At 41.0% G+C, this 144,179-nt stretch overlaps 4 protein-coding genes across 9 annotated transcripts in view; 2 read left to right on the top strand and 2 right to left on the bottom strand.

Annotated features, from left to right (window-relative positions):
- Window positions 1-26,266: 26,266 nt before the first annotated feature.
- bambia (BMP and activin membrane-bound inhibitor (Xenopus laevis) homolog a) lies at window positions 26,267-30,991 on the bottom strand. The gene is made up of 3 exons (XM_063483435.1): window positions 30,457-30,991; window positions 28,427-28,705; window positions 26,267-27,586 (listed from the first exon to the last, which is right to left on the bottom strand). The coding sequence occupies exons 1-3, from the start codon at window positions 30,530-30,532 to the stop codon at window positions 27,171-27,173; spliced, it is 771 nt and encodes a 256-aa protein (XP_063339505.1). The 5' UTR covers window positions 30,533-30,991; the 3' UTR covers window positions 26,267-27,170.
- An 11,474-nt stretch (window positions 30,992-42,465) lies between these two features.
- Window positions 42,466-68,515, bottom strand: waca (WW domain containing adaptor with coiled-coil a). Of its 2 annotated transcripts, none has more exons than XM_063484163.1 (13): window positions 68,262-68,515; window positions 68,031-68,061; window positions 67,027-67,219; window positions 57,452-57,543; window positions 56,700-56,815; window positions 56,486-56,601; window positions 48,237-48,488; window positions 45,853-45,975; window positions 45,523-45,674; window positions 45,074-45,198; window positions 43,123-43,318; window positions 42,911-43,038; window positions 42,466-42,823 (listed from the first exon to the last, which is right to left on the bottom strand). In XM_063484163.1, the coding sequence occupies exons 1-13, from the start codon at window positions 68,300-68,302 to the stop codon at window positions 42,754-42,756; spliced, it is 1,635 nt and encodes a 544-aa protein (XP_063340233.1). In that variant the 5' UTR covers window positions 68,303-68,515; the 3' UTR covers window positions 42,466-42,753. The 2 variants fall into 2 exon arrangements, with proteins under 2 accessions (XP_063340233.1, XP_063340234.1); XM_063484164.1 differs by having other exon boundaries at window positions 45,523-45,671; window positions 68,262-68,514.
- A 1,931-nt stretch (window positions 68,516-70,446) lies between these two features.
- On the top strand, window positions 70,447-136,692 carry mpp7a (MAGUK p55 scaffold protein 7a). 5 transcript variants are annotated; one of them, XM_063484158.1, is made up of 20 exons: window positions 70,447-70,691; window positions 100,954-101,101; window positions 108,755-108,873; window positions 112,887-112,964; window positions 114,209-114,289; window positions 116,312-116,443; window positions 118,957-119,038; window positions 119,693-119,778; window positions 120,270-120,344; window positions 120,635-120,831; window positions 121,371-121,435; window positions 122,978-123,019; window positions 123,591-123,611; window positions 124,500-124,532; window positions 126,976-127,146; window positions 127,652-127,732; window positions 128,968-129,061; window positions 129,783-129,891; window positions 131,277-131,420; window positions 134,850-136,692. In XM_063484158.1, exons 2-20 carry the CDS (start codon window positions 101,065-101,067, stop codon window positions 135,027-135,029), a joined length of 1,827 nt encoding a protein of 608 aa, XP_063340228.1. In that variant the 5' UTR covers window positions 70,447-70,691; window positions 100,954-101,064; the 3' UTR covers window positions 135,030-136,692. The 5 variants fall into 5 exon arrangements, with proteins under 5 accessions (XP_063340228.1, XP_063340230.1, XP_063340229.1 ...); XM_063484160.1 differs by lacking the exon at window positions 122,978-123,019 and having other exon boundaries at window positions 70,448-70,691; XM_063484159.1 differs by lacking the exon at window positions 124,500-124,532 and having other exon boundaries at window positions 70,448-70,691.
- Window positions 136,693-138,519: 1,827 nt separating this feature from the next.
- LOC134634623 (outer dynein arm-docking complex subunit 2-like) overlaps window positions 138,520-144,179 on the top strand; it is a 19,756-nt gene continuing 14,096 nt past the window's right edge. Inside the window, exons 1-7 of the mRNA XM_063483939.1 lie at window positions 138,520-138,601; window positions 139,221-139,468; window positions 139,790-139,947; window positions 140,335-140,539; window positions 140,697-140,803; window positions 142,966-143,102; window positions 143,322-143,435. Coding sequence (XP_063340009.1) covers window positions 139,245-139,468; window positions 139,790-139,947; window positions 140,335-140,539; window positions 140,697-140,803; window positions 142,966-143,102; window positions 143,322-143,435 — 945 coding nt within the window. The 5' untranslated portion in view covers window positions 138,520-138,601; window positions 139,221-139,244. The remainder of the gene's footprint in view (window positions 138,602-139,220; window positions 139,469-139,789; window positions 139,948-140,334; window positions 140,540-140,696; window positions 140,804-142,965; window positions 143,103-143,321; window positions 143,436-144,179) is intronic.

Raw genomic sequence — 144,179 nt, 5'->3', positions numbered from 1 at the left:
AAGTATGGTGGCTCTGAAAGGTCAAATGCACTGCGACATAAGAAAGCATCAGCAAATGGAAAATGTTGCAAAAACACACAAAATCAAGTGAAACTGCATAAAACACAACAGAAAGAGAAGTAGAAAAAACAAAATCTTACAAAACACATGCAAGTTTGGGGGTTTTTTAAAAATCTTTTTATCTAGTTTTTTTTTTTTTTTTAATGCCCTTTACCAATCAGCATCCAGCCCCATCTAGCAGCTTTTCCCCTAAGAAGTACCAAATAATTACTCCCTCCAGAAACCTGAAAGAGGTCTTATTGGTTGTGGTTGTCGTGGTTGAAATACACACAAAAGGTGGAGGCCTCCATAAAAAGGCACATAACTTCCTGTGTTGGAACTTTGTGGTTTTTGGATATCAAGAGGTTGACTTTAAATGCTTTATGTCAACCCTGATGCTCAGTGCACAACTGAGATATTTGTGAATGTTAACAACAAATCTCATTCAACCCAGAAACCACAACTGAACTGCAAAGACCCGCTGCATTAACTCGGCATGTCTCCGTTGTCTCTCACGGTAGTCAGAAAGTCCCGTTGAGCTGGTTAAAACCAGTTCCGGGGGTTAAATGACAGGTCTGGAGATGCTGGAATTACACAGTCTGCTACAAAGCTTCTGGTGAAGGACAATTATGGAGAAGTTAGCCGTCATTGTTTAAATGCCTTTATGCTTTCTAAGGTGTGGCGGCTGTGCAGAGCAAGCACTTCTACAGGTATTTCTCACTTCTATTTACAGTTGTTCCTAACATGCCAGTGGCCTCCATGTGTGCTGCCTTCTCACAGCTCTGTTTGTGAGGAGTAGGAAAAATGCAGGCCAGACTTTGAACTAAGCACTGAAAACCAGCTGTTGCTCCCTCAGCTTCCCAGGTGTGTGTGTGTATATACTGCAAGTGTGTGAATGCAGGCTCGTCACCAGGTGCCTCATCTTATGTCTTCGGCACAGCTTACAAACACTAATTACCAAGGTAAACCATTCCCAGGCCAGTGAGAGGTGCACATTATCAGGCAAGTGCCTTTGGCTGTGAGTATGGAAAACAACACCAGCGAGAGAAATGTGTCCAAACAGAGGTGTCAGAAACTACAGCATTTTCTGATTGGGCCCTTTTACAAGCTCATAATACAGCAGAGCACGTTGTTATGTAATGACAGACTAATGACATAAAGGAAACAGCAGGCAGGGCAAAGATCAGGCCTCAAACATGCACTCTGCCTGTCCATACATATTCAATGAATACTCATGCAGACTGGATCCTGGAGTGACACTGTGCATACTGCTACAATAAATAGCTGAATAGCTAACATACATGTATGTTCAATATCAAGCAGAGTGTTCATTATCAATGCAATTAGCGGTAAACTGAGTGCTGCAGACGTTAGTAAATCAGTTTTCTCACCACTATGTTTTGCACCTTGAGAAAGGAACTCTCATATAGTTATGCTCATGGGATGCCTTATTAGTCTGCCTTGGTAGTACCAGATCACCACCTTTTCGAGTTCAGAACTGCCCTAATTCTTTGTGGCATACGTTCAAGAAGGAGCTGAAAACATTCCTCCAGGATTTTCTTCCATGTTGACATAATTGCGGCAGATTTGTCGGCTGCACAACCAAATGCAAATCTCCCGTTCCGCCAGATACCAAAGGTGCTCTATTGGATTAAAATCAAGTGACTGTGAAGGTCATTTGAGTACAGCAAACTGACTGACATGTTCCAGAAACCGGTTTGAGACGATATGAACTTTGTGACCTGGTGTGTTATTCTGCTTGAAGCGGCCATTGGAAAATGGCGACTCCGTGGTCATAAAGGGATGGACACAGTCAGCAACAATACTCAGGTCGGCTGTGATGCTTAAATAATGGTTAACTGGTACTAAGGGGCCCAGATGGGTCCAAATGGGACAGCAGAAATCAAAATTAAATAGACCCATGTGAACTGGACCCTCAGTTTCCTGTTCTTAGGCATGTCTCCTTATTTATGAGAAGCAGGTACAGTTGCAGGAGCTGATTGGAGCTGAGATATGCGTTATAACCTGCAGCAGCCAGGAGCTGGGGTCATCTGCTGCTGTGCTTCAAGGTTTCAAATGTGTTTTAGATGCTCTTCTGCATACCTAAGTTGGTAATGAGCGGTTATTTGAAGTAATTGTTGAGTTACCTCCCTAACAGCTTACCTTACCTGACCTCTGGCATTAAAAAGTCATTTTTTCCTACTGCTCACTCAATGTTTTCTTTTTTCTGATGACTCTCTGTAGACCTTAGAGATGGATGCAGGAAAATCCCAGTAGATCAGCAGTTTCTAAAATACTCAGAGCAGCTTTCAAAACCACTTAAATCCCCTTCTTCCCCATTCTCATACTTGATTTAAAGTTCAGCTGGTCGTGTTGACCACGTCTACATGGTTAATGCATTGGGTTGCTGCCATGTGATTTCTGATTACGTATTTGTCTTAAACAGCAGTTATAAAGGTGTACCAAACTCCACAAACTCAATTCATAAACTGCTGGGTAGCTCGTGAACTTGCTCCTCCTGCTCTCCCCTCTCCTGACTGTAAGATGCCATTGAAACCCAAGTAATGACTTGATTTAATTAAATCCTGAACTGTAATTTGGTGATAAATGAGGGGAAACACAGACGGGTGCAGGCAAAATCTTGTTCTGCTCCGACGCCTCCCACATAACCTTTACAGAATTACCACAGAAAACGACAGACAATGTACGCCTTTTATTTAATGCCTGCATGGCAGTGCCGGCGCGTATCCCATAGACAGAATCTCTATACCATACCCACATTTGCTCTCATTCCGCTGAATTGCCCACTATGCCAACTAGATCTCATAAAGTTGTGTGCAATTACACTTCGGTTTGGCGTCTGTGGTAGCAAATCAGGCTGTGGAATTTATTCAAATTTACTTAAAGCACACAGAAACACATACATGCTTCCCCCAGCATCTCGCTGTGTGGTACGTCCTCTCTTGAAAACTCGTAAAGTTGCGGCTTTGTCGAAAAAACTCGTTATATTTTGGAGCCTCTCAGCACCTCTGCTAATGGTTGACATAAAATCAAAACAGTTTCTGGCAGGGCAGAGGTTGAAGCTAGCAGTATTAATGAGGCAAAAGAGATGCTTTTTTCATAAATACTGCAGATCTGAGTTAGATCATAGGAAAGCTGGTGTTTTTCCAACTCTAATCCAAAGTTGATGCTTTTCTTTGTTGTTTTTTCGGCCTGTTTTTAACATGTGTCTCTGTGTAAACAAGCCAGTGTTCGCCACACTGCAAGACTTTTACGGCGTCATTTGAAGAGTCATTTTGGAGATGCGCGTCATGTCTGGGAAACACTGGCTTTTATCATTTGGGGGAAGGAAAAACAAAAAAAACACATCTCTTCAGCAGCTCTTTCAAAGCTCTCTTTCCCAGCAACAGGAAGTCTAGTGGCATTTGAAACTCAAACCAAAACCAGTCCCCCCCTCCACCCCACCCCTCCAACTCTGATGAGCATAATTGGGAGTTGGTTCTGTGGAAATGAAAAGGTAGGGCCGGCTCAATGATGTATAATCATCGCGGGTAATAAAAATGGAGTAACAGAAGGCAGGAAGGGGGGGGGCGTTAAAACAAAGAAGAGTTCACAGTTGCTGGAAAACACAAAAAAGAGAGATACAGCCATCCTAAAAATGCAATGATGATAATAATAATTTTTTTAAAAAGGAGCTTGACCTGTTACTCTTACTTACATTTGCACCAGTGATTTTTGTTCCTGTGAGAACAGACGCGGGCAGAGGGAAAGCGAGGCCGAGCGAGTCTGTAACATCCACTAAACTGTAGCTGGTAGGCTACTTCGGGCTGTAACAGGATATCATAATGAGCCGACCCTCCCGCTGGGCATTTCTTCCTGTCTCTGCTCTGCCTGAGACAGTCTACCTGAAGTAGGCAGCTAGCCCTCCTCTGCCTTCTGTTTTCTTTAAATGTGCCCCCCCCCCCCCCCCCCCCCAAGTTGCCTCTTCATCCACAGCAAATGACTGCCAGTGAATTATGGAAGGTTGGTAATTATTTCTAATAGGTTTTGTTCTTGTGATCATGGAGTAATTACTGTGTCAAATCGCACACTGATTACATTACGATATTGACATAACAAACCCCATTTTACAGTTATTATGACATAATTACTTTGATAATGACATCCAATTAAATCATGTTGTGTGTGTTCAGCGATCTGCTCTGAAAAACAGTTTGATTGTGATCGTGAATTTATAGTTGTGTTTGAGGTGGGGTAGATGTTAAAGTTATTTGTGTTTTGCTTTGTTTTTCTAGGTTTTTAGGAATCAGAAGACTGTTCAGCCTGTCGTGGATGACACCCTCCAATCTGTAGATAGGCAGCCGGGAGCGTGCTTGACTGTACAGAAAGTAATAGGCCTACTTTATGAGAAGCAGGTACAGTTGCAGGAGCTGATTGGAGCTTAGATGTGCGTTATAGCCTGCAGCAGCCAGGAGCTGGTTTGGTGGAGTTGTAAAGCTACCATGGAGACAGACGTGCAGGGGAATGAGTTTCATTAGCAGAGTACTCAGCAGGACACTGTCAGTCACGATGTTACTGGAGCAGAACTACAATGAACTGCTAAACGTGAGCGCATCTAACAGCATGCAACAAACTCTAATCAAAAACAATTGAAAAATAAAAAGATTCAATTTTATTTTATTTTATTTATACAGCGCCAAATCACAACAACAGTCATCTCAAGGCGCTTTATATTGTAAGGCAGACCCTACAATAACACAGAGAAAAACCCAACAGTCATATGACCCCATATGAGCAAGCACTTTGGCGACAGTGGGAAGGAAAAACTCCCTTTTAACAGGAAGAAACTTCTGCCAGAACCAGGCTCAGGGAGGGGCGGCAGATCCAAAGACAATAACTAAATGTAGGAAATCATTCACAAAATGGGATAACTTTAACTGCATCCTGTGTTTAGGGCTAATGTGAAGTTTGAAAAGCCCCTGACACATTTAGATAGAAAAGGCTCCACATTATGATGGAGCCCCTAAAGTAACTGACAAACAGTCCTTCCCTGACGCTCCCTGATCCTGGTTCTGCCCTAGGTTTCTTCCTGTTAAAAAGGAGTTTTTCTTTTCCACTGTCGCCAAGTGCTTCCTCATAGGGGCTGTGTGATTGTTTGGGCTTCTTACTAATATTGGAGGGTTTTTATCTTAAAAATACCAAGCTCCTTGAGTCGTCTGTTGTTGTGAATTAGCGCTATATAAATATAATAACGCTGACTTGAATTTAGCAGGTCTCTAAAACAAAGAGTGCATTACGTGGTTGAGGAGAAACCAGTGTTTTAACTCATAGGTCAATCAGCAGACTGTGGTTTGCAGTTCCTTAAAGGCACTTGGTCAAGTAACCATGATGCCTTCAAACTCTCCAAGTCAGGGTGACTACTCTGTCTTACTTGTGCAAAAGTGACAGTGACATGGAAATGAGAATACGCTGTTTGTTCTAATTGTTTGATATATTTAGGAGTGATTGCACTTTAAATAAGAGACAAGGTGACATAACATCACAATGGTTTTTGGCAGGGTAGGAGTAGAAGCTGCCAGTACTAATGAGGCAAAGACAAAGGAAGAAGTGATGCTTTTTTCATTAGTGTTGTGGATCTGAGTTATATCATAGGAAAGCTGGTGCTTTAAAAAGCAAGGTGTAGAGTTTTCTTTTAGCTAACTCGCTTAACAACTGGGTTACTAGCTCCATCATGTTTAAACTCTCAGTCTCATTTCCACAAAGTTTAAATAAAAGATATCTGTAGGCACTGCGATGTAACCCACTGGTACCCGTGGCTGGTTCTAAATAAATGTGAGCATGCAGTCATGTGAAAAGCTGTATACCCTTACCACTTCTGCATAAATTAAGAGGATAAGCAGCAAAGTGTTGCTAATCCAATGATTGATCATCACCAAGTGTGAACACCTGTATAAAGGAAGATGTTTAGGCTGTTTGCTGTTCTGAAATGTGTGTCAACAGAATGCCCACGAGGAAAAACACCAGCAAAGATTTTAGAATAGACACTGAAGTATCGGATAGATGAGACCAAAGTGGAGATGACTGGTTGCAATGCACGGCGCCAAGGTGAGAACCAGCATATCAGCACAAACGCTACATACCAACTATAAAGTACAATGGTGGGGGTGTGATGATTGTTCAGCAGACATACCACCTGGTCATCTTGTTGTCATTGAATCAGTTGTGAACTCCTCTGTGTGCCAAAGTATTCTAGAGCCCAATGTGAGGTCATATGTACTACAGCTAAAGCTCGGCCAAAAGTGGGTCATGCAACGTAGTTACTGCTGCTAAAAGTTGTTCAACGAGCTGCTGATTCCTGGAGTGTATGTTGTTCTTAACAGTACTGCAGGCATGTGAAAACATTGTATTTCACAGATCTTTATGTATTCAAAGACTGAGTAATTATCTGGTAACAGTATGTTCCGCTTGCTCGCTTGGTTAGCACAATGCATCTGGTAATTCGTGGTAATCATTAATGGGATGCTTATTTTGGCTTGAAACAAAATGTAGCTAGGGGAAAAATTAAACAGGTGACTCTTTAGCATGTCCTGGAGCATAAGCCCTGTGGGTCAAAGTTCAATCCCTTTAATTATATAGAACTTTACGACATAATTTAAATAGATGAGTTAGGTTAAAAATAATAATCCAGTCAGTTGTCATAAACCAAAACACTTTCTGCTACAAAGTGAGGTATTAACATTGAGGTCCAGCGTGATCGTCTTCCTTTTAATGTAATAATCTTGGATATCAGTAGAAAATGTCACTTAAAACAAACAAAAGATGGAAGGACATTACCGCCACCCCCAACACCCTGCCAGTAGTGTGAATTAGAAGCTTTATTTAAGTGCCTAGAGAAATAGAATACATAGAAAATCCCATTAAAAACTCTTATTGGGCTTTAAAAATATCCCACCCAAAATGCTTTTCCCAGCACATCAGCTATATTCCTGTTGTATCTGGGAATAAAAACCCAGTGTAGCTCACTCATGTCAGTCACATCCTCTACCCTTGAAGAGGTAATAACATCCTAAATGTGATTACACATTCACATATCATGTCGCTGGAAGAGCTCCCTACAGGTCGTGAGAACTGTCCAATCCCGGCTGTGTCAGCGTCTGACTCTCAATCTAATTACTTAAAGGTTGGCCGTGAGGCAGTTTTCGCTGTCCATCGAGCTCAGACCCCAGCTTCTTGGACCTCACTGTAGCGTTCTTCATTGTGCAACTGTTTGCACTGTTCAGAAGGAGAGTTCAGAAACCTCACCACAGCCAGGCCATGGGAACTGAGAGAAAACTGGAAATTGATCCAGAATGTGGTTATGAATTCATGTTTCATTTCAGACTGTTTTGAGGCTCTTACACAGTGTGAATGAATGCAGCAGGAAGGGAAAACTCATGGGGTAAGAGTGATGTGGCATATGCTTATGAATGAGTGACAAATTGGTTTCTGTAACCCACAACTGGGATTCAACAACTTGGCCTTGAATTTTTCGTCATATCCTGACTTATGCAGAATCCGATAACAACACTATTATTTTTTATAAAGCTGATCTAGCGCAACTGAACCTCGTAATCAACCAGATTTTCTGAATATGATCATCACTGGGGAGAACCTTTTAGGTTATCATCCTGTCAGCATAGTTTGGGCTCTGTGGTCAGACTGAACAGTGCTTTGCTCCTCAGGAGCAGCAGCAAAGGGGGAAAGACTGCCCGTCAGACTGTCAGCGCTAATCGCACCTCATCTGGTTCCCGTTTGCAGTTTTACAGGGCTGCTGCCATGCCCCAGTCAGCATGCTTTTCCCTCTCGCCTTATGTATTTATTTGCCCTGCACAAACACTTGCAGTTGTTAAGTCATGTTTTACTCCAGGACACTATGAAGGAGTTTGTGCTTTTTTACATACAACGCCCCCCTGTGACAATGTGGTCTTCATTGAGTTTAGATGAGATTAGATGAAACTTTAATGGCGCTTGCGGTGCAGCTGGATTGTTGCAGCTGCGCATAATTCTACACAGCTTGGATAAAGTAAGATATAAACAAATGTGCCGTGCGGTTAGAGGTCTGGGGTGCAGAGCGTGGACAGCAGCAAAGTATAACTTTAGCTTAATCCTGAAAAACAAAAAAGTAGCAAATGCGTAGATTAATGTGCGGCCAGTTTATCTGCAAAAAAAAGCACCAGGAACAAGCATTATAGTGTTTGAAATTCATGTAGATGACATCACACACACCCTTGGTCATGAAAACAGGGAAACGGATGATGAAAAATTCCTGGACCAGGCTGTGAGAACGGAAAGCTCCTGCCAACAACGGATACATCACACACACACACACACACACACACATAGTCACACATGTGCACACAAAGACACTAATCTACTGGTAAGGGCACACATATACAGCAGAGGTACCCAGAGAATGACTGAGTGTCTCAAAACACACATGCGCTGCTCACCACTCTGACATGATGTAAGTATGACAAAAGGACTGGAAGTGTGCAGTTATGTTCAGAAAGACAAGAGGTGATGTTTGCATGTTTTTACATGGAAATATACAGGACACCGATCATCATTAAAAACCACCTGCCTAGTATTAGAAAGTTCCCCGTGTTCCACTTAAACAGCTCTGACCCATTTGTGCTTGGACACGAAACCCCCGGGGGTGTCTTGTGGTGTCTGGCAGTAGGTCTTTGGCAGCAGATCCCTCGGGTTCTGTGGGTTGCAGGGTGGAGCCCCCGTGGTTCGGGCTTGTTCCGATACATCTGGTGGATGCTTGATCGGACTCAGATCTGGGAAGTCTGGAGGCCAAGTTAAAGCCTCGGGATCTACGTCATGTTCCTCAAGCCATTCCTGCGCAGTTTTTGAGGTGTGAAGGAACATATTGCCCTCCCGGTTGAGGTTGCTGACTTCAGGCAGTGCTGCTGCCACTGCTGGGGGGTGTAGGATGTTGTCACTTTTAAATTGAACCATATCTTGTGCCTTATTAATTAACATACATTAGGGAGGTCAGCTTTGACTGGGTGATTGGGAGTTTAGCTGGAAGTCTCAGTGCAGCCCTATTGTTCAGTGTGCAGCACTCCACAGCTATTGATTACCTATTGCACAGGTAGCACATCATTCAAGTGCCATGTTAAATTTGAGCAAATATACTATAATTTGTGCAAAAAATGGTGGATCCGTGTAGGAGTGGAGATATATAAATCTAAATTTACTGCATGAAAGTTTATGAATGTGATCCAAAATCTAGTAAAAACTCTCAGACCACCTGAGCCCACAGCACTGCTTAGTTTATCTGTGAAGTGATGATCAGAGATGATTTTAAACATTCAAGATCTTGTTCTCCTTTTAAGGACAGGCATTCCTGTTGACATGTGATCAAAAGGTTTTTTATTATATTGCTAATTGACTTTTACAAGACAATGCATTGCAGGCAATGTTTGCACAAAAGTAATGTTATGAGTAGTAGAGCACATGACTTTCTACAGGCAGTTTATAAGAGTTGGAATGCATGGCTTAAAATGGGTTTAATGTGTAATATATTTATTTATTTTGAGCAAAAACTGTAAGACTGATCACAGGACTCCTATGTCTCAGCCTGCAGCGTCTCTCAGTTTAACACATTTGATGAAATATTTGTATTTTTTATTTTATTTTATTTTTAATTTTATTAGGAGTACATTTTCCCTGTAACCCCATATTAAAAACAGAAGCAGTTAACCAGGCTTTGTGCTTTGTTTTTCGTTTTTTTTCACTGCGCCAGACGGGGCTCTAACATGGCACCAGCCTGTTAGTTAGCCAGCTCATGGTGTTTATAGACTTATTAACAAGAACATCAGTGATGGTGTCAATCACTCACTGTTTCATAGAGAGGCAGTGACTGGCTCACAGTAAGATGTGGGTTTTGTTTTGGGGGTTTTTTTGTTATTGCTGTTGTTTTACAGATGGAGTACTGTTGGTGGGCTGTGTGGATTTTTGGCTTCAATTGTGTTTTGGAGAATATGCTTTCACGTAGCTCTGTGAAACAAATCAGATCAAATAGACGTGGAGTTCAGTGTTTTCAAACAGTGTGTGTGTGTGTGCGTGCTGCTGGTGGTGTTTGGGCATCATAGTAGTGACTCCTTTAAACACCACGGCCAGGTCTGTCCCTTTATGACTACAGTGTATCATCATCTGATGGCTGCTTCAGCAGAATATTGAAACCATGCGTCAAAGCTCAAGTCATCTCGAAGTGGTTTCTTGAACATGATGATGACTTCATGGTACTCAAACGGCCTACACAACCATCATATCTCAATCCAATAAATCACCTTTGGGCTGTTGTGAAATGGGAGAGTCACACCATGGATGCAGGTGACAAATCTGAATGCATGAATTTGTGTTTTGAAAGAACTAAAAACCTGATCTTGACTGAAGTTTGGTCTATTTTCAGTGTCTTTTCCCTGCCGTATGATTGCATTTGTCTTCAGTAACCATACAAACATTGCTCCTGTTTAATTCTTCTGTCTTCATTTATGTGCAAAGGGATAGAGATGCAACTTTTAATTTGTAGTTTTTTAGGACTCTCTCAGTCAGAACATGGTATATCATCTTTAGAAACTGGTGAGCTAACTTCATGCTAACTTCAAACACATTAAACTTTATACATTCTCTTTCTCGTGGATGTCTGGGTTTATTGTAAGAGCTGAGTTTGGGGGGGGATTTTTAGTATGCAAGCTGAGCTTTAGCATTAACTGAGAAGATTAAAACAGTTGTTTTGTATTGAGACGAGTATCTTTTGTCCTCCATTTATGGGCTGTTGTAAGTTTTGTACCTTCACTGCTTTAACAGAGCGCTCAGAAGAATTTCATTCACCACCAGTGAGCACAGGGGCTGTTGTTGGCGCTGCTTTAAAAACCTTACATAATGTTTCTTAACAACTGGTACTACTACTCAAAGTAAAACAGGTAACTTTGGTTCCTGTTTTAAATTTTTCACAACAAAATCTCAGGTTCATACTCTAATTCTTTCATTCTTTTATAAGAAAAGTAATCTTGAGAGATAAAAATGTTTCCATTTTTATTTATTTTTTTCTCATACAAATGGATTTACTCTGAGCTGTTGCTAACCCAGGTACCATCAAAGCCATCCTATACCAGGCTAGACTGGGCCTCCTGTCATCCAAAGGGGACAGGAGTTAAGCCAGTGCTTCCTGTTAGACTAAAGGGCTCTCAGATTCCACCTCTGGTCTAAATTATGTCTGCCTGTCCCAGACTGCCATATAAACTTCTTTTTCTCCTGCTTCCATACTGCCATCATGCCCATGTCCACATCTCCCCCCTCCCACTCTCCTGAAGACAGCACTGGAAAGACTACCCTTCCCGGGAAAAGATAGGATACTACTGGCAATTCAGGCAATACAGAGTTTGGAAAACAGACCTTACAAATTCTGTCCTAATATGAACCTTCAGCCATACCTTTGACCAACTTCAGAAATACAAGTCAAAAATCCATGTTCTCTTCACTCAAAGCTAATGTACAGCACAAAATTGGGCAAATTTGTATGATTTTAGCCATTGGACTAGTCTTTGCTCTGCTCCGTACACCTAATATTAAAGATCTACTAGATCAGCTGGATTCTCCCCTTTTGTTGGGATCTGATGGGCGCCACCAGGGGCCTGTTGCAATAAGCAAGATGTACATACAGAGGATATCTTTGCATTATCTGGCTTCACTTACCTTAGCATTAGCTATCAGGCTAAACAATCACACTTCTTAATAAGTTAACCCAGAGCTTCTCCAGAGACCCAGAGCGTGAGGAGCATCTGACAGTCATAAATATGGATAAGTCTGCTGGCAGCAGAGCACCTGATCTTATAAGGAAGGATGAAACTACACTATGGGGTAAATACGAAGTAGTTAAATACATGATAGAGGCTGAAAGTAACACAGCAGGTACAGACAAAGTTTGTGAGTTTGCGTCAGAGGAAAAGTGCGGTACAGTAGTTTCGTACAGTACACATAGTGCTGTATATATTTTTCCTCCAATCTATACTACTATTAATTTTTTTGACATTAGTATAACCAAGCTAACATTTTTGGGGCGTAGTTTTCTGCTACAAAGAGCCTTCTGTGAGGCCTGCAGAGAGTCCTGGGTATTTTATAATGTGTTGTTTTCAAACTTTTTACATTCAAAGCAACATTTGTGGACTGCAAACAACCTCCACTGATGTGAAAGTTTGCAGAAGTAATTTTTTAACTTCGACTCTGGCCTCTAACTCTGGCTTCAGACTGCAGAAGTCTGGCCAGTGTTGAGGAGACAGCCTTAATCTGCTTCTCACTCTTAACGCTCCACAGATGACGAACACCACTGTTGCCTTAACCACACAGGACGCAGCAGACTCCTGGACTGAGGCAGGCTGTTAGGAACAGTTTGGTTTTGATGGGCTAAAAGAAGAAGAGAAAAAAAAGTAGAAAAGCATTTTCCTGTACACCCCACAGGGGAATAAAAAGAGCAAAGAGGGGGAAGGAGTGGATTATCGCAAAGATCTTGATGGGGAGGGGGCTTTAATGTTATAAAGGTTCGAGTGGTCACGTAACCTCCCACATTGAAAAAAGTGAGCAAATGAAAGCCAGAGCTCCTGCTTCCAGCTCACAGGTTATGGAATTACAGGGAGCTTCCGTGGAAATATGATGTTAGATCTAATTCAGCGTGTCTTAGGGCAAATCGGAGGCCAAATAAAAAGTCATTTACATGAATGTGCAGGTATAAAAAATAGTCACAGGAGATAGATAATTAAGCGTGGCGAGTGTCTTATCCCGCAACTCTAAATGGCTTTTTAAATGTTCATTTTCTTATGAAACTGGTTAAAATGGGTTTCATTTGCCTCCGAGGCAGAGGGGCCCTGTTAGATATGATCTTCAGTGTCGCCATTTCGTGCTTGGGGTGCATTTTAACAACAATGGCTCTTCTGAGAAAGCCCGTAAACATGTGCCTGGGACCTTGACCCCGGCAGTAAACAGTCTTTCCACCTGATGATGAATAGCAGAGCTGGGTAGGGCACAGAGGACAGGCCTGGTGCTCTTTTTTTTCTTTCTCCCCGCTCCTCTGCTCCTTTGCTCCAATACACAGACACAGACTGTGAAGGAGCAACTCAAGCTTACACCTATGGCCCTGTGTTTTATGGTTAATAAGACCCCAAAGAATAAAGATTCTATCACATTAACAAGTTTTTATCAAGAACTGACATCTTAGAGCTCCACTGTTTTGCAAAAGTATGAAATGAAAAATCCACTCATAGGTGACGCGTCAATCACAAGGTAGGCCCACCCTAATTCACACCCTATTTTAGGATCCTTTGTAACTCCGTGGGAGAACAGTATTTTCCAACATGAGCATCATGTTGTATTCAGTAAGATTTGAATCCATCAGTTAAAATGATAAATTCTTCAGGAAATTGTTTACTAAGGTCTTTGATCGCAGAGGAATTATGGGTTATTTTCTTATAGACTTACTTGCATTTTAAATCACTCCAGCATTAGTTCATCATTTTTATACACTCTATGTGAGAAACACGTTGTATTAGGTGTTTTCATCAGCTTTAGCACACTGATACTTCTCTCGTCACCTGGCTTCATATTTTAAAGACCTGCATACACCTCTTAACAGAATTTTTCAATGCGCATAGCAGCTACATCGGTTGCGTATGAGGTGACCAAGTATAAAATTAAATTCAGATTCAGATATAGCAAATCATAACAACAGTCGCCTCAATACACTTTATATTGTAAGGTTAAGACTTGACAGCAATAGAGAGAAAACTCCAACAATCGGACAACACCAAATAAGCAAGCACTTAGCGACAGTGGGAAGGAAAAACTCCCTTTTAACAGGAAGAAACCTCTGGCAGAACGAGGATCAGAGAGGAGCAGCTGTCCGCTGCGACCGGTTGACAGGACAAAAGACACAAAATCCAACAAAGACAGCACAGGGCTTTAAGCTTTTACCCAGGAGGCTGGGGTGTGTACCACTTTGTGGAACCATCAGTTTTGACATAGTTGAATTATGATTATTGTTTTAAGTTGCTGTTTGGTTGAGCTTAGGCATGGATGATAGTACAGTTAGGGAAATATTGTTGTTTGACTTCAACTTTACTTTACTTTACTTTATTGATTTATATAGCACTCTTCAAAGGATAAAAACCACAAAGTGCTTCACCATAATATAAAACAGATAAACACAAAACAGTACAATCAAACATACAGCACAAATCTAATTAAAAGCTAGTCTAAATAAATGAGTCTTAAGATGATGTTTAAAAGAATAAATACAATCCAGGCAACGTAAAGATGGAGGGAGAGAATTCCACAACCTGGGGGCCACCGCTCTAAAAGATCTATCACCTTTGGTTTTAAAACGTGTTCGGGGGACTACCAACAGCCTTTGATTAGATGATCTCAGGCTGTGAGAGGGAGTGTGAGGTTCTAAAAGATCAGAAATATAGACAGGAGCATCATGATTCAAAGCTTTAAAAGTCAGTACTAAGTTTTTAAAATGAATTCTAAAATGTACTGGAAGCCAGTGTAATGAGCTTCATTATATGAAGCTTCAAATACAACCTTTCACAAACTAACACATGTTGTGCAAAGATACTGAAGAACTTCTATTGAAGACGTTTTTGAAGTCATTCACTCTCATAATTATATAGGTATGCAAAGAAAGAATGAGAAGGCTTTCAGGCTTTGGCTTGTAAATAATTGTGTTGTGAACAATCATCTGTATGACCTTTGCAGACCATACAAAACACAGAATTGTGCTTTAGACCCTATAGGTATGGGGCATTAGCAACAGAACTCATTAGTGATGCTTATATTTTTAATCACAATGAGACATTTCTCTGAAGTCTGTGTAGATGGGTAATTGGATCTCATAAAAGCGTACACAAGCACACTCTTGGCTAAAGGAGTTTGGTGTTTCTGTTAACTACAGGGAACCTCCTGATTCCCAGTTCGGTGGGGAAGACAGACAGACAGAGGAAGCCCCCTGTTTGTTTAGCCTGACCTGTTCAGCGGCAATCTCCAGAGACAGGCATACATCTAGACATATTTATGTTTAGAAATCAACTTCCCCTTCTGTCCTGAAGGCAAGGAGCACTCTGGGGTTCTTAGCAAAGCGCTCTCTACATTTGTTTAGGAAAATTCTCTTATGTTGCAAACTTGCAAGTTCTGGTTAGATATCAAGTATCTCACTGGAGCTCATTAAAAAAAGACGGTTGAAGTAAAGAGTGGCCAACACACGAAAACTGGGAACTTTCTTCAGTTGCAGTGGTGCGCACCTTCCAAGGGTGTCATGCTGGGAGCCTCAAACACTGAGGTTGAGATGAGGTCACTTAACACTAAAACCACTGGCCACACCACACCTGCCTAGAAAAACAGCCACAGCACCGCAGAGTGAAGAAACAACCTGTCCTGCCTCACCAGCCTCCCCTCTGGATGCCAGAGACCCTGGAGAGCTTTAGCTGCCTCGTGGCAGATACAGGGACAGACGGCCAGATAAGCACAGGGCCTGCTGTTTACCCCTGCACACTCGGGTTTCCAAACAGGACACAGACTTGTCCAACAGACTTGGTAAACTGTGTGGGTCAGTGAGGTTCTTAGTGCAGCATTGACATGGGAACAATTAAGAGAGGAATATACACATTTACTGATGTAGGTGCCGATTCTACTCAATTCAGCTCAAGGAATTAAAATATTTTTATGAGATTTATGGCAAATAAATAATAATAAAATATACTAATTTCTAGCTTCATATTTTTATTCTTTGTATCTATTAAGGCAGCTTTGCATGATTTCAGGTGATCCCTATTTATCCTCAGGAACAAGCGGGGGTTTTTTACCCCCCTCCTCTTTACATACTTTGATTGCATTTTGATACTTAAGCTTGTGTACTTGTCAACTTCTGATTATAATTATTATTAAACTTTTAAGTAAATACTTGTTTCACCAATTTGTAAAACACCAGCAGACTTAACACACTCACAATAACATGTGCCACCCCTTTAAAAAATGGAAAGGCCCCTGAGTTTACCAATGTCTGAAGTCTACATCTTGCATGAACAAAGTTAAGGATGGAGGATTGTTTTCCCCAGAATAACAGTATTTCAATTCCTTTTTATTTATATAGCACCAAATCACAGGAGTCACCTCATGGCATGTTGTATTGTACCATCAAGATCCTACAATAATACAGAGAAAAACACCAACAATCGAACAATCATCTATGAGCAAGCACTTGGTGACAGTGGGAAGAAAAAACTCCCTTTTAGCAGGAAGACACCTCTGTCAGAACCAGCCTTATGGAGGGGCATCTGCTGTAATCAGTTGGTGGTAATGGAAGGAAGACAGGACAAAAGACACAATTACAAACCTTGAAAAATGTATGGTATGACAATGGCCTCATTACCCAAACCACATTACCTTTATTTATGCCAAAAATTAACCATTTCTTCCTTGTATTTGGATGCAAATTTTTTCAATTCGGAAAACATTTCGTACGCGTGCTTTGTCTTATAAGTAGAGATAAAAACCATATCTTCCAAATGAAATCAGATGAGTTTACATCCTGAGTTCCTCAGCTTTCCAAAATTGGAGAAACCAACAAATGGATTGACACAGAGTTTCTTGGATGAGGATGTTTTGGGGGAAGCAGACAAGGACATAACAGGGAAGAGGGGGGTTGACCCCTAAAGTGCCTGCGCTATAGATTGCAGGTTAAGGGTCTCATGTGCTGGATCACTGGCTAATAAGTTTCCAGTCATTCCCCCAGGGAAGCAGGCTGGTCTGGATGGAGAGGTGATGGTGATGTTTGTGTCTGTCGCTTTGTAATTTCCCACTGGAGACTTCATGTGTTTATTTCCCATACATTTGGCCATGCTGATGTCTCCTTCAGCTCTGCAGTATTAACTGCGCTGTTCTGATTTCTCATGCCTTATGTAGACATCTTCCCCAAAAACAAACATTCCCAAGAAAATGTCATAAAAATGTGCAGAGAAGAGAATGATTACCAAGTGTTCCCCACACACAGCAGCTCCTAAATGCCAAATTTTACATGGCCTGAGCAGTAACACTCAGCACGTCAGTTAGCAAGACATAAACAAATAGATAAATTCATGTCGTCAGGGATTTTAGCGTTCTGCTTGCTTTTCACATTCACTGTATTTAGCATGCACTCCTTCTGTGGTTTAAAGTGGTGGGTCTTCTCTGTCAAAATACACGCCAGAGCATTTTTCCTCAACATGTTGGACAGCTCACTCTGACAACGCCAGAATAAACACTAGATGAAGAGGGAGTGGTAAAATATGTTTAGATACACAGTCGGCCCGCAGTATTTGGTCTGAAAGATAATGACATTTATCAAACCGAGTTACAGTAGATCAACCTCTCTGCAAGCCTTTAAAGTTGGTTACAAGTGATTTAGGTCTGAAAGAAAAACAGCACTTTAACATGTTTCTCTGTAAAATTGACACTTTGTGAGTTACAAACCAGACTTGTCCTCCAAATTGAGGGTGAAAATTAGACCAAGACAACTGATAATAAACAACTCTTATGAAAATGACAAATCTTGGCAGCATAGTTTTAAACTTTTAATTAGCCTGTTTTAATGAGCATACAATGATATCATGTGTGTTCTTTGAAAGGGGTGTGGTGCATTGCACAAAGCTTTAATTCGTTGAATTTGAGCTGTAACGCCATTTTGGCAAATATATACTGGCATACTAAAAGATTCACATCAGTCTTTGGAGAGCTTAATGTACCAAAACTGGCTTCAATTCACTTACCAGCGAGTTGGATCTAGAAGACTGACACGGTTATTGCTTGAGATGAAAAAGGACAAATGTTATTTTAATTTTACAATTTACCATGTGATAGATTAAATTAAACAACACCGATGTCCTTTTGTTTTTCCAACGAGGAGGTCAGTTTTATTCATAAAACAGCTTCCACGATGGCACCTGAGTCAATCAAAACAGAACAGAACCTTACATGGGTGTACTGAAAGATATATGTTCTAGACTACTGCGGCTCATTTGATGAGTAAAACTAAATGAATACCATTTATTCTTGCAAAGTTTGTTTACTACACTCAAAACCCTATAAAACCTTAAAAACTGGAATAGGGTTTATGATCTTGGACCGGTCACTCAAGAACTTTAAGGAAACTGCCTTTCACTGCGTGAAGCTTATGGTTTTGGGGCTGCAGCTCTAAAGGGCCACAGTAAACCTGGACTATCTCACAAACTCTTCTTATAAAAACAGGAAATTCAAAGAGCGGGAGTTTGCCCCTATTAGAAAATCAGCATAGTGTAGCTTTGCTTAGCTTAGCTTATATTAGCTAAAGGCAGGGAAAGGAGGCAAAAGTTTGTCTAAAATTCCAAAAGTAACAGTATCTGCCTACTACCATAAACTGAACTACTTAAAAACTGTATCTTGTGTAATTTCGACTGATTGTCTATGTCAACAGCGCTCAAGCAAGTCACTGCACCCTGCCAGAAAACAGTCCAACACAAAGCCACTTATTCCTTAAAGGATTAAAGGTTTTGGCCTCGTGTGGAACGATGCCGAATGCACTCTGTGAAAACTATCACAGTAAATTCTTTCAGTCCGTCAGTTAAGCAGTGACTGTTGGACTCCTGGTTAAACGTAACAAAAAAAACTGCAGAATGCTTTTACCTAAAGATTTGACAGTTATTTCTTTCTTGTCACTTTTTCCATTGTAAACATACCTGCTGATACATAGGGGGGATCTTTGAATATAAGTTCCTGCAGTCTGTATGGGATTAGAATTTAAACTTTCATCCGTAACACCAGCTTTAAAGTACAAACTCTGGAAGAATCTATGTCACCAACCGCATGTTATTTTAGACCACTTCCTAAACTCTGATATTGGTTTTTAGCCCTGCTCACACAGAGATGTTGTCAAAGAGACACAAGCTTCTCTGCTTTCAGCCCAGTAATCCCTGGGATCTACACTCACAATGAACACACATCAGAGCCAGCCAGCTAGCATCAAATCCCAAGGCTATGTGCTGCCAGCTCAAGGTGCACATCTCTGTTAGGTAGAGAAAGCTGGTCCGGTGCCAAGCCAAAAGGCTTTATGGGAGCCATTATTGTCGGTCCTCGGCACGCACGCAAGCTTTAGGAAGTTGCCACACCTCTGGGATGTCCTTGTTCCTGATTCATGTTACCATGCTGCGTTTGCACAAGGTACTTCTCTTATAATCAAACGCACAAAGGTTTTGAAAACGTGCATGATTCTAACTTTTAATTTGCTACAATTCTTCTCTGAGCAGCAGATGTATAGTTATAATTTAATAATAACTTTTGGTCTCAACATAAACCATCAGGTTGGTTTTATTTCCAAATATGTTTACTCCTTGTGTTAAGATTATTTGCAAGAGTCCAGTAGATCCCTGAAGTTGTGCTGTGCTATCTGGCAACAAGATGTTAGCAATAAGTCCTGTAATTTGTCAATGGATCTAAATGTGGAGGCCAAGTCAACACCTCAAACAAACCATTCCTAAACCGTCTTTACTTTGTAGCAAAATCCACTGAAAGAGCCAACAGGGAACAGGGAATGCTGTTTCCATGAAAGGGTGTTTCATGGAAACAGCGTCTTTTATCCTGTCTTGCTTCTCTCTCCCCAACCGGTCGCAGCAGATGGCCGCCCCTCCCTGAGCCTGGTTCTGCTAGAGGTTTCTTCCTGTTAAAAGGGAGTTTTTCCTTCCCACTGTCGCCAAAGTGCTTGCTCATAGGGGGTCATGTGATTGTTGGGTTTTTCTCTGTATGTATTATTGTAGGGTCTACCTTACAATATAAAGGGCCTTGAGCCGACTGTTGTTGTGATTTGGTGCTGTATAAATAAAATTGAAAAAAACTGAAAAATTTAGCAGCCATATTTCTTTATTTTTTGGCGTTTCCTTTCAAGCTATGTTAATCATTACTTAATATTAAAAGCTTGGGCAGTAATTTGTTTTTCTTATACCTTTCAGAATCAATATAAAGGAGTAAAGTGAGTTAAACAGTGGGTTTCTATGTGCTAAGTTGGTAGCATGTATGACCAGCTTGCTTACTCATGATTAAGCTAGCTTACTTCACGATCACTTCCAAGCTTAGAAGCATTTCTTAGTAGTAGCCTATTGTTAGTAGGTTATGGATGTTTTTTTAAATAATATTTTACGGCTGTGGCGCAACTCTTGAAAATTACTGTTTAAGGTAGTATTACACTTAGCAAACCCACTGGCATTCCTAAATCTTTCATCAAACAATAATTAAAACTAAAAAACTACCATATACAAAATAAATGTAACCTAGATTTTCAATTTTTTAGGCTCAGCGGCACAGCGGGGCTGTGTTTCAGAATAAAGTAACTGTGTGTTTTTCCACTTTTAATTACCATTAGCACTTCTTTAATCAGCACAAAATCATCCTGACATGCAAATGTGCTTTCCCTTTCATAACCAAGGGCATTTCTGAGTGACTGGTATAAATGAACGATGCTGTTTCATTGAGAGGAAGGTTGCATTGTTCAGCCATCTGTCTTCAGGGGCCCTCAGCTGACAGACAGGGGCCAGTGAGACACCTCAGCTGAACAAGAAGGCAAATTAATGGTCGAGTTTCTAAAGGAGCGCACGAGTAGCTGACCGTTCAAGGACCAATGTTTGCAGATATGCCTTTGAGTGTGTGCTCATTAGCCATTTTGTTTGTGGTTTCTTCTTAGTCTTGGCTGGAGATCCTTCTTTTAGGAACATAAACCTTTTTTCTTGTTTTTTTGCTATTTGCAGAGTGCGACATTTAACTTCAAGAAGCCCGCTCTGTCCTGTAAACATTCCCAACATTATTATTTTCCTTTTGGGGCAGATTTATATCTAAATGTTAACAACACACTGGGGTAAATGTTTAGATGGGGCGGAGGAGCTCTAAAGCTGTAGCTTTATCCACTGGAAGGAAATGAATTTGCTAAATATTTAGATCACATCTTATTCCAGCGGATGTCTGTCACCACAGACGATGATTTGTCTCTGCGGTCATGCACATTTTTCAATTAAAAATTACATTTTTTTTTTTTTAATTTGTCTTATGGAATTGCAAGTTGTGTTTATTTTTCGGAATGTCTCTATTTGTTTGTGGTTGGGAAATGGTAAACAGCCTTCAAGTATCAGTGATATGATTTAGACCGCAGCCACTTTGCAGTAGAGCCTTTGCAGAGGCTGCTTCGGCATCTTATAGAAGCTTTATTGTTGCTTCTGTTGAGTATGAAGAACCTGTTGTATGATGGTACGTAAGGGCTGAAGCACCTGCTTGTTTTCATGTCCTGAACATCAGCAGAATCAGATGCTTAGATCATTAATTAATCAAAAAAGCTGAAGCTTGATTTATCTTAAATGCAGGGTTTTGATTTAGACTTCATCGTGTACATAAAAACTCTATGGGAACGTTTTTTGGAAATCTTTAAATTATCTGTAGACTGTATAAAAAGCTCCAGACTTGGACTGGGGATGTTGTTTGGCAGTTTGGCTGAGGAACTTCAAATCTCAGCCAATATCCTATATGACAGAGGCAGACCCTGAAGTCGCAGGGGGAAAGCATCAGCTAGGGTAGTTGAGAAGATTCCTGAAGGCAAGGTGCCAGGTTTGGGCGAGATTCACCCTGAGATACTACCAGTGTCTTGGCTGACACACCTCTTTAATGTCACTTGGCCGTATAAGATAGTGTCTGTGGAGTGGCACACTGTGGTGGTGGTGGTTTCCATTTTTAAAAAGGGGGACCAGAGGGTGTGCTCTGGGGCATTGCACTGTTCAGCCCCAGAATAGGGGGCTTTGGCTGATACTTGAACCTTGGATTTGGGTGGAGCAATGAGGATTGTGTCTTGGCCATTAAACAGTGGACCAGATCTTAACCCTTGCAGGACATCAGGAGGAATCGTGGGAATTTCACTATCCTGTCTGTAGGATCAGGGTTAAATTGTTCTCTGTAAAAGTAAATGTTCAGGACTTCCAGTCAGCAGAAGCAAATGCAGAAAACGGACAAAACTCAGACATGAGCTCACATGAGAAAACGCGAGAGCCTCATCGAGCGAGGTAGACCCTTGGACCTAGAAGTAATCACTGTGTCATCACTCGGCAAGCAGATGGTTTGCTGACTCATTGTTTTAAAGCTTCAGGTGCTGCTGCTTTTTCAAGAATGTTCATCTTGTGCGAGGGCTGCATGACAATTTGTACTCGTATGGCAATCCCAAAGTAGCCACTTTACTCTATATGGGACCATTACATAAATAATGAACATATTGGCTAATACATGACATAAACCTAGTTAACGAGACCATAAACGTACTGTCGAAATCTTTAGCAAGGTCACACATTAAAGGAACAGTAGGGTCATTGTTTTGCAACTACAGGATTCGTTCCCTTGCTAGGATCGGGAGAAGGCAAGTTTAAGGCACCTCCACAGTTTATCTTCACTTTTCAGACTAGGGTGCTGTATCCATCTCTTTAGGGCTACCATAATACATGTTTGCCAAAAGTAATGTCAGTAATGCCATTAAAAAAAGGGGGTCCGCTGTTTTTTCTGAAAATTGTTCTATGCAACTGTCATTTTCCACCTTGAAATTTATGTTTCAGGGGAGAAAGTAGCTTTTACATGAGGCAGGAGTTATGGAAGTGAACAGATGTGTAGCATAACAGGATATTAGAGGACCATAATTTGTTTTGTTTTGGATTTTTTTTTTTTTTTAACTATCAGCTATGGCCAGCAATTTGTTTGGCATGATTACCTTAAAACATCCTTTGATTACCACAGCTGCTGTTGAATACACATGACATCAGCTGAGCTACCAATTGCGTGTGTTCCACCTGTGGATCAGGTAGGCAGCAGAAAACACGGTGATCTGAGGATATGGAGTGAAGAAAACCAAGGAAAAAAACACAGGATCCTTCTAAAACAAGGGTTTAAAACAGGGCTTGTTATGAACCCCAGGAGGCACGCAACCATCGCCACGCACAGGTGTTAACAGGTTCCACGTGTGTTTACACTTCATATATTGTTCCACACGTCGCTGCCGCCACAGTAGGCATACGGCTTTCTGGGACGCAGAGGCGGTGGTTCACACATTTCAGATTGTTAACCCTGCAGCAGGAAGGCTGCCCACCTGAGGATGGAGAACATTCAGGAGGTGGCATTTAAGATAAAAAGGGAAGGACGGTGAGATTTTCCGCTGGAAGCTGGCAATAATGTCATGGTGGCGGTTATACTGGTGGCGGCGCTGGGGGCCGACTTGAAGTCGTTTCCAAACAAATTGGGGCTCTTTTGATGCGGGCCAGTTGGCCACCTCATTAAATTTGCATGTGAATGCAGACAGCTTGACCGCCTAGCGCTGCACAAAAAGGCCGATGCTAATGACCATGCCTGTGTATGCCTCGTACTGTGGAAGCTGGAGCTGTGTGTGTGCATGTAATTAATTCCCAATGCTGCCAGATGCACAAAAGGGGAGTCCACTTGCTTATCCTCCTTTAAGGCTTACCTGAGGTGATTTCCTAACCTTCCTGTGGCTACCTGACACCCATGGGTGAGACAGCAAAGTGGGATCAAGCTAAAGAAAACAGCAGTCACATTAGGCAGGCCAGGCAAAGGACATTGTTATTATTACAAGGGTAATAGTCCTGGGGGAGGCCCTGAGCGTGGGCTGAGCCTCGCTAATGCAAGCTGCCGTTAAGTGGTTAGCTGCTAATAGTGTTTTCCTGTCCTCCTAATGGAAAGAAACAAGGGTCAGTGCTCAACACACACTCACACACTTTTTAGCCAAGCGGACCTCCACTTTCAAAATACTTACAGGATGTCTTAATTGCATTGCCGTGGTAACACGAGAGCAATCACAAGGGTGTGAACTTTTCAACCCAAGCTTCTCCTGTCATCCTCCAGCGTGACGCACGTGGCGCATAATACCCAGCCTGTTGCAAGTTCCCATAGTGATCACTGCCACATTTGGACTTTTTAGAAATGTAAATATTCGGCGGGAGTTTAGAAAGTGCTGACCAGCGAGCGAGCCTGAGAGAAACCTGACCCCAGACTTCAAACAAGCTGTCAGAATCCAGCTTTTACCTTTTTTTTCAGTTTGTATCCACGTTCTGCAAGAATTGAGCAGAAAAGCAGTGCCCTTCTACAGCAGCCCGAATACTTTATGACAGTGTCATTGCAGTCCCTTCAAAAGGGCTTTTATTCTGAAAGGGCAGGAGTGGAATCCAGTTTGGATTCGGGAGACAGACACTATCTCTACTTTTAAGATTAGGTTTAAAACTTTCCTTTTTGCTAAAGCATATAGTTAGGGCTGGACCAGGTGGCCCTGAGTCCTCCCTTAGTTATGCTGCAATAGACGTAGGCTGCCGGGGGATTCCCATGATGCATTGAGTTTTTCCTTTCCAGTCACCTTTCTCATTCACTATGTGTTAATAGACCTCTCTGCATTGAATCATATCTTCTTCCACAGCATGTCTTTCATCCTGTCTTCCTTCTTTCACCCCAACCGGTCGCAGCAGATGGCCCCGCCCCTCCCTGAGCCTGGTTCTGCTGGAGGTTTCTTCCTGTTAAAAGGGAGTTTTTCCTTCCCACTGTCGCCAAAGTGCTTGCTCACAGGGAGTCATATGATTGTTGGGTTTTTCTCTGTATCTATTATTGTACGATCTACTGTACAATATAAAGCGCCTTGAGGCGACTGTTGTTGTGATTTGGCGCTATATAAATAAAATTGAAATTGAAATTGAAACTAATTAAATATACTTATTCAAGTATTGTAAATTATTGGATTTCCATTTTACGCTATCCAGTGCTTCACAAAGACATTAAAAGCGATCTACACAAACATTTGTGGCAGCCTGTGCTAACTCCTGGCACAGTCAGCAAATTTATATGAAACTGTATGTGCACGCAAATGTCACATTTCAGTAACATTTAAAACATGTAAAATCTTAAATACACATGCTGTACTTGCATTGCCAGTGGTTGACCTCTTCCATTATGTTCTGCTACATGCTGTTTTCTGAGCATTAAAATCAACTTTTTAAAGTCAGATATTTTTCCCCCTCTCATTTGTATGTAACACATCTAAATCACTTTCCTTCCACTAGTTGAGAGTCAGGTTACTTCAATTAGTAAAATGAAAAGAAAAATCACATTTCCCATGTAGTTGCTATATAATGCTTATAGCACACTGTCACAGTTTTAACTGAAGTGACTTTTTTGTTGTATCGAGGTCCTTGGTAGAGACTGAAGCCTGGACAGGATCCTTCTAAAATTAAGTTACTCTCCTTGGCACTCTCCTCTGCTCCTACGGGAACTAATTAGGAAGGTTATTTTAACTTTAAACTTTTAATTTCAGTGGCCATTGGGAGATAAAAATATGTACAAGTCAAATCTGGCAACCACTTAAAAAACAGTCTGATCACTGCACCACAAATGTTTTCAAAAGCCATTTCACCCCTAGAATTATACTTCTCCCAAAATCTTTGTTATTGTGGACATCTCCCATAGATCAGGCTTCTTTAAGTGCTGGCTCTTTCACTCTCTCCTATAATGTTTCTGTTCCAAACTAAGAGCTTTGCTGAACGGCACGTTGTAATTTGGGTGAACCAACCTTTTAACAACAAGGAATAACTATTATTGTTTTTTTTTTTTAAATAATAATCCTGCAAAGCCAAAGATGAGTATGCCGCAATAATATTTCTGAGTTTCCATCCACTGCTTGTCTGTTGTTTCCTACTAAAGACATACCTATTGACATTTTTGTTTCAGAACAGCTGGACTCTGTAGTTTCAATAAATATCACAAAGAAGAGAAAAGATTTTTGTTAGGGTTAGGCTAACCCATCTTCAGCAGTGAACTGATACACCTTTGGTGCTCTGTTGAGCATTTGCAGCAGCAGGACTAAACGTGTAGGAGTGAGTTTGTGCTTCAATATTGCAATCCCTCCTCACTGACACTGATGAACACAGACGGGGGAACTTGGGTGACTCTTACTGGCATTTAGAGTGGAGTATAGAAAAGAAACATCTTTACTACTTCCTGTGTGAAGTGTAGCCCATGAAGAGGGAGTTATATGAAGCTGAAAACCTGACCTCTGCTGAGGGTTCAGGAATAACTGAGATAGATAGCAGCTCTACGTTAAAACAAGACTTTACTGTTAGCTCCATTAGATACACACACACGCACACACACACACAACATAAAGGCCACCCTAGCGCGTGCTTTTAACAAGATCTGATAGTCACTAAAAACTTCACAACAGCCCCAGCAGTGTGTCTGTAAAGTTCACGGATGGTACATTTCAAAGCTGAATATGTAGCAAAAACAGAAGCGTGAATCGGCAAATAAATAAAAAGTCACTTTTAATGGAAGTTCTTCTTTCACACTCAATCAAGCTTATAGTCTGATCACAGAGAGAGATGTTGGACATTCACCCAGAATAAGACACACGCCGGTCAGTTTTATCAGACAAAAATATATATATTTAGAATCTTTACATTAAGCTTGAATCATGAAACATACACAGAGGAGTGTGCACACCTACAGTCAAACACTGATTTTTTATTTTTCTTTTACTCCTCACACAAGTCATTTTATTTTGTACCCTGGTGTCAGTGTTGAGTTGTTGTCTTAAGCAATGATGGTTTTTTTGTTGCTGTTGTTGTTTTTTTTTTACAAATGTGCAAATAAGACAGATTTGGAATCCTTCAGCGCTCAGTGTAAAATAAAACAGTCCAGGATCCTCGGGAGCGGTGACAGAGCTCTCACTCTACCTCAGCCCTGCCCTCTCAAGTTTAAATACAGCTCCTCGTTGCTTCGCCTTTCATTTTCAAGTAAAGTGCTCCTCTAGCAAAAACCACAAGGCATGAGATCAGTCTCGTATTTTTTCGCTGATGTTTAAAAAAAACAAATCGAAAAACAACCCAACAGTCCAAAGGACCAAAAACGTGGGAATGTCTTTTTAAAGTACAAAAGAGCCAAAGCCAACAATTGAGAGGCAGTCCTGGCTGTTTCTTGGAGGTGTCAGTCATTCAGTTCCCAACAGGAACTGGTCATACAAACTCCAGCTTGCCGTGGCCACTGTACATCCCCCAGTGCACCAGAGACAGGATCTTGTCGTTGCCTAGGTCAGCCTGCCTCATCTTGTCGCAGGTCAGACAGCAGTTCTCGTGGCCCGTCACAGGTACCATGCACTCCAGGTCCAGCTTGGCCACGTGTCCCTTCTTGGTGTGGTGGCCGTGGAAGCTATAATGGAGCCGCGACAGCATCTGCTGCCGCTGGTCCTGCAGCCGCTTGTTCTCGCTGCGCAGCATCCGTAACGCCAGCATGATGAGCAGGACCAGGATGAGGCCGCCAGCGATCGGCACAGCGATCACAGCCGCACGGAACCACACTTCTTTGGCTGAGGTCAGCTCCTGAACCCGGGTCACCAGGTTCCTGTTGTTGCTGTCTGGCTGGTAGCGGCCATCTGCACACACGCATGGAAAAAAAAAAAAAATCATCTGGTTAAATGCATGCTCATATGGTTTCCACTGCTCCATAGAGCCTGGTCTTAAAGCAAGTGATTATGTTTGAACTGCTGTTTGGAGCTTAATGAGAAGGAGCTGCTCTACTCGCCAGTCATGCCAGTAAAGTAACCGCAAAGAGGGAAAATAAGACAGACAGACAGACGCGAACACACAAGTCAGAAAGGCCAGCAGGGGCAAAAACAAATGAGTCACCTTGTCCCGAACTGAGAGCCAGAAATTAATTTGAGCTAATAAACTATAGTCTGCTGTGCTCGGGTTCACACAGGAGAGCTGCCGTCCTTCCTCTCTGACTCTTCGTGCACCTTTTCATGACTCTATAAGCTGATGTTTCTGCCCAACATGCATATTCATTCTATGAGGCACATTCCTGCTCAGTGGGAAAATTACATGGTGCACACATAATAAAAAAAAAAAAAAAAGGAAAAAGATTATATCTGATCTCTTTCCAAGTGCTTAAAGGTAAACGGGCTGCTCCCTGCCTTCCCAGGCACAGAGCTGGAACCCATTAAAAGTCAAACCAAAGTTCTATTAAGCTTGGGGTGGGGGGGCAGAAGGGGGCAAGGGTGGTCTGAATATCCATAAACATCAAGTGTTTAAAGAACGTTAGAGCTCAATGTATTGCTCCTGGAACTAGATGGAGGAAAACATGGGAGTACTTGCTGAAGAGGACTCGTAAAATCCCTCCACAGAGTGCCATCGTTTCTAAAAACGTAGCTACAGTCTAAAAACAAACATCCCGACAGCCAGTAGTTCAGCTCCGCTACCCTGTTTTACCTTACCTGTCGAGTCTCTGGTGTGCGCCAGGTCATGTAGGCCCCTGTAGTTGCACATGTCATCATTGCAGCACTCCAGTGTTGCCGCCCCGCTGAGAGCATCCAAGGCCCTTTGGCTGCTGCAGATGTCCGCAGCATTGGCAATGGGGTCTAAACACCCATGGGTGAGTGGAGAGTTGGCGTTGAGCGGGTCCAGAACCTTGGTGAAGCAGGCGTTCAGCTCTGATTTGCACATGTATCCGGTGGCCACACAGTGCGGCGCATCACAGTAGCACCTAATTTCTCCTAAAAGTGGGGAAAAAAAGGCAGCGTTAGGGAAACCTGTGCTGACATTAATCCGCTCAAGGTTTCAGAGTCACCATGGCTATTTTGGCTTTAACATCCAACCATGTGAATATAAAACTCACATGCAAACAAATTTTGCAGCTGATTTTCTCCGTGTTTTTAATTAAACTCATGCTGGCTTCTATTTTACACCAACTGTAGTTCAACTTTTCCCATAGTGGTATACCCTGCTTTTATTTTGAAGTATTGCTCTAAAAGTATCTGTTAAGCCCTGCATTAAACAACCTGGTAACTTTTGAAGAGATCACAGGATTTTGTTTTTAACCTGTTCACCTGTCACACCTTCATTTAAGAGCATCCCGTTTAAATGGTTCTTTTTCTCTGTATTCTAAAACAGGAACCACGTAGCTTGTAATTAGTGGGTTGTCTCAAACGTCAATTTCTTTCAACCTAAATGAAAATTAGTAAAGAGAGGAAGAGATTTTTTTTTTTACCTGCAAACTTTCTCCCCCATCCAAAGTTTGCATGCAAAATTGCCTGGGGGTATGGGTATGGGTGTGGTGGTTGGGTGCGGGAGCTCTGAGGTCCCATCTAAGGAGCTTCCAGCAACCTTATCATTAAGGCAAACTGCTCTTACACGGGCCCACTCATTACTTCATCCAGGGCTCCTTTCTCAAAACAGAAATCTGGGCCAAGGATCTGCCCGAACAAAACAGAACCACTGAAACACATATTTATCAACTTAGTTTGCCTTTGATGCCCTCTGTTACTGTTATTATTATAAGTATAAGGACCACTGCAGGACGACCAATGTAAATGTCATTTCACATACTCCGTGACTGGTTTATTTTGAGGAAAATTATCAGAGCTCCACATATAAAGACTTCCCTTAAGCTTTCATGTGCTGGACTCAGGAACAAAACCTGGAATGAGAGAGCTAAAAAGCCCGAAAGTCTGTGACTGCACCAACTTAGCAGCGCAGGAACACATTCATCAGATCAGTGTTTTCCCTGTGAATGATTGGAGCGGTGGGGCCCAGGCAGGTCATTTGGAGAATATTTCATTAGAAAGGAGAGGCCCCTTTGTGGACTGAGGGGGGTGGTGGCGGGGGGAGTACTGAAGCTTTTCTAGCCCTGCTAAGTCTCGTATGAATGGCAGCTTCAACATTAGTGGAGTTATTAAGTGTAGCCTAGCTGCTAAGAACTGTATTACACACTTGAGGATTAATCACAGTGTATTACTATTATATTAATAACAATGTATAGAGGTTAGGTCTTATTAAAAATTAGGTTTTAACTGAAAAAAAACAAGGTATGTCATGCCTTCAGGAAAAAAAAAAACAATAATAATGAGGGCAGAGGTAGTTATTGTTGTTTCCGCTGCTGTTATTAAGTTTTCTCTTATTTTTTAAAGGGGAGGTATGACTGAATAAAATGAACTGAAATTTGAAGACGACTGGAAGAATAATATGTTTATTACGAAAAAAGAACCCCAGTAATAAACAAACACGTTTATGATTCCCTCATTGGTAAAGTACGACTTTATGACCAAATGCTAAATCATTTTCTTGCTAATTATGACGGGTTTTTTTCCCGCAAACACTGGCGCGAGCGTAAGCTGCCCCGCAGAAGCCTGGAGCCGTCGACTGAGGGTTAAGTTCAGCCTCGTTTTTATCGCTTCAAAACACTGTTTATCCTCTTTTGAAGAAGCCAACAAACACGCTCTGTCCACGCAGCAAAGTCCACACGTACCTTTGGTCAGAAGAACGGCCATGGCACAGAGTTCCAATTGTAGCCAAATGGAAATGAAACTGGACTGGCGATCCATTTACACCAAATTACTGCACAAGAAGAGTCCTCATATATCCAGTAGCAGCAGCAGAAGAGTCCGCTGGGCAGAAAGCAGCGCGAGAAAAAAAAGATTTACATGAAGCTATGGCGAAAAATTAAGCCTTCGTGGGGTCGGAACGCGCTAGCTCACGATCGTGACTGGAACGCCAAGGAAAAAGGGGAAAAAAAACACCCCAAAATGTCTCCTCTCCCGCATGGAGCCACCGAGAGCCTCGCGAATTTGTTACCGGAGCGCACAAAATACAGCAGCCTCTTCTTCAAGCCCAGAAACAAAAGAAAAGATATATACTCCGTTGAACAGAGTGAAACCGAGTCATAAAGTTGTCAGTGCTGGTCTTCATCTGTCTCGCTCTGCAGCCGGTCACGTCGAAGCATCACTTTTGTATTCCACGACTGAGAAACAAACACTTAACACGGACAACTCCGCTGTGCCAAAGACTACAAGGGACAGGCACGATTGAGCAGAAATAGCTGTGGTCAGTCAGAGCTCCGCCTCCTCTAATCTGATTGGCCAGCCTACCGAGAAAGAAGTTAGTGATAGGACGTACAACAAACCATCCGGTGGCTCTTTTCAAAATAAGGCAAAAATTATAAAGTATTTTAAAAAGGAAAGTACTATTTAAAAAAAGAGAGAATGAGAGAAATTAAGGTATTAAGATAAATTATATGAATAAATTCTATGTATAAATTACATGAAATGGACACTAAACATGAAGCATGTTTTCTTATCGATCTATGTAAAACAAATGGGATCTCCTATTTATTAGTGCATTACTAAATAAATAAGCAGATGCAGTTACACTGGTAATGGAAGGATAATGTTAACAGAAAATTTTAATGTTACGCATCGTGACATTAATATGTTAAACCTTAAACACTATACTTTAAAAAAGAAACATAGCATTCTTTTAGAATTTTTTGAGGTTTTGCACAGTCATCTTGAGGAATTATTATTATATAATTTATTGCTCCTTATGTTCCAATCAGGTAGCCCCTGAAGATTTATTCTCTTGACATAATCAACTTGTTTCCGGTCTCACACTGCTTATTCTTCTGTAGCTTGATCACTCTGAGGCTTTCATTCATCGTTCTTTATTTCCATAATAACGTATCCCATTTATCAGTAGTGGATGCCATTGGTCCGGGCAGCAGTCACTCCAGCAGGTTAACAGCTGTCCCGCACACAGTCATACTGTCGCCTGATGATAATGCAGGTCTTGGACTATTATCTGTGTTTTCAGTGATATGGGTGCAGCCGATATGTGATGTAATCCTCCCCACTTTTTTTTACAACTTTGCATGATATAAATTACCCTAAGCTATATAAAGAGTACTGACAGATTCTTCATTGAGCACAGGTAAGTGCATTGTAAAACAGCCGTGTGCGCAGTGTGGACAGTCGCAGATACCTGCAGGGTGATCCCGATGGCAGCCAGGTTGACGCCGCGATGAGCCTCTCCCCTTCAGGCCATCACACTGCTGCTGCAGGAAAGAGCGGACAGTCAGAGAAATTAGCAATCCAAAAAAGCACATGGCGCCACCGAGACGGCTCGCGCACACACACACACCCTGGACGCACGCACACAGTACACATTTACCCATTAACAACCGACAATGCAAAACATAGGTGTGCGCGCAAGCTTTATAGCATCCGCAGATGGTGTCTGTATTAAAAAAAAGAAGAAGAAGAAAAAACAAACAAACAGATGATGCGCGTTAATAATCTCACGCATTTGTTAAGCATGCTTTCATTCATGTAATGACTCACTGAGCGCAGAAATAAAACATCCGCAGGCGGTTTGCGGCCAACAGACAACAGGAGGATACTGCCTCAGGCAACACAGGAGAACACACACACACACACACTGCTATTAAAGTAATTATCTGCAATTCCACAGAGGCGCCAGTCCACGGCTGGCGTTACATCATTTATCTGTAACTGTGGAGTGCGTGAAATGGGTGCAACGGGACAAAGGTAGTAGTTCAGAATTCTGGAAGCTTTATTCATCTGAAGTCCTCGTAAAGTTTGTGATGCTGGGCAGAAATGCTAAGGCACCTCTTCTCCCCATGAAGTGCTGTTTCTCTGACCTTAACTCCTGCTAACAGGAAACATGAGAAATTTTCGTTTTCAGTCAAATATCAAGAGAAATTCACCTTTAATATCCCAGCTGCATTATTTCCCCCCACTTAAAGCCTGTCTGTACTTGTGGTTGATGGACAACTATCATCCCCTGGTGGTCGAAGCTGTTAAGGACAATTTTACGTTACAAAGTGACAGTGCCCTAAACACCGTAGGCATAGTTTAGTGGTTCACACATTTGCTTCAAAAGCCGAAGGTCGAATTTCAAGATATTAAAGGTCCATTTTGTAATTACCTCCAGACAATTTAAATAAAACTTCTACCATCAGCTGTAGTAATTTACCACTGAGGGCTGAAATGTTTTTGGATGTGTGTTGCTATTCTTTTAACTTTTACTACTTCTTTTTGGATTTTTAACAACAACAACAACAACAACAACAACAACAATAATAATAATAATAATAATAATAATAATAATAATAATAATAATAATAATAATAATAATCTGCTCTTAATGGCTTGGCTGGTAAAATAAAAAAAAATATACTGACTCACTTGCACATGTTCTTCACATTCTGTTTATGGCTTTTGTTAATTTTGAAAGGTTTTAAAAATGTAAAAAATAGTTTCCAGTAAGTACCTTTAAGGGTTAGTCTTAACCAAACCTATTCAACAAGCTCTGAATTCTACATTTTCATAGAAGACAGATGGAGTTGTGTCTGTTTGCATATAGCAAGTTGGATTATACCAATGCAGAGACTACAAAGACATCTGATGGGGGGGAAAAAAGAAAAGGGAGAAACAAGGAATCACTGGTCATCATTACCATGTAAAGAACAAATGCTGATTGGTTTGGAAGTTTAAGGGAAAGAGAGTGAAGCACTTACAAGTAGAAAGAGTGTGAAACGGAGAGTTTTAATTGTCTATGTATAACCTGTGAGAGTCTATTTAAGTAGCACAAGCTGCCTCATACATAACCAGGGAGGTGTACATCAGGATATGGTGTAGCAGGGTTTCAGAAGGGTTTGGAGTAGCTATGGTATAGATTTAACACAAAAGCATTCCCTCTAGTACAGGAAAACATTCTTTGTGCAACATGACGTTCAGTGGCTAAGTCAAATAGCACAAACACACAGAAAGAGCAGGCCACATCACCAGATGTTCCACATATTTTTGACACGGCCCCATGCTGACAGTACACAGCTACAACATGTAAACATGATGTCTGCAAAGCTCTGCATAGCACCCATCCTGTTCTGTTTATCAGGGTCTCAGGGGGTCTGGAGCCTATCCCAGCTACCATAGAGTGAGAGGCAGGGTAAACATTGGACAGGTGTCAGTTTGATGCAGGGATAACACAGAGAGACAGACAAATATTCGCACTCATATTCATACCTATGGGCAATTACCAATTAACCTAACCCCACTAACTGCATGTCTTTGGACTGTGGGAGGAAGATGGAGTACCCAGAAAAAAACTATGCACACACAGAATCATTTTTTTTCTAATTTTGGTTCTGTAAATTACCACAATGAATTTTAAATGAAACAACTCAGATTTTCAGGACTAAACAAAAAGACTGCATTAAATTGAGAGGAACTAAATCATTTTTAACACACCCCCTTCATTTTAGGGGCTCAAAAGTAATTGGACAAATGAAATAAATGAAATTATGTAATGTTAACTTCTAATACTTTGGTTGGAAACCCCTTGCTCGCAATGACAGACTGAAGTCTTGAACTCATGGACATCACCAGATGCTGGGTTTCCAACTTTTAAATGCTCTGCTAAGCCTTTACTGCAGCGGCTTTAAGTTGCTGTTTGTTTGTGGGCCTTTCTATCTGAAGTTTAGTCTTCAACAAGTAAAATACATGCTCATCTAGGTTAAGATCAGGTGACTGATGTGATCATTCAAGAGTAATCCACTTCTTTGCTTTAATAAACTCCTCGGTTGCTTTGGCTGTATGTTTTGGGTCATTGTCCATCCATATAATTAAACACCACCCAATCAGTTTGACTGCATTTAGCTGGATTTGAGCAGTATGTCTCTGAAAACCTCAGAATTCAATCAGCTGCTTCTGTCCTGTGTCACATCATCAGTAAACACTAGTGTCCCACTGCCACTGGTAGCCATGCACAACCAAGCCATCGCACTGCCTCCGTCGTGTTTTACAGATGATGTGCTACTCTTTGGATCGTGAGCTGTTCCATGGCTTCTCCATACTTTTTCCATCTGTCCAAAGAATGTGTTGGCTTTTTGAGATGTATTTTAGCAAAGTCCAATCTAGTCTTTCTATTCTTGAGGCTTATGAGTGGCTTGCACCTTGCAGTGAACTGTCTGTATTTACTTTCATGCAGTCTTCTCTTTATGGTAGACTTGGATAATGATACCTTCTGGAGAGTGTAGTTCACTTGGTCGGCCATTGTGAAGGGGTGTCTCTTCACCTTGGAAATGATTCTGTGATCATCCACCACTGTTGTCTTCCGTGGTCATCCAGGTCTTTTTGTGTTGGTGAGCACACCAGTGCTGTCTTTCTTTCTCAGGATGTACCAAACTGTAGGTTTTGCCACTCCTAATATTGCAGCAATTTCTCGGAGCTGTCTTCGAAGCTCAAGGATGGCTTGTTTCACCTGCATGGAGAGCAGGTTTGACCGCATGTTGTCTGTTCACAGCAAATTCTTCCAAGTGCAAGCATCATACCTCAAATCAACTCCAGGCCTTTTATTTACTTAATTGATATTGACACAACAAAGGAATTGCCCACACATGTCCATGAAATAGCCTATGAGTCACTTGTCCAATTACCTTTGGTCCCTTTAAAAAGTGACTGGCACATGTTAAGGAGCGGAAACTCCTAAACTCTTCATCCAATTTGAATGTGGATAGCATCAAGTGAAAGCTGAGAGTCTACACATTATATCCATGTCCATTATGTAACTATAATTGGTATACGTTTCAGTAGGTCTTGATAAACTTTTAAAATTTATCAAGACCTATATGATATACATTGTAAATAGTGTGGCAGCTTTGGTTGTTCATAGCTGTTCATATACAGTCTATGATCCAGACCTAGGCCAAGATAATCCTAATGAGATCACTATAGCAACAGCTAGGCATTTCATAATTGTTTATATGCTTTATACATGGATGTGGGGGTGTCAGAAGTGAGCTGTGAGAGGTGTTGTTGTGAGCTTGTCCCCTGCCCCCCACACAGTAGCAGTAAGAAAACAAAACTGTGTGTCTTCTCCTGCAGAGAAGATGAGCGTCAAAGGGATTTAGGCATAGAGGGGAGAGGGGCATTTCATGTAAGTGCTCTTTTAAGGGTGTGATCGTGCCCCACAGGTAGCGTCTGCTTTCACACATTAGGAGAGACTTGTAGGTGTGACCTGCTGCAGACAGGACAGGCTTTGCTTAATAAAAGCCCCATTGCTGCTGAGGCAGAGGGAGCAGAGGGCTAACTGGGGTCTAATTTCACTCTTAAAAAAGTACATTTTAAGCCGAGCTCCCTAAGGAGGCCCAAGTGATTTCACTCAAATATCACTGATTTCATGAACAGCTCAGTGAACACTTCCGTCTGGATAGACAGCCTTCCTCTAACACCTCCTCTGGTGCTTCCTCTTCTCACTTTGAAGTGAGCCATATCGACATCTGTGAAGAGTCACAGACAGGCAGACTGTCTCTTTCTTTTGTGATCTAGTTTACTCTCCTCAACATAATATTGTCTGCTCCTGAGAGCCTTCTGTGGAAAGAGAGGAAAGAGAGGCACGGGGAAACTGCTCACAGAAGCTTTGTTGTTTTGGGTTGGGTCCGAGGGGCTACACTCCCCAGCACTCTGGGTGGGCTTGTTTTATCCACAGGGGCAGATCTAGAGAAATTTTCTTAGGATAGCATGGAAATCAAACAGAGTGGCAAAATCAAAGCCATTTTTTCACACACATGCAGGTGTTACATTGTGTAATATGAATTATATATGGTAAAAAAAACAAAAAAAAACATCAAATACAGTAGGAATACACATTTCATATAAATATAGCCTGTAACTTTCTTATTTTCTTTAACCCACATAATTAAACATTTCAGTTACATAAAACATGTGGATTTTGATTTTATGTACTGTATAGCCTCTATAATAAATAAGTATGTAGTGCAATAAGTGTAAAATCTAGAGAGCTACACAACATGGGGTAGTTTATTTCCAAACCCAAGTCTGACTTCAGTCTCAGACTCTGAACTGTCTGAACTGCACTGTTATGAACACTTTTTTTCCACCAAAAATTTAAACTTAGCTTTTCATGATTTATTGGGTTAACCCTCTGGGGTCCAGGATACATTGGTCATTTTTGACTACTTTTTATTTTACCTTGTTTGGTATCATACTCTTCAGCACTATCACACATGTCTGAAGTTACAGTTATTTTTTCTGAAAACCACACAAAACCGAGTAGGAAAAAGTTATAGTTTTTACTGTGAAATAAAAACCACAAACATGTTTAGTGAATGATTTTCTTAACTTGAAATGCAAATATAAATTGTAAATTTTAAAAACGCATGCACTAATTTTGTAAACAATACAGTTATATACAAATATTACCTAAAAAAAAATTCAGCTACTGCATCTGGCGTTGTTGTACAACCATTTAAAAATTCTACTAAAACTAAAATTAGAGAACAATAAGATGCCACACAAATTAGTTGTGCCAGTGCAAAAAATCGGCCTGGCTAAGTCTCCATGTGATACTATGTGATATTTAGTTTAAGAATTTATAGGCAATGTTTATTGTAGCTGGGCTCAAAGTGTTAATGCTAGCTTATTTTAATAAACAGCGCTGTGATATGCAAAACTGGGGTTGCAAGAGATCATTTTAGGGTGGCACATGCCACCCCTGTAGATCCGCCCCTGTTTATCCAGACTGCTTTGAGACAGCAAGCTGATGACATTCACCTTTGATTTTTACCTGTTTAATCGCATCGTCCACTTTCCTCATGCTGCTCGTACTTTTAGCGTACAGCAATGTAGAGTAGAGAGGGGGGTAAGGTTTGTGTGCATTTCCCCCCTTTTAAATGATGTGTAGCAGTAAACAGTAGATCCTTAATACAGATGTGCAGAGCTGACTGGGTTTGATTTATTAAAACAGTCCTGAGAGGCCAGAAATGCTACAGGATAGAATTAAGACGAAAAACAAATCGATAAAATAAAAAGTATATAGAGGTTTAAAAAAAAAAGTAATCCAAGTCACATGTATATATCCTTTAAATAAAAAAGGCAGATCAAAAAATTACAGAACAGTACAAGACTGGCAAATAATTACTTTAGACTTTATGAAAACAAATAAGGAATAAAATGCAGGAAATTCAAAGGGTGGGTTATTTCGTGATAAAATAGCTTTCTTTGATGCTGAAACAGAGTTGTCTTCCTGTCAATAAAACAAGAATATTTTTAGATGCATAAAAATATGTATTGGTTATGACAAAATAAGAGCTCTGAGCCGTCACACTGTTTTTAATAACGAGATGAGAAAGCAGATGCTGCCCTCTGCAGGCAGCTTAGAGCTTCAGCAGTAAGTTCAAACTTAGCAAGGCACAAAGTCTGGAGCCATTCCTCATTTCTTTGTTTTCATAGAAAAATAGGAAATAGGTGCAGCGTTTTATTAAACATTGTAAACATATATTGGAACAAATAGCACAAAAAAACCAAAACAAAGCAAAAAACCAACTTGTTTTCAGTTCTGAATCTGAATGAATTCAAAGTCAGTATTTGGTATGACCTGTTTATTCTTCAGAACACCCTGAAGCCCTTTGGGCAGGCTGGCATGTTTTTATGTAGTCCTCATGAAGAGTTCTCCAGCCTTCTCAAAGGACATGCAAAGCTCTTCTTTGCCTTTTGTTCTTTTCTCTGCCAAGATGATCCAGGCTATAGGGAAGTCAGTCCATGACTGGACACAATAGTGTCCAGGTATGGTTTAACTGTATTGGCAGTGTTAGGGATCATTGTCATGCTGAAAAATGAAGCTGTTGCCAATCAGATGTTTTCCACATGGTATTAAATGGTGGATCAAAATCAGATTTTTCTGCGTTCATAATTTCATCAATTTTGTCAGGATCCCCAACACCACTGGCTGAAATTCAGCCGAAGGCAATGGAAGAGCCTCCACCCTTGTTTTACTGATTGTTGTACCTCTTTCCTGACCCCCTCCATACATATTCATGACAATTTTAGTCATAAATGTTAGTTACTCCCAAAGAACTGATGTGCAAGATGGCATACCTTGGCCTTTCCTTCCTTAAAACAGCTTCTTGGCAGCCACTCTTCCACTGAGACCATTACTGATGAGGCTTCAGTGAACAGTAGATGAAAGAATTGAAGTTCCTGTGTCAGGTTCTTGCTGGATATTTTCCTATTTCTTAAGGTCATGACTTTCAGGTACTGTTCATCTTTTGTAGTTAGTGTTTTTAGGCCTGCCACTTCTTCTCATCCTGCACTTGTCCAGTTTCCTCACATTTTAATAACACACTACACACCATGCTGAGACATGCTAAGTGTTCAGCTAATAGCTCTTTGGGAATTGCTTTGTTGGTGTAAAAATATTGTTTTATGACTATCAGACTTTGGTTATTGTTGGTATTTATTGCTCGAATGATTCTGAAGTGAGTGTTAAAGGGACTTTAAAAAACTCCTCTAAAAACCGCCAAGAACAGAACTGAAAATGAATGGAAAATTCAGACAATGTATAAAGGAAAATGATGAAAGAGCCTCAGAAAGCCTGCTATTGCTAAGCACTTTAAAAGATTACAGGAAAGACTTTTGTGATGTTCCGTGTCCCAGTAACTAGTCTTGGTAGTCGGAGATTGACCCACCAGGGTCTCGTACCTCGGCAGCCTCCCAGCAGGATGGAGAGGCCATGTAGAAAGACTTTGGGACTGCCTCGATGAAATTCTGGCAAGCCCACAGGTGACTCCGGTGGGAAAACCTGTCCTCTACTTGGACTGTGCGGGTGGAGCGCTGCTGACTTCGACTGAGGATATTGTCAGGCGGTGAAAGGAATACCTCGAGGACCTCCTTAATCACATTGGCAGATCTACCATAGAGGAAGCAGAGTCTGGGCATGAGGAGAACATCATCATCTATAGGGGAAATCGCACTCCTAAGCCACTTCTGGAATATCTATGCCAGGGTGCTGGAAAGGAGAGTACGTCTGCTAGTCAAACCTGTGATACAGAATTAATAATGGGGTTTTTGTCTCAGCCACAGAACACTAGACCAGCTCTTTACCCTCTGGAGGATACTTGAGGGTGCATGAGAGTATGCCCAACAAGTCTACACACGTTTTGTGGTCTCTTGGAGTGTCCTGTGCTAGCTTCTTCGGGAGTAAGGGGTGTTGCAAGAGCTTGGTCCGCATAGCCAACAATAAGGTTTCTAGGCAGAACCAAGTGGTGCAAGGCTTCCACTTGGATGGCCTAAGAGTCTCCTCTCTGCTTTTTGCAGATGATGTGGTTCTGTTGACTTCATCAGGTGGTCACCTCCAGCTTGCACTGTTCTCAGCTGAGTGGGAAGCAGCAGGAATGAGAATCAGCACCTCCAAGTCTGAGGCCATGATCCTCATGGTATCCAATGGTCCAGCTGAGGTATGTCCTTACCCTCACCCTATGGTCGTGAGCTTCGGGCAATGACAGCAAGAACGACACCACGGATACATACGGCAGAAATGATCTTTCTCCATGGCTAGCCTCTCACGTAGAAATAGGGTGAGAAGTTGGACCATCCAGGAGGGGCAGAAAGGAGAGCTGCTCCTCCACATCAAAAGCAGCCAGCTGAGGCTGTTCGGGCATTATCCACCACAGCAAGTCCAATATTTACTGAAGAGTTAAAATCCTGCTCTTGGACTGGTCTCAGTTACATTTTCAGGTTTTTGTTTGTTTTTTTAAATTGTTATCAATATTGTCGTATCCCAAACAGATTAGCAACCTTCAACATTTTACACAGTTACAATAGACGGCTAAAAAAAAAATAAAAAATCCTGTTGATGTGTTTGACTTTATAATGTCACATATTTGATCAACTGATTTAGCTTTCACGTGTTGGGCAATGACCGCAAGAACGAAAGAAATAAAAGTACAAGATGGGATCAGAGTCCACACAGCTGACTGGTGATCTTGTTGCTGAGCTCCAGTTTGCAATTGACTGGTGTGTTTGATTGCAGATGCATTTAAGAGCATCTACTGTGAGCCACAGCGGGTTGTTAATTCGGCTCAATCACTGAACAAAATGAGACAGGCACAGCTCGTCCCATGTTTACTTAACCATCAGGCGTTTCACGTCAGAGTTAAATGAAAGGAGAAAAATTAAGCTTGCAGCACCATCAAAAACCCAAGAACAACATGGCCCTGGAAAGGCATATTTTATTTCATGTGTCAATATACTTCAGGAAACAATATACAAAGCAATGATGTGGTCACCTTTTACTGAATGTGTGGTGCAGTTCACTTATCAATAGATAGTTATGGTGGGAGAAATAAACAGGCCTTTGCAACTGAGGACCCTGCTCTTCAACAGTGGGAAGCAAACAAACGAGAGGGGGGCAGGGCAGGGGAGGACGGGGACGTGCCAGAAAATCGAGTGTGTGCGTCACATGCTTGTTGAAGATAATCTTGTTGGGATTAAAAACAAAGTGGGTTCAGCAGGTGAATGAGGCTTAAGACTTTCAACAAGGCACTAGCAAATGAACCAAACCTAACACTCCAAGGAAATAACCAGTGCTCGCTTTAGTTTAACATGTTTATTACAATACATACATTTCACATTTGACCTCTTGTTACCCTGCACTAACTCAAGAGGTGCTCCACATACACCCGCCTGCCTCTGACCCGCTCGCAGTTGTGATACATCTCCTAACCTTGGGTGCTTTTGGGAAGAGAGAAAAAACCCAAACAAAAAAACAAAAAAAGTGTGGATATTGTCATGATTTAGCTCTCATCACAACAACTCTTTATAAATAAACCCTTTTCTTATGTTTACTTAAAACTGCACTGCTATTAGCAACTGTACAAAGGAATGAACCAGTGATGACACCTGAATGTAAAAAACAGGAACAGAAACAGTGGGAGGGTGCGGGAGAAAAAATGGAGGGGTGTGATGTCTCAGGAGGAGGTGAGGCAGGGCAGAGGCCAGGGGAGTGGAGCGGGAATGGTCCAAAGCAGCACGCCATCATGTCTTTTTTTTTTTTCCTTTTTCCCATCACTCACTCATCACACCATCAGGCACTGTTTATTTTCAGACTGGGAAATGCAGGGCCACCAGAAAGCTGCAAAACGAATCAGTGAACCACTGGAAGCACAGACCCACACAGAGGGGATGTCTGCCACGCCTAAGTACATGTTACAGTTCACCACGAGAGGGTGGAAGGAAGAGAATCTAGACAGAGCAGATTTGAAGAAAAAAAAATTAAAAATTAAAATAAAACCCAAACTACATCGACGACAGTGTGTTATGCTTTATGCTAGGCTTCTGTGTAAATAAATGGCTTCAAAACATCCTCCTCTGTTTCCACGCAGGTCACACATGCTCAGTGGTTCAGCGATCTATGAACTGACAAAATGAAGCTGTAAAGTCTGCAGACGAGTTAACATGAAGGAAAAGGCTAGCTAATGAATGTAGCCGCCTAGGCGTTGATTAGTCTGGATGTCAAAAGCTTTGATAGGCATGGCTTTCCATGGCTTCAATCTACAAAACATATTTACAACATAGATAATAACATCTACAAGAAATCTACACCCCCTCCCCGTCCGCCCGCCAGCCACGGGTTTTTACAAAACAAAGTCTTGTAAATTGCCCTCCCCCCTTCCCCTCATCCTCCCACAACAGCTCTTCATTTCTCCCTCTTGGATTCCCAGCCCAACGGTCCAAAGCAAACCTGACTACAGCTCCTGTGTGTGTGTGTGTGTGTGTGTGTGTGTGTGTGTGTGTGTCTGTGTGTGTCTGTGTGTTTAGACTGGGCTCAAGAGGAATTGAAATTGAACAACCCGTTCTCCCTCCAGCTTCCGACTATGTGCAATGGTTCTCCCCACCCCCACCCCCCCACTCTTCTCCGACACCTGCTCCGACTTGCAAATCAGAAGTTCTCAGACCATAAAAGAATTCTGATTCTTCAGCTTTTCAAGTTCTTTGATTTGCTGTCTCAGAAACAGTATCCTGTGGGGAAAAGGCAGAGAACAATGAGTTATGCGCAGGTGTGTTTTACATCATTAACAGGGACTCTTCTAAAACACAGACCCTCACCTCTGCTCACGCAATGTTGCTTGTATTTCACAGACTCTGACCAAAGACCGCAGGTTTTTGAGCTCGGTGCAGTTCTCGGACATGCAGATGCTGCCCATGGTGTGAGCTTCTTCACGTAGTCTTGATGCCTGTGGGGGTTAAGATGAAAATCATTTGAATGATGCTTTCATGAAGATGTAGCCAAAACCTGTGGAAATGCTAGTGGTACAGACCTGCTTCTCTGCGTGTTCGGCGGGCCATCCCTGCACGTGTTTGATAAGGTTCTCGTTGAAGTGGGCAGCCAAGGTGGGGGTGAAGGAGCAGGAGGGTCGGGCTGCTGAGGGGGCAGGGGGAGCGGAGGCCGAGTTGGAGGCGTTGCTGCTGCTGGAGGCGACGTGGTTGGGACCTGGGGAGGGACTCCTCTGACTGCTGCAGTAAGCACAGTGTTGGGGAGAATGTGAGCGATGTGCATGAACAAACTGGCCTGTGACAATCATACAGCAGCCCTCTGAGGTAGAATGCTGAACATGATAACGTAAGTTTCACAAGATGTCTCAGTTATCTGTATTATAGTTACAATCGATAGATCAACATAGTACGGTGATCTAGAAGAAAGCTGGCACATTAATGGAACAATATACTGTTTGTGTGTGCAGTGTGAGATTTTCAGGCCTTTGTTTGACACTTGTGAGCAGCATGCAGGCAGCTGACTGATGTCAGGCCAGATCTATCTGGTTCTGTGCTGATTTGCAACAGCCTGATGGTCAGCTGTCCTGGAATGTGATCAAGTGTTTGCAAGGGTCCAAGTACAACAAATGTAATTGTTCTGCTTGGTGTTAATGTGCACTTTAAATACGCAACACAATAAACACAAAGCACACTGACTCGAGCAAGAAACACTGTCAACAGCCTGTAATTTGAACTTGCTAACTCATAATGCTAGTATAGTAGTTCCCAAAGTGTGGGTTGAGGCCTCCTTGGTGGGCCGTGATAAAAAACAGAAGTACAGCCTGAATTCGACAGGTTGGCCAACTCTGTTGTTGTTTTAAGTAAAAGAAGCAGCTTGACATGGCATAATAGTAACTCTACCCAAATAGGCATTTAAAGCCACTGCAATTTACTTTGGGTAATTTGTACAAAAATAGCTCTCTAGAGTGATGTGAAGCAGTACTTCTGATGGAGTGAGTGATGGATCTCCCCCCCCAAAAAACTGAATTCGTCCACTTGATTGCCTGATTCATGCGAGACTGTGACATGAAAATATGGTTTCAAGACCCCTGAGATACATATTCTGCACAAAAAAGGGATAAATATGCTGAACTATATTTACTTTGCTCTGCTGCACTCTAAACTCAGTATGTTACCATGGATATACGTCAGCGTTAATTTATAACAATGTCAGATATAACAGAATATTATTGTTTACAAACAAAAACAAAAAATTTAAATCCTCTCCCCCCCCTTAAACTAGTAAGAGGCAATGTCAGGGCAAAAATAAAAAATATAAAATACAATAGAAGCTGAGCATAACAAGCTGACATCAAAGTTGGGCGGTCCTGTAAACTGGGAGGTTTTGGATTAAGCTTAAGCCCCTTTTCCATTAGCACCAACTCAGATCTCAGATTCTGACTTTTGGAATTGGATTTTGAATAATATCTGCGAGAGTCTGCATGTACAAGAGATAAGCTCAGAGGAAAGTCATGTTCAAACCTGTTCACACTAACACTAAATACACTTCACAGCAGTAATGAACACCTCCAATCAAAGGACTGCTGCACAAAGTAAATCAAGACCTAGAAATGAATCAAAGAGCAACTCACTGTTCCATCAACAGCCAGCAGAGGGAGCAACAACACCACAAAATGAAAACTGAAAACAGCTTTTGAGAGTGAGTGTATTTTCGCTAATGCAGAATTTCCACTCTCTGATAGCAGATGTAGATGAAATCAGTGCCCAGAGATTAATATGTCTTAATTACTTGTAACCAATTCTGCCCTCAAGAAGGGACAACCCAAGCTTCATGAACTCACGCATATTGACACCTGAACCCAAAAAACATCCCTTGTTTCTCTGAGAGCTCACCTACTCATCATTCATGTCATAATTTCAAGCAACCCCCCCCCCCCCCCCCCCCCCCCAAAAAAAAGTGGGATTTATAAAATGAACTGTTGTTCAGACACTCACCCTTGGCGCTGGAGGGTGCGTGGGGAAGATGTGGTCGCATCATAACTGTGCTGCTTATCGCTGGAGAGGGGCTGCTGGGATGTGGGCTGGGGGTGAGATGCCTGCTTTGCTGATGGCGTGCTTACCTAAAACAACAAGACAAACAGCACGTCATTTCACTGAAACAGACTACTGCTATACACAATGGCTTAATCTGAAGTATGTCCGTCTATCTCACAAAACAATACATGAAACAGACTGACAGTGTCAATCGTGACTGTAGGTGGATATTTAATAAATTCAAAAGACTTTTCAGACCTGTTAAAATTCTTCGGAAATCATTTCACGTTCATAATTGCAAACTATTGATTTTTTTCCCCCCTCCTCTGAACTTTTATTTTCCTTGGGAAATATTCAATATTCACTAAGCTGGGAGTTTTCAGTACCTGCCTACTATCCTACTAGCTTACTTTTGGCTGTGTGATGACAGGCTGTGTGCTGAGGAGGGGCTTTAGAGGACCAGCGTTGGTCTGTGGTGTGCTGATCCTCGGAGACACATAGGACCTTGGCGATGAGGCGTCTGATGTTAATGACATTGGTGACTGGTTCGACTGCTGAGCTGCTAGACATAAACAAAACAACAAAGTCACTCTAGGGAATCAAAACAACTTCAAATACAACTTCTAAGTACCTCACAGGAAACACACAGGAAGCCGACGCAGTCATTTCACAGCACACATAAGAGACGACATAAGCATACAGTGGTGGTATAGAAACACTTGTGTATGGGCTTCATTTACCTTGGTTGGATAGTTGAGCAGCTTGAGAGAGGATAGTAGTGATATTGAAAGCTGACGGTCCAGCAGTGAGAATCTTATGAAGCATAGACTGTAATGAAGCTTGTGTGACGGCAGCTGTGAGAACTACAGAGAAAAGCAAATGGACACGCGGTTAGAACTGATGACACGAGTCCTGCTACAAGAATAGTTTAGGTACTGCACTGCAGTAAGTCTGACAGTCAAAACTCAGATATGTCTCCTATAAACTGGTTTAGAAATTAGAAATAAAAGCAGAGGCTATCAGTTGTGTGTTTACAGAGATGTTTCCGGTGGGAATATAGTGGTGATCAGTGTTATTCAGCACAAGTGATCCTGTTCATTGACCGAGATCAACTCTATGCTGTGCAATATGACACAGTATGCACGTCCATATGTCTGCTGCTTTGATTGTCAACGGCATCTCTGAATAGTGAAACCCACCTGTGAGAATATAAATGTGAGGACATAACAGGCCCTCATTTATTCCTTTTTTGTCTTAAAAAATATATATATAAAAATATTTTTCTCCTGTATGTTTGTAAATGAGATGTCACACATAAGGAGAGGGAAAAATCTTAAAACTTCAGACCCACACTGCTCTCTCATCATATATAGCTCATTCACATATTTGTAACAGAAGGTAACAAGGAAATTTGATATACATACATATCACGTACCTTAGCCCAAGTTATTATGCTGCTACAAATACACCCCACGCATAACCTGCTACCAGAGACATTTAAATTATTGATCAAAAATTCTCTACACAACCTCAGAAGCCACTGACATCAAGACCAGGAAGCTCCTGACCATGCACAGAGGGTTTCACCCTAACTTCAGCACCCTGAGGCTGTATGCTAAGCTGAAGGAAGACTGGTAAGTGTCAGTACCACAGTCCAGGATGAGATAACGAACACCTACGAATACATCAGGAAGATGGCCCTAACGGACCGCGTGCTTAGTGAATACCTCAGGCAGCAGAAACCCGAGAGAGAGGGGCAATAGGAGAACCATCATGGAGGGTCAGGCCCCTGCATGGTATGTATTACCAGCAAATAGAGGAAGTGGCTGACATCCAGAAATCCTACCAATGCCTGGACAAAGCTGGACTGAAAGACAGCACAGAGGCAATAATCATGGCAGCATAGGAACAAGCTCTGAGCACAAGATCCATAGAGGCTGGGGTCTACCACAACAGGCAAGACCCAAGGTGCCCCTGACACAGTCCAGCACATAACAACATGGTACGCCATAACCAAGTGGATGGCATAGAATATAGAAACATCTGTGCCGAGTATGGCCTGGAAGTCTGGAGGTCAAAATGGGAGACCACCCCTTAGGGTGGTTGAAAATGAGCTAAGCTAAGATCCCGTGGAACTTCCAGATACAGATGGACGAAATACTGATGGCTAACCAACCAGACGTAGTAGTGGTAGTCAAGCAGAGATGTCCATAGTGATAGACATAGCGATACTGAATGAGAGCAACATCAGGAAGAAGAAACACAAGAAGCTGGAGAAGTACCAAGGGCTCAGAGAAGAGCTTGAGAGGATGTGGAGGGTGAAGGTAACAGTGGTACCAGTGGTAATCTGAGCACTCAGTGCAGTGACCCCCAAAGCTAGGCAAGTAGCTCCAGCAGATCCCAGGAACAACATCCGAGATCTCTGTCCAGAAGCGCGCAGTCCTAGGAACAGCAAAGGACCCTGAAGCTCCCAGGCCTCTGGTAGAGGACCCGAGCTCGAAGGATAAAGACCGCCCGCAGAGGTGAGAGGGGAATTTTTTTTTATTGAAGTTCCCACTACTATGCCAGGGTTTACACCATGAGCTGGTACCACAGTGACTCACACTTGTAAACATTGAAACCCTTTCCATTATCTTCATCCCGACCCTGGAATCGTGGACATGACAGAGTCTATCAAACTGAAGCAGGATGACTTCTAAGGACATCTAGCAGCCATCTGGTACATTACAACACATTCTAGACTTAGAAAACTCTGTGCTGTCGTTCCCATTTTACAATTAATGCATCTCATACCACTCTGACAGCTGAATCTTTCCTTTCAGTGTCACATGGTCAGATACCATGTTCTCATCTAGCAAACTCTTGCTGTGAGGCATTCTTCATCCAGACATCAGCTATGCAAACAGCACCACGCTGACGATGTCGAGTTAGGACTCTACTGTGCTCAGACTAACAGGACAGATTATGTCAAAGCTTCTAACAACGGTGTCAGAACAAAAGCTGATAACAGTAGTTAATTTCAGCGCCTTCTTGTAACCAGTGGCCATCAATCACCGTCTCTGCTGCAAGCTGAATGTAGACAAGTTGAATATGTCAAGCGGCTCTTAAATCTATTTCTTCTTACCTTCGTTGATTTTTGCCATGTCCACACTAGCGTTGTTGAGCTGCAGGGCAGTCTGAAGTGCTGGGAGAAGCTGTCGAAGCAGGGTGGGGTCCTGGAGGAGCGGAGGAGCTGGGGATTGAAGGACTGGAGACACGGGTACTGTAGACGCCGACGATCCAGGTGGGCCTGATGACGGATTCAAGCTCCCAGAGCCAGATGACGACTGAGACTGGGTGGCAAGTGCTGCTGCAGGCTTTTCCACCTGGGCCGACTCTGTGGAGCAAAAAGATAAAGATGCAGTGTCATCAAAGATGGAAGTCTGAAATCCATTTCCTCCAATAATTTATGGTCCAACATAAAACACAAAACCTTAAAAAAAAAACAACAACATTCATCTGAAAAAGCCCTGTCCAGGAACTATCGTTCACTTTCCAGCACAGGGTGATATGCCAATAAATGCAAACAAGCCTCTGTGATTGCTTCAACATTTAACACATCCCTGCAAGTGAGACACCTGGTCAAACAGTCAGCATGTGAATGCTGCATGTGGTTCTGTTTCTGGTCTTAGTACTTTAAATCAGTGTTGTGGCATTTGATCAGGCTTTACAAGACTTTCTGCTGTTCCAGCTGGATTTTATAGATTGTGTTTCAATGGAAGAACAAGCACTATGCCAACACCTTCAGAGGCCTGTGCATGACTGGTTACAGTATGACTGCCCATAAACGGGGCAACAATCTAAATAAAACTGAACCCTTATGATTCATCTTATTTTTTCTTGGTCTGAAAACAAGAATTCAGAACCCCCCCCCCCCAAAAAAACAAAAACAAAAACCAAAAGCGCTGTTTTAACAGCACCCTCTTTCATCTGCGAGCAAATTCACCCTCCTCAGAGTGCACCCAAATGCTTGTTGATGGAGCTGCAGAAGCTGGTGATAGCCTAGCATACTCAGCCGGATAGTGGACATGCGCACGTACGTGCTCATGCGCATGTACGTGCTCATGCAAGTTGTGTTTGAGTACTTTGCTCGCACTATACATCTGCACAAGCGGCACACCGCTTTGGTTACATCCTTAAGTTTACCTCTTTCATCCCAAATGGGCAACTTGATATTTATTTTAGTGATGTCAGCGTTAACGTGCCATCATCATGACTAACGCGATTAACAATTAACCCATCTGGAGTGCAGGCTGAGTCAAAATCCCTGAAACACAACGCATTTCGGGCAGTTTGTCCAAAGTTTGTTCATTCTGCGCTCCAGATGGGTTGAGCGCATTAAAAATTTTAATGGTGATGACCGCGTTAACGCTGACAGCCCTAATTTTTTGGAGAAATTAGTTGTCCATGTTTGGACTCCGGTGTTGCAAACGCGCAAATCAGTCCGTGCATGATTACATTGCTCCGCCTATCAAAAAGTCTGCGCATGCGCAAATGTATCGCCCGTTGTCGATTATTGGTTGGAAAATTTTTACATATCGCCCAACCCTAATACACAATACTAATAACATGGACTGCTGTAGTGAAGCATGCCACTATATGATGATTTCATGTGTTCATACAGTCCTGATCACAGTCCTGTTCCATAACCCTCAGGATCATTTAAGAAATTCCACATGACTGTCTACTGCGCCCCATCTCAACAGCGATGGCGCACTGCGAGAGACCCTACTTAGGCAGTTCAACAACCCGAAAACATTCAAAAAGGGAAAGTTTTTTTCCCTTTGCCATCAGAACGTCATGACTGAAAATGACAATGAAATGCACATTTCTGCACAGATTTGGCCTTTTAAAGGCATGAGGTCCTAAACTTTTGATCAGCTGTAAAACAGCCTGTTTCAGTTTAAGTGTTGTTTTCAATAAATTGGATGCTCAAAAAAATGTTTTGTCTCACTCTCATTTCTTCTTGTTGCATGTTGAAGCTCTACTTGGAACCTTGTTAAGATCCAACCATGCAAATATGATTTTTTGCCATTTTTCAAGTGGTCTTTAAGTTTTGATCAGGACTGTATTAGGGCTTGTGTATGTTCATTTTTGTCATTTGGCCAATTTAGTCTGCATCCTTATAAACAGGTTCAACACGCTTCAACTATAACTACCTTGTGAAGCACTAAAAGGAGACTCCGCTTTCATTTTTACAGTTTTATAAAGGTGGTGAGAGTGATATACAGACGTTCATAGACTGAAAGCTTGTGATTAGCGAGCGTAGTGCTGTGGAGACCTGTGGCTGTGGAAACCTCTGTTTTTGTCTGACAAATATCAGAGCTCACAACCCATCCAGAAGCAATGACAGGCAAGCCTAATGTCACATGTTGTTCACTTTGATCTTTTAAGCGTGTATGTAGAGCTGGGCGATATAAGATTTTTTCATATCACGATATGTTTTTTTCATTTCTGGCGATAACGATATATATCACGATATAAGCCAAATAACTATATTTGTAAGATTCAAATGTGCCGTTGCTCACAAGTAAAATGTGAAATAATTAGCAGCTTGTTTTAATTTAAATATTTATTTCCCATAATAAGTTCAACAGGGTAGATGTACTTAAGGAACATGAAACTTCAGTTTCAGATAAATAAAGGCAAATATTGCAAACTACACAAAACGCAGCTGCTAAAGCGTTTAAGTTTCAAAATAGAACAAACAAAACAGACTACTAAATTGTCAATTCCACTTAGAAACAAAATTTTAATTCTAAAAATAAATCTTAGTTTGTTTTACAGAAGAACAGACAAAATTGACTAACTTTTGTCAATATCAAATAAACTGAGAACTAAAAGGAAATTCTCAATCTCTCCTTGTTGTATAGCTTAGCTTTTCAAACAGTTTTAACAGTGACTTTAGTCTGACAAAAGCCGAATGACGAATTAGCGCTTTCAGTCAGAGATTGAGCATGCACCGGTTTATTGTATTTCCAGACTTGCTTTCGGCACAATTTACAGTGCGCGCTACTCTGTTTTTTGTCAGACTTGAAATAGCCGAAATACCTTCACACTACGGAACTTCTATGGCCCTTCCGTTCGACAATCTCTCCGGCATTGGAACCATCATTGTTTTTTTCTTCGGTAACCTTCGCTCACGCTCTCGGTTGATTTTTCTCTAGTCGGCAAACTCATTTCCTTCATTACCTGGGCAGCCCGGCTGCAAAAACAAATACACATGTGCGCCTTGGCACTTGTGCTGTACGTAACAAGTCACGTGACGTGACGCTGCGGCTGTGATTGGTTCGGCTCTGCGCTACTTAATTTGGATTGGCTGTTCTTTTTTTTTTTTTTTTTTTTTAAGAGGACAAGAGAGATGAGGCCTATCGCAATAGTTAAATTTTTCTATCGAGAAAAAGTTATTTCGCAATACATATCGTTATCGTTTTATCGCCCAGCTCCACGTGTATGTTATGAATGCTTGTTTGTTCATTTTTAAAAGCTGTAAGCATCCTTCATATAATTGCTTTATTACAGCCTGTTAGTTTTGTCCAGGTAAAGACAAAAACTTCCAGGAGGTAATTTTTGCATTGAGCAAGTGTGTGATCACCACGTTTTAAATATAGCAGCAATTACCGCCTGCTGGGTGTCTGTGGACGGTTAGAAAATGTTAACATATTACTGTAAATCAGAAAGATTTAATGAACATATCTGTCAGGTATGTCATGTACTCTTCTGTTAAGCAGGAAGCAGTATAAGGAGTGGTTATTAGATATTCAGAAACAGGTTATTCATGATAAATGACATCCTTTTCTCAGTACACCACTAGGGCTGTTCGATATAACGATATATATCGGATGACGATATAAAAACGTCTATCGTTGCATTTTACGCTATCGTTTGTTTCGTGGTGTCACAATATTTTTCATTATTTTGATGGTCACTGTAGTGGCTATATCAAATTCCTAAAGTTCTCTCTTTCTCTTATATTTAATATAACCACACTACAGACAGACAAGCACTTGTTTTTATGCGTTGTAGTTAGCAACAACGACGGTAAAACCACCGCTTGTTTATTTTCCACATAAACCTTTCACAATAAAGCTCAAGATCCTGTTGAGACTTTTCAAAATAAACTGAATCACGTGAAAGATGCAGAGTATTTACGGGTGAGAAGCAAAACAAGAGCCGCCAGGTGCTAAAAAATAAACCTTAGACTCAAACGTTAGAACAGGCTTTTCCCCGCAGCACGCTGTGTAATAAATACTCACAAAGAAAACGGCAGCCGTTACAACCTATGTCTAAAAATGTATAGAGCTGGGCGATAAAACGATAACGATATGTATTGCGAAATAACTTTTTCTCGATAGAAAAATTAAACTATTGCGATAGACCTCATCTCTCTCTTGCTCTTAAAAAAAAAGAAGAACAGCCAATCCAAATTAAGTAGCGCAGAGCCGAACCAATCACAGCCGCAGCGTCACGTCACGTGACTTGTTACGTACAGCACAAGTACCAAGCCGCAGATTATTATTATTAGTAGTAGTAGTAGTAGTAGTAGTAGTAGTAGTATTTCGTAGTGATGTGTCGGTCGCGAACGAAATGGCTCTTAGAGCCGGATCTTTGACGTGAACGACGCGAGCCGGCTCCTTATCGCGACCCGTGGGTTGTTTTTTTTCTTTCTTTCTCTCACCCTCTCTCTCGCACTTTATTTCCGCTTCACCCTGCACACGAGCCTTGCGCTTTGCGCTGGGAAGAGGGGGGAGGGGCGGTAGTTACACTCGCAGTAGCACAGGAACAGAGCGGGAGGGAGAGAGAGAGAGAGAGAGAGAGAGAGCGAGAGCCAGGGACAACAACGTCACATTAGAAAGGTGTAGTAATCATCCACAAATATTTTCAGTTGCGGATGATAAATGATTCAGAAAGTGCAGAAAGCTATACAACAAGGAGAGATTGAAAATTTCCTTTTAGTTCTCAGTTTATTTGATATTGACAAAAGTTAGTCAATTTTGTCTGTTCTTCTGTAAAACAAACTAAGATTTATTTTTAGAATTAATGTTTTGTTTCTAAGTGGAATTGACAATTTAGTAGTCTGTTTTGTTTGTTCTATTTTGAAACTTACACGCTTTAGCGGCTGCCTTTTGTGTAGTTTGCAATATTTGCCTTTATTTATCTGAAAAAGTCTCATGTTCCTTAAGTACATCTACCCTGTTGAACTTATTATGGGAAATAAATATTAAAATCAAGACAAGCTGCTGATTATTTCACATTTTACTTGTGAGCAACAGCACATTTGAATCTTACAAATATAGTTATTTGGCTTATATCGTGATATATATCGTTATTGCCTGAAATGAAAAAAACATATCGTGATATGAAAAAATCTTATATCGCCCAGCTCTAATGCATCAGTTAAAACACTGGACTCCAGGTACGCGACGCCCAGCTGGAAACACTTCACGCAAGTCGAGCTGCCCGAGATTCACAGGATTTACAGAAAATGTTACATTTTTGTGATTTATATCGTTATCGGACGATAGATGTCTTAATATCGGGATATGAGATTTCAATCATATCGCACAGCCCTATACACCACTTCATTACATGCTTGTTTACTTTTCAGAAGATTACTACTGACAAACGCTTAGCAACATTTTGCCTGGAACTAGCATGTAGCAGCCTTGCTTAAATTCCTATCAAAATAATAGAAGACAACCACGCTCCAGGAAATCATTTACCAGACTGTTCAAACACACAGCATCAGGACCGGCCCACTCAAATAACTATTTCCATCTACACACAGACAAGTTTTCTGTGTCATTGAGAAATAAGCCAATAACACGGGGACAATAGGCAGACTCGGTAACAGATTGTGTGACTGTGATTTTTAAAGAACACAAAATCTCACATGATAGTGAACAAGTATTTAAAAAAACCTCTTTAAAACTTTGCGCATCTTATTCATATCTGCATTTCAAATTTAAAGTGTGCACAAACAGTCATGCAGTGGTCACGACTTTGGCCTCACAGAAGGACGTCCTGGTGTTTGTGTGTTCTCCCTATGACTGTGTGGGGTCTCACCCATCGGAGGCAACTGCTGATTTGAAACTAGCTGTAGTTTCAAATCAGCAGTTGCTGAATGTTGCTAATGTGAGCACTAATGGTTGTCTCTGCGTTAGACCTGTAAGAGTCCGGTGAGCTTTCCAGTACCCTGCCTTTTGCTCCAGAACTGTTGTGATAGGCTCCAGCCCTCACACGAAACTGAACCGAATAAGCAGTAAAGAAAATGGATCGATGATTAGTGTGCAAAGATGAAATTATTTGGGTTCACCAGCAGCTCTAGTTCTGCAAAACAGCCTCATACAAAATAAAAACCTTCCCTGATGTTGGGTTTGGGTCTCTCTGTGAGGCAGTGTAATTAGCCAAAGACTGTTTGATGCTTCACTCTGTAACACAACTGTAGTTTATAGATGTGGTTGTAGTTCCAGCATCTCTAGCGTAAGATCTCTTCACAGTCCCTGTTTTTCCGGGGCTCAAATACAAATTTATCAGGGATGTGTGTGAGTAGCTGACTACTCGATTTAGTACTGCTGCCCGATACTTGGCAAGAGAAACTGCAGTCTGTTAACCTAAATATATTTTATTAATGCCTGATCTCTGGATCTAAGACGTTATACAGCGACTAGCTGCAGCTGCAGGCCCAGCAGATGGCAGCACCGGTGTAGCTATGATGGGAACTTGTGAGCATAAAAGATCATTTAGAAGCTAAAAAGTCAGCTGGACCAGTGGGAAATAGAATATTCTGACACTGTGTCCATTCAAACAAAGCAACACATGTACACATTCAGCACAAGCATGTGGACGCTAACCTGAAACAAAAGAAGGCTGCTAGAATTAGCACAGCTAGAGACCCTACAGCCATACTGATACTGCATGTGCGCACAGCATAAAGTGCATAATATTTTACACACACAATTAGGGCTGTCCCATATGACCAAAATCTCATATCCCGATAACTACATATATGTATCACAAAATAGTGCTTTTTCTGTAAATTCTGTGAATCTCAGGCAACTTGACTTGTGTGAAGTGTTTGCTGCTGGGCGTTGTGTACCTGGAGTCATGTTTTGTGACCAATGCATGAAACTATATATTTTAGATACAAGTTGTAACAGCTGCCATTTTAATTGTGAGTATTTATTACATGGCGTGCTGCAGGGAAAAGCCTGTTCTAACGTTTGAGTCAAAGGTTTATTTTGAGCACCTGACGGCTCTTTTTTGCTTCTCATCCGTAAACTCTCTCCACACTCTTTCACGTGATTCTTGCGTGGGTGGTAGAGGAAAAAAAAAATTGCCGTTAACAGTGTATTTTGCAACACCACGAAACAAACGATAGCGTATAATATGAAACAAAAGATGTTTTCATATCGTCATCCGATATATTTCATCATATCGCACAGCTCTACGCACAATAGCATTTAAAATATGCATCTGTTGCTGAAAAATGTGATTATTAGAACGTGGTTCTAATGGACACTCCATCTCACTGTGCTCAATTTACTACTCATAAAATTTGGTGATTAGACTGATTTTTATCTCCCATTTCATCCACTAGTAAATTGGTTGAAATAAAGACCATTAATATTTACCAAGTGATATTAAAACACAAAGCGCTTTGGCAACTTTTGCCATCGAAATAAAATAGAAGGATTGTACAGGATTGCAATGGGAGATCTTCGGCTCCCTCTAGAATTCCGCTCAGAAAGTAGTCCCAAATCTTGTAAAAAATGCATTTCATATTATCCAGTAGGAAAACAATGCAGCGATTTTGCAGATAAATTACTACGATCAAATCACAGTCAATAATTCTGTGAAATGTAATGATCTGGTGTCAAACTGACTGCAACAGACTCTACCCGACTTGGTTGAACAGACAGAATGTCAAAATAACAGCTATAATTAAATAAACTGAGATGTGTTCCCTTAACTTCACAGCAGAAATGAATAGCTTTGAACTCAGTTAGCTTTAGCTCACTGCCACAGTACACAACATAAAACCTCAGCAACACTGTTCAGTCATTTGGAGTCTCAGTAGCTTGGTAAAGAGTTCCTTAGCATTGATCCACCAGAGAGCACCTCAACACCATCATTACTGATGAACCAGTAATAATCTTTAAATGTATTTTATTTAGCTGTGTAGAAGGACCGTTACTGATAAACATCTGCCATGCCAAGCAAAGAAACAAACACACACACAAAAAGTAAACAAAGCAGTTTTGACATAGTATGATCATAAATAGCAGACCCGATTAGAACAGTGCATGATTTAATAGTGTGTGGAACACTTACTAGGTCCAGTAAAGCCAGGGGCTGCTGATGCTTGCATAGCCTCCCTTCTGTAGTCCCTGTCCTTTGGGAAACTGTTGACAACAGCAGTCTTTGTTGCCTCTTTTTGCCTCTGTTCTCTATGAAACGCATACAATACAAATTAACCATGCATGCATTCTTTATGTGACAATACTGGGACAAAGTCCAGCCTATATAATGAAATACTTTTAGCTACCTCTCCAGCCATTCTTTGGGCTTCTCCCACTGGGACACTTCTGTCCTGCAGTTGTAATAGTATTTCTTTCCAGAGGAACTGATGTGCTCTGACCAGTCATCACCAGGTTCATAAGGCTGAAAAGAAATATATATTTAGGAACATGAAGCCAATGAGACAGAATGAAAGTGTGTGTGTGTGTTGGCAGGTTCTGATGCAAGAGCTTGTAATACAATCTGAAATGTAGAGGTGAAAGCAGAAAGCCTAGGAAGGCTGTTTGCAGAGCAGCTTTGTAAGGAGGGAAGACTCATTCTAGAGACAGCTTTGGCTGTTAAGGCATCAGACTGAAAAGGGTTGCTTTTTAAAACATTGCTGTATTGTCACTGAAGTTTTTTTTCCTTCTTCATTTCCAGCATTTAGAAATAACCTAACGAATTTAATCCAATATTATGAGGTAAACAGATAGAAAAGAGCAGAAACTTGAAGCTTACATATCACTGAGAGAAAAGCAAAGTAGAAATAACTTCAAATAAAAGCGCAAGTATATGAGTGTAAGAGGAGGATTACCCTGATTTATGTGTGACATGTGCTTTAAGAATGTCATAGGGGAACTTAGATTAAATGAAAGTGCCAAAAAACAACACTTTTTTTTTACACCTGTGAAACGACACATCAGCAGGTGCTGCTGCCAAGAAACAATTCAGTCTATTGCACAGGATAGACAGACTTTAGGCCGTTATAGCTTCCTGTGTTAAGGAAGAGGTGATACTTACTGTGTCTGAGGTCTTGCTGGGGTTAGAATGTGAGTTGGAGCTATGAAGGGAACTGTGATTGTGAGAATTTTCCTGTGGAGAATAACTGGTCCCTGCAATGAAACACAGCATAGGAGAGGGAGCGATCCATGAGTAACACACAAAAAACAAAGTTCACTGGCATCACCGAGTGCCTGGATGAAGCAGACTGTGGCAAGCATCAATGTTCTCTTGGTCAACTTAACTTCCAGGTTGTACTTTAACAAGTAAGCTCCATTAATGTAACAGTGTTGGTATAAATTTATTCCAGCTATGTGGCCTATCAAATAATTAGAAGCTTAAAAATCTGAGAATTAAGCTGCCTACTTGATACATTTGAAGACTGCCAGCACTTCAACAGGTAACAGAACAAGTACAACAATCCAATGGAAACAGTGAACCTGCTTTTGGATATGAACTCTCTCATCTTTACCGAGCTATTATTAGATGCTACAAGAGTGTGCATTTTGAGATAATATGCCATAACATTTTTAAACTGCTTTGGTGATATAACTATATGTCAGTGAGGCAGAACAGCAGGCAAGGTACGCGTGACAGAAAGGCCTCTGGTGATTATTGTTTCTGCACATGCAGCATAAGGAGATGAATGACTCAGTGAGCATCACTCTGTATAGACTAGATTCTCTAGCGGTGGACACACAGGCATCACTACAATGTGCTACTGGTGCAAAATGAAAGTTTCAGCTTATAAACTTTACTAGCTTGTAAATCATCTCATTTAATAATTTTTATTAAAAAAACCTGACTAGCATCTTAGGTTTACAACCCAAGAAATAATTTGAGCATATTTCCAGGATAATTTTTGTGGCATACGGCTGGTCAGACAGATCAGTCCCATCCCATACTAACACTCTTTATCCATTTAGAAATTACACACACAGTCTCTTAATTACAGATGCTCAAAAGCAACTGGACAACTGACTGAAAAGCAGTTTGTATCATTTCACTGGACCTCTCAGGTCCAATGCAATGTGGATGTAAGTGAAGACTGAATATCCAAAACAGACATATTAACCAGATACTGGGATCCTGAGCTGGTGCCTCAATGCCCGAAACTAGAGCAGGGCGATATGGCCAAAAATATTTATCACGCTATACATTTGAAAATTTGCGATAACGATATAACTGATGATATAATTGATGCGAGACAAAATACAACTCCACAACTTTACCATCGCAAAAACCCCCCCATCCATTTATTTTCACTTAAACAAGCAGCTGTTTTTTATGTGCATTGAAGCTATATAAAAATTTAACAGTGCAAATGCAAATTCCTTGCTGAAAGTTAAACCAAAAGGCATTTCCAGTAGAAATGGGCTGACATATCCTGAGCATAACCATGTATAATATCCACTGAAGTTAAAAAGAGGTGCTTTGCAACATTAAACTGCAGTGTGCCAAATAAAAGTCAGATATTTTTTGGACCATAAGGTGCACGGGATTATAAGACACATTAAGCGAAACAAAGCAGTCAGATAAATCAAACTTTATTCAACTCATTCTTCTTGCTTCCTCCACTTCTGTACCATTGATTCATTAATGCTGTATTCTATCACAGCTGCTCTATTCCCATGTTGTTGCAGTATATCAATGACTAACCTTCTATTGTGGATGGATTATCTCAGTTGTTCTCCTGACTGAAGTTTGGTCCGTTTACAGCATCCTGCCATGCGATTGCATTTGTCTCTAACCATCAGGAACCTTCACGTTAACTTTTATCGAGTGGAAAAGTGTTAGCGTTCATTCTCCAGCTTCACTGTTTATGCTAACATAGCTGTGTCGCTAGTAATCACGTAGCACATCATTATAAACCACCTAGCCCAACTTCAGTAACCTTACAAACGTCACTGCTGTTTAGTTTCCTGTCTTAATATATGTTGGAAGTGATAGCAGAGCTGTGCGTTTGAATTTTTTCAGAAATCTCTCAGTCAGAACATGCTATATCATGCTTAGGTAACTAGCGAAACTAGCGAGCTAACTTCCGCTAACTGTCTGCTAACTTCTAACTCCGTTAAATGTAATAAATTCTGTTTTCATGGATGCCTGGATGTTAAACTTCATAGTTACACCTGGTAAAGCAGCAATGCTGATCGTTTTATTAAAGATGAAAGAATTTAGACAGTTTTTAACTCTCAGTGATGCTGCAGTGTTTGTTTGACTTTGGGAACAGAAGTGGACGGAGTTTAGGACCCAGATTACTCCCAGATTTACGAGGACCTTAGTCTGACAAATATGGCAATAATGACAGCCGCTTGCATGTTCTACAAATAAATAAATAAATAAATAAAAAGTGCTTTGGTGGGTATCTGACAGACAAACGCCAAACCAGTTCCACATCACTGAAGTGGCACCATTTTTACAAACCAATTCTGGTTCATCCGTTTCACTCAACGATCCGCTTTCCCCCTTCTCATTCTGCGTCGCCGCCATGTGCGTATGAAAACAAAGGCACTGCGCATGTGCGTTTTACCCATATTCTATCGCAATATTTCATTTTCTTATCGTTGCCTAACATTGTACTACGGGTGGGTTTTTATAATCGATTTATCGATTAAAATCGATTCTGGCTTGGATAACGTGAAATCGATTCATTAAAATCCTGAATCGATTTTTTAATATAAATTTATTTTGCCCGAAATGCCAGAATCTCAGGTGAAACCTCACAAAATTTCAACAACCACCAAACAGCTAAGACAGTAAATGAGAGCAGGTACACGGATTCTGCACAAGGACGTAAACACACGGACCCGCGGATCAGAATCAGTGAGATGTCGCCTTTCTCACCTGACGGCACGGACACGGTCGGGGCTGAAAGCCGACAGCTCGCTGATTTTGATCTGTCGGCGGGTCCGCGCTTTGTGTTCATGCCCTTTTTGCGCTGATTCTAAAGCTGTTAGTTTTATCTCTCTCCAAACAATATTGACCGCACCAGCAGCAAAAGAAGATCCAAACTACGCTTCACAAAAACATCGTCATGAACTCCCTCTGACCTTTACTGTTTTGCTTCCACCACGATAAAATCACACTTCATGCACAGCTCTCTCTCTCTCTGTACTTCAAGAACAGTTTCCCGTCTAAAAATCTGTTTTCTGCATTATTCGCTTGCTTGTTACGCACAAGTCTACCGTTGTTTACAGCGCTGTCGGCCGCTGTTCTTTTTTTCGTTTTACATACTTCCGAAAAGAAAACCTAATTTCTGCCGTTCAATACTGAACAAATTTAAACTTTTTAAAATTATGCAAAATGCAAAACACTTAGCCGTGTCTCTAATAAAACCGCTGTAACATCAGAAGTAACGTTCATATGTTGATTAATGGTTTTCTTTCGTTTTTGATGTACTGCAGAATATTTTTATAAAATCCCAGGCCAGGAAAACCACCTTCATGTTTTTCTGTGTTTTATCTTCAGCTACTTTGACACAAAGGCATCTGCTGTGACGCTTACACCTTTGATAAAGTCTTGCGTGTCAGTTTCCTTTTTATAGATACAAAAATATGTAAATGTACTGATCTGAATTATAATATTTCTGACTGTCAAAATTTCCCAGATTCAAATCGAATTGAATCGAATCGAATTGAATCGAATCGTGGATCGAATCGATTCGGGACCTTGTGAATCGGAAACGAATCGATTCTAGAAATCAGTGACGATACCCAGCCCTACATTGTACCGGTATTACCGTGAATGGTATAATATGGCCCAGCCCTACCCGACACTATACATACCGTCCTCCCACCAAAACCCCACCTGCCAAATACCTTCAAAAGTTGCCCAATTGTACTCTAAAAAAGATGATAATTAAATAAAAATTAATGCATGAGGTCAAAAACTATGAAGAGATATACTGACACTTTCGTTGACGAAATGAAATGATCTGGAGAGCTGACAGCCAATCAGAATCACAATTAAGTTGTGTAGAGAGGCGGGACGAGTTAACTGAGTGAACATGTGGAGTAAGTTTCACTGGTTGAAAACAGGATATATTTCAGTCAACTGAATCAACTTTAGATTTAGTCTACGATAATCTTATGATATTTAGTGAACTAAAACAAAGAATTTAGAATCCTAAATTATGACTAAACTAAATCTAAATTTTCTGTCAAAATTACACTGTCAGACCAACTGAGTATCGGTTTACACGAACTCAATCTGTACCAAATTTCAGTACCAGAGCATATCTGGGTTTGAGGAAGAACAAGCGAAAGACCATGTTATATCACTCAATGTTGAAGACAAAAACATTTTTTAAAAACCTCCCCCACACACACAATGCTTTCTGGAACATTTCTAGTACAAAGCTAGCCACACATCTAATCTGACAAAACAGCTGGTTAAACACAAACTATCTGAAACCTAAAGGGTGTACCAAGGCCTGAAAGCCAAATTCACCAAAGCACAGTTAATATCTGTCGCCAACGTGTAAGAGGACATCATCAGCTTCACTGACATCTTCGGGTAGTTATGTAAGTTGGCTAAGGTGGGGTTTTCTTCCTCCTTGGCTCTTTCCTCCATCAAGTCAAGAAATGTCAACTCATCTGCTCGTGCAAAATGAATTTCATCCTGCGTGATCAAATGTTTGTGCATGTTGGAGCATTGGGCATTTTCCCCTTTTTGTTGTGATCAGTCATCACTTAAAAAAGTACTCCATTACACATCACTCACTAAAGAAAGTGATTAGTTTCACAACATTACAATACTTTGTTTCTCTGTAAAATGACCTGAAACCCTTCATCTCAAAATTACCATCGAACAATTTAAACCTGAGGCTACAGTCCCACACACCAATACAAATCCCTGTCCTTATGAGGACGCATATATGATCTTTCTCTTACTATTTATGTATCAACACAAAGCTGGCAACCCAAGGCAAACATGAAAACCAGTCGCCACAGTGATTCTACTTTGGAAGCATGAACAGGTAGAAACAGGCTGTAGCCTCACTGCTCATCCCTTTGTTAGCTGTTGAAGTTCAGTGTCTGTTTGCTAGGCTGGGGTCAGCATTTACTCAGCTTTAACGTCATTCTGGGTTCTTCGCTAGCTTAGCGTTAGCTGTGTCTGCAGGTACTTGCAAAAAGTCAAAGTTGTGTTAGCAGCATAATGCAGTTGTTTCTGTCTTGGATGCAGTTTGCACTTCACTATTGTTCTTTTGTGCAATAAAAGTAATGTCCATATACACGCTGTAGACTGTGCCACTATTTTGCTTCTCTTGGACAAACCGAAATCAGCTGATTGTAATGCAAGTGGAACCGATAAGAAAAATCAATAGGCAGGCAGACTAACAATTCCAAGGAATTGAACTACTGGGATTCCCATCTCAACCATGAACTCTTTTTGTCAGAAAATAAATGTACAAAAGAAAAAAGTGCAACTCAAAGAATCCAAGTCTAATGAGGGATCTTCAACTAAAGCACCGACTTCCGCACGAGCGACCATAAAAATAGTTCCATAGCAGAAACAAATGTCTCTAAGATTAACAAATCCAGTTTGATTTTTACAAACCAACCAGAACTAGAATAAAAATAGCTTTCAATACCCAACACTGTCAAAGCAATTATGACAGAACAGGCAGCATTTTTTTATCTACTTGTTATTCTGCAAGCTTGCTTAGACATGGATACAGTAATTCCACAATAAACAGCAGAAAGCCCTGAAAGATGAAATGCTTTACTGAGGAATCATTCTCACCAAACAGCAGGTATGGGACATCACTGGGACATGAAGCACACAAGAGACACCTTTAGTTATTAATTAGCAACACTGACCTGAAGAAACTACAAAAATTTAATGTTTCTTATGCATATATGTATATTAAAAGAAAGAAAGAAGTCATTTCTAATTCTGTTACCATAAAGGACTAAATCATTTACCAATTAAATAAAGCAGAATAGATACATGCAGTCAGGTCACCCCTGTACAGCCCTCTGTGGCACGACATCACATTTTAATGAACATCACATCTTTCAGTTTGTTTAAAAATTTCACATTTGAAATAAATTAATTTCACTGATTGATTTTGTTATAGCGACTACCAGATTTCTGCTATCAAGGCATTCCTAGTCTGTAGACAGACACTTCTTCAGGTCAAGGGTAACCCCAAATTTTATCAACTTAGTAATATGAAAGTTACAGTAATATAACACTACAAATGTAAATGCAAAATTCACTACTGTACAGCTATGATTAACCCTCACGTGCATTTCTAAATGCCTTTTCGTGTGTGAGATATGTAGCACCAATCTGTAAAAATGGCACTGTCATTCAGACATGAGGCACTTTTACATGGATGCTGCCACATCTTTAGACACTCCCACCACACTGACAGAACACTAATACTTATTTTATGTTTGAGTGGAGGTAGCAAAAAGGCAGTCCTCTGACAGTTACAGACTGCCTTCTACCTGTAGAAAGTGTTTGTTGCTGATGGACACAGTGTACAAAATATGGGCCCGTGGACAGTCTTGTGTTGGTGTTTATCTTGCTGTATTATTTGATCTTTGAGGACTTGGTGAATTACACTCTCACTGCCTTTCCTACTCCTGCCCACTCTTCAACCAATCAACTGGTTTGATGGCTACATAGGTCTTTGTCCTCCAGTTACGTATTTTGGAGGACTGGATGGGAGCAGGTTCGCTGTCTAAACGGGAACACTTACACAGACGAGACACATTGGCAGGACCACAAATTATACTTAATAGCACTTATGTGGCATTCTGTACACTGCCATAAGTGACATGACAACAGTATATCAAGTGATATGTAATGCATAATGTTTTCTTTACAAAGACCCCACATTTTAATATTTGGCTACTTTGTCATTATAGAGAGTACCTATAATAGTAGTTATAAAAGTTAAGAGCGCCACTTGTCTGAAGAGCACAGTATCAGAGTTACTTGAAGTAATTAATGTGCAACTGAAGGCAATAGTCATTTTGAAAAAGCTTATCTGATTCTGCAGATATGTAAATAATGCAGAAGAAAAACTTCTAGAAATATCTGGAAGCAAAACCAAAATAATAATAATAATAATTTCAAGTCCTATTAACAATTTGCTAAAACTCAAAAATAATAAAGTTCATATCTGCTAAAAAGATTGATTTCAGCAAATAATAATAGTAACAATACTGCGACACAGCTATTCAGAAGAAACTGCAAATAAGGAAAAAAATCATACAGAAGTTAAGACCGATTGTATTCCCTTACTGAAACCTCCAACATGTCAGTATGACATATCGACATATTAAAAGTGTTGACTCAACCGCGGGACAGAGACAAAAATCACATCTAACCGAACACAAAAACTGCTACAACACAGAAACAGGAACCACAACCAAAATTTAGACTTTCTACAGGAGAGAAAAAAAATACAAACATACTGCCCAGTGAGTTATTTTTCCTTGACTTAACACATCTGCACGCTGTCACATCATTTTACTTAATTTGGACTGGTTCTTTCTACTAACCCTCACAATGCTAAGTAAGAAGTGTCCACAACTATTTACTCTGAGGCTGTAAAAATTTGTGAAAGGATTACGATACGAGTTGATGAGTCAGTGAAGCTCACCTCTGATGGATGACAGAGATGCTGAGATGAGTTGTTGAGGATCGCCAAAACTTTTCCATCAGTAAGCATTTTAGTGAGAGTAACACTGCTATTAGCTGGTTTCAATGAAACTTTCTTTGAGGCCAACAATCCACTCATAAGATTTGTGAATGTGATCAAAGTATTTATCAGAGGCAAAGTGCGATGTTTAGGACACTCAAACATCAGCTATCATAACTTTGTTTATAAGCAGCTGTTGCTGTTGTTGTTGTTGTTTAACCGGCTTGTTGTCAGCCGTCCACAGATGGAAGGGTAGCATTTCGTTTCCGCTTAAAAATCAGTAACTGCGACAATGTCTGGAAATTCTGGACATTGTTTATGCATGTTTTTGTGTGTTAAAGCCCTAACTTTAGTTTAGGAAAAAAGGTTTCAGGTGGAGAGTAGGAGGGGAGCAGAGATAAAAAGGGCAGATGACACTTTAAAGCAGTTTTTAAGGCAAGTTTTGTTAGAATGTTTATCAGATTTATCTGGTATGGCGCGCTAATAATATTAGCATTACCCATTTGAGAAACCCAAGGATTCAAAGCCTTAACATCAGCTTCACTGAGAACACACACTGTCCCTTCAAGTGTTGAGTTGCTGTTTTCTGAGTGAGTTCCTTTCCAGTTGTAAATGTAAATATTCTGCTAGCAGTCCTTGTCTGAACGCTTTCAATTTCACATCTTTGCCTGTAGGAGACTATAGTCTTACAGAGAGAGAAAAAGAGAAAGCAGACCAGGTGTTGCTGTTCAGATTGGATGTCGGTCCATCTCTGCAGTGCTCCAGGCTAGTCATTTTGCACCGTTTCAAACATTGGGCTGAACATTATTAGACTGCTGTCATTGTGGATTCTCCCACATTAGAAATGCTTTATATGCAGAAATCTAATTGGAGCACCTGTAATCCTGCACTGAATTTTTGGCTCTGTGGTTCATGATGGGGAATCTTGTTAACCCTAAACTGTCAATGCATTTGTCTTCGTCACAGTACAGACTTCATGAAACGGCATTTTAGAAACATTTCAAATAACAAATTGCAGATCAAACAATGAGGGAAAGACAAGACACACAGTTTGTAGGGGTATGGATACACTTCCTACACTTAAAAACATGCAAAATGGATCTTTGGTGCTGGAATGTAATGAAATGTGGCCAATGCCTAAAGGTCAGACTAGTTAGCAAACAGCTGTTTTCGTCTGGAAAAGAAAGACACGTGCCGTCCTTATATTGTGAGAGCCTATCCATCACGTGGCTGCTTGCATGCAAACTTGTGGCGCTGTTACTAGTGTTCGAGTAGTATTAGATTGCTGTAGTGACTTTTTACAAAAAAGTGACCAGGACAGCTGACACACTCAGATTCCAGAGAGGAGAGCATGTCTGAAAAGGAGCTCAAAACACCACAATACTCCACGCATGGACTCAACTGCTTGCGTGCCAGTTACTCAAAGTTTACCAAAAAGTCCACTTTGACAAAACTGTACTGAAATAATGTTGTTAAAATTAGCAGTTGACCAAGGCGAAGAAACAAAAGCAGTTACTCCCCTCCACAAAACGTGTCCTTCAAGACTTGAATGTCTGTGCAGAGTGTGGTCTTACTCTGGTCTGAACTTTAACTGTACTCACAGAACATCTACCTGTGAGGTTGGAAACCACGATAACCGTTCATTCAATCAAATGCAAACTGCAGAGACTAATGCTCAGTGGTTAAAATTAAAACACATAGCGACAGCTTAACAACGCGTTTATTTTAAATTTGTTTGTTCAAAAACTACCACGGCCGGATTACCCACAGTATAAAACCTGACAGCTGCGGTTTCAATACTGAAGCACTCAGTTGTAAGAAAAAAAATAAAAAAAAATAAAACAGCACCTCACTAAGAGAAAGAGCACCTGTTTCTGGAGTAATTAAAGAGAGCAGCTTTATTTCTTTCTAAACTCATTTTATTCACCGCTCTCACCTCCATCCCTGTCTCTGGCCCGGTGCGTGTGGACACCCTTTGCTCTACTGTGTCCCGTGCTGTCGATGTGCTTGTTTTCAGGGCTGTCAGATCTCCTGAGCATCTTGCAGGGAGGGGTGACGTCTGAAGAGTCTCGCATCTTGTCATGCCGGTGGTCCCCTCCTGGATGGCTCTTGGATGAGTATTTGAGAGTCTGTAAACACAAATCAAACGCCTTACTAAAAACCTCACACTTAAAATAGGTCTACGCTTCTGTTATCACCATTAGCAGGTTTCTAAAAGCAGCCATGGTGAGCACAGTCCTCAGCTCTTTAAAGTACTGTCATGTCATTTCATTCATAGTTTCAATGATGCAGAAATTAATTAGCACGAGGAAATACATATATATATAAATCGAGCAGCTTATTTATCGACTTCGCCCCTTCTATAAGCTTATATTTAACAGCCACGTTAATTGTGCCCGTATTTCTGCTCATAACAACGTATGCATGCAAACTAACACATGTTAAATGACGAAGTAAACAACATTTTATCCGACCTACGAGTATTAGCTCGCCATTTCACTTGGCTATCGCGATTTGAATTAGGTAGTGAATACACTGGTTTGCTGTATAAATATCAAGCACTTTGATATTAAGGAAGCTTAACTGGCTATATCCTTAAAATGACAGATTGCGGTCAGGCCCTAATCGGACTGGCTAGCAAGCAAGCTAACAGTAACAAGCTATCATTAGCTTTCAGCTGTAATAAAACTCGCCTGTACCTTTTCCAAAACAGCCGACTTCGACGAATATGTTCACTCTGTCAAGTCTTTACTAGCAATGCTAACGTTAGGATAAATTTACAGGGCTTAAATTGAGGCTTTAAGCAAACCTTTCTACTTTTTGTGTTATTTTCCGCACTGACTGGGGCCTGTTGTGGTCTCCAGAAGCCTGCACTAGAGTGTCCATTTTAATCTTATTTGCTGCTAGCAAGCTAGCAGGAGACGCTTGGCTAACAAGTACCTGATAGGGCTGAGAATCTCTTCGGTCGCACCTGCAAAGAAAAAGGAAACAGTTGTGAATTTTAAGCTTCAAATGTCAATGTTCAGAAATCGGTGAAAGCCCCGCAGCGAGTGAGGGATACAAGTTTCCACACAGTTATTTTGGTTTCAGTAAAAATGGCGGATTGTCAAAGCGTAGCTATGAGGAAAAGGAAAAAAATCTGAATAAGTAAGGTTAAAAGGAGGTGTTTACCCATCGCCGAGTCTCGGTTGTTTCCTTGCATACATTACCATCAATGCCGTGTTAGTGTGATTGGAGTGGGATGTGAAAGACTGATAACTGCACTATGTTTTCGTGTTGATTCAGCGACCTGAAATCACCAGTTATTTTTCAGCCTAGCTTCTGGGTATTGCAATGCTAAATCGGCTGCACTGGTCGAAAGAGCGCCCTCACTCAGTCCATCTCCCACTCTGGCTCACAGCCGTGTCTCTAACAGCCGAGCAAACGTAGCAGAGAAGCTGAGCTGAGACCGGGGTTGCCAGATAGGCCACATCCACCACTCGGAGCACGCCTTCGTGAAGTCAGAAAATGTTTACCCAGTCATGCTAATAACATTATATATGTGAGTTTTTGTTGCTCTCTGCCATGTACATATATTTGTTTTGACAGTTTTAAGCTCATACTGTTAATTTTACTTTAACATTACCGAATTTGGATATGTAAAACTAACATAAATTATTTAATGGCGCATTAAAATCACCTCGTGTGCCAACACTATGACGTCACTGATAAGTATTTGGAAAAATGACGAGTATATATATATATATATATATATATATATATATATATATATGTATGTATGTATATATTAACTACAATTTTTTACAGACCTGGCAACCTAGCTGCAACCGCTGCAACTACACACACCCCCTTTCTATGGCAACATCCGGGCCACAAAGCGACTGGAGTCCCCTCAAAACTTGCAAAAACGTGAATCTGTGTTGCTGCATCGGAGATATTACTATTTTCTACCCAGAATTTTGATTTAATGCACGTGGCTCTTGTGGTCCTCCATACTGAATAAGCGATTGTTAATAAATATCATGTTGACAGATCTGAGACGGCCAGTGACTTGTTCTCTCCTGACATCTAGTGGTTGTACTTTGACATCGCAGGTGATATTCATCTAAGCGTCAGCAATCAATAAAACTGCACTACCTAAAACACGGTTTATGGTATGGTATACCACAAACGACTGGGAAGATTTTGAATGACAGACTTTCCTTTGTCAGATTAACAAATGAAACAGGGGCCATTTTTTAATTACTGTACTATTCTGCTTTCAGTCGACTTTTTAAAAAAATCTGTCTGTCAAAAATGTATGAAAGGGATATAGTAATGATAAAAAAGACAAATCCAAACATAAATATATCAATCCCCAAAGGAATCGTTATGGACTATTATAAACGCGTACTACGTGAAGCCATTTCCTAACACAGAGTTTGACCAGGTTGTATTAAAGTTTCAGAGTGAGTAGCTGTCACAAGGGGGCTGCAGGAGTCCATTGTTCCCAGACAATGCAGCCCACATCATATCCCAAGCCCGAGGACAAAAGAAGCTGCAGTTAAGCATTTTGGCTCACAGTGCAATTTAATGTGGGGACAAGAGGCCGCAAACAGGGGGCGTTTCTATTGTTCACACACGTCCAGTGTTGCGTGTGTCCATGTGTATGATGTCTCTGAGCTATATTAAAATTACATTAATTAATTAATATATTTATTTACGTATGTGTTTATTTGTTTTAGGAATAAAGCAGAATTAAATCAAATCACTTCTGGCCCTTCATTGGGCAACTTGTTGCGTTCTATCTTAATATGACCGGTAGGGGGAGGTATCACACCACTTTTATGGCTCTAGTACGAAAGGTACAAAAACTCACCTGAACACTAGATTCTTTTGGTTTTTGATTTTCTAGTTACGTTTTTTTCAGCTTTTTTAAAAAAAAAAAATAGACAAAACATTCACGGCTCGAAGAAAAAACAAAACAAAAAAGTCCTACTATGATACTTGTCGATAAATGAAAATGAATTACTTCACTCTTTATGATTAAACTGGCACAAATAACCTTTGCTTTGGACGCACTTCTGTAAATTTCCCATCAATGTGTCCATAAACATATTTCCTCAGCGACCTGATTTTTAATTGTAATTGTGCCTCCTTGCTTACTACGGAATGGCAAGTTTACAAGGCGTTTGCGGATGACGGACAACGAAAACAAGCCAATTAAAATGTAGAATGAATCTCTGGACACGCCTCGATAGAACACTGACCAATGAACGAGCGAATGGGTTTGCTTGGGTGGTGAAAGCTCCGCGCTGCACAGATCTCAGAGCAGCTCTGTGTTGTTGCACGCCCTCCCGCTAACGCTGTGTTTAAATATACAAACCGCTTCCAAGTCAGCCCCTTGATAGAGCACTTTACGATTCTTGGAGAGTGGCACTGTCTGCCGAGGCGTAACGTTTTGAAAGCTCAGCACACACCGCAGAGAGCGGGGATGAGTTAAGGGTCTACAAAGGAAAAAACAGACGGTTTTAAAAGTGGGAAACAAAACCAGTGAAAAGTTTTGCCCTCGAAAGAACCAGTGGAGTAGCTACACCGTGGCCATTCAACTCCGAACTCCGAGTGAGTAGAACCATCACGTTATTTATCCTCACAGCTGTCAGAACAATGAAAACAAACTAACATATTTGTATTTAAAATAAAAGCTGCCATGAATATTGCAGTGGTTCCATGGGGGAAAAGCGTAAGGCTATAGGTAGCAAGACTAGCCGTGTAACAGTGTAATAGAGGTGGAGTTGCTTTGTATGCGCTAACCTAACAGCGAACTTCAGTTGTTACCAACCTACAAAATATAAAAGTAAGCATCTGGGACTTGTGCCAAATTTTACACTGTAAAATTGATTAATTCGAAGGAAATGCTAACCTCGTCCCATTCTTTCGACATTATATGCGCATTGAAATGTGAAATTCTTTCCTAATATCGCCTTTTTAGTAGTAAATAAAATTTCACCTGACGGCTTTTCTCGTGTGGGGTTTCCGTGGGGAAGTGAACGCAGCTGTGTTGCAGGGCCCACAACAATGTTTCGAAATGACAGTAATAAGTTGTTATTAGTGATAGCAACATGCACGGCTACATGTACAACCTAATGACACGACACCGGTAGTCCAACCTGGTAAAATACACACAAACCAAGCATAAAGACAACCTTTCCACAAGCACACACACCTACAACGTAAAGCTTCTTCTCCCTCTATCCACGCCTTGTAGTGTGGACAGAGGGAATACAGAGCCCTTGTGCCCTGCGAAGTCAAGTATGGTGACACGGAGCTTGACACTGGCTGACATCGCCAAGCCTCTGACTGGGCTGCCACAGCGGGAGACTCAGCACTTGGCCAGCTGCCACCGCCTCCCAGCTCAGCCACTGGTTTTGCATATTTTGAATGTGCATAATCATGATCAGGCAGGTGTGTGTGTGTTTTGTCTCTCACAATTCCTTCATAATCCTTATTGCTATGCCTTCATAGCTCACACCCTTTGTGCATCTTTACTTAAGAGTGCCTGATAGTCCAGAAGTGAAAGTATCTTCCTATAATGGGTTTCTTGAAGTGGCCAAAAGTCAAAGGGACCCAAGACACCAGTATAATTTGCTGAATTAAGCTGTTGTTTTCGATTCCTCTCATTCCTCTGAGTCCCTTGAAAGTTAAATTCTGCATAACCACTGACTGCAGATGTGGCTGTCGTGTAAAAGAGGAAGTGCAGTGATGTTTGAAGGAAACAGTTCATTCAAAAGAAAGCTGGACTTCACTGGCAAACATCCCATTGAATTCAAGGGTTTTCCAAATTTAAATCAATGTCTAGGTGACTTAATTTCGAATAAACCTCTCACTGCTTGCTGGCAGGTAAAGTGCCTGAACTGTGTCCCATCACTCAGTAGTGATTTTGTTCGTATCCTTTTACCACATTTGTGGTGCTTTGGCTGAGAGTGAAAAGGAAAAAAAGACAGTAAGAGGATGACCTTCTTTTCCTCATGGTTCACTGCCACTGAGCGGACTTTCTGAAGAGCTGACATTCCTCTGTGTGGTTTAATCTACAGTTTTTTTGGCCACCTATTGTGCTCTCACTGGGAATAACCCATTTTTTTTGTTGGTTTTTTTTTTTAAATCTTGTCTAGAAAAAGGTAGGAGGCCTTTAGTCTGCATTCCAAATGGGCAGGAAAAGTCTCTCAGGAGACTTTGTAAGTATTTTAGTCAAGTTCATTACTCCAGCTTGTTTGTGAGGTCAGCAGTCGGGCATCATGACAGAGGGTTTCATTAAATCAGGTTTGTCATGGTTAGTGGGTTCAGGGACTCTTCGTGATGATTGAAGGGGTCAAGGTACAAATGTTTGCATCCCGGAAACTGACTGTGCAAATGCCTGCTGCCAGATGATTTTCTTTTGTTTTTTGTGCACATAGTTCTCTGGAGTGTGTATATGGGAGCAGCGGAGGTTAGGGTGGGGTCAAATGCTGTGACTCAGACGAGGCTCCGTGTAGGAGAGTTTGACCCGTGTTGGTTGCCTGAACAGGTGTCTCCGAGCTGCAGCTCCGCATAGCTCGCATTCCCAGGGTTTTGTTCCTGGCGTGGATGGTCACTGAGCTGGGGGAGGGAGATGTGGGAACTGAGAATGCTATGCATAGAAGGCTTAACTCCCAGAATTCACCCTGGCAACCTGCTGACAGAGACAAACGCTTCCTGTCCCTACACCAGCCTGGTCTATGTTGATGAGAAACCTATCAGCAGCTCAGTGCGGTGCCCACGGCCGGAGACAAAGCTGAGATTTGGTTCGGAACTGCTTGTCAGCAGGGAGGCTATTTTCTTGGGGCTTAAGGGTGGGTGGGATACAGTGGTTTAAGACTCTTAATCCAAGCATTAGTTTGGATTACTATCAGATCTCAGAGTCATGGGAAATTGCCTTGTGTGAAGACAGTTCATTGGAGTTTGCCTGACCACTCTATGTCTGTCATGTATCTATGACTCTCTTGGGTGTCCTGTGGGAGATTCTTCAGGAGAATGGGGTACTGGGCCTGTTGTTAATGCTGCAGGTTTTTAAGTATCCCGGAATCTTGTTCACAAGTGGGGCAAAGAGTGGACAGATGGATTGGTGAAGCATCTGCATCATCTATTCAGATTTTATGAGGAGAGAGCTGAGCCTAGAGGCAAAGCTGTCAATTTGATTGGTCAGTTTAAAATCTGAGCTTTATCTCTGCCTATGAGCTAATGGTAGCAACTGAAAGACACTTATGCCTGCCTGGACTCACACTTATAGACCCGTTATACCTGTTGTTAGGCTGTGTTGCGACACGCGTGTCGCCACATTTCTGTAGCAGTTCTACCAGCACTGAGGGCGTGGTTACTTTCTGCAGTATTTTCCTGAACACTAGGTGTCACTACTCAGACAAAACCTTCACATCAGCGCTGCTGTACAATGAGAATAAGTTAAAACTGGAAGCAAAATCTCTTTTTTTTTTCAAACTGTTGCAATATCGTCCTCTGTATAATCTGTGAATCCACAAGCTTTTGTACTCGTGGAGCAATAAAATGTTAGTAAAAGCAGCCGCAGAACCTACATGTGCTTACAAAAACTGAGAGTTTTTGACACCAAAATCTAGCTTGCACCAGCGGATGTTGCATCACCCTTGTCGTACGGCGCCATTTGCGAAGGCAAGGTTGACAAGTTTCCCATCTGAGACAGAATCACTCTTTGGCCATGTTTCAGACATGGCCAAAGAGGAAAAAGACCCTCGGCAGAGTCGGGATATACTGTGTCTCTCAGCTGGCTTGGAAACATCTCAGCATCCCTCGAGCAGAAGCCTGGTGTCATGGGAGAAGGAAGTCTGAGCAGCTGTGCTCATACACCAGTCTAAGCACAGCTGTAAGCATTTGACTTGGAAGAGAAACGCTGGGAAAATAAGTTTATTAGTGTTTCACAAATGTTTTCTTCTTAAACACCTCCAAGAATCGCTTATATTTAATATGAAAGCTAATAAATGAAGTCTAATTCAAGCAGTAGGCAGGTGTCTGCTAATTGTGAATGTTTGGAGTACAGTGTGCAGCTCCTCTGGCACTGAAGTGAAGCACAAGACTAAAAAATCCACAGAATCATGAGAAAGACATGGTGTTATTGTGGACTCTTTTAAAAGTCATTGTGTTTCAGCAGTACTACCTCTTCATCAAGCGCTGTGTTCTCTTCGCTCAGGTCTTCGAGCACTGCCTCGTGGCAAACCTACTTTACAGCCGGTCATTTGCTAAACTTGGCATCATATGAAATATGAATACAAGTATGTTGTTTCACTAGCTTAATCCATTTATACAGTCTGAAGCCAGACTGATCAAAATATTTTTACACCTCGCATGTAGATTTGTCAAGGGTCTTATATAGCACATTTTCCATGATCGCACATGTTGCAACCCATGTTGTGAAATTGACAGCTGAGAAGTGATGAGGTTGTTAAAGCTAGCTTCCAGGAACTAGATCAACAATTCTGACATCAGTGGAAGTGATCCTCTCTGACTCAGTCTGTTCTTACTACATCACTGCTGTTGTTGTAATGATCCAAGCAGCATGTATACTGAGAACAGGCTATCCAATGACGCATCAGTCTCTCCATTCATTCATCCATCCATCCATCTACCCACCCCAGCCATTCTTTCATTACACCATTCATCCATCCATCTATTTATCCATCAGTCCTACTGTCTGTCTATAGTGACCATCTTTCTGTAATCTCTGAGTTTGCAGTGGACTTGTGAGCCTTCTGCCGCTCTGCCAATACCAGATGGATACATTAAACTGATGTGCTCGTCGGGGTCCCTGGCAGGGGTCATGGTTGATGAGCATTAGTGATGCTGTGTTCTCATGCCCCTGCCTGCCTTGCAGAGGTGTAGAGTTTCTCTCAGTACCACCTAAGCCTCTGCTGTGCTGCGGTGGAATGAGCCCACCTAGCAGATGCCAGCTATCAGACACCGACGGTCAACTGCGTCACATTCCAGCCTGTGTACATGAAACGCTGCGCTCACTGTGCAGGCATGCAGCCCTCCTTACTCACTGCGGCCCATTTTTTGATGGAGAAAACAGAGAGACTGAATGAATGACAGCACTTAGTGAAAATAAGTTAGACCCTAAACCCTAAGGGAGAATGTCAAGTCATGTGCTACTGTGTAAAGGTCTAAACATGATTAGTAGGAAAGTGATATCTTGTTGTGGGATGCTGTTTTCTTCTCATTTAGGGCATACGCAATTAAGACATGCACATGCTTAGTTACATTCCTGTTCAGCTACATCTCTTACCTAATTTGATTTGCATTTAAAGCCTTTGCGCTAACAGGAATATGTACAGTAAACTCTATATGCATGGTTTTCTTTTATAATTAGTTCAAAGACAATGTCGCACAGTCATGTAAAGACATGATGCATGTCTGTAAGAACTTGTGTGCAGTCAGTGAAGGCTAGACGCAGAAGAGGGTACCCTTAACTGATGTCAGGCTTATTTGTCAAACAGTGTTTTATTGATGAGAGTTTTCCATGCGTGGCCCCTGCTTAGTGTTACTACGCCTGTTCCGCTTATGGCAGCGCCATGAATTATTCAGTGCGCTTGGGGCAAATAGAACTAAAACAGCCTAAACTGTGCGCTTGTTGGTGGTTTAGTTAAATAAATCACAGCAAATGCAGTTTATGTAACTCTCTTCAAATGTGAACTTAATGACTTTTGTGGATCTGAATAGGAAGACTTTTGTTTTTGCTATTTGACCTGAAGGCTTCAAGTTTACACCATCAGCATGACAGGATCTTCGTCAACTGTATCCACTGCTGTATTAATGGCCATGATATTTAGAGTGTTTGGAGCCCTTAGTTACCAAACATTTGTCCTGTGACCCATGATTTCCTTGCTCGCCTTTACCTCTAACAGCAATGGGAACTTGACGGTAACTTGAGCATTTGATTTAATTAATGTAAGGGTAATGTAACACCATTTATGATGCAACACGCACATAACACACTGATGTCAGCACAATCTTCCTTGTTTGCTGCTGTGAGAGCATCAGATAACTCAAGCGAACATGACTTCTTTTCCTAAAACATTGCCTTCTTTTTTTTTACATGGTGAAGGGTCCTGTAGAGCAAGGCCACAAAATAAAGAGATTAAGTGAACCTAATGTTAATGTATTTCCTTTTTTCTGCTACCTTGGGCTTTCTGGCAAGGAATCTGAGTTCCACTACAACTGCTCTTGTTTTCTTAGCTGCCGATCATTTATATTAAACAGCATGAGGTGAGATGGGTTGCAAAGAAGTTTGCAGACTTGCAGCAGTTGTGGAAAGGCTAAAATAACAGTTTAAATCGCGTGACCTGTATGTGCTTCACCAATTGACTTGAAGAAGGGAATGAGTTAGGGTGTCCATTGATGTGGGCTGCTATTGGCCTGCTAGAACTAAAGCTATTCATTCTGTAGTGGATCGCTGCATTTAAGTAAAGCATGTTTCATTTTCTGATGTCACTCAAGATGTCTTCACCTTCTTGACCTTGCTGCATTGTAATCATTGATGTGATGAGTGGCAGGGGACTTAGTACTTGGGTATGCTCTCTGTGACTGTGGGTGGCATCTTGCACAGACCTCCAGAATGGTGCTGATTAGGCTAAGAGGTTTTCTCCTGTTGCCTGTTTTCTGTCAGTTGGCAAGGGACCCTTTCCAGAAAGCAATGCTGGTTTTCACGGGTAAATCCCCCCTCTTTTGTGTGTGGGGTGTCTCAAGTAGTGTGAGCTGTAGTTCTCCACACTTGTTGCTGTTGTCTCCTGCCACCTACTTCTGGCTGCAGGGGTAGCAATCTCAACTACACGCCACTACATGTAAATCTTTGGAGGTCTGTGTGTGTGTGTGTGTGTGTGTGTGTGTGTGTGTGTGTGTGTGTGTGTGTGTGTGTGAATGCATGTTTTTGTCTCTGAGCTGGAAAGCATGTTCTCAGGCTTCTGTGTGTGTGTTTGTGTGTGCCTGTGTCGGACAGGCATTCATTCATTCATCTTTAGCCCACTAACCCCACTCTGTGTGTGTCTACTCCCTTGTTGCTCATTGAACACAATTAGGGCAATTCGACTGTGAATAAACCCTTCACAAGAGTCTAATAGGACTATTAACTATGCAATCTTCACTCTTTGATGACCCACATGATAAAGGCTATTCAGTCTAAATGATGGCAGACAAAGGGATTGGATTATAAACTATTTAAACCAGCAGGGCAGTGTGCTACGCTCTGAGCTCTGTTAGTCTTTTTTTGTGAGAGGTTTGGTGAGACCTGGAGAGAAAATAACCCTAATTCTTTCTCAATATAAGGATTACACAAGTGAATAGTCAATAGGAAAACCGACATGTTATACGCACCACAGTAGGACTTGGAGAAAAAAAAGCTACGGAAATGTCCAACTAAATTATTTAGCACTGAGCTTATGTGACTACAGCTGTGACTGCTACAGTGTTTTAATGACTGTTCTGGGCTGATATGAACTGTAGCTTCCTGCATGTACAGCATGTTTCTTGTGACATTGTATGCTTCTGTTGTTTTCTGCAGTGTTGTTTGGTAAATTTGACCCATGTCCCTTTGTCAAATGTCCCTTTGTTTTCTAATACTAATACATTGTTGTTTCATGCTGCTGTTATCTAAACAGGTTTTGCCACATTGAACCTAAACTGCCTTCACATTGCATACATGATTCAAACCAGCAGGAATGACTGCCTCAGCCTAACATTTCTACCAGCTGAAATGAGGTTGGTTTTTTGGGAACCATCCTAAAATGTAAACAGCTGTAAGCACTCCCTGCCGCCTGTGACACAGAACCCTCATATCAAAGCACCGCTAACTTAGCTCACCACTAATTGCTGAGTAACCTTTGACTGTATTTTCTTTTTTTTTTTGCTCTGGTGAAATCAAAGTATGATATTTATAGTTTGCTTTGGATTGTCAGTTGATAACAGCAGGCGTATGGTGTTCATGGAGCACCGTGTGTTGGTGCAGTTGACTCTCTCTGGCGGCGCCATAATGCAGCTGTTAGTCTATTTAGATTTGAATAGAGTTTGAATAGATGTGCAGTGTGGGGATAGGGTTTGGGTCACATGGTTGCTTTATGATAATGCAACTTGTTCAAAGAGTTTTGATTGATATTATACTACATCACTTGAGATCTCCTTAACTTGTTTCTGTATTTCAGCTTTCTATTCAGAAGTACTTGTATAGCAGCACAGTGGTATTAAGGTAGACCCATGGGTAGTGAGTAGATTTGTGACCTCCCAATCAGATTGCATGCTCTTTTGAAGTAGGCCAGGTTTCTTTAAGGAGGGATGCTTGGCATTTATTCCATGTTAGTATTAGCCAAGTTTTCTATCTGAATGCATACAGAAAAGTTTGCCTCCATTTTAAAGGGGTTTTTTCATGCTAGCGGTCAGCTAAAATTCCCCCCTCGCATATTTTCTTATTAATTACGGTCTTTAATAATTCCTACCACCCAGTGACTGCCTAATGGAGTTTAGTGTCCTTTGTCACAGGCTTTTTAGAAAACATTTTTAAGAAATACAACTTTTCTCTTCTGGGAAATAAATGCAAACACTGTAATCATTTTAAAAGTGAAGTTAAATTTGTGTTTATTACTATCTGGACAGTTTTTTATTGTAGTAATGTATGACTAATGTGGCTGGACAGCATGGTGTGCCATTGTGCCTTGATCCATCATTTGAGAACCTCTGCAACAACATGAAATACACATTAAAATAAAGGCATATGATTGGACATTGTACTGACCCAGGTACTGCCAGTTTTCCCTGCAAACCCAACCTTTAACAGTTGGTCATTATAATGGCTCTTTCTCTGTCCACTCAGTTTCCTCTCTTATTTCCGGGGTCGTTGGCACCAGACGGACACAAAGCAGCTCTTTATTTGTCTGTTTTCGAGTTGCCTCTTCAGCTAATCTGACTGACCATCAGCAGCAGCTTCTGTCACAGGGAAAGACAGAGAAAAATCCTGAGAGACAGTGAAAGAGGGGTTGGGGTGGCATGAAGGGTGATGACTGGACCATTTGGCATCCAGTGAACAGAGGAGTATTGTGTGCCAGTGAGCCACTCTAGAACAGCTTGCTTTTTTCTTTCTTTCTTTTTTAATACAGGAGGACAGTGGTGTTAAATCTCCAAAACATTATAAGGGAATCTGCCAGGGATACATTTACCAACAATACACCTCAACCCAAGATTCTCAGAAGCAGTTGACAAGACAAGACTATGATATACATATAAGAAGAGCTGCTTTAGTTCTCAGTTAGGTTTATGTGAAGTAGCTGTTAAAGGAGAACAAAAGAATTTACTGGAGATGTTTTGGTCACTTATTAATCTCTCATCCAAAGGTCAAGGCCAGTGTGGAGGAAAAGATTTTCCCTTAAACTTAATTTAGTGATGCAATTTTTTTTGGTGTTGACAAATAAATATGAAGCTGTAACTTGATCTCTATGAATAGACTGGACTATAGAGTTGGTATTTGATCAAGAATGCAAAAGTTCGTCCTTCCTTTCTCTTGATGACCTCCAGATGCTGGCAGAGAAGGAAACTTTGTACAAGTTAAGCTTCCAAAATGTTTAAACAGATGAAAGTTGGCTTTTTTAAACTGAGATACAAATCACCTAAAACTTTGTCTCTAAAATTGTTAAAAAGTGACAAAAAATAGTCTTTATCTGATTAGTTAAACAGATGAGATCCCGCTCCAGCTTTTACTGGTGCCCAGAAGTTAAAAGTTTAACTGTTCATTTTAAGCGTATTTTGTTGAATCCAATTGACGTCCCTTTCTCTGACCTATAGGCAAAATCAGTAATGGCACTGCTATCAGTTAAAATCTTATTGATATCCATCTTAAGTATTAAAGAAATCTTTTCGCAACAACAGCCTAGACATGTGTCCTCCTTCATTAGTACCTTTAATGTATTTCAGTAGACACCCCATCAAATGAGAAACCTGTGAGACAGATGCTGGAAATGATTGTTTTAGTTTTACTGGTTTTGACTACACTTTCAGTGGTTTCAGTGAGGGCTAGGTTCTAACGCTAACAGCACTCGAATGTGTGAACGTTGTAACCACATCCAGCTGACTATGCTTCGACTTCAAAAAACTAAACTGCAGTGTGAAAAAATGCTATGACCTGTGATATTTCAGGTATGTTGTTACTTACACCACTTTTGTTTATTTCCTTTCTTTATGTCCTTAACTGGAGAAGTTCATACAAGTTCCTAATGGTGCTGGATTGAAAACTGTATTAAGGGAACAGAAAGCAGTAGCTACTGATAGAGGAGAGGTGTGTAGACCATAGAGTCGATATAAAAAATGACAGGAACTACTGTGACATCACCTCCTGGTTTCGAGACTCACAGCAGCTTAGTATTTTCGCTGCTGGTTTTTTGGAACCAGATCTTACCTTATTTGCACCAGATGGTAGAAGTTATCATCAGTAAAGTGTACTAAAACAAACATTAGGACTTCTATTGGTGCTAATTAGGACTAAGTAACATTCATCAGTAACAACATCACTGCAAGTCATACTATTTATCAAATTATTACACTAATAAAGTGTCATTAGGCACTAACATCAAACACAGTTTTGAAAAGCAGTTCAGTGACTCCATTTAGTGTAGATGAGGCCTAGTACACAGCGACTGGCTACAGCTGCCTGTAACCCATTATTGCATGTATCTTCGCTTGATAAATGACACTTCAAAGTTTTATATCTAATCAGAATCTTAGTTAGAAAACTGCGCGTTTTACATTTTCCCAGACCTTATATAGGGCTGAGTTTTCAAGCTGCTGGCATTTAGACTGCAGAGCAACATCAGTAAACACTAAGGAGTGTCTAAGCAACTGTGAAAGTGCTTGTGAGTAACTGTGTGTATGCATCACCAAGTGTATTGTGCACACTTTGGTAAATTTGCTTGCGTGTTAAAGGTCACTCATCAGTTTGCTCTTTTCTTGTCAATAACATCTGTGACAGCAGTGTGTACTCTGTGTAGTGCACTCTTGTTCTGCACAATAAAACGTGGGAAATTCCCGGTGCAGACACCAAGCAGGCCCTTTGCCACATCATTAAGCTTTTGACTTTCACCATTGATTCACACACATCCTCTTTCATCCCTAACAGTTCTTTTAAAGCTGGGGAAGCCTAATAAGGCTTAGAAAATGCTTTAGTTCATCTATGTGATTTGAACAGACGGGAGTGTGAATGGGTGAAGTGAATGGCTCGTTGCGTAACGAGGTATTAGAACATCTAGCCTGGCCATCATCCACAGAACTAGGGATCATCACTGGTGGCTCTCAGCAGTCCACTGCCTCGCTGAGACTGTCAATGGTTTTTTAGGTTTTCATTTTTAAAACAGGGCAGCACGGTGGCACGGTCGTTAGCACTGTTGCCGCACAGCAAGAAGGTCCTGATTTCAATTCCACCATCAGGCCGGGGTCTTTCTGTGTGGAGTTTGCATGTTCTCCCCGTGTTTGCGTGGGTTCCTTCCGGGTACTCCGGCTTCCTCCCACCGTCCAAAGACATGCAGCTTGTGGGGATAGGTTAATTGGATAATCCAAATTGCCACTAGGTGTGAATGTGCGAGTGAATGTGAGTGCGAATGGTTGTCTGTCCCTGTGTGTTGGCCCTGTGACAGACTGGCGACCTGTCCAGGTTGTACCCCGCCTCTCGCCCTATGACAGCTGGGATAGGCTCCAGCGCCCCCCGCGACCCTGAAAAGGATAAGCGGAAGCGAATGGATGGATACAATGAGGTTCTGCCATGTTCACCACCCAGGCAACTTCTCTCAGCTTTGCATTTATAGTAAAGATAACGGCCAGGTACTCCTCCACTATTCCATTATCTGGACTTTTTCAGCCAAAGGATGAGGTTATTTCCAAGAAAAAACTTTATCTAGAAACATTCAACATGTGTCAGAGGTTTGCAGTGATAGCAACTCCCATTTGCACTTGGAGAAATATGTGGTTAGATGGTTTGAATATGTTGGATCCAAAGTAAAGTTTCAAGGTTGTTTTTTCTCTTTGGTGTGTGCCAGCTGATACCAGCTTTAGTTGGAAACTGATTTTATTTGTTTGTTTAGCATTCTCAGAGGTCATGAACTGGGTAGTTTTCCTTCTTATTTGTGCATGACTTGTTTCCCAGTAAAGCCCAAAATGTGGTTTCACTAATACAAGGTTTGTGTGTCGAATGAGGAAAAGCAGAAAAGCAGCATACACCAGCACAGCTCAACACAATTTTAGTTGCATTTTTGAACAGAATAACCACTGGTACCTATCAGACATCTCTGATGAAGTTCATAGAAAGAACTAATATGCAGATACAAAATAAACTGGCAGTTGGGTGGTCAACAGGAAATGTTATACTTTGACCAAACAATCACAGGCCTAAAACTATAAACATCAGACATTAGGAATATAATTAGGAAGCAACAGCAGGAATTATATAAAACACAGTGGGTCTCATTCACAGTCGATATGCACAAATCTGAGTTTAATCTGCAATTCATCGTTATTTTCACACCTTAATTTGTTCATATTCTACAAACTGATTTAAAACTGCCTCAGACCATGTGCAACAAGAATCTTATCTTTCATTAAAACTGACTTCCAACCTTGTTTAATGTCCTCACCTACTATCACAGATGTCCAGAATATCCCAGAATATGGATGTTTTTTAGTAACTTTCTCTTATTTGGTTAACAGATCAGGTGTCCCTTGTCCACCTTGGACCTTCTTGTCCTCCTCAGACTCTGAGCCCGAGCTTTGCTTTTTATTTGGAAGCTTTGGAAAGCTGTTCCTTTTGTGGCTTCCTCCTAGGACACTATTGTCTAAATTTCTTCAATTGGTCTTTCTCCTGCTGTCTTGCCTTAACAGGCTTCTCTCTTACAACATCACTGCCACTTTCTTTCCTTCACCTTGAGGTAAATCTGTTTGCTCATACAGTTAAATGGAAACATGAAAATATGCTGATTGCACTATCCTGTTGGTTTAGAATTATGCTGTTTCACTAATGCATTTGCATTTCATGAATCTGACAGTTATTTTGCATACGCACTTATTTTTTATGCAGAATAACAACATTTCTATGCACACATTAGTGAATGAGGTCTATTGAACTGACAAAGACTGAGGAAAAACACGCTTATTACACATAACAGTTAAAGGGACAATCAGACACAAGTGAACTCAATCAAGACAATATCAAAGACAGAAAAGGAACAAAGAAGGGAACTAAAAACACAAATGGGAAAACAAACCTTGGAAATAAAACAAGGATTAGCTAAGAGAAGGACCAATGATGTAACCAAATTACAGTTTTCCTTCTCATTGAGAAAACACTCATAAAACTAAGCAGGACAAGAACTAAGAATTAACACAAAGGAAGAAAAACTAAGGATTAGAACAGAGACCATGTTTAATTACTAAGGCCAAGACAGGTTGAATTCCCTTCAGCAGGCAGGATAAGTGTTTACATGTTCAGTTCTATTTAACCCTCTAACCTTGTAACTTCATCTGAAAGGTAGAAAGGACCTACATCTAATCACACAATCCTCTCTGAGTTCACAGTAAAACATGCTTACAGTGTGTAGAAACCTTTTGTAAAGCTTTTTTTGAATCCTTGAGAACTTTTTTCTTTTATAATTGTAGACTAAGTAACCTGTATCCACACAGCTCCGATTTCACTAACAAAGCAACAGGACGATGGGAGCCAGGCTGCGATGGAAACTGATCCCATTTTGCTAGAGTGGAGGAGGAAGTGCCGGCTGTACGTCATTGTGTGTGTGGAATGTGGAGGAGTGTGGGGATGAGAGCACTTCAGAGAGTGGGATGAAAAGGGTTGGGAGACGGGAGAAATTAATGGAGATATGTGTGTTGGATTTTCTGTGTACCTGATTAGCAGGGTGCTGACAGGTGCTGCTTAGCCACTTAGAATGGCTGTCGTAGACAAAAGGGATCATTATTGTCTCTCAGCTCAGATGGCTCAGCACCGTCTGAAAGATGTGACAGGACACTGAAGGAAGCTGCAGCTGATTATTTCTGATTAATTCTCACAGGAACACTGAATATATGGTCTGAATCTTTAGTTCAAGCACATCAGTGAGAGAGTCAAAGTCCCCCGAACATGATGTTAGAGTTTGGTCTCTGAAAGACTTGTGGTTTTAAATGAGGTGAGTCATGTTTAGAGTTGGGGCACCACTCTGATAATCAATTGAGGCATTGTTCTCCCTGCTTATACCTCCTCTTTCATTTGCAGTAACCAAAGCCAAAATCTGTTGCGTTGCCAGGAAAAATAGAGGTCATAAACACTGCTGTTTTTCATTTATCAGTCTAATATTTTCCCGTACTGCATAACATGAATGTCGAGGAATGTGTTAATTAGTGCAGCAGGCCTTCTGACCCTCCACCCTGACTTCAGCTGCTGCACTGCTGCACCGGTCTGTTTCCCCTGTTCACTGCCTCAGGTGAATTCGCTCACTTTCCCAGCACCACAAGCTAAATTCTGTGTGAATACCCTGTTTGTCTATCTCCTTAATCCCAACAGTGTCTTTGAGTCTAGCTCCTAATTGCATGTAAAAACTCGCCCGGTTTTGGTTTTGTTCTCATTCAGTTCTGAAGTACCAGCAGCAAGACAGTCATTGCAAACAGAGGCTTATGTTGAAATACATGGCGGTCTGTGGTTTCCGTCCCGCAGATTAAAAGCTCTCGGCAATCTGAGGTGATACAAAAGTTAGAGGTCATGGTTTCTAAAAATATGTTTAATTCGGCATTGTTCGGCCATTACCTAAAGCATGTTACTATTTCCCCCCCAAAAAACGTTTCTGCTAAACCTGCACAGGCACATGTGTAAATTGATTCAACATCAACTGATACATCGTGTCTGATCTTGAGTCTAATGAATCAAATGTTTTGTAGAGCCAAATAGTTGTTGAGATTTTTTTTTCTCGTCTTAACTAACTGAAGCCTTTCGTCGAACTACTAAATAAATAAATTGGTACTCTCTTTCTGGCCAGACACGTGGCAGCAGTTCTGCTATCATTTTGTTTGTATTTGACAAAATAAAAATGCAGAAATAAGTTTACACTTTAGTTTTATGACTGCTAGTGAAAATTGTTTTCTTTACAAATAACTCTCTCACTGAACTAACACAGCCAATCTCAACATGTGTGTGCTTCCTGCTCATATTGCCCTCATATTAAGTCATTTTTTGCTTTTTTAAATAACTTATTTTAGCATTGTACTCAACAACAAAGAAATCCTCCTAACAAAAAAAGTAACTTCAAGGGCCAAACTGCATTCACGCCAATATACGGGCCACAAGCAGGGATGACGTGGGTTGCAAGTGACCCCTGGGTCGCGAGTTTGAGACCCCTGATCTACATTGTTGTAACTACTACATTTATATCTCACATCACCTTATACATGAATTGTAAATTAATTTACAAAACCAGTGTTTTCCCACACATTGACTTAACTTTGATGGGCCTGCCCAAGTAAAGTGGCAAATCATGTTACTACGTTTTTTTGGGGGGTTTTTTAATCCATCTGGAGGACCATTGCCATATGCGATGATACATTCTTGGATACTTTTATTTTTGCAGTTAGTCTTGTTTTATGACTAGAAACCGGCTTTCAGGCCATGTCGTTATTCTGTCTGCACTCAGTATCATTCATCTGCAAAAGACATCTTGTTCCATTGTAAGAAGTACCTGAACTCCACCTTCATGGACCAAAGCTGGTCGCCCCAGGATGGTAGTGCTTCATCTGCTCTAAAGTAATGCTGTCGCCAGCTAAGCAAAATGTAAATCTGTAGGAAACTCCCAACTATCACAGCCAAAATCTGTGATGGTCTCTATCAGCCTGAGACATCAGAGCAAAGAAGATTTAGTGAGACAGTAAGCCTTGGCGCCCCCATGCACTCACCCCCATGCACACATGCTGTATTAAACCGCAGGTTGACTTGTGTGTGTTGGTAATTTGGAAGGTGCTGATTGCTGACACTCCATTGTGGCTGCTGTCACTCTGCCAGGAGATAGCTATGGTGATACTCCTATTCTCACAGCCAGTGTCTGTGTGAAACTCCGCCCTGCAGTGGAAAAAGCTGCATTTGCAGTCTCCAAGGTTAAGCTTCTGCTCGTGGATATTTTATGACACAGCACAATTGATTCTATAGATCTGTGCCATCTGCTCATGTCTGATGTCTTGGTGATGATATCGTTTTGAAAACGTGATCTGCTGGAAGGATTGGACTCACATGGTGGCACACACAGTAGCATTTTAGGTGAGTTTTTTTTGTTTGTTTGTTTTTGATTTTGTTTTTGCGTTGTCTGTCTACAGTGCATTTTCATTTTCCACGTTATACTAAGAGCGAGTTGCTTGTTGCCCTGGTGGTACTACCCTGATCGTGGCAGCCTGGCTGACAGTTGTTTTGCTGCCCCCAGAGGAGCAGCTTTGGTGTAATACAGTATTTTCTGCCACCAAAGCTTCCCACACTCCATCTCACCACCTTTGTCCATCTGCTCGATCAGACTTTCTCCATCTGGTATGAAATAAAGCAGAGTCAACCTCAGCAGGGTTACTGCTGTGTACGACATGTCATGTTTTTTGGTTCTGTATCCACCATTTAGGGACAGCCAAATACAATCTTAGTGTACTGAAATTGTGGGCTATGTTGTCTCCAGGTTAACGACATCCGTCACAGTCTCCGGGTTACATTTTACCTGCATGCCTTTTTAATCTAAATGAATTACAGTCCGGATCCAAAGTTTCCCATTTTTTTTGGAAAAATGGCAAAAAAATCATATTTAGCATGGTGGGAACTTAACAAGGTTCCAAGTAGAGCTTCAGCATTCAACAAGAAGAAATGAGAGTGAGACAAAACATTTTTTTGAGCATGCAATTTATTGAAAACAACGCTTAAACTGAAGCAGGCTCTTTTACAGCTGATCAAAAGTTTAGAACCACACCTCAAAAAAAACCCCGTAAACCCCCCAAAACAGAAATCAAAGTTCCAGACATGAACTCAGTAATGAGTAGCTCCACCGTTATTGTTGATCACTTCAAAAATTTGTTGCGGCATGCTTGACGCAAGCATTTCCATGAGGTGTGGGAACATTTCTGCAAGTGGTGAAGACGGCCGCACGTAGGGGATCTACTGTCTACCATTTTTCAAGTGGTCTTAAACTTTTGATTGGGACTGTGAGCAGGCATAAAAAGCTAGGATTTTCAGCAAATAAAATGATTTTAATCTTCTTAAAATGAACTGGAGCTGGATGTCCACGTTTGGAAACTACATATTGAAATATGACAGTTCATCGTGCATATTCAAAGGCTGAAGTGGTTAACACAGAAAAGGGTGGAACAGCTTGCTATTTTAAGATAATAGTAGCAATATTTATATAATACTAGCAAAAACCCTTCCTATGGGTAGTTTTTACCAGGATGCAATAGTTTTTCAAATTTTTTATTCCGTATTTAATGGAGACATGAAGAAAATTCCAGCTGTGATTCAAATTTTGTGGTGTCCTCGGGATTCCCATATGCTTGTTTGCCATTCACCTAGGGACCATTTTTGATCCGAGGACACCACAAGGGTTACGTTACCAATGGCAATGTACGCTGAATGTGACATGTGAAACACTAACGGAGCATGCAATATCGCATTCACAGGGGGATGATGAAAATGAAAATAAGAACAATTGGGATTTATTATGAATGCTTTTTTAAAGATGTAAATGTTGTTAATCGCTGTATGTGTGACGATGTTCGTGCAAAGTTTCGTTGAGATTGGTCTGCCCGTTAAGGGGGAGAAGATACTGACCAAAAAGTCAATAGGTGATAGTGATCTGATAACTGTATTGGATATTGATTTGATTCTGAGATGAAAAATTGCCTCAGATATCACTGTTAAGTCTTGTCACATGAGACACATCAGCAGCAGCACACTGGCTGCTAGCAAGAGAGCTAATGTAGCAAAGTGACAGCAGCATGGAGGTATTTAATTCCAGCTACACCAACAGCTTTTATTTGTGTGTTTGCAGTAGTCTTTAATTTTAGTGTAAACTGTGTCGATACAACCAAATAGCTCAGATGGAGACCATGTTTCTCATTCTCTCTCCCTCCTGCATTCACTCACTTTCACTCTCAGTATGCTCGTTGTAACGCTTGTTTGGAAGCTTTTACTGCACTTGCGTGTTGTCGCCAACTCCATTAATGGTATTTCACTTCGCCTGCCTCTTGTCAACTCCGCTCCACGCACAACGTGTGCATGTGCAGTAAAAAAGGAGCAAAAAGAATAACAGAGGAGAAAAGGGGACACTATAAATAACAGCCTGTGACCCTCACATTAATACCAATTCAGTCAGTTTACTAAATTTAAAGTTGAGGCTGGACGACCTCAAACATTATGGAACGATTCTCAGTCTCTTCCTCACAGTGGGAATTGCGGTTTGGGATCAATGCTTTGTATAAACACAATTAGCATTATTGTGAATTGATTTATTCTTGTATCATGAAAGTTCAAGAGCCTTCATCTACCAGATGTAGGATGTGTCCTAACAGTTTGTTATAAAGATTGGGTGTTTATGCACTGGGCTTGTGTTAAATTATGAACGTGAGGGGAAAGAGATTCAATGTACAGCCCGCACATCTAAATCCTTTCCTGTCTTATTGGTGATGATGCGGTTCTCTCAGCAGGCTAGTTTCCCCAGCTTGTCTCTCAACATGCATTGTCACGATGAATTGATAATGATGTTGTTAGACACACGTGCACATACGCGCACGCTTGACAGATGTTCTCACATTTCATTGTTCAATGTGGGAACAGTGTAGAGTTTCACCTGATGAGGCAATGAAACACGTAGCAGAGCTTAGCTGATAAAGTCATGCTTCATTGCCTACAGTCTCTATATTGAATTTTGCTGGTTTATCGAATGCTTTCTGTGCTAGTTGTTACATAACTGTATGTATCATAGGACTTTTAAGGAAATATACTCTGTGGTTAACCAAGAACAATTTTATAGTTTTTGTATAATATGTGAAAGCTAAATATGAAAGCTGAATTCCTGCCAGCTTTTATCTTGAAAGAATAGTCAGGTTTTTCCAGCTTTTCTCTTTTAAGATGGGGAAGTATCTTCATGTGTTTGTGTTTGCTGTGAAGAACTCTGTACAGCCTCCTATTTATTACTGAGCTTAGTGTAGGTCTCTGCTGCTTCATTTTCAGGGTTAGGTCTGGGTCATCTGGAGGCCTTGCTTCATTACTCTGAAAGGGATCATAGAGGGGGTGAGTGAACAAATGACTAACAGGAGGCAGAGGTGGAGGAAACTGCCTCCTGTTCCTCACGGTGATGGAGAAGAGTTTGGTGTGTTTTCTGACTTTTTAACCCCCGTTTTGCAAAGAAGCACTCTGGGTTTTAGTCAAAGCTGGTTTTATTTGTCTCCTTGCAAATTCCAGTGGTATTTTAAAAAAGAAGTTATTATTTCACTGTAGCCAGGAACCAGATATTTGACTACATTTTTATGTTTACAGGACACTAAACTGTAGTGGACTCATAATGTTAAGTCTGCACCAGCAGGACACGGAAACAATTGTGTTAAATGTGCATTTAGGTCAGTCGTTCTTAAAGCGCTGATGCCTACTGTTACTGTAGGTGGAGTGTGGATGTCAAAAGGAAGCATGTGTGATTCAAATACTGATTGATATAAAAATTCATGTTGGATGTAAGCTTCTGTCTCCTTCTAAAGTGGAGCATGGCAGAAAGTGCCTTAACAAAAAGAACCCATTACAAAATCATAGAAACAGACGTGCTCACATGGTGAGTGAGTTAACATAGCTGTTGTTGAAACATTTAAATAAACAGTTGCAAACAACCTGCTAAATCCCCCGCGCCTCTACCAGAGTATTCCTAATCTCACATTTGAGTTGTAAACATCTTCAAAGCTGTTATTAAGACTGAGAAATCCTTCTGGGAATGTTTTCTGGAAGCTCAGGTACATCCTACCTTTTCAAATGAATTCCCAGAAGCCGTTAACACTGAATGGATAAGGCATTAGTCGCACATCTTTGAAAGCTCGTGTTTCAAATTCGTGCAGTTTTTGAGCAAATCCAGTAATTTTGGGAACTTCAGCAGTCTTCACTGGACAGCTAACTTATTGCAAACAGTGTATCTTTATCTGCTCTGAGAAACAATCACCACCAAATGGCAGGAGTGCTGACCTGACATCCTTTAGTTTTGTTCCTTGAATAGCTTCTGTGTGACACGCAGAGAGAGTAGAATTGAGGATTTGGCAGCTTTGAGGTTGCTCGGTGGTTTGGACTTTCCTTGGCAGTTAGAAACTATGTTGGACGCACGTAGGATGACTGTCACCCCGGCTGATTTAAACCTGTGTTTGTGTCACGGAGGGGGCAAGACCATAGCCAAACTGTGGAGGCTTATTGGAGGAAGTGGCTCCAGTGGGTGGCATGGTAACCCCCCCCCCCCAGATAGATAAAAAGTTGAGATAATAACAGCTTCTAGTTAAAACTGCTGTTGGTGTGTGGTTAAAACACATTTCTTCCTGTTTAAAGGAGTCTGAGAATAGTTTTTGTTTTGTGACTGTAAACCACTGATGTGGTTACATGGCTACACAACACATTCCTCTCGGATGTGTTTTGATTTTTTTTTTTTTTTTAATATCTTTGTTTACTTGCAGTGAAGCAGAGCTCTGGACACACGGCCGTGTGCTTTTCACTCTGGGGTCCAGTTTTGGACCAAACTCTTGCTCCACCACCAGCTGGGTGGCATCTAGTAATGTTTGTTTTCTAACATAAGCAGCTTAGCCCTCAGATTATCAGTCGCTACAAGTGATGTTTCGCAGCAAGGATTGCTTCGCCCATATATCTTCCGTTGTTATTCCCTTGGCGTGCCAACTTCTATTCTTGCCTCCACCCTCACAGCACCTGTTATACTGTGAGAGGTGGACTTGGATCCTGCTCTGTTATCAGAGTAGATAAATAGTGACAACATAAAAAGATTAAAGACAGTTTTAGTAGTGTTTAAACATGTGGCAGGTGATCAACATTATGATGATAAATCACAAGATGAGATTAAGTGTTGTTTTTATTGTTGGTCAATTTAGCGTATGCGTCCCAGTATGCTATAAAAGAATTAAATGTTTGCTCACAGTCTGCTAAGGAATTTCTTTTTGCATTGGGACAGAATGTGCCATAATGCTGTGTCTTCAAGAGAATGACACCAGAGTCAGTAACCTGGAGTTATTGAACCAGCCCGAAATGGAAAATGATCCTGTTACAGTTGCATTTGAGTCTGCGAAGCTCAGGATATTTTTGTACTATCAAGTTAAAAGGCAACATTTCCAAAAAGCCCACCTCTCTGGGGATTAATGAAATAAAAGCCCTATTTTTAGAGCGGACGTTCACTTATATGGCAGTTTTGTAATCTACGAGCAGGCAGATGTCTACCTGCTCAGAGGGACTCTTGGTTTATGACTTTCTAAGTGAATTGTGGCCCCATCTTATCTTAATGACCTTGTAGTACCATATCACCCTATTAGAGCACTTCGCTCTCGCTCTGCAGGCTTACTTGCTGTTCCTAGAGTATTTAAAAGTAGAATGGGAGGGAGAGCCTTCAGTTTTCAGGCCCCTCTTCTGTGGAACCAGCTTCCAGTTTGGATTCGGGAGACAGACACTATCTCTACTTTTAAGATTAGGCTTAAAACTTTCCTTTTTGCTAAAGCATATAGTTAGGGCTGGACCAGGTGACCCTGAATCCTCCCTTAGTTATGCTGCAATAGACGTAGGCTGCCGGGGATTCCCATGATGCATTGAGTTTTTCCTTTCCAGTCACCTTCTCACTCACTATGTGTTAATAGACCTCTCTGCATCGAATCATATCTGTTATTAATCTCTGTCTCTCGTCCACAGCATGTCTTTCATCCTGTTTTCCTTCTTTCACCCCAACCGGTCGCAGCAGATGGCCGCCCCTCCCTGAGCCTGGTTCTGCCGGAGGTTTCTTCCTGTTAAAAGGGAGTTTTTCCTTCCCACTGTCGCCAAAGTGCTTGCTCATAGGGGGTCATATAATATGATTGTTGGGTTTTTCTCTGTATTTATTATTGTGCGATCTACTGTACAATATAAAGCGCCTTGAGGCGACTTTTGTTGTGATTTGGCGCTGTATAAATAAAATTGAATTGAATTGAATTGAATTGTGGGAGTTAAGAGCAAACCATCACTTAAGCGTTTATCTCTCCATCTCCTGAGCACAATGATGGTGATATTTGTTACTGCAGTGGCATGACCTTACCAGCTCTAGCTCTGACCTGCATCAGCTGCATTTTTAATCCATGCAGCTGTCTACTAAGGTCTTGGATTTTAGTTAAGCTGTACGTCCTCAAAAATGACCAGGTTTTCAGACTTCCAACTAATTTCTTCTGTTTTTTGTTTGAGTGGTGCAACTACAGAGACTGCATGCTGGAGTCTCTTTGCTTTTAAAATACAGTGAATTTCTTACATGTGGACATTAGTGCTGGGTGCCATGGATCAACAGTCAAATGTCTATTTATCTATATATCTCTGTATTTTTTTTGATTAATTAATTAATTTATTATTACAACAGTTATATGTAAGATGCTACAAACTCCATTACTAAAACAAACTCATTAATATAAAATCTATAAAAACGTTCATAGATCATTTAACCCCTTAACGCCCTATTTGGTACATACAGTTTTTTGTGAGCTTTTACACTTCCACGTCATCAGGGTGATCCCCCCCCCCCCCCCCCCCCCCCCCTCAAAAAAAAAAAAATTGTCACATGATTAAAAAAACTTACAGTAGAATTTTCTGGTGGAGAGGCCAGCTGTACAGTGATAACACAAAGTGACAGACACACCCATTCCCTATTTACACCTGGGGTTAACTTGAAATGCATGTCTGTGGACTGTGGGAGGAACCTGCAAGGACATACAAGCAACACACAGGAAGGTCTCGGCTGACCAGGAAGTTTGAAGCAGGAACCTTTTTGTCGCTAACGACAACAACGTTAGACACAATTTCTCCAATTCTGTAAACTGTTACATATAATATATATACAGAAAAGTTTCCAATCCTCTGGTTTACGACAGAATTCCTATGAAATACATGAAACACCCATCCAAGTAAGTGCAGCCTTACTGATGGACCTGTACGGCTGTAAATCTATCTGTCTCATAGTTATCTTTGCTCTGAAGTTGTCTTGGCATGGCTAGCTTTGTGCCTAGAATTTTACCACAATGCTTGTTGATACTACAAGGGATTATTTATAGTGGCAGTGAGAGTTATTTTGGGCTAAAATGGGCCAAACAGCATAAGAGTGCAGCTAGGAGCGTGAGATACAGCTGGTGTCATTGGGATGAGTAAATGCTACACTTCTTTTTTTATTTATCTACCTTTATTTAGGTGACATTCTTTTATATTCTCCTCATTGTTGCTCTTTCCTCTTGCTTTCTACATGTATTAATTACGCACGTGTTAATGGGCTCGCTTCCACTTTCAGCTGCAGCTTTGTTAACTCATAAGTTAAACACTCACAGTGGGTGGGCGCGTGTGTCAACACGCATGAAAAGTAGGCAGACCGTACTTTAACTTATCGGCCTTTCTGCAGGCCGCATTCCTGCTTTCTTATCGGTTTCATCCCATCCATCTGTCAAACTCTCTCGTTCTCTCTCTTTTCTTTATTCTATCTGTATATCTCTCTCTCTCACCCCCTCCTCACCCGCAGTGCACTCCAGGTAGAGCACTTCACTCTGGTAATATCTGGTGAGGATGTAGGCTACCCGGCAACACTGGCATTTGGAAGGACATACAGATTAGAGAGGCTTATGGCTACCTGCTGTTCTCTCTCTGTGCCTCTCACTGTAGGTTATTTTATTTGCTCATCTAATGAATGTAAATTAAAGTGTGTGTGTGTGTGTGTCTGTGTGAAGAAGAGTCATGCATTAGCATCTCCCTCACTATAAATAAACACAATTCCATTCAGGGACTTTGAGTCCTTTGGGGCTTAAGTGAAGTACTCAAATCAATGATATTATGTGATTAAGCAAAGTGTGTTTTACTCCTCTTTTCTCTGCACCACCACTCCCACTATATCCATCCTCCGCCTTCTTGTTCTCCATCTGATGTCTAGGATCAATGTAATTGGTTAATGACTGGTTCAACAAGGTGTGTGTGTGTGTGTGTGTGTGTGTGTGTGTGTGTGTGTGTGTGTGTGTGTGTGTGTGTGTGTGTGTGTGTGAGAGAGAGAGAAAGTGGAATGTGTCAGTGGCAACTGATAGTCACTGTGGCCTCCTCTCCTTGTTGATGGGTCAGAGACAGACAAAGAGCTGCTATGTCTGCATGGGAACCAGAGGGGAGTGACAGGAGGAGAACAAAGAGGTGGAGGAGGAGGTGTTAAGGACAAGCAAGTAGCTGACTGTACACTGGGGCATTTGAAACAAATGTATATTTGTATTTTTAATGAGTCATTGTTTATAGGCTTTATGATATGGCAATTACTCTTCTGTTATAAAATATGTTGAACATTTGAATGTCATCAAAAAAAGAGATTTAAAAAATACAATTAGACTGCACAAGACTTGGACCATATCTTTCAGGTTTTATGGCAAAAATTATTTTTTCTCCCGCTAAAAACTTTATAAGCGTTAAGTAACACACTGTTCTTTTCAGCAAGGTTTAATTTATGCAGCATCAATTAACATTAACGGCCGCCTCAAGGGGCTTGTGATGTAAATGTCCTACAATATTAGCGAGAAAACCCCAACAAGCAGACACTCTCCTATAAGCAAACACGGGGGGAGAAAGAACTCACTTTAAACAGGAAGTGAACATGTTCAGGGAGGGCTCAGTTGAGATAATTTGATGCTATGAGGTCTTTAAGGTAGAGCTGTAATCAAAAGTTGACATGTACTCATCGTGGGCTTATATGTAATAGTAATTTGGGGGTTTTAATTTCTTTGAGCAGTTCTTTCTCTAGGTTGGAATGATGGTAAAGCATACATCTTTAACGACTTTAAAGTAAGAATTAGGCAGACAAGTTTGATTTTGTTTGGGATTTTCTGTAATCACATCATCAAAAGTATCCATTCATCCATTTTCTACCATGTATTCGGTACCAGGTGTTGGGGGCAGCAGCCTCCAAGCAGAGAAATTTGATGTCCCTTAGCAAGTTGAGCCTTGACCAAATCCTTTTCGGAGCCATCAGCCAGCTTCTGGCATAATTCTGGTTAGATATTTGACCACTCTTCTCAGCAAAATTGGTAAAGAGTATTTAAATTGGTTTGCTTCCCGGCGTTCCACAAATGTTTGGTAGGCTTGATGTCAGGGCTTTAGAAAGACCATTCCAGAAGCTTAATGCTAGCTTGCTTTATCAGTTCCTAAACCAGTTTTGATGTGTTTGACAATTCTTATACTGTTCTTAGGTGTGAAAGCCTACATGAGACAGAGATCATCCTATATGCGATGTGTGGAGCAGCTGTCTAATCCCTGCCCTTAATGAATGTCTATGAAAATGCATCCCAACCAGAACAAAATGACATAAAAAAGAGTTCATATGCTAAAAAAGCACTATTTTATACAGATATTTTATACGGATATAAATTAGATGAATGCCATGAAATAAAAATAATACAATGCTTTTGCTTTGTATTTTGGGTTGCTATGCTTGTTGCTAAGTGGGTGCTAGGTGAAATAATGATGTAATAATATCTGATATAGATAAGAACCTTCAGGAGCCTAAGATGTACCTGTGGGAAAGGTTTGGTTGTTCAACACCTGATGGTCTACGATGAGTTTGTGGACAAAGAAACACACTGTGTATTATAGCAGTGCTGTTGTATTATTATGGACAATTAATCTCCCATTTATTATCATTATCTGTTAGTTTTAACTTAGTAAGAAGGTTATGCAGGTAATAGATGTCCCCATTCAGTATACTTGGAGGCAAATGGCAAATAGTACGTTAATGCTCCTGAAAAAGCCATATCAAGGATTTTTGGCCATGCATCTGCAAAGCTGTGTTTGAAAAAGAATATTCTGCTTGAAATGACCCTTTATCTGCTTTTGTCAACCTCCGAGTTGGCTTTTTTTATATGGCCTCTTTTGGCAGATCAGGGTTGAATTAAGTGTTCAGTGAAAAAAGCTCAGATAATGTGTACAACTGGCAACTTGCTCAAGTCTTGCAAAATTATTGCACTACAGTATTCTTAATTAATTCCTTTTTTTCTTCTCAAAATCCATTGTAATCTGATTTATTAATAAGCATGATAATTTTCTGTCTTTGTGTGCCACCTTAACTAAATGAGCATCAAGAACAAAACTGTCTCCTCTGTGGAGGAATAATGGGGCCCTGCCTGGCAGGCAGTGGATGAGATTACTGATCCCTGTATTTACTGGCACACTGAGGCACATCTTGAGGTCATGATGGGGGCACTCACACACACACAAAAATACACACACTGAAGCAACAATGTAAATGTAAGCTGTCAGCTATTCTCCAAAGTAGTTTTTGCTCCTGGTGGCTGAGCAGTGAAAATATTTAGTGAGCTGATTGCACCATCTAGTGGTTATTTGTTGTTATCACGTTTTGAAAAGACTATGCTGTATTGCGTTTACTAAGCACTTTATCTGGACCTTTTTGAAGTTACATTGTGTATGACAGAAGGAAATATAGTTTGATTGATATGTTTCTATAGTATACTTAAAAGCATGTTTAGCCAAACAGAAGCAAGGCTGTATGTAAAATCAAAGTCAAATAAAAGTTTCCAGTTTCGGAGAAAGACACCAAGATAAGACTTGTTTTTTTGTGTCGGGGTCAAACTGGTTAACACCCTTTCTGTCTGTTTACTATTGAGTTGTAGTGCAAATTAAAAGAGGGTGGAGCGCAGTCAACCCTTAGGCAGGAGGAACTCGAGTTTCAGGTCTTTCCAGGTGAGGTGACACACCTGGCGGGTGGGTATCATCCTGTATGGGAGGCTCTAGTGTTTTTGTGCACGTCTGAGTGTCTGCTGCTGTGTACAAAGCTGTTTCTGTTGAACGAAGAAGGTGATCTGGTAAGTCCCTGCAGAGCTTTTGGCCATTTCTTCTTGATTTGTTATCTTGTGTAGTACATCGTTGTCATCGGTTAGACCGGATTTTGGCTGGTTGGCTTACTGAACCTGTTTTTGCCCTGCTCATGTATTCAATCATGTGCTCATGAAGGTTTCTGTGGTCAAATGATTTTTGTGTAGACAAAGTGACTTTGTTTGTTCTTTTTTCACTGTCTATCAGTATTTGTACAGTTCATACTGATTGATACGATAACCCTGTTACTATGAGCTTTTATTAAGTTGAAATTACATGGGAAGTGTTACATTTTGGAGTGCAGCTGCAAAACCTTTAGTGTAGTTTTTCTGTAGGAAATACAGAATACAGTAGAGAGTTGTATATTGATTTTCTTGGCGTGTGTGTGTGTGTTCATGTGTGTACATATACATAAGCAGAAGTATTTTATGTGGAAAAACTGGAGAATCATGAGGAACACATGGCTGAGTGCTGATTCTGTCTGAGGTGTCAAAAAAATCCCACCTGAGCTCGAGAGATGAGAGCTCACTTTTCACATTTTCCTGTTAACTGCTTACAAGGACGCTGCCCTTGTTGATATGAACTCTTCTACATCTTGGTTTACATCGATATTCCACATTTGCTAACCTAATCCGTTTACATACACATGCATGGACTTCTTCCTATTGTTCTTTGTTATTAGTGCTCCTCTCCTCCTCCATAGCAGTCAGTCATTCCAGGAACACAAACCGTGCCACTTACCGCCAAGTCTTATTTTAAGCAGCCCCGATCCCTCATAAAGCTAACGGCTATTAAGCAGAAGACACATGGCACACTACAGAAAGCTCAACCCTGTCCCGCCAACGCCACGCGCCTCATGCTTAATAGGAATGGACGTGGTGACACTTTGGCAGTGTCGCAGCGAGGCAGGAGAAAGACATTATTCAACAATGTGTTTTTCCACAGAAGAACCAGAAAACAGCAGAGGGCTGCCATCAGGAGGATTTCTCAATTTCTTTCTTTCCATTTCAGAATGTCATGTGGATAAAAATTCCCAAAGACCACGCTTTAATACACTGCAATTATGCACAGCTCATTGAAATGGAGTTCCACTGTGTGTAAATGAATGTTTGCCTTTACCACAGCTGGTTAAGCTGCAATTATGCTCTTACAAGTGTGTCATGTATGCTTGTGTGCATCGCCTGTAACTCTATCTACTTCTGTCTGTCTGACTTTGCACATTGTGGTGGTTTGGGGTGTTGGAATCGGGGCGACTGTGAAGAAAGAAATCAATTTGTATTTCAGCTACTCTACATCATACTGGCTTGAAGCAACCACAGTTTTCCATAAAAAGCACAGCTTTATTCCTCGTTTTAAACCCATGAGCTTGTACATCTCTCATCTTCAGTCTCTGTAGCAGAACCTCCCTCCTCTAAACATCATCACAGGAAAAATATTTAGAAACCTCTTTTTATGGGCTGGAAGATTGTGTGCTGTCTGCTATCATAACTGACCTTTATGGAAACACACAAGAGCAAGCAAAAACAACATAGTGTACCCTTCAGCATGCAGCTGTTGATTACTGTCTGCAAATTTAATACCTCAGCAAGTCTGTGGCCTTGGATGCTGCAAGAACTGTGCAGTGGATTTAGATGATAGTTGGAGGTAAAGGGTTAGGGGATCACCAGTGATTACACAGACCTCAAACAGTTTTATCCTTTCTATATATATTTGGTACTGACTAAAACATCTAGTAGGATTGAGTGTCTAAGAAGTGTCGAATCTGAAAGCTAACATTAAATATTTTCATCACATTTGTGATCACTGCAGTGATTACTTTTATTTAAATGTCACAAGATGAATTTCTTCAATCTAGCTGACAGAACGGTGTTGGTAAAAGGAGCATGTGTTGCACAGGCTGCTGAATAGATTTTCTGTCATATCACTAAAGACCAGTGTAGATAAACCCTGAAGCTGATCAGCAGACACTGGAGCTGCTGGATAACTTTGGAGCTAACTGCTCCTTTGAGCTGTAACCAGAGCAGGTGTGACAGGGCTGGTTTTGGATGGTCATCAGTTACGCAGTGGAGACGAGTGTCATTCATGGTGGCCCAGTAAAATCCAGTGCCAGGAGCTGGCCTTGCTGTTACTGGATATGAGAAGAACAGGACAGACAGAAAATCCAACATCCCAATGGGTGTCTGGGGAGGATTGAATGGCGCTGACCTTCGTTGGCAAAGTTGACCTCTCTTGTGTCCTGTTATTGCTCTTCCTGTCAGGCCCAGATGGAGACAGCATTTCACCCAGTTGAACCCTGAGAAAGCATTCAGAGGATGACATGTTTGTCTCCTGTTTCTTTACCTGATGAAGTTCTTGATTTCTTTTTGCCTTTTGCTGTGCGCAGTGATCTTCCAATGTCCTGTCTGCTCAAGAAAGAGGAGAAGAAGCTAAAGATTAAATAATAAAACTGTCTTCAAGTTTTAAACTTGAAACAGACTTTACATTTCTTGATAGGCAGTGAGAAGTTTCAGGCACTCGAGTGTTTTTCTCTGTAAGTCATTCACCTCCTGACTGTTTCTCTCTCTAACTTCATCAGCATCCAGCTGAGATTCAGATTGTTCCACTGCTTCTCCCCGCAGGCCCAGCAGAAAGGATTGTTTTTGAAAAGAGAAGAATAACAGTCTGTACACATTTCCATCACCCAGATGTGTTTCCGTACATGCAGACAAGATCTTCTGACTAACATACATACAGGTGTTTTGTTGAGGAAAAGTCCTTCAGGTTGCACCCCAGCTGGGTTTCTTAGGGTGAACACTCCCTGCAGTTGCAACAGTTCCCACTAGATGGTGGGAGAACCATTTGGAGATGTCAGGCTTTACATGGATACATGGAGGAACAGCTCATTGCAACTAAGCAGAGCTTGACCTTTATCAACATGGCAAGGTGTCACTTTACTCTTCCCATGACCATCAGTTTTCTTGTGGTCTGAGCAGACACTAACATTTGAGAATGTGGTCATTCCCCTTTACATGCAACAAAAAATGAAGAAAAAGAGCATACCTTAAGACTTTTCATGTTTGTTTCTATTTTGCTACGTAGACTCAAACTACATGTGTTTGTACAGAGCTGGAGGGTTTTTTTCTGTTAATGTTTGTAGTTCCCACTGACGCTAAGTGCTTTCTAATACGGCGTTGTCTGATTGTCGGGGTTTTCTCTCTATTATTGTAGGGTCTTTAGTTTACAATAAGCGCCTTGATGTGACTGTTGCTGTGATACAGTCTTATATACATAAAATTTATTAAAGGTTGGGGTAAGGTAGCTGAAACTCGAACCCATGCAGAGGATGAACAGAAGGAGAAAAAGGATTAGTTTGAACTCTGGATAATGGAAAACTACTTCAATAGAATCCAAGAATAAAGACATGGAGTTGGAAATGAGCAGAATACGTGTGTGTTGTCCACACTGATGCACATTAGCTGCTTGGTTTCCTTATGTTGTGATTCAGGGGTATATATAAGCTGAAAAGTAGCAGCAGAAAAAGTAATGCGTTGTAAACACCAGAAGTAAATTGTGAACACACTGTCAATGCACATGCACTGGCTCACCTACAGAGAAAAATATATGTTTTGCTGGTATAATAGATATTTATATCCATGGTTACAGATGCCAGTGTAATCCCTAAACACATACTCAGACATATACATCTATTCTGCCCCAAGTAGGCTCAAAATTCTTGTTCTCTTGCAGGGCTCTATGGCATAAAGCCCATCCTCAGATTCAGCTGGAGATTGCTTCCGAGGAGCTCCTGACGCCATTTTCCACAGTCTGAGGAGGACCAGGAAGTAGCCGGCAGGAGACATGCCTGCCCTGGCCACCGGAACCAGCCATGAGCCAGGTAACGGACCCTCAGGCGAGGAACACAATCAGCAACACTACTAATATGTGTCTTTTAGAAGAATTTGCTAAAGGACTTATTTGATTCATGCTATTATGTGGCTCCACAGCATACAAATAGAAGAGTATGAATGCAAGTCTGACCTCAGCTGAAAAATGAATATATTTTTATTTAAATGTCAGTATAGCCTGGTGCACCCACCACTTTAAGGGGAGCCCAAATCTAATTTCAGTGTAGAAAAGAATTACTATTCATGTGCCTCAGGGTACTTTTTCTTGACTCGAGTGGACCATGTAAAACTGCGGTTGGAAAATAAACCAAAGTCTATTTTCACTCCATTTTGTGCCCAGCTAAATGAAAAGCATAGAAAAGCAGTTTAACAACATAGAGCAAAATGATGTTAAAATACATACACCGTGCTCTCGCCTTCCAGTTGTGAGGAGTGCGTGTGTGTGATGTCAGAATGAGGAACATGTCAGACTTGTCATCACCGAGACAGCTGGCAGAAATCACCACCTCTCCCCTCAGGAACGCTTTTCTGCTCTCAGACCAACCTAATCAGAATCAGAATCAGAATCAGAATACTTTATTGATCCCTGGGGGAAATTATTTCTTTGTTACAGTGCTCCATTATACACCAACATTAACAAAACAGACAACACGCTAACTAAGAATAGCACAATATATATATATCTATATATATATACATAAGTCACACAATAATAAATAGCAGGAAAGAAACACAAGTCACACAATAATAAATAGCTGGAAAAGAACCGTGTAGTTGTAGCAGTAACCAGTATGTTAAGCAGATGCATTATACAGGGAGATGGCCACAGGCAGGAATGATTTCCTGTGACGTTCAGTGGTGCTTTTCGGTACTCTCAGTCTCTCACTGAACGTGCTCCTGTGACTGACCAGCATGTCATGGAGTGGGTGGGAGGTGTTATCCAACATTGTCTTTATTTTGGACAGCATCCGCCTCTCCGACACCACCTTGAGGGAGTCCAGCTCCATCCCAACAACATTACTGGCCTTACGGATCAGTTTATCGAGTCTGTTGGCATCTGCGACCCTCAGCCTGCTCCCCCAGCATGCAACAGCATAGAGGATCGCACTGGCCACAACAGACTCGTAGAAAATCCTCAGCATTTTGTGGCAGATGTTGAAGGACCTCAGTCGCCTCAAAAAATAGAGACGACTCTGGCCCTTCCTGTAGAGTGCTTTAGTGTTTTTAGCCCAGTCCAGTTTATTGTCAATGTGGACTCCAAGGTATTTATAATCCTCCACAATGTCAACACTGACCCCCTGGATTGATGGGTGGCTACATCACTGTGCACGCACACACAGAGGTCTTGACAAGCTCTGAACAGCATGAGGACAAAAGGAGGAGAGACATTAAGTCTTACGCTGATGGATAAAGAGCATGTGTGTTTCTGTGTCCAGACTTTTAACAGAGTAACAGAGCAGCAGGGTGGCTGTAGCTCAGGTGATAGAGCAGGAAGGTTGGTGGTTCGATCCCTGGCTCCCCCTAGTCTGCATGCCAAAAATCCTTGAGCAAGATTATAACCCCCAGTTGCTCTCCAATGCATCCATCGCAGCGTGAATGTGTGTGAATGTTTGCTAGACAGCACTGAAGTATAGAAGAATGAATGGGGGTGAATGTGGCATGTTGTGCTTTGAGTATTCTGGGATAGTAGAAAAGCGCTATATAAGAATCAGTCCATTTACTAGTAACCAAAGGTCCCGTTGTTCTGGAAATTTGTAAAGGCAAAGTAGAAAGCCAGACCGTCAATTACGATTATAGTCATTTTGGGCAATTACCGGCAAGGGTTCAGGTTTCCAAATAAAACACGTAAAGATTCCTCTGGCCCATTTCCCCCTTGATGGTCCCGTGAAGTTGTGTGAGCAGGTGAAACCTAATGAGCATTATGAATGTTGTGTTACAGGTTAGGAGGAGACACAAATGGTTGTGGTTAGCCTGGCATAGGGAGTAACTGGTGTTCTATCGACGTTTGTACAGATTACTGGTAGTATTACTCCTGGTATCCTAAGAAAGCTGTTGATTTAGGAGCAAAAGTTCTGTGAGGATGATGGAAAAAAGAATTCATAGTTTTCAAGAAAAAAGCAACCATTTAATTGATAAATACATTTTTAGATCAGCTGTGACTTAAAACTACAGCTTCAAAATGTAATAAGGAAATAACATGTTAAAAAATATGATGACTGCTGGTGCGCCACTGTAGTTTAATCTGTTTCACTACAATCTGTACTTCCAGCTGGAAGACATATGATAGATAATATTTTATTGAATTTCTGCAGTGTAGTTTTATATTTGCCATGCCCTGGTTTTAAAGGTTGCTCTGCTACCAAAAATAAGCCACAAAAATGATGATGATGAAACTCTGCAGAATTGTGTGCGAGTGAGAGGCCAAGCACGAGAGAGAAGAAATGACAAACTGAGATAAATTACAGTGAACGGCAGTTACGGCATGGGGAGAAAGATTTGTGCTATGCTGAGGTTTGTTGCACCCTTAGCAAGGTATTACGCCATCACACTTTCCTACCACACGAAGGATGAACAACATCCATCCATCCATCAATCACCCTGTATCCTAGTTAAGGTCATGGGGGCAGCAGCCTGAGCAGAGAAGCCCAGACTTCCCTCACCCTGGCTGCCTTATCTTTAGTCAGAAAAAGGGGGCTCATCTGGGTGGACACCAGGACTTTAACAGAGCCAATCAACAGATATAATCTCTCCAGCAAGTCATTGGTCTGCTCTGAGGTTACCCCATGGTAGGACATGCCCAGAATACTTCATCTAGCAGGCATCCAGATGGCATCCTAGTCAGATCCCTTATTTACCTGACTCCTTTAAATGTGGAGGAGCAGCAGCTGCTCTACTCCGAGCTCCTCACCCTGTCTCTAAGGGACAGCCCAGCCATCCTTGGAAGTATGGATGGATTTGTCCTCATCTGTTTGTAATCTGTTGAAGTTCAGGGTCTGGGGTTGCCATTCACTCAGCTTTAACATCACTTTAGGTTCTTCGCTAGCTTAGCATTAGCATGTTGTCTATGCAGATACTTGCAAAGAGCCAAAGTTGTGTTAAGAGCATAATACAGTTGTTTCTGTCCTGGATATCATTTGCACTTTAACACCAGCTGATTGTAGAGCAAGGGCAAGTGGATAAGTGGAATCGATAGGCAAACACATTAACAGTTCCAAGGACTTGGACTACTGGGAACTGTTTCTCTACAAGAACTGGTTATTGATTCCCATCCTTAATTAGAATGAAACTCATTTCTGCCAAATCTATCTTTAAAAGTGAAAGCCCAAAGAGGAACCAACATTTAAAATGAAAGAGGCAGCAACTGAAAAAAAGGAGAGAGAATAAACTCAGACAATAACACATAGACAAAGAGGACATAGAGTAAAGGAAGTTACATTCAACAACACAAAGGCTTATACAAACAAGCACTTCCACGGATTTATTCAGAGGTAAGAGAAATGAATCTAAGCTAAACTTCAGGAGGAAATAAAGAATATGGTACTTTTGATTACACTGTGACACCTGACTTTAAAAGAATCATGAGAAAAAAACAGACAATATGGTAGGGATGGTGTCACACACATTAAATTACTAATGTGTGTTTTTTAAAGGGAGTTCCTGACTTGATGAGTGGGAAAAAATGACATTTTCCATACCTATGATTTGTTGCCAAAAAGCCACGCCATTGTTTATATAATAATTCATATAAATTTAATAACTTGAAAAATGTTAACCTCTAAAAACTGTAAATATGTCTGTAAACTTCAATTTGTAGATACATTTCATTAAAAATGTTTGTGTTTTGATATGTATTTTCCTGAATTTGTATGCAGCACACATCCCCACATAGCAAAATTGGTATGGCCCGGATCTGGCCCACACATTGTGCTTACACGTGGCCCACATACCACAAAGAATGACAGCGCTTTGGTGGCCCAGATCAGGTTTGCCAGAGGTGGCCCACACATGGGCCAGCACAAGGCCAGTTGCAGACACACTGCTGGCCCTTTGCTGGCCCAGAACAGTTTCAGCTCTGGCCCCAGATGTCAGCCTAATGTGTACCTTAATCAAGCCATGTAATAACAACATGTGCTGGAACATAATAGTGCAAAAGTAACATGACGAAACTGTGTTCAGACAGAGAATGGACTGATTCTTAACTCAATGCTTCCTAACTACATTCGTACACATTCACACTCTTGACATGCAGACTGGAGGAGCCAGGGATCGAATCACTAACCTTCCAATCAGTGGATGACCTGCTCTACCTCCTGAACTACAGCCACCCAGTGGTAAACATGAGTAAACCGTCACTAGGTTTTGGATAAAGTATACACTCACAAACCTGTCAAACCTGCATTTGAAATGTTGGCTACCATAGCATTATAGTATTGCAACATGGCATTTGGGTCTTCTAACTAAAATAGGAAAATAGGAACATAAATAGTGCCGTCATTGCCAGACCTGGCCCACATCTGGTTGACATACACCCTGCCATGACACCAGTCAGTCAGAAGTGCCAGCTTGATGCCAGATCCGGGCCAGACCTATTTTCTATGAGCCTGGGCCACATACACCAAACCACAATCGGGCCAAATGTGGCATGCCATCACATAAACAGTGCCATCTACGCCAGGCATGGCCCATATCTGGATGACATATCACTTACCATGCCAGAAGTCAGCCAGCAGTGCTGGCTTGACACCAGATCCGGGCCAGATCTGTCTGCTATTTGGGTCCTTGTATGTCACCTGACAGTTCTGGTTTATTAAACTGGCAGGTCATATTGACAAATAACAGAGTCCTAATGGGTTTTTGAGATTTTCCATCCAAATCCATCAGTCTGCAACTTCTGCTGTCACCCTGTTCCCACATTTATACTCAAAACATGTCAAATCTGTCAGCAAAACACCAAACACATGCCTGACAAAAATTGACACCAGAAAACTGTGATTGCAGTTTTCTGGTGGAGTGATCTGTTGTAGGTGTTGATTTAAGACTGGAGACTTCAGGATGAACAAGTAGACTTAAATCTTTAATCTGCAGATAGCTGCTTCTCTCTGATCCTGGCTTTGCCTGTGGTCTCTGACTGTTATAAAAGATTCTTTTTATCACCACTGTCGCCAAATATTTGCTCACAGGCTATTGTCCTATTGCTTTGGCTCGTTCTCTCTTTTCTTACGATATAAAGTGCCTTAAGATGACATAAACATAACTTAAACTGAATTCAGTTAAACATCATGGCATAGTGTTATCTATCAGTACATCCTCTTCTGTAATTTCTTTTATCAAAGTTCACTGAAAACCATTTTTTCAGCGAGTTTGGCAAAAAAATGTTCAAATAAGTATCTTTTACTATCAAGTCTACTGCTTTTTCAGTAAAGCTGTTGCTTGAGGCCGTCTTTCCTCCTCTCTCAACTGGAGAATAGGAAGGTAAATCAAGCCTCCAGTGGATTAGTGAACATGGATCTCAGACATGTTCACAAGGCAGTGTTTGAAATATGTTGTCACAACACTATTCCCCCAGCAGTCTGGCAAACCTCTTAAACCCCCCCATATATTGAGGGGGGTCAATAATTCACCGAGCACCTGGGAGAAAGACAAAACCCAGCGTTCATTTCATGTATAAAAAACGAGTTCATTTTCATCAGTTCGTATTTTGTAAGAAGATCGGTATAGAGAGGGAAGTGGGCTCCCTTAGCAGCCCTTTCTACACCCATCACCTCATCCCATGTCTCTTTAAATCCTTTTGTTGAATATATTATGTGAGATGTTCTGTAGAGAGTTCCAAGTTGTAAATGATTGAGAGGGCCAGCTGCCCTCAGGCGGCTTTTGTTAGCTACAAAGCAAACTTTCTGGTGATGAGGACACCAGAACCTGCATCTGGCCTGCATCATTATGTGTAAAAGTTCTCTTGGTCTCTCTTCCCCCCTTTTTTGTTGTATGTTTTTTTTCACCAGAGAAACGGTGAGGTATGAAGCGCTAACACTGCACAGGAATCGTGTCAGGGTTTAGAGAAAAGGGCAGGATATTATACTGATGTATCCTGGTGCCCAACAGCAGCAGCAGCAGCAGGAGAGCATGACATCAGCTCTCCCACAAAACGTTCAGAGCTGCCAGCACACACGGCCTCTAACCTGGTCAGAACCCAGTTCAGTCAGTCGCTCAGCAGCAGTCAACGTCAACCATCAATCAGTCATTTTCAGCTCTGACTTACTCTGCTTCTGTCTGTGGTGATTTTCTTTTTTTCTCTTTCCTGTCTCTCTGTTGCCCTGTGCTCTGATGAAAGACACTCTCAGAGAGGTAGCCAAGCCACTTGTCTTTGTTTTGACGTTTCAGTGGCTCTGCTGTGGATATGTTTAGAACTTCTTCACATAATCAGTGTTAGTCCAAAGGCTTTCAAGCACTGTGTGGTTGTGTTTGTGGAGTTTGAAACTGGGGGGCCTTTTCTGGAGAATTAGTGAAGGGGTCTTTGATGCAGCTTGACTGCATTCAGTATGAGCCTGACCTTTAATGCATCACCTAGTTTGGTGGATCACAGCCACACTGCGGACCAGAAGTGAACAGCAAACAAGTATCTGCTACCACTCTTCATCAGCTGTGCTCCAAGACTGTGTTGTGTTTGGATGTAACCCCACTCACTCACTGGTTTTGTGCTCTCTCCGTCTTGAGTGCTTCACCTCCCCCCTGCTTAATCTTGAAACCATCAGCTCCCCAGTCTGGTTCTCTTTAAATTGAATTTGAAATCTTCATTCTTTTTATAAGCTGGGTGAGTAAAACCCTGAAAGGCCTCGTGGATTTCAGCATCCGCTGTTCTGAGAGGATTCAGATTTAGCCGCGAGCCTCTTGTTCCACGAGGCCTGCGTCTCACACTGTAACCAACAAACCTTACACATGCAATAGTGTTGACCTGTGCATGGCTCACATAGACCTGGATTAATGCAATGTCTGTTCATTTCACTTACTTCAGATTCAGTTGCTGAAATGGTTTAGTAAATGGAGTGTTTACGGACAGCGAAGATGTGTGCATATGTGCTGTGTGTTTTATTAAAAAAGAAGTTTCATATTGAACTTGTTAACTAATCAAAAAAGAAGTGGGATTCTTCATTCCCTGTTTTTTTTAGTTGTTTCTAATCATGGACAGAAGCGTCCCTCAAACAACAGGAAGGGCTAGAACAAAAGCAAGAAGTAAAGGCCGGGGAAGGGAAATAGTTTATTGCCTTTATGTTTCCTCTTCTTTCCAGTGGCAAGCAAGCGAGGGATATCATCGTCTGTTTGGTCGCTCGTAGAAGTTTGAACCATACATTTTTGTTTTTGTTTTTTTTAATGCGTAATAGAATCAGCATGGAGGGAAAAGGGAGAACATCCACAGATTATAATTAGAGCTCTAGTCTGTGTAAGTATGTACTCCTTCCTAAAGGCACTAGTACAGGACTTTGTGTGTTTTGTTTTTACGTGTGCATCTGCTTTCTGCCTGACTCTGTGTGTGTTGGGTGTATATGTATTCATGCACACATACAGCACTTGTGTCTTTTGCTGTGCATGCAACAACTCACACCTCCCACTACCACACTGACCCCCCTGCTTCCTCTTTCCTTCTGCAGGTCTGTATGAGCTGCTGGCGGCCCTGCCATCCCAGCTGCAGCCTCATGTCAACTGCTCTGAGGACAACACCTTCCTTCAGGATATGTTTGGAGAGAGAAGTCTCCACTCACTTGTCAAGGTACAACAAACAAATAGAGTTATAGGAATTTTGCCTATATGTTTTTCAGAAAATCATGTGTTGTTTAACTCATATATGCACGCACTGATAACTCTTAAATACACTTAAAACACTTAAGTAATTTCATTTAAGTGCTATACATATGAATACCTCAGTTTAACCAAGCCTAGCTTTAATTGCACATGTAGATTGTGTACAAAGTTTATTGCCAAGAAGGCAGACAACTAAATTAGTCAAATAAAAAGTCTTGAAAAGAGGAGCCCCTCTGCCTCAAAAGCAATTATTATTCATGAATTACAGTCCTATTGCCCCATCTACCTGCCCAGACCTTCTAATTCCTTCCTCTACCAGCAGAAAGGGGCCTGTGGTTTGGTTACTGCCTGTTAAACTAGATAGCTGCAGAGATTGGGGAGAAGGTTTGTCTGAAATCTTTCTCTGATTTTTGTTGTTAAATAGAGAACAATTTTCCCACCTAAACATGGGGTAGTTTTCCTGCAAATCAGCTTTCCATTCTTTATTATTCAGTAAATAAATGTAATAGCTGCTCGACCGCTGCGTCTGACTGATAGGTTTACCTGAGCCATCCTAGTGAGCCAAATGGACAGACAGGCAGACTTTAAAACGCACAGAAGTACCAAACAACCATCTCGTCTTACTCAGAAACCAGATGCAGCATTCAGGTGAAAGTGGCTAACATCATGGAGACACCATTAATAAAACCTTAACTGTCCTCTTCCTAAAGCTCGGCCACCAAATCTCCACAGTCCACCTTTATTTTGGGTTTGTGTAAGGTTGTAGAGGGGATACGAAGGAAAGGCTAAACAGCAGAGAGAAAACACATACATCACATTAATCTGACAGGCTTCCTAACCCAGGTCGCTCATATGGAAACGCTCATGCCTCACCTGGGTAATTACAGCCAGTTACTGGTCACTCTGTCTGGAAGGAGAGAGAAGGTCCAGAGGAGGAGGTGTCACAGATGGAGAGAGAGACAAGAAAGAAGTAGAGAATTCAGAGCAACATGAAGACTTAAACCAGACATATGCTCTTTCTGTCTCTCTCACCTGTACTCACCAGATGGTCAGGACGTCTCACATCCCTCCTAATCCGATTATGTTACAGAGATGAAAGAAATATTGTCCAATATCATCTTTCAGCTTTTATTTACATCTGTTTGTTGCTAGAAAATATTCTCATGACATGAGCCAGGTGCTTATTTATAGTTTGAAAGCCTCACTTGAATCCAAAATATATCCCCTTCCTTGCACTGTCTTACTTTGTATTTAGGCTACCTTCCAAATGTTTTCATTAAAGTTCAATGGTCGACTGCAGCCCAGAGTTACCGGCTCAAGTACGTTGTCCACAAACAAGTACCTCTGAAATGAGCCAAAAGGGGATAGATGATGATAGATGAAGCCAAATGCAAGGTTATGATAGGGACAAGGGAAGGAAGAAGGAAACTCCATATTGCAGCAGACGGGTCACAGTATGCTGTTGACTGCTGAAAAACTTTTTGAATCATGTCTAGCACACTGGAGGGACAATTAAAACAAGAAGAAAGCTAAAGGTCAACCAGTCCCTATTCTATCATTTTGTATTGTCTGTATTGGTAATCAAGGAAAATCTCTCGAATGATCCCACAGCCATTACTCCAGGTCCATCCATCCCTCCATCCATCCATCCATTCTCTGCTGCTTATCCTTTTCAGGGTTGCGGGGGGACTGTGGAGCCTATCCCAGCTGCCTAAGGGCGGGAGGCAGGGTACACTCTGGACAGGTCGCCAGTCTGTCGCAGGGTTCTGTTCCAGGTCACTTTGAAAAAGATGTTCAGCTTTTAAAGGGTGTGATGTGAAGTTTTCTGGGCAGAGGTCTTAAGCCTGCTTAAATACTATGTTTTATGTCTTCAGGTATTTTGAAAGGTCTCCAAAGTGTGCAACCCTGACCCTTAACATTAGATTAGTTCATGTTAGCTAACTAGTGACAGATTATTTCAAACCAATAACTCAGTGGAAAGAAAAATAAAACTAGTTAGCCGTAATGTTAGGGCTTATAGATGATGTTCACAAGATGCAGTTAGCACTGTTTTATATAGTGTTATAGTGTGATTTGACCCCCAGTTACCTCAGGATTAATTCTGAGATAACTGGGGATCTAAAAAAGTTTACAACATGACAGGTTGCCATATGTGCATCATACCACCAACACTAAGTTGTTACCGAAGCATCAACAGCAGTCGTAACATCCATCAGCATGTCCACAGGGGGAAAAAATGTTTACCTCCACGACATGCCTATGCACAGAGTTTTATTGCCGAGTAATAACGGCTTTATGCAGGATTTGAACTTCTAAGATGACCTTGAAACATGACTGTTGTGCTGGCCAAGACAGAGTCCTAACAGGCTGTGATTTATCTCGGCAGACTGTGTGGATAAGTCCAGCTGAAATGGCTGTAGCTGTTTAAGGCCAAGATTTAAACTGGAATCTTGATGGGGAGAGACGATGTAAAGACATTTCACACGTCGTTGCGTCGCGTTTTCTTCACTGGAAAGTTATAAAAGTGCATTTTGATTGGTGACATTTGGTGTTTGGGTAATGTTTTTGAATGACATCATGTTTTGGATTTTGGTGCTGGTCCCTGGTGATTATCGAAGACAGATGACAGCTTGAAGAGACTCAAATCAACTCATCGACACACGCTGCTCATGTTGTTGCTAATCAGAGCTTCTGCCAGGGCCAAAAACATTGAGGACAAATACCGTCCAGTGATTGTGTCAGAACATTCAACTGATTCTGACTTGCTTTCCTCTGTATTTACAGTACTGCTGCCGTCTAGCTTTAAAACATAATCAGTTGTGTTGCGAGGAGTAAAAACTATGTCTAACATTCCTAAAACAGATGTTTTAATTGCACACAGCATCTGTAGCTGTTCAGTGTGACAGCAAACAAACTGCTTTTCTTGTCTTTTTCTGTCCCGCTGAGTGATTTTCTGTCACACATTGTCACTGCTCCATCTGTGTGTGTGTGTGTGTGTGTGTGTGTGTGTGTGTGTGTGTGTGTGTGTGTACACTCCCGCATGTGTGGATTTGGCCCTTTAGATATAGAAGTGGCCCAGAGCATCTCTGTCACTCTCTCCTCAGCCAGAGGCTCCTCTGTTCCACCATCCTGCTAGAATGCTTTCTAGCACATCCAGCTGGAAGCTCCAGGCTCGGGGCCCAGCTATCAGTCAGACCTGTGGCCCAGATCCCCTTCACCATGCTGGGCCTGAGGAAGGAGAGATGCAGGAGTGGCTGCTGGGAGGAAAGCTGTCCCATCAGTCTGTTCCCTGATGGGACCTGACAGCAGCCTGTAGGCTGTCAACGCATTCCTGCGCAGCTGCTTTTAAATCACAAATGGGATATCTGTAGTGTTTTTTGTGAGTCTGTGTGTGCGTAGGCCGGAGCACAAGTGTGCAACTGTGCCTTTGACGTTGTGTGCGTGGGTGTGAACGTGTGCTTTGTGTGTATATAAATTATTCCATCTCTGCTCCACATATGATGAAGTGGTTTTGCGTATATAAATGAGTGAAAGTGAGCGCACGAGTCAGGCTTACTTTCCATTTTAGCAACTCTCCAGAGATGCAGCTCTGTCTCTCAACACTGTGCAGTCACAGCGCTGAGGCTGATAAGGAAATGTTTAGCCAATTTCACCAGACTGTTGAAATGATTTGGAATCATCACGGGGCCACTGGGACATATCGAATGCATGGTGGAAAACTGGATTGTTTGTACAGTGGCTAAGCTAACTGAAATACTTAGAGGATCGGGGGAGTGAAAGATCTTTGTGTGTGCTTTTGGTATTTAAGGACATGATTTAATGAGCTCTGTGCATGTATAAAATGGGGCTGATGGAGGTTGTACATGTTTTCTTACACGTGTGTTTGGAGACATGCCAATGGCTTCTAGCGTCCACACTTTTTCTTCCACATGTGCTCACTACTATCTCAGCCTTAATAATGAATACAATCTGTCCTTTCAGATTCACGAACGGCTGCAGCACTATGAAGAGAGCAAGCCCGCCCCCGTCCTGGAAGGAGCTGCACCTCTGGCACGTGACGTAAGTGTTTTAAAAAACTTGTTGCTCTTTTTATTGGCTGGGAGGCAAATGAATCGATTAAAGGAACCTTTGGTAAACAGTGTCTGTCTAGATGGGTTTCGGTTAATGAAGGTTTAATTTATTGAATAACATCAAATGACACTGGCCCCGGCCGCACTGTCTAGAACTCCCAGCAAGTGACTGCCACCGCTCAAGTGAAACCAGCATGGCCAATGCCGTTGTTGTAAGGAAGAGAGACACACCACATCATCAATAAAAAGTGATGGCCACTGATCTAGAACTGTATGATTGTTATGGCTGACTTGTATCCTTCTCCCTGTTGGAAAACCCTTTTCCTCTTCTGGCTGACTTCCAAACATCTTCATACAAACTCTGCTGTTACTTGGACAGACCACTTGGTGCCATCAGAGAGCATTGGTCTGCATTTTATTCCTGCAGGGTCAGATAGGAAAAATACAAACACAGAGAAAGGGTTCATCAGTGTCAAGTGGCTTTCATGTCAGTTTTTACTGTGTGGGACGGCTTGCTGCTCCTTTCCACACTCCAACCACGTCCAGGAGGATCTTCCATAAATCAGAGCACAGATGGAGGAGCGTGGCCTGAGCTTTAGAAGCAGAGTCACTCGTCTCAGAGCTACCAGTCATTCATCATAATGTAGTTTAGCTCAGGCCCAGTGATCAGTAATGCTCTCAGAGCTCCCATTGTTTCCAGGTTTAACCGATTGTTTTCTTTAGTTCTTAAGATTCTCATTGGAAAATGATCTGGTGCAATAGAAGATTTATCAAAGGGCAGGTGCCAATAGGTGGGAGTTCTAGGCCGCATGACAAAGTGTGGCCTTGCCTCCAGCTGCGATGTACCTAATTTAAGACAAGATGAAGCTGCAGATAAATCCTGTAACTGAAAGAGCTGCATTTTTAAGTCTTAATACAATATGATACAAATAGAAGCTACACCAACATATCTTCTTTAGATGAAGCATAACTAGTATGTTTATCTCTCTAAATGCAAGTCCCCTATTCATTACTGACACAAGGCACACCTTGCAGAGTTGAACTGTAAATTACAAACCTGTACCATAATACAGACTGCTGTTGTCTTCTTGTCGAAGCATAAATCCAGTAAAACATCTTGAAAAAGATGTTTTACTGGATGTTTTTTACTGGATGTTTTACTCCTGAAAAAGAGAAGCATGCTTAATGGTCTGAGCACATTTGTGTGAACATTGTGTCCTTTACCTTTTTCAGGTGTCTGATGAGCTGGAAGGCAAATCAGCCAGTCAGGATGTCAAAGAGCTTCTTAAACTGCTGGCAAACCCACATGTAAAGGTGAGTTTTGCTTCTGTTCTTCATGACTGGATTTACTTATTTTGTACTGAGTAGATTTTAACAAACTAAAACCACATATTCTCTTTGTGGAGGATTGTATTATTCCATCCCCAAAACAGCAAAGCATTTGGCAATTCTGGCTCTGGATCTTTGCTGTTTGCACAGCAGCCACATTAAAGCGTTACAATCATCGTGCTGTACACAAAATAACACGCCTGTTAGATCCAGGCCTTGTCTCGTTTTCTTGGCTGCCGTTGCTGACCTCGTGAGCCAGATGCAGACAGCTACAAAATAAATTTACACATTTTTATTTTCTAATGCATAACTGGGGCCATCCATCAGGGCCTCCAGGTGTCTCAGCCAGACAGAGCTGCCTTCACGACAGCAGGATAGAAGCAGAGTTGGACAGGCTCCGTTTTTAATGCGCTGTCGTCATGCTTGTTTGGGCTCTGCCAGAAACAACAGCTCTCTAGTTCTCCCCCAACATAGCACACGCACACACACTTACAGTACATGCAAATATTCAATACCTATCAGCGTCAAACAGCAGGGATTCAAGAGATGGTGGTTCCCAAACATGGATTTTTCAATGTCTGAGCTGGTAATTATGGTTCATTTCCTAAATTCTCCAAACACATTAAGAACAACTACATTAATCTGTTCAAAGACAAGTGTGGAGCATGTGATTTTACAGGTGCTATAGGTACAGACACACATATTTCACCAGGCAGCACATATGTTAGACATAGAATCAGCAATTCCACACACACCTCCATCAAACCGGTACTCATTAGGCTCATTACTATGTTTTTCCCCCTGCACCTAACACATATAAATACTGCTGTAGTTGCGCAGTGGTCTCTCAGCTCCAGTGCAGAATGGGGTCAGCCAAGCAATTCCCCACCAAACAATGGAAAATGTTCTTTCTGCTACTGCTTCCTCCATTGCTGGCTGGTGCATTTTGGCAGACGGTGTAGCAGCTCAAGCCAAAGAAGACAACCTGGAGAGGAGTGGCATTTTATCTCTGAAGTAGGATTAAAACCAACCATTTTTAAAGATTTCCTGGCTGTGAGATTTTCTTTACATATGTTATTCATTTGGGATTCTCTTGATCGAAAGAAGTTATTCTTTTTAGTTATAATAAGGTAACACAGACTCTTTGCCTTCCAAAGACTGCTCACATAGCTCCAGTTGTGTCTCCTCCTCTCATCTGCTCCCAGTTAGCAACATCTTGAATGCTGTACTGCATAAATGTCATAAAACACACTGCTTCTCTTCTCACCATATCCTTCTCTTTCTTCCCTGTTTCTCTTGCTCTCCACCCCTCTACTTTTGTCTGGCACTTTGGTTGGAAGATGTTTTTCTCACTTTTTTCTCCCCTCCTAAACCACAGAAAAGCAGCACGCATCCAGCTGCATCTTGGTCCGGAATTGTTAAATACTTTGAAAAATGAATGTCTCAATGGCATCATTCTCATCTGCGTCCCGTCTCTTTTTATGTCTGCTCATGAAAGTGTGAAATATCTGAGCTGAGAACTTCATTACTTTGAGCCTGCTGGTGAACAGTGGAGAACATCGCTTTGGAGTCTTCACCACCTTACCCTGCAAAGCGTGGATTTTGTGGTGGTCACATTGCCCCCCCTCCCTTCCACTTGCAGCTCTTGCTGAGCAATGGTGCAGGGCGAGCCTGGGTTGCCTTTAATCAGAGAGATGTATGGAGGGAGAGCACGGGCCTAATGGCAATTAACGCTTGTTCATCTACAAGCTCTGGCCTTGAATGCTTTCAAATCCATCACCCAGCACATGAGGGAGACAACCCAATTCATAACCATCCTCCCTGCAGTCTGCAGTTTCTCTGTCCTGCTTAAAAAGGGAAGTGATAGATCGGACTCTTAATAGCATGCATGGCCATACTTTATTTAGTTAAGTGGACTGGGGTAAAGTTGAGGCCTTCATGGCTTGACAGATAACCCTTGCCTGTTATGTGTTTCCTCCCATAAATCCTATTTTCTCCTTTTTCTAGAGCCTCCTGTCCGTCCACGACGCAGTTGCCCAAAAGAAGTATGACCCAGAACTACCTCCGCTGCCTGAAGACATCGATGACGATGAAGATTCTGTGAAAATTATAAGATTGGTCAAGAACAAAGAGCCACTGGTAAGTAACTTAACAATCATCCTGTGTGCAGTATCTATCTGTCTCTAGGCCAGGGGTAGGCAACCTTTCTGATGACGAGTGCCATCTAAAATTTCCTCAGAAGTCAATGTGCCATATAACTGCATTAGCAATAAATGTAATAATGCTCTATATTAACAGTTACAAACTATATAGAACAACTTTATAGAATTATATTTGTTAGCAGTTGTTGGCAGCTATCAGCGAATAGTTATCAGCTATTTTGAAACAAAAAAAAGACACTTTTTATCCATAACAAGAACTCCATAACAGCAAATGAACTGTACAACAGAAAATGCAAATGCTATTTATTGTCTCCTCACAACAATGATAAGAAAAATAAACTGGGCCAATATGGCATGTTTGTTAATACAGAGATACACATGTTAATGTGATCTCTGGTCTCCCACTCAGAGACGCAGGTCTCCAAGTGTCCAGCATTTCGACAGCTACCTGAGGACACGCTTCGTGTGACAGAAAATCTCCTCATACAGATATGTAGAGCCAAATACTATCAATAAGGCTCTGCAATGTTCTGAAGACAGTTAAACTTGTCAGGCAGTGATGTCCAGCAGGTGAAAATGCAAGCTCCATGAACACGCACAGCTGTGGATTCCAGCTGCGTTCGTAGTTCTGCAAACTTTGACCCCCACAGAGTCGAGGGTTTTATTTCAATCAGCTGCATTTCGATGTTGCATTAACTGGCATTAACCCTGGAGAACCCATGGGGTCAAATTTGACCCCATGGTTTCCCTAGAAAACCAATGGGGTCGGATCTGACCCCATTGGTTCTCCAGGGTTAACTCAGCCAGTTAATGCGAGACAAATCCAGCTGCTCATTAAAGCTTTCTGGTTTGATTAGAAAAGAAAACATTGGTCCATACGCCTGAAAGTCCCGAAAACGCATTGTGAATTCTGTCTCGAGTCTTTGGATGTATCCATGTATTTACGTTGTGCTGATGCTGCACTGAGCAGACAGCTCCTGAAGCATTTGAATGTGGAAAGTTATTTTTAGCCAATTACAAGTTGAATCTGGTAGTTGGGGTTGTTAGCTAAGATACCGTCATTAAGAAGCGGCACAACTATGTGAGCTAATTTATTTTTTAATGCACCCTCTCAGATTAACTCACTGCGTGTCGTGCACAGGGCTGGACTGGGACAAAAAAATCACCCCGGGCATTTTGACTAGAGACCGGCCCACCAGGTATTATAGGAAAAGCCATAAAGCCTTTGAATGAAAACAGACGCTGTTGTGACAGTGATGTACACTGTCTTGTTGGTATATGTATGATTTCTATACATGTTACATCAGATAAATGTCATCCGCTGGGATAGCTCAGTAGGTAGAGTGGTGGCCCCCATGATCGGAAGGTCGGGGGTTCAATTCCCCTGAACAGCTACCCTGAGGTACCCCTGAGCAAGGTACCGTCCCTACACACTGCTCCCTGGGCGCCCAATGGCTGCCCACTGCTTCACTGAGTGAATGGGTTAAATGCAGAGAGGAATTTCCCCACGGGGCTCAATAAAGTACACCTTCCTCTTTCTGGCGCAAAGTGAGTGATAAACAAACAAGAGAGAAAAGTCGATCAGCTGATCATTGATCGGATTCATGATTGAAGTAGCAACAGGAGAGGGAGGGGGAGAGAATAAGAGAAGAACAGGCAGTTGTGCAGCGCAAAGACAGAATAACTCCAGCTTTGTGTCTTTTTCATTGTAGCTGAAGTACGGGACAAACTGTGTTCCTTTTCAGCTCAATACGAAACGCGTAATATTTTCTCTGAATACCAGACGATTCCGTTTTTTACAGGACGGTTGGCAACTCTAATAATTAACCTTATGAACAAAATAAAGTTCAACATCAGTAACATCATAGCACCCACCCAGCTGTATAGAAACTCCGTCATGCTAGCTAGTACGCAGTACGAATTATTGTAACTGACTGTAAAAAGTCAGCACAACGAAAATAAACTCCACCTAAACTCGGTTTATATCTGACCCAGATAGACTGCAGGGCATAACTTCTTACCTGAAGTTCAGTTCACCTGACACTCGGACCTGCGGCCGCCTCGGGTCTCTCCTCCTCCTGCCTCCCCTTTCCCTCATCCACCTGCTGGCCTCTGTGGAAGCTCCGCCATAGCCACCACCAAACAACTGAGTTATTTTTACACATCGGCCAGCATCTGGCCAATCCACCACCTTTCATTGTTTATGTTGCATATTGTTTACAAGGGAAAAAAAAAAAATCATCGGACCATAAAAACGAAAAATCACCATTGACCCACCGGGCAAATGCCCGGTATGCCTGATGGCCAGTCCAGCTATGGTCGTGCCATCAGTTAACGGGCACGCGAGCCCAGGGTTGCCGACCCCTGCTCTAGGCCTTAATTTTCATCTGAATACCTTTTACAGTAATTTTAGGTCACTGCTGTTTGACTTGCACATTATAAAGTCATAAAGGTAGAAATGCTGTTATAATGACTATTCTTCTTTTATAGGGAGCAACAATAAGACGTGATGAGAGCACAGGTGCCATCATTGTGGCCCGGATCATGAAGGGAGGGGCAGCTGACAGAAGTGGTTGGTTCCAGCCTTTTTCTCTCTTTTATAAGTTTGCCTGTGTGTGTGTGTGTGTGTGTGTGTGTGTGTGTGTGTGTGTGTGTGTGTACCAGTACCTACTTGACTCAATTCTACTCGGTTTTCGGTCATTTTCTGTCACTGAGTAGCACCTCAGTTTACATAGGGTCATTATAGCAACTCAGTTGAAAGTCCCATGATGTCATTTGTATGCAACACAAACCCAGCACACAACAGTGGACATGGAGGCATTGGTATACCTGTCCGATCACACTGTTGGTTTTTCTGCACTGGTTTTTCCCTGGATGCCGTGTTTCAAAAAGGGCAGTTTTGATGTTTGTGACTCATCAAGTGACATAATTGACTGGCATCACATGGTGGCATGGAGTCTGTTGATGTCACAGTTTCAGATCAACTCAGGTTGCTCAGAACGACTGCTGTAGTAGGTATTAGGTGCTGCCACCTAATAGAAAACCCTAAAAAACAGAGTCAAGTCAAGATGAGCAAAGTAGATACTAGTGGAAAAGAGGCATACAAGTCTGTAGTATGGAATATATTGGCATTGCACAGAATTTAGTACCTCGCTTACATTAGGGTGTTAAAATAATAGAATACCAGAATGACTACAAATTAGTAACGTCTGTTTATGTGTGGCAGGCTTAATTCATGTAGGGGATGAACTGAAGGAGGTCAATGGAATCCCTGTGGACGACAAGAAACCAGAGGAAATCATTCGTATTCTGGTAAGTCTTGTCTTTCTATGGACGTTTGTGAGACTGAGGGTTTTTCAGCTCCACTCCCTTTGTACCAGCCTTTGTTTATAATGACAGAAACCTCCCCTTATCAACTCATCCACGACCCAGGCCTCCCATTACCGTGTTGAAACCAAACTCTGGCCTTTCTCTGAAAGATGAGGCCGATGATGTGTAGTTCCTCCACGCAGCTTTGGTCACAGGCCTAAATGAGCTTTGTCATGAGCCTGGGATCTTAAACTCTGAAGGCCTTCTCAGACACAAAAGTCTTTGAGCTCTCAACACTCCTCCTTTACACCCCTGCCCTGTGCTCCCTAATTCTGTCAAGAATAGTTATACTATCCCACTAAACCTTCCTTTGTTGAAAAATCAATGCTTGACGTTATGTCACTGTAACTAGATTAGGTCTCTTATAAAATACTCAAAAGAATAGGAAGACTATCCTTTAAAATTACTCCAACTTCTGTTCCTACATTATTTAGGCACAGTCACAAGGAGCCATTACCTTTAAAGTTGTCCCTGGTGCAAAGGAAGAGGCATCTATCAAGGAGCCACAGGTAGGTCCTATCTTTCTCGGTTATTTGGTTTATCCACTTGTTAAGTGATTTAGACCCTTTGATAGTGGAAAGTCATTGAAAGACCATCTTGGCCATCACTTGCAGCGTTTACTATCGATTGCTGTGATCTTTTGAGAATAATCACTCTGAGCTTTGGTGAATCACCTTTAACCATGATGACAATGTTTTAGAAAGAAAAAATATTTTATATACAACATAGTGAACTTGTTCCTGTTGTGTCTTCAATCCTCCTCTTTGTTTTCTTGCCTTTCCCTCATGATGATGTTCAGATGTTTGTGAAGGCGCTCTTTGACTACGACCCAAAAGATGACAACACCATCCCATGTAAAGAAGCTGGTTTGGCCTTCAAGAAGGGTTGCATCCTACAGATCATGAGCCAAGATGATGCAACCTGGTGGCAGGCCAAACACGAGGGTAACACAAATCCTCGTGCTGGCTTAATACCATCCAAACAGTTCCAGGAGAGGTGAGAAACACCTGCCTGTTTACAAGGCTGACCTTACTGGCTTCAGTGCTGTCACTGTCATAGATGTTCCATCTTCTTTCTCTCCCTCTTTACTCCATGTATTCTTGCTTCACTCTGCCAAAGTAGTCTGGGTTTCCACACATTGTCTGGTCCAAAGTGAGTAATGACAGAAAATGATAGCGCTGGTACCAATCCACACTGAACTGCAAGTGGATGGAAAACATACGCCAGACCTACACAGAACTCAGGAGGCTAGGGCAGAAAGAGGAGGGCTGAAGAGTAAAGGGATCAAGTAGAACGTTTTATATCCAGGTTTATTCATCCACTTTTGTCAATAGAAAGATGTTCTGTCCTTCGCCTCCTCAATCTTTGGTTTCACCAGTCTCAGCTGACAGAATAGAAATGAAGGATATTGTAGTTTTGGGTTTCCGTAGCATAGCAGAGTGTTTATTATTCCCAGAGTGGCCATGAAAACTGATGGTTTTCTTTTTTCTGTTCTTTCCTTTTTCTTCTTTCTTTATCCATCTTTTTGCTTTCAGGAGACTTGCATTTCAGCGACCTGTTACGACTCTTTCGTCCCTAAGGAGGTCGACTAGACGATCATGTAAGCATATATTATTTGCTGTGTTAGCGACTAATAAACCACAACAAGACAGTTGTCTTTAACAGGTGGATGGGATGAAGAGAAGAATGGCAAAAGTGACGAATGCTGGTCGGGACAGTTTGTGGAGTTCATTTCTGAAACAGACTCATCCTTCTGCTTGATTCCACCACTGGAGCCTTTCGTGTAGTTGTGTAGTTCACGCTGGTCGTCTGGAGAAGCATTTTAGATTTATCTTTGTTTTCATTTTCCTTCCTGTCTGCTCAGTGTTTCTCCCTCTGAATTTCTATCCAGAGTCTGTTCCATGTGTCTCCTACAGCCTCTTTGTGTGTTGTCCACTAAGTCCACAGCATGTCTTTTATCCTGTCTTCCTTCGCTCTCCCCAACCGGTCACGGCAGATGGCCGCCCGTCCCTAAACCTGGTTCTGCCAGAGGTTTTTCCTTCCCAATGTTGCCAAAGTGCTTGCTCATAGGGGGTCATATGATTGTTGGGTTTTCTCTGTATGTATTATCGTAGGGTCTACCTTACAATATAAAGTGCCTTGAGCCCACTGTTGTTGTGATTTAGCTTTATATTCTATATAAATACAATTGAATTGAATTAAGTCATGCAGGAGCTTTAATATGAAGCAGGAGAGGGTTTGCCCTCTGGCTGTTACTCTAGTTAAAGAGATAGCTGATTGATTTTCTAAAAGCTGTGCATAATGCAGATAGCAAAGATAAAAGACAAGTTCATGTGAACTGGTATTGTCACTTGGCTGCCTGGCTTCTAATTTGCATAATCACTTATACTCTTGGGGTGATGATGATGAGGGTAATAACAAGGATGGTTTTGATGGCGGCCTGTTATTCAGCAATTGTCCGTGATTGACTCCAACTGCAGAGTTCAACTCCTTATCATCACTGCCGGATTTATTTGGAAGAGAAAATGAAGACAAACAGTATTACAGTATTATTACATTATTACCCAGATTTTTCCAATGTAAACATCCCTGGCAGCTCACACATGGACTTGATAAAGGTGGACTAATCATACATCTTTATGGCAGTTGTCATCACATTCTTTCTTTAAGGTTTAGTTTCAAATAAATTAGATCATTAAATCTGGCTAAACTCTTATTCACAATACCGTAATTCTCATCCTTCTTAAAACCACATTTTGAGGTCGCTGTCCCAACTTAAGATGCCACATCAGAGCAGGAAGAGGGCAACATCAGTGGGAAAACTGACCTGACCACTAACATTTGAAACAAGATGTCAGATAAAGGTAGACACACTTCAGAACAGTTGCCGCTCTCATGCCTGATGCGTCTAGCCTGAAACAACCTTGCACTGATAGGTCTTGACTGTTGTTTTGGTTAGACATTAATTCTGGACATGCTGAACAGCTCCCTGAGCTGTGGTGCACTATGGAAAATAAATGCAGTGATGTAAGGTGAGCTTCATACTGCTAAATACTTAGGTACAGAGGACTGTATCAGTATTACAATATCAATCATTTGGAGGCTTATGAATCTAAATGGCTTTTTTTCCCCCTGTAAATAGTGACTGCACCACAGACATGTACCTCAGATTGTGTATCACTAGGTAACAATGGATATACATATTTTCTATCAAAATAGGAGCAAATAGAAAGTAAATGTTTGTTATATTCTCATAAAACCTGAACTCAAGCTCCACTTACTGGTGTTTTTGTAACCTTTTAGTAGCAGCATGGCTTATGAAGGGTTTCTGCATGTGTTCTTTTTAAACTCAACCTTAAAAAAGAAAGAAGTTAAGGATAAGATTTCCTCAATGAGTTCCATCAATTTATGTCATGACAGATGAGTGTACTGCAACTTCCCCTCAGGAAGACCTGATGAGTGTTTCAGAACCAAGTGGAACTTGAGTTAGGTTTTTTTTTGTCAAATTATTTTATTATTTTAAACGTAGATAGTTAAACTAGTGATAACATTAGAGTGATACTGGGAGTTACTGTGTAGTGGTCAAGCTCAGTATTTTTCACAAACATTACAAAACTGAATAGAATTGTTAGCTTTTTCAGTGTTTTGTGAGAAATGACTGAATTGAACCTGCATAGGATATTTGTGGATGTGGCACTCAGCTTTAAAATGTTTTATAATGTTCTCTCTGTTGTCTTTTGCTCTGCTTTTCTAAGATGATGTGACAGTAGAGTTTGGTAGGTTTCTTCTTATATTTCTTCCTCATCCCTGAGTTATGTTTACTTTCCTAATCTAATATTTTGTTTAGTATTACCTAATTTCCATTCCTTGCTTCTCTTTCACTCAAAGCTGAAGAGACTGAAGGTACTACTTTTCTGACATCCTCCACCGAGTAGGACTTTACTAACCAAACCATCTGTGATTGGTTCCCCTTCATGCTATTTCTGTGTAATGAGGTCTACCTCTTACCTCATCTCCCCAATTGACCCATTAAAGCTATTCACTATTTAAGAGTAACATCAGTTGTCACAGTCAATGATTTCTCATAGATTTTATTGACTTTAACATTTTACAAAGCCTCATCTTTCCTCGACTCATTTTCATAAATGTGGACATCATTTTTGAGAATCATCCCGTCACAAGTAATATTTGTTGGACTCAGTCACAGCACAAACTGATTCACTGTCTCCAAGAATCATCCAACACCACAGCCAAGAATGTAGTGGCCTGTAAGGCTAAATGGGGCTTAGTCAGTTAGCTGGGATCATCAACATTTTTCAACATTGTTAGTTCTGTAAAGAAAAAGAGAGTATTTTGTTTATTTTGGTCAACTTTAGCTGCTCACTAGATGGAGGTTATATGTAACCTGTCCTCGAATTTACCTCTACATGCGTGGCTGTCATTCTGGGCAAAAGGCCAATATTTAAAAAGAACGAACAAACTTTAAAATGTAACTCAACCAAAATTTACCCCAAACCACTCTGACCACTCTCTTCTTAACAGCACCTGTGTGTTTTTCCCGTTTCCCTTTATCATATTTAGAGGGTCGCAGCTCTTTTCTGACTCTTCTCTTTAACTTGATGTTGTGGTTCTCTTTTGGCTTCTTTGTTTCTTTTCATCACCAGAGGATGCTGATTATAGTGGTGGATTTCACCTAGGTGAGAGATTGTCTTCTTTTGTCTTCTTGCCTTCTCTTCCCGCCAGATGTGGTCATTTCACTGTTACAATAAATGTGAGGACAGTGGCCAAGTACTAGAGTTTTGTTTTTTGTACATGAATCCTTCATATATCATCTTTTAAGAACTATTAATTCATACATGTTTCATGGGATGGAACAGTTGTTCATATCTTTGACCTGTTCTTCTAACTCACAGAGCACTTGTGGGGCAAATAATTCACTTCTTAAACCTTCTTACATAATTCACTTTTTGGACTTTAATAGTTTTGTACTTTCTCACTATGCTGTGCTATTTGTGCTCCCATGCTGACAGCATGAGTGCACTGGCAGATCATGTCATGGATTTGCAGTATGTAGTTATCCTGTTCTGCCTCTGCTGTGGGTCTGAGGACCTCTTTGAGAGGTTCTGGTTGGAGTTGCCTTAAAAGAAAGGTTTGTGTGCTTCGCTGTATTGTGGAGGTCCGGATGAAGGCCAGTCTTGCTGATGTGGTTCCAGTCAGACTTGATGACAATTACCATGGCCCACTTTAGTTCTGCAACCCGTTCCAGAGAGCTGCTTCCAAATCCCTGTCTCGTACAGAAAATGTTTCCCATCATGTTTTTATTACCACTGTCATTTGCACATTACAGCATTTAGACTCCAGATTTCACAGGATATCCAGAGCACACGCAAGTTTATAAATGCTAGATTTGAGTCATGTCTGCCAAGCTCAATCAGGGTCACTCCCAAAGCCGAACTCTGCCAAACATTATTCCATTTTTTTGCCCAAAAAAGTCCAGCACCTTGAGCCCAGCAGCCAAGAGCGAGGTTTAAATGAAATGAGAGAACCTCAGGAGAAGGATAAGTAAAAAATAGTGAGTTATAAAAACATCTTCTCTATGAGAGTACTTACTGCATGGCTTTTCAGCCTGTTGGATGTGGTTGTATGATTTAAAGTTGGCCTGTCCCTAAAAGTTTGAAATCTTAGAACTTACAGATGCTTTTGCAATCCTGCTGAGGTTGCATGGGGAAATAAAGGAGTGGCAGGGGGCGGCAGTCTTTGTTCTTATTTTTTGGGGGGGGTTTCTTTCCATGCCTCTCAATGATGCAACGTCTGTAAGGTCCATTGCCAGAGTGATTCCTGAGCACAACTTTGGGATGAACAGATTTCTGATTTTACAGCCAGCAAACTTGAGAATGAAATCTCCTTAGTAAGCACTGTTTAGAGGCTACTTCGTTGCTGTACTTAAGTAGAAGCTTCAGGTATCTGTACTTTACCTGAGTATTTACTTTTATTCTCTACATTTTTGCACAAATATCATTTTTAAAACAGGCTCATTACTTTAGGCTCAACAGTATCAGGTGAAATTGAGTCGGAAAAAGTGCGTTTGTCTGTATGTTTTAGTCAGCTTGTAGCTAGCGTTACAGAAGAGGAATGAGTATAAAGGGAGTAACCTTGCTTCACAACATAATGTTTCTACAACATTTCTATCAGCTCAACAAACATCAGCAGACTCAAACTGTTTGTGTGCCGTTTGTCTCACAGTGTGTTGCTAGTTAAAGGTCCAGCTGCTGTATTTCACAAGGAGAGAAAAGAAAGAGAGCTAACTTCACTCAGAGACGGGGAAAGATAAGAAAGACAGGACAGGAGAGAAAGAATAGAGATTATTTTTAAAGCTGAGGCCTGCTCTGGGACATATGATGACCTGCAGATTTAAAGGTTACATGTCATAATTTTTAATCATATATCACATCTGTATATGATGTGTTTTGACAAATGATCTATTGTCATTGTGTGAGTATACTAACTTTGTGTTTTTATAATATCATGTTTGCAGAATAAACAGGTTAGCTTGCATTAATGTGGTGAATTCACAGTAAAGCTCTGTGTTGGACTGATACAGAGCAGCTGTGGTGGTCAGTGTTAGGTTCCTTTCCTTTTACTAACTTGATCGTGTTTGGATCATCTTATGAGGCTTTCCATAACAAATGAGCAAGCTTCATTTACCCAGACCTGACTTGTTCTAAAATTTGGAGCACATTCATTGTCATCCTCTCTGTGTAATACAGTTTCCATTGGTATGGAATACAGTATGGTTGTTGTTGTTGTGTAATTAGTTACCTGTGTTATTTTAGTGAGTGTGTCAGTGGGTGCAAGAGGAGGGAGGGACTGTATTTTGGATGATGATAGACCTATAATGCTTTTTGAGTTTTCAGCTCTGTTTGATGTCACCTGGGGAAAATGTGAGTAATGTTTGTGTGGAGGTGTTTGCCAAGACCCTGAAACAACTATAAATTGAAGTCCACAGTATTTGTATGTGTACATATGGTTGTGCTGGATTTTACACACCCTCATAGACACACTACTGACAAAGACTTTTCTTTTTTTGTATTGATTAATCTGTGTCTTCTGTCTCCTCTTTTGGCTCATGCTGACCTCCAGCTGGGTTTAGGAGAAGCTTTCGCCTCAGCAGGAGAGACAGAAAGACTACCAAGTCCATGTACGAGGCGAAGAAGAGTGAAATGTACGACATGGCTGACGTGCCCACGTACGAGGAAGTCGTCCCGTACCGCAGGCAAAGGGGAGACAAACACAGGCTGGTGGTCCTAGTAGGTGAGTAAAGAGAAATTTTAGTTCTCAAACTCTGATGTCGCTGCTAACCTCACACACTGTTGCTGTTATACGTGGCATCATGAAGGATACCGAATTTAATGAAAATCCTCACCTCCAATCTCATTGTCACATAGAGACGACAGAAACAACAGGGGTGGCCCAGCTCTACAAGAGAGAAGCTGAATATTATGTGTCTCTATCATCTGTTCCTAAGAAGTGAATAGGAATAACCAGAAATTTATTTTTGCAGAAAAATAAGTGACTTTAGATCTTTTGGATACAAATTTTCATTAGTTCATCATTTGATCCTATTAGACATTTGAATTCATATTCTCATCATTAGTGTTTGAGGTCTTGAGTTAAGACGAAAAATGTGTTTTCTGTGGCGACTCTAACCACCAAATACAGAGGAAAGATAGTTTGAATGTCTCATATCATGTTATGGATGTGAATAATAACGTGATGAGGAGTTTGGCTGAGTTTATAATTAGATGTTTGTGTGTAGGACCCACGGGTGTTGGCTTGAGTGAACTGAAGAAGAAACTGTTGATCTCTGACCCCCAGCACTTCAGTGTGACCATTCCACGTAAGTGTCTTGTAAAAGAGACGTTGGGTGTCAGTGTGACTACCTGTGTAAATAAAGGTTCAATTAAAAAAAAGGAAAAAATTCACTTCACTCTTCTGATTAAAGCCTGCCAAACTTTGGCTGAACAGTATAGTTCATTTGTCTTTCTCTCTGCATATTTCTTCATTCTTATCTCTGCGTACGCGTGTGCGTCTTATGTGTGAATGTGTGTTTTATATTAGTTAATAGAATAGAAGTTAATTGCTGACCATTAAATGTGGTGTTCCCAACTACCCATCTCTTTTCTCTTTGTTTCATCCCAAAGAAACCTTTAAACATTTGTGTGCCGAAACTAAAGTTTCTATCTTTCTTCCTTTCTGTGCTTTATCTTGAATTGAGGATGCAACATTAAAAGCAAGAGAGAAATTAAATAAAATAAAATGTAATAAAAACGTGGCTGTATTATTCTCACTGTTCTCACTATTTGAAATATTTCTTTACATAGAGAGAGTTTTTTAATTATTGAAGAAAAAACTTTTATAACCAAGTTTTATGACTTTATTGTCTTTCCCCAGGCAAAGTCTGACACTTGAAATGCCCCCTGTATTAAAATCCCATTGGTGTGGCCTTTTTTTCCCCACACAGCCTGTTAATTGTTCTCAAATGTGACCTGTGCTGCTGTTGTTTAATAGAGCCAAGACAGTCTGATTCAGACCCATATAGGAAACGTATGGCACAGGTCCTGGCTCTCATTGAGAGGAAAGAGAATCGGAAAGTGTCTCGTCTCGCTCTTTTTGAATGTTTGATTGCTGCCAGTAGACACATGGATATGTTTAAACTTACTGTTGTTTCAAGTTAAGCCCGAAAGTTATGCCCCTTTTTGTTAATTTGTTGCAAGGACAATATGTATAATGCTTACCGTTTATTAAAGAACAGTATCCTGAAATGCAAAGAATTCAAATTGCTGGATCGGCAGACAGAGGCAGTTTCTCGCAAGTTAAGTAGATTTTTTTTGTACGCCGTTTTTTTCCGAAGTCGCAAAAGTGTGACGTCACAACAATGTGATTGGTCACTTGCAATGTTGAACCTGGAACAACATTTATTATGATGATGTGGGAACAACACCAACACGACGATATCAGATCGTGCTAAGATAAAACCAGTTGTGGGAGAAACACAAGGCGCATTGCACTATTCATTGCAATGACTCACAGGCATCACTCCCTCTCTTTCCATCTTCATCTTCTTTCACTCAGACACCAGTCGACCCAAGAAGAACCAGGAGACCGATGGTGTGGATTACCACTTCATCTCCAAGCAGCTCTTTGAGACGGACATCCAAAACAACAAGTAATCAAAACTGATGAATTCAGTCACAACACACATTCAGACTTTATACAGCAGAGAAGAACAATTGATATTCATACTCTGGCCAAAATCGTCCTCTTTCTAAAACAAAAGTACTTTTTCACTGGAAAAAAAAAAGAGAAAAACTTTGCTGTTTTGGATATCCTGCTGTGTGTAGATTATATGTTTGTACATCTCTATTTCAAACAGCCTTTCTTTAATGTTTACTACAATGGAGAGAACGATTATGAATTGTTTTGGTTCATTTCTCAAAACCCTAATCTCAGAAATCACAGTAATTGTAGAAAATTAATTATAAAAATGAAAGTTGAAAGTTGCTGTTTAAAAAAAAATCCTGCTCTTATGGGGATATTTAAAAAAATCTTAAAAGCACAAATTTACATATCTAAGAAAGTGGAAAAAGTGAAAGGCTTGTTTGTTTCATGTAAAATAGTTTAGAAATGTCCTCCTGATGCTCATTTCAAGATCTATATTTTCTTTCTTGGACAATATATGTAGTTAAAAATAATCCTTGTCTCATCACAGTCTAAAAGAACCTCTTTTAGCTCAGGTACAAGGCCTGAGGCTTTAACTCAGAGTAATTACTCGTCTAAAAACTGACATAATTATTTGAAACTTTGTCCATGCACACACAAAAATGATCATGATCAAACAAAGATGTGCATTTGTGCTTTTTCTCATCACTCTTCTTTTCATGTCTCAGGTTCATTGAGCATGGCGAGTACAAAGGGAATTTCTACGGCACAAGTCTGGACTCGATACGCTCAATCCTCTCAAAGAAAAAAGTGTGCCTGCTGGATGTCCAGCCTCATGTGAGTGACACAAACTCTTCCTCTGTGTCCCATTCTTTCTCACCATCCCTGTACTGTATTCTTAGCCTGTTTTGGCAGCTACCTAGCTCAGAAGCAGATCGCCTTGTTACTTTATTTGAAGATTTCCTCTTTGGATTATGTCACCATAAACCTCCATAGTAATGCCATTTCTCAGTTATTGACCAACTGAGTGAATGATGAAAGCTATGTTTCCCAGTGGTTCCGCTGCTGCCTCTCCATTAAGTTTTTTATTCATCTTGTTGTGAGTTGTGGGTCTTGGCACTGTCCCCACTAGTGAACACTAGTGAAAAGTGTGTTGTTTCCTCCCAAAGTCTCAGTATGCATGTAAACTTGTGTCATGACGTTTGTTGAACTCGGAAACACACACAATCAACTTTTCCTCCATGTTTTCATTCATTGTGTGGTTGAACTTAGCAGGGCTGTAGGCTTCGTTTCTATTGGTCGTGCGAAGGTATGTCGCAGCGGTCAAAGCTTAACCCAGTTGAACCTTGACCCTGGCATGCAAGAGTACTCTCACCGGTGCACTTGCTCTTTAAAACTGTTACTGAGTGGCGCAAGCAATAGAAACAAATGGGTTTCAGAGTGCAGCTCTGCACTTGCCACATCCTATGTAAAAGGCCCTTGAGGTACCAGGTTATTTCAGAAAACTGTCACCACAAAGAAGAGACAGACACAAAGATCAGGCATAAATAAAAAGATATATATCCTCCACTATCTTCCAAAAGAATTTAAAAGCCGTGATGAGTTAGTGTGTGTAATCTTTATCCCTCAGATTGGTGTTTGTGAGTCATTTTTAAATGGCAAAAACTATAAACATGATTTCAAAGTTCTAGATTTACTCAGAATGATGGGAAGTCATGTGCTCTGTGGTCATTATTAATTGTTCTGTCCAACTAATAAGTCATTTATGCAAACACTTCTTCATTCTAGAGAGGTCGATAAGTTAAAAGGTAATTTAAGATTTAATGCTTTTCTCTACAGCAAAACAGAAATATATGTGGTTTACAATGAGAGAATGGATGAAAAGCCTCCACTTTTCATGTTTGAGGAACTTAAGGCAGAAAATGTTTTTGCTTAAAAATAGAAGAAAAATTTTAATTTTTAATATCTCCTCGATTGGAAATCAGCAGACTGAATCTGTCAAACAGGACTTTGTGACAACCCCATAATTCAGTTAATATCACTATTACAAGTGGACCATGAATTGGCAACCTTTTTTTTACAGGATTATATTTTTAAACGTTTTGTCTATTAATTATTTCACAGTCTGTTTATACCATATGTGACACACTTTGTGATTACGTCTTAATGTGCTGCCAAATGCCTAACTCCTTTTTCTCTGCATCCACTTTTATTCTTTTCAGCTAATAAAGCATCTTCGAACAGCAGAGTTTAAACCTTTCGTTGTGTTCGTGAAGCCCCCGACCGTCGACAGACTGAGAGAGACCAGAAAGAAAACCCAAATTATATCAGGCAAAGACGACAAGGACTCCACCAAACCCTTCACGGTAAAAACTTATTCTTTAACTTCAAACTTTGAAATTTGAAGCTTAGATTTGAAGAGCTTAATACAGAGTCCTTCTGGTGACACTGACAGGGAATTACTACTGTGTAGCTAAGCATTTCTAGTGTGTGGGTTGTACATGGCTGATAGTTTATATCGTATGTTAATCAGATATTACCTCCCTTCTTAAGTTGAGATAGAAAAGCAAGAGGAAATTGTTACTGTGTAACTGGGACTTGGTCGGGTTTAAATGTATCTTTCTCTCTGTCCACACGACCTGTTTTATGTGATTTGTTCTGATGTAGTTTTTGCCTGAGGTACATCATGGTGCTTGGTTGATTCAAACAGATGTTTTCAAAGTGCAGCCTTTGGGCAAATGGCCGTTCTGAAGACAAACAAGGAACGAATACAATCCTGTACATTTCATTCAAGCACCGTGAAATAAAAATATTTCTCTTCAGTTTCAACAGCTCTATTTGAGCTAATATAGCAGTTCCTAAAGTTGTCAAATCAAGCATAGCATTACTTCAAGCAGGACATGCAATCAAATTAAGCTGCAATTCCAGCAGATTAGCTGATCTTAATTCCACATCAGTTGATGACTCCACTGATACATTTCTAGTCATAGCTCTGTCAACTCTATACCCACACCAGAATGGACCATAGAGAAATTACAAACTGGTACAAATTAATTTCCCGAACACAACCCCATAAAAATTAAAAGCCTGGTAATAGTCAGACCCGATCTGAAATGACCTGAAAATAAGCAGTCTCTGGCAATTATATTACGATGAACTACAAGTCACACACATGCAATCTGCAGTGATACAGTCACGGGACTTTAGTTGACCTCTGTAGAACAACTGGCAATATTTCAGGGCTTCTGGTATAGGCAGCAGACATCTGAGCCAAAGGTGTCATTGTTTATGAATGTAGAAAACTTTTGAAAGCTAATAAAAAGCTAATTTGTCATCAGTCAATAGCCAGTGGTTTCATTTCCACATGGGTTGATTTATCTTTAACTCAAACGTCAAATCAGAAGGTCAAACGTTACTCTGTTTAAAAAAGTTACAACACATATGCCCAGAGCTGATAGTTAGTCAAGTCATATTTACACAAAATACAATAGGATCCGACTTATTGAGGCATAATTTAGTGCATTTATGGGTAATAAGTGTTGAGGAAAATACTAGAGTACAATACACTTTAAACTAGAACATACAGCAAATTTATAGTTGAAGGTCAGCTTGTTAAACCTTGATACAGACACAGCATCAGCTTATATTATTCACACAGGTAAACATAATTCTGTCTCAGTCCGCTCCTTATTTCCCAGCTGGGTCTTGAGAACAATAAGCTTTAGTTGTCAGAAGCAATCTGGTTGTGAACAGTCTGTTGCAGTTTTAATGTCCCTTTATTAGCTTCTGTTATTCTCTCATGTAATACAAATATACCTCTATAAAGCTGTATGACAGCGGGCTGTATTTCAACCAGGTAACAAACAAAGTCTCTGTGTAAATGTTCATGTACACTGACAGAACCAAACCCATCTCATATTTACTATTAAATAAAGGGAAGCTGTTGTTGGGCAAGTCGTCCCAGACATTTTCAATCCACCGCCAGCTGTATTTTTCTTTGCAAGAGACAGGTCTGCTTTAATGATAAAGGCTAAGGAACAGTCGTCTCATTGTTTCAGGCGAGCTGGCTGGAAGCGTGATGTGAATACAAGCAAAACAATCTGATGTAATGCAAAATCCCAGCTGTAATGTGGTTAGCATAGAAACTGGCACCCAATCTGAAAGAACCACAGGCATTTCAAAGTGATTTGAGGAAATCTCTTTGGTTTCTGACACTTTTTTAAAACGCAAAGACAGGTGGGTTTTATTGGCACAACAAAGCAGGTGTCCAGCAGAGAACGTGGTTGACACGTGCTGCTTCATGCCACTGAAGTGCTGTAAATATTTATCTTTTTTCTGTAAGGCAAAAGCAACAAATGTATAAAGGCTACAAATAAAAGAATTACAATTAAAACAGAGGGAACGTTCACCTAAACTGTGACTCAGTATTTTGTTGCTGTGCAATGAAAAGGGCAATAAATCTATGCTGTGACAAAGTTCCTAAACAGGCACAAGATGCTACATTACTTCATGTGGAAATTAGGCCACCTAATGGGAATAAACGAGTCTCGGGTGTGCTTTTTCTCAAGTTTGGTCCTCCAGAAGAGGCATCATCCTAAACCAATCTTTTCTTGTTAAGTTCTCTGATTTTCTATCCATCTTCCAAACCCAGCTTGCTGTTCCTTAAACAGCTTCCTGCTCAGATTAATGTTCTTTCTACCTGGTAGACAGCTGGGCAGAAAAACCAGACAAGGCTTTGCTGACTGTCACAGCAACACAGCTGACAGAAAACCCCCAGAAACATTCTGAAGGAACTGCTGGCAAAAGTCCCTGTAAGAGACAGCTTCATCATGACAACGTGTAAAAGCAAAGCTGTCAATTTACCCGTGGATCTATGTCCCTCCCCTCATCTATGGTCATGAACTTTGGGTAGTGATCGAAAGAACAAGATCGCAGATACAAACAGCGAAAATGAGCTAAACTCCAATTTAAAGTTAAGTGTTCCCAGTAGAAACACAGCACCCTAACCCACCAAGAGATACCTGGGCTCATTTAGAAAGGCAGTATTTACTTCCAAAATGATAAAATAAGTTCTCCAAAAGTTGATTCTGTTCATCTGGACGAAGCGTTCTCAGTGGGAGAAGCGTTTCATCAGTCACTTGGATGACTGACGAAAGAGATTTACTTACCTGGATGATTGAGAATGCATCAAGACGATAAAATAAGTTATTATAGTGTTCCTCACAATAAGTATGTGGTTTGTTCTTTACACTGCGTGGCTGGTTTTCATATTGCCTTGGAAGACTCTACATGCACTTAAGTATGTCTGTGCGAGCATCCATGTTGGGAGGTAAAGACTTTATGTAGCTTCCTGCCATCAAATTGGACATTAACATCAAATCAAGTCAGATTCAGGACTGAATCCACAGCTCTGAGCCATATCATTATTGCTTCCAGGCAGATGCCTTCAAATATAAAAAAAAAACTGCAGACTGGAAATCTGTACCATGCCAGGTTTTGTCGGATTTTACTTTGGCATATTTTTCAGGATATTGTATTTTTGATGACTATGTGTATTTGGGGCAGGAAACAATTAAAATTCCTTAGGTCAACTTTTAGTGTGTGGTCTGTGCCAGGGTTCATGTGTGGGTACCATGTCTTTGGGAGTTTATATCTTGTGCTTTGTGTTTATGCAATTTGTGTTTACAGCATGTGAACGTTAATATGGCAAGTGTTTTGTCTTTGCAGCAGTCTCTGCTTTTATTTGTTTTGTGTTTTTAACTTCCATCTATTTTGTCTCTTCCCTCTTTTCCCAGGAGGAAGACTTTCAGGAGATGGTGAACACGGCCCAGACAATGGAGACTCAGTACAGCCATCTCTTTGAGATGGTTATAGTCAACGACGACCTCGATGTTGCCTTCAGCGAGCTGCAGTTGGCACTAAAGAAAGTGGAGACAGAGACACACTGGATTCCAGTCAGCTGGACTCACTCCTGAGAGACATACTGACTGTAAAAGGAGAAAAGGGAAGTGCTTTGACAAAAATATGCAGGTTTTCTATCTTTTTAAAAAAATATTTGCCAGGGACGGTGTTGGGAAGTAAATCAGGAATAAAACTGTGCCTGGCTGCTGTGTCGCCATATCTGAACTGCATCGAGCTAAAAATAAGCTTCTGCCTGGGATCAGGTTGGATTTAGACCTCAGCTGTGGTCTGGAAGCTCCAGGTCTGACCAGATGTGATCGGGTTGTGGCTGCAGGCTTCTTTCCAGAATCTAAGACTTTGACATTGATCAGGGTCTCAGTCTGAGTTGCACATGCATGGCCACAACTTGGAACGCCTTGATCCAAACCGGAATGTGGAGCGAGCTTGGAGCATCGTAGCACCAGCAGTCCTGCCAGCACATCAGTAAACCGGCCAAACAGGACTCCTTTAGTGGTTTTATAACATTAGACCATTAGAAACCAAAGGGATTGATGTATTTCTTCTTCGTGGACAACTTACATGTGTTTGTCTGTAAAAGAGCACAGCACCAGGGAAAAGAGGAGAAAGGAAAACATACTTGCCTTCTGTCTTACTAGACTTTTGTACATCTAAAATCTTCCATGACTGTTATTCCAAGCAAAACACTGTCAGGTACACTTTTGAGAAAGGGCAATAAGTGTAATTTTATTTAAAAGAAATTAATATATTTTCTAATATCTGCTTGTAGTCCTTTTTATGCATTTTATATACATTTATGACTTTAATATGATCTTAGCTGTAGCCATCTCTGTCACAGCCTCTTTTTACTAGAAGCATTTTTTTCTCTCAATCTAGCATTTTTTTGTTCGTCACCCTAGTTTAGTTTTTTGGCTCTGTCAGCTCTATTTGGCTTTATTTGGCTCTGATATTCACCACTGCTACAATTCTCCTAGCTCCAGATTTTGCTCTCTTGTTGATTCTGGGACAAGCTGACCTCCTTTAAATTAAGCGCTAGGATAGTTGGAGACTGGAAACAATTAGGAGGAGCTAGTCTATGTCTGCTAGTCTTTCTGAACTTGTGATTTTAGTACATTGTTCATCCCTATTAATAACAGTTAGTTCATATTGAATTCATCTCTTACTTTTTGTGCTTGCTCGGCTGGTTGCCTCCAATCTCTAGCTGCATTTAAAACTCTAAGAGTGCTATCAGTCTTCCAAAGTCTCAGTAAAAAAAAGCATTAAGCATATTATCCAAACTGTCTAAATGATTCCTTAAACTCTATATTTATTCTTTTTTTCTTTACTCTAAGAATACTCTCTTACACTGCTGAATGTCCAGCTCAGGTTGTATGTTTCCAAATTGTGCATCATTTATTTCGACTGTGATATATACAAACTAGTGTCCTTTTTTTTTAAGTGTAAGCATGATAGGTTATACTGCTCTGATGTAATATGATTTAAATGTCTTTAACACTCTTGTCTGCTTTACTTTGTCCCAACATTTTTTGTCTTTTTGTGTATTCAGTTTTTCTACCTCCCCACCCCCCTGCTGCCCATCTTACAGATCAAAGTCAAATTTGTACAGTCTCCAGAAAATACCTTTTTAATGTCTCCCTGTAAATGATACTGTTTAAGTGGCACATTGTATGAATTTACATTATTCTTGATAACTGCTGCATTTTTTATTAAAGAAAATACGACTAAACTTGTAATTGCAATGTCCCCAAATTAATTCATATATGTTTTTATCCAAGCAAAGAGTGAACACAACTTTATGTTTACCAGCACAATCCCTACTTCTCTTTAGCAAAATGTTGCATATTTTGTGAATAAAGGTAATGAACAGGTGGAGGTGGTAAAAGGGGGGCTATCAGAAGAGGATTTAGCCGCCCTCCGCTTGATGTTCAAAAGAAATCCTTTACAGATCAAAATCAGGTTGACTTAACCCAAACATTTTGTCCCTTCCATGATGCTCACTTTGAGAGTAGAGCAGAGCAAAGGAGAGTTAATGGTGTTGGGCAGAGAGGTGTAAGGTGGGGGAAGAGGAGGAGGAGGTAATGACACTTACTCAGTTAGTCCACACATTGCTGCTTATGTCTTTCACTCATTCCTGCTTCATAATTAGGATACTATAGTAAAGGGGGAGACAAAATGCTCCAAAGGCTATACGCACAAGTGAATAAATGGGCAAATAAGTTTTTCCCCTCCAAAAGCAATCAAGGTCAGTGACTCATTTTTAATATGCGGAGATGTACTAGGTACTGGCAACAGCACCTCCAGGCTGTCTAAAGCTTGCACAGTGATGGGTTTAGGAGGTGCAAAGTAAGTGTATTTGACCAAATTTTCTCTTAAATTGTTAATACCACAAGTGGTCCGGTGCTTTGCATCACAAGTGGTCCGGTGCTTTGCATCTTTTAAGGAAGACACTCTAGCCCTCCTGTTGTCCTCATGTCCTGTACACGCCTGGGGTCAAAAATGACCCAACCTCACTAAAAATCTAAAATCTGAAGAACCTTTACCCACTTGTCCCACACCTCTGTTATGGGAGCTATGTCTTGATGCATGTTCAATCATCCAAGTAAGTAAATCCCCAAAAGTTCTGTTCATCTGGACGTAGCATCTTCAGTGGGAGGAACATTTTGTCACTCCTCTAAGTGACGACTTGAGTCTCAGCTGACTGCAGGATTTTCCCAACCTTATAAACAGTACCTTTGCACAATGACTGAAACTAGCACCACTGAAAGAACAATGGGCTGTGAGGTCAGTTCCTTGATTATTAATGATTATGGAACCGACCTCAAAGCCCATTGTTCATTCAGTGGGCTAGTTTAAGGCAGCTAGTTTGTCATCACACATATTGCAGGTCTTGACTCAAGGTTATCAAACTGTATCATCCTTGAGAAAGTGTGACAAATTTTCAGTGGCATTTTGGTACTCACTGCATCCAAGAGGCGCACATGGCACAATAGCCATAACCTCATGAAAAAAATCACAATTATAAATTATTTCCCAACACACATAAGATCACTGTGTTTTCATACACCTCTCACATGCAAACTATCACACAGAGTGATTTTTATAATTATCTCATTTGTTACACACCAACCTTCCACAGGCTGAATCCTGAACTTTTCATAGCTTTTTATTTTACTGGTTTATGTCACTTACTAAACACAAATATTATCCGTGAAAAGTTTACTACACCTCTGTGATCATTAAAATAACAAAATAGTACAGTAAGTGATTGGGTCGCAGGACATGACTTGTCTTGCAGGCTCCTAACATGTTCACCAGCAGCTGAAAAGCTTGCCAACTTCAGTAAGTGACAACAACACTTGACACCCTCGGAATAGCTTTCTTCTTCTTCTTCTTCTTCTTCTTCTTCTTCTTCTTCTCTATATAAAAAAGTCGTTTTCTACCGTCATCTGTCAACTGAAACGATTGGTTTTGTGAGTTTTGACTTAACTCGCTTGCCGTTTCGTTTACCAGTGTCATGGCAACAAAAGTGGGAGGGGCAATTACCAGAGCCGATAGTGGTCCTGTTTCTATGGACACTGTGGTTGACTAGCTACCAGTGAAGGTTTTGTAAAGCAAGTTAAAATACACGGTAAGTTTTTACTCGAACAGATAGTCATAACTTCATGACAGACAGTGCAAGAGACTTGCTTCATGGTTAATTAATGAGGAATACCTCAGTATGGTTTCAGTTGTTGTATCTAATATTAGCTGAAGACCATCGGCTTTTCTAATAACGGGACTCTGTAGCATAAAAATACGCTTAACTGTAGTCACTTCTGTCTCAAGAAAGTGTGCTGGTGCTCTTCACGGTCTCGTTAACGCCGTTATTATAATACATTACTTATTATTACCTACTTATTATTATTACATTATTATTACATTGCTGTCCTCTAGCGAGTTTTGATTGTTGGATATGTCTTTCTTTTGTTAAAGTTCTGCAGCTAACACAGACGTAAGTGTCTGTCTCTCTAGATTTTATTCAGCTATAATGATGATGGGAGGAGGGAGGGGATTATATAGTGTATATAGTGCATGTCATTTATTTGAATGACCCATTATGGCCATCATGATACCAGTGCAAGCATCTGTCTTCTTTTTTTAAATTATCCATGAATCCATCCAGAAATATTTATTTATTTCCTGTCATATCCAACAAGCAAACCAAGACTTAAAAGGCTGTTTCAAATGGTTCCTTTGTTAATGTTAAGTTTTAGAGTATCCCAGACACAGCGATGGGGATATCATTGACCAGGGCTGCCCAGTGGACCATGGTCAGCTCCAGTACTGCCAAGCTGGCATCCACACCAATGAATGAGTCCTTGTTGAAAGAAATCCTGCACTTTGTGGAGCACTTTAGTTCCCAACACCCACAGGAAGCTGAACATGTGTTTGAGGAGCCCCTCCAGTGGAGTACCACTTTAGTGGCATCTGATTTCAAAACAGGCTACGACATCAGGTTGGTCTGATCATGAGGTAGGCAGCTGGCTGGCTCTCAGTATTATGTGTCTGTGCAGGATTTGCTGTCACCATGGTGTCCAAATGTTTTTATGTTAGACATACTCAAAGCTGTATGTGGACCGTAATTAATTTGTTTTTCAGCTTCAGTAAGATTGAGAAAGTTCCACTGTATTTCATCAGAATGTCTGCTCTACTTTAAGTGTGTGGTTTCCTTTGTGTCTCATAGTATGGACCTGGAAAAGTACAAAAACAAAGACTCACATCTCCATTAACCATTTCAGGCAATTAAAGTTTCTTTTTTGTTTTATTTCCTACTCAGTGATTCAGATGTTCAGTCCCACGAAAGAGATAGTGAGGGCCATCCACTGTTGCAGCTCTCTCCACCGACTGTTTATGTACGCAGCTTCAGCCAGCTCTCTAAACTGCTTCATCTGGCAGATGATAAGAAGTTGGCGGAGGTTCGGGCATGTCTAGAAGGTAAATTTGAGTCCAATTTGCATCCCAAGCAGTCCAACCACCAGCATTCCTCCATAACCCACGAACTTAATTTGTTTGTCCTCCTTGTTACTCTGTACAGCCATCCAATTATGCCGCCATTGGTAATTCTTTACAGATATGCATTTACTTTAGGGCCACTGCCAAGAAGAGATAAAGTAATATATATTTCTTTAACAGATGGACACATGATGAATATAGTAATACTTATTTCATACTGCCAGTGGATTTGTTATGAAGAAATAATATTAGCTTAGTTTTGAAAAGAAACAAAGTACAGTCAAAGCCAGCTGTTTTTATAGTTCAGAATGAATCCAACTCATAGCATTTGAATTTGAATCGCTAAATCTCCCCTCTTTTGTTGTTCAGAAAACAGAGAGCCCCTGGTTAAGATTCTTGGTAGGAGCTTTTCCTCTGACCTGGCGATAGAAGCCCATGATGATGGAGTAAGTGTGGTAGACAGGACGAAGGGGGAAGGCTTATCTAAGGACTTGGAGGTCAAGGTCAAACTGTTTCAGTTGTTCCAAGACATGGACAAACAGATCCTTGACAAGCTTCTTAAAGACATATCAGAGTGAGTGCTTTTTTGTATTCCATCAATCCTCCACAATATTTCCATTTAGACATGTTCAAGCACATTTGAAACAGCCTATCTGATTGGACTAGGAAGCATATTGAAAAAAGTAACTACTAATGAATTATTGTTTTGTTTTCCTTAATATTCACAAAAGACAAGTAAGGCTGAACCCCAAAGCAGTAAAGAATGAAGTGGAAATCCTCCAAGTGTTCTGCGGTGGAGGGGATAAAGGGCTGTTGAAGTCGCTGCGATACACATCAGGTTTGAATCAGTTCCACATTTTACTGGAATACGAGGAAAGCAGTCACTGTTAACTCTAATGCTGCATAAAAGCTGTGTTCTGCTGCTCTCAAAGACATGAGAGACAGATTCCAGTTTACAAAGTCATTTTTCAGCTCAAGTATTTTGCTTCATTGCATTGCATTTAGCAGCATGCACACACAATGACACATTTTATTCTATTCTACAGAAAAAGCAAACAAACAAAAAAAAACCCATTCAAATTCGATTTATATTGCAAGTATAACTATAGCTCAACCTGTTCTTGGAGTATTATGTCCTCTCTCCAGCAGATCAGACACACCTTCATCCTTTGTTTTCTTCCTTTTATGGAGACAAACCTTTTGTGAAATGATATCATGCTGCACTGTTAGATGTCAGTAGATTGGCTACTGTAGGAAACATCAAAAACATGAAATTTAGACTGTGCCCCATGATGGCTGCACCAGCCGGTGTGGTTCAACTACTGTTTGCGTAAAAAGAAAATTGTTACACACTATATTTTTACTTTAATTCAAAACAATTTATATAGTGCCAAATCACAACCATCACCTTTATTTTGTAGACTAAGCACCTAAAGTAATACAGAGAAAACCTCAACAATCAGACAGCCCCCCTATGAGCAAGACAGCAGACAAATTTAAGTGTTTTAATATATTAATATTTCATACTTTAAGGCTGCCTGTTTGTTTAAGGGAGATGAACAACACATTATAATTTTACATAATTATATCACAGATGATAGACTAAATAAATAGATTTTAGGTAGATGCTTGTGCATTCTTGAAGTCTTATATGTTGAATTGAACTGAGTATGTCATCACTTCAAAGCCTCTCCCAGTCAGTGCTGTTCTCCATGCCTGTCTTACTGTACATGGTGTTATTAGCACAAACACTTTAAAGGTGATAATTTATGACTTTAACAATAATACAGACAGCAATGTAGTCAAACATCTCACAGTTAGTTTTATTGGGAATTAACTTTAACCTGTTAGGCCTCCAGGGGTTTTCTGAGCTTTCTGTTCAAAAATGAAATGACCCAAAAAAATGGAGTATTTCTCTGCAATTACAAGCTCTCTGTAAACAGTTTTGGTATCAAAATAAAGCTAACGCTTTTGAGATGTCATCAGAGGTGTAAATATTATTGCAGATGTTACTATGTCAAAGTTACTGTAACTCAAACATAGAAAAATTGGATTTTTTATTTCCCTCACCTAATTTATTTAAAAGTATTTTATAGCATATAACACCTTTAACTCCAGAAAATCATAAATCAAAATACGGATATTACCTGTCCACAGATTCATGGTGATATAACTGCTCTTTTAACTGTTTGGTATCTTCGCTTTGTTTGGTTGTTGTTGAAATGGTTTACATGATTTTTTGGCTGAGATTCGGAGGTTTCTATGGACACTACTCACGTCGGCACTTATATTTCTGACCTTATGTTATAACCGATTAAACGTGATCTCCTCCCTTTTGCCCCCATTTTTCTGGGCACGGGTGCTTAAAAAAACAAACATCTGTCTCCTATTTTTGTGTCACATAGGAAAGAAGCATCAATACCTGATAAGAGACTTATTAATTTGGCCTTGCTGTGTATTATTGTGGTGTTTGGTGCAGTTTTCTTGTTTTGTGGGGTTGTTGTTTTTTTCAAGTGGAGCTGAATATCTCTAACAAGTTGATTTGTTCACATTTGCATATCTTAATTTTTAAGAGAAATGTGTTTGAGTTTGTATACTATATGCATATAAGGCAACCATTTCCTTTTTCAGTATTTTTGTGTGGGGCATTTTTCTCTGTTTTAACAAAAGAGGAACAAAGTACATTTAAGTCGACCTAAGATGATTTGTTTTAATTTTTACATGGTCTTACTGAGGTGATGCAAAGTGAAACATGCATTCTTTTTCTTTTTTGGTAATGTGCTGGAAAAGCTTGAAAATGGACCTTGAAAGTGCTTAAAAAGTGTTTGAATTTGACGCTCAAAATTGCGTATGAACCCTGGTTAGAGCCCTGACTTGAGTTCAGGAGATGAGGCTTGAAGCTGAATTCTTTTTTTCTGTGAAATAAACTCGAAAATCAACTGACTGTACCTTTAACCATTTCCAAGGCTATTAAGTTGGCTTTCTTGTTTTTGTTTTTAGATTTTGAATTTTCAAATGGCTATCGTGCCCCCCTGTGGAGACAGGTGCAGGGTGACATTTGCTACCTTGTGATTGAGCCCTGTGATACTGAAACCCTCTACATTACCTGTAGCACTGCTGGGATTTTTCTCAATGGGGTAAGACTGGAAGTGAAAGGCACTGTGGTCCACATTGTGATCTTTTATATTTCTATGTAAATATGACTTAAAACATAATCATTTCATTTTCACACAAGCTTTCAGATATGTTCTAACCTCAGCTCAACTGTAACTTCAACTAACAACAGCGGACATGTGAGCCACAATAAATTGTGGTTTTCGGAATAAAAAAAAGTTGATTTAACTTTGTTTTCACAGGGCATAAAACAGGAGGGGGAGGAGAATGGATATGAGCGAACAAGTGATACTTATGAAGACCTGGTAAAACTTCTGAAGAGCAGATCTCCACATTTTGCTGAGAAAATAAACCAGGTAGAGTAGAATAATAGCAATTAACATAAACACATTAAGGTGTGTCTTTTTTTGCTGTGAATTGTAACTCTCTAAGCAAAAGTGTGTGGGATCTCAAATGCCTCTTTGTCTTATGAACCTTCTCTCTAATCCTGTGATTTTATGACTGATGCTGTGTGATTCATATTTGTACACAGAGTTGGGATTCTGTAATCCAGGCTAAAAAATTTTGTTAGAGACCAAATAGACAGCAAAGCAGAGTATGCTTCTGGACATGACTTCAGTGATTGAGCAGTTGTTAGTATATGAACCTGCAGTGTCCCTTAGTTTTTCAGATCCAGTTTTTTTACTTTTTATCAGACTTTGTTAATCAGTCAATAGTCTGCACCAACTCCCAGTTTATATTAGCATGTTGTACTACTCTCAGCCATTTAAGCTGAGTGAATGAATGTGAATTTTTTGCAATAGTGCAATACTATACATCTGTATATATGCCAGGATATACTGATGATAAGTGGACTACTGGAACTACTTCTGCCCAAAAAGCACCTGGCAGCTCATTGCAATGACATCAATAAAAGACGAAGCTGGAGTTGAAGAGGCTGTTGCACAGTGGAAACAGTAGTGAGCAATATGGACATAATGAGCCAACTGTAGTAAAAGAGACCAGCAGAATTGAACTAGTTAATGCCCAGCTGCCTACAGGGACAGAAGGATCTAATCTTTATCAGAGAAAAAAGATTGTGGCCAACCTCAAGTAGCCAC

Source organism: Pelmatolapia mariae, linkage group LG9 (genome assembly GCF_036321145.2).
Source record: "Pelmatolapia mariae isolate MD_Pm_ZW linkage group LG9, Pm_UMD_F_2, whole genome shotgun sequence".
NCBI classification, from domain to species: domain Eukaryota; kingdom Metazoa; phylum Chordata; class Actinopteri; order Cichliformes; family Cichlidae; genus Pelmatolapia; species Pelmatolapia mariae.
Note: the sequence above shows the minus strand (reverse complement) of the source record. Positions and strands in the feature narration are given on the sequence as shown.

Coding starts and splice junctions, on each gene's coding strand:
- bambia (XM_063483435.1), bottom strand. CDS start 30,532: ATGGATCGCCAGTCCAGTTTCATTTCCATTTGGCTACAATTGGAACTC. Junction 28,706..30,456: donor GGCCGTTCTTCTGACCAAAG/GTACGTGTGGAC, acceptor CCCCACTTTTAG/GAGAAATTAGGTGCTACTGT. Junction 27,587..28,426: donor GCACACCAGAGACTCGACAG/GTAAGGTAAAAC, acceptor GCGTGTGTGCAG/ATGGCCGCTACCAGCCAGAC.
- waca (XM_063484163.1), bottom strand. CDS start 68,302: ATGGTAATGTATGCAAGGAAACAACCGAGACTCGGCGATGG. Junction 68,062..68,261: donor CAACCGAGACTCGGCGATGG/GTAAACACCTCC, acceptor TTTTCTTTGCAG/GTGCGACCGAAGAGATTCTC. Junction 45,976..48,236: donor CATGGCAAAAATCAACGAAG/GTAAGAAGAAAT, acceptor TTTTCTCTGTAG/TTCTCACAGCTGCCGTCACA.
- mpp7a (XM_063484158.1), top strand. CDS start 101,065: ATGCCTGCCCTGGCCACCGGAACCAGCCATGAGCCAG. Junction 129,892..131,276: donor TGCTGGATGTCCAGCCTCAT/GTGAGTGACACA, acceptor TATTCTTTTCAG/CTAATAAAGCATCTTCGAAC. Junction 131,421..134,849: donor ACTCCACCAAACCCTTCACG/GTAAAAACTTAT, acceptor CTCTTTTCCCAG/GAGGAAGACTTTCAGGAGAT.